The 108,752-nt window shown below is 33.8% G+C and overlaps 3 protein-coding genes across 3 annotated transcripts; all 3 read left to right on the forward strand.

Moving 5' to 3' along the window:
• Window positions 1–1,836: 1,836 nt before the first annotated feature.
• Window positions 1,837–3,771, forward strand: LOC126882748 (uncharacterized). Its single transcript, XM_050647739.1, has one exon. It carries the CDS (start codon window positions 1,837–1,839, stop codon window positions 3,769–3,771), a length of 1,935 nt encoding a protein of 644 aa, XP_050503696.1.
• A 25,381-nt stretch (window positions 3,772–29,152) lies between these two features.
• Window positions 29,153–47,383, forward strand: LOC114328276 (dehydrodolichyl diphosphate synthase complex subunit Dhdds-like). Its single transcript, XM_050647392.1, has 2 exons — window positions 29,153–29,578; window positions 46,676–47,383. The coding sequence occupies exons 1-2, from the start codon at window positions 29,315–29,317 to the stop codon at window positions 47,183–47,185; spliced, it is 774 nt and encodes a 257-aa protein (XP_050503349.1). The 5' UTR covers window positions 29,153–29,314; the 3' UTR covers window positions 47,186–47,383.
• Window positions 47,384–56,969: 9,586 nt separating this feature from the next.
• On the forward strand, window positions 56,970–80,348 carry LOC114328277 (dehydrodolichyl diphosphate synthase complex subunit Dhdds-like). The gene is made up of 3 exons (XM_050647740.1): window positions 56,970–57,301; window positions 79,511–79,681; window positions 79,791–80,348. Exons 1-3 carry the CDS (start codon window positions 57,038–57,040, stop codon window positions 80,181–80,183), a joined length of 828 nt encoding a protein of 275 aa, XP_050503697.1. The 5' UTR covers window positions 56,970–57,037; the 3' UTR covers window positions 80,184–80,348.
• The last annotated feature ends 28,404 nt before the right edge of the window (window positions 80,349–108,752 follow it).

Here is a 108,752-nt window from a genome sequence, read left to right on the forward strand (position 1 = left end):
GACCGTAAAGTGTGGACAAGACGTGTAAATAGTCAAATTTGGAGATGCAATAAAGTTATTAAAAACAATAAGCTACCCATTGGAACAGTTAGAAAATTGCAAACTAACATAGGTCATTTTAAGCATTTTAGACAAATTATTTTAAATTTCAATAATAAACATGTTGGGATGGGGTTTAGTTCAAAATTACGCAATAGAGTTAAATGGGAAAATGTTATGTCGTGTTTTGCCAGTCGAATTAAAACCGGTGTAATAGTAAATTTAACTCATAAGGACATTGGCCAATTTTTAGAGGATGCTTATACTGTTTTTAGCAACAAAATTAAAATTATTTTGAAAACACATAGAATACTTAAAGTCAATACTGCATTTTGCGGGGAGTTCATTAAAAAATCAAGTGATAGTGAAAGTGTAGATTTAAAATATTTTAATACGAAAAATGCTATTATAGATACATCGACCGATTTACATCTTTGGTTTCGTGAAAATGTTAAAGATAAAATTTATACAAAGCTGTCCGAATTTGCAGAAAAAGATTCAGGAGCCGCGCTGTCTAAAGTAATTTCATTAGAGGTTAATATTAATAGAGTGGACATAGGAAACGGTTCGTCCTTCATTGACTTGCCAAAAGAGATTAGTAATAAAAAGGCTTGTATCAATGTTCGTAATTTTGATCAAGCATGCTTTTATTGGTCAATAGTTAGTGCTTTGTATCCTGCTAACAAAGATGCTCAAAGAGTATCCAAATATCCACATTATTCTACTATTTTTCAAACGGACAAATTAGAAAGCCCAATGCCATTAAATCAAATTTCAAAATTCGAAAAACTAAACGCCATATCAGTCAATGTTTTCGTATTAGAATTAAATATAGTTAAGGACAAACAATTTTACGAAGTAGTACCTGCCAGACTGACACCAACAAAGTTGGAAAAGCATGTTAATTTGCTTCTTGTGCAAGATAAATATTTTCCAAAATTAAATGATTACGATGCTCCTCCAGAAGATGACGATCAGACGGAAATACGTTTTCATTATTGTTGGATTAAAGATTTGGGAAAATTAGTACAGTCACAAGTGAATAAGAGCAAAAGTAAAAAATATATTTGCGATCGTTGTTTAAACCACTTTAGCAGTGAAATCAAACTAGCAGAGCATGAAGAAATGTGTTCGGATATGAATAAATGCAAAATGACTGTTCCTAAATATGATCATGTGGGTTTTCGCAATTTTACGTACAAACAAACAACTCCGTTTATAGTTTATGCCGATTTTGAATGCCAATTACATAATTTTACGGATTCCAATGTCAAATTGAGTAAAACAGCAAAATATCAGAAACATGTACCTTTTAGTGCAGGTTATTATTTTAAATGTGCTTACGATGACAGTTTATCTTATTTTAAGAGCTATAGAGGTGAAAATTGCATGGAGTGGTTTGCAAAAGAAATGGCTGAAATTTCCAAATTTGTAAATTCCAAGTTGAAAACAATTATACCTATAGCCGAAAAGACTAATACAAATGGAGCGACTGTTTGTCATATTTGTGAGAAACGCTTTTTGGCTACAGATACAATTGTAGTAGATCACAACCATTTTACCGGAGAGGTACGTGGATTTGCACACCAAGCATGTAATTTGAACTTTAAAAAATTATTTGTTGTTCCCGTGGTTTTTCACAATTTTAGTGGTTACGATTCGCATTTTATGATTATTGATTTATGCAAACATGGGCACTTGAGTCTACTTCCAATTAATAAAGAAAAATATATTTCATTTACATTACACTCTGACGAACATCAAATTAAATTACGATTTATTGATTCACTAAGATTTATGGGAGCTTCACTCGACGAATTAGCATCAATTTTAGACACATCGGAAAAGAAGATTTTAAAACGAGAATTTAGTAATTTAGATGATGATACATTCAATTTGTTAACTTGTAAAGGAGTATTTTGTTACGATTATATCGATAGCGTGGAAAAATTAGATGAAACTTCTTTACCCAACATTAGGCATTTTTATAATAAGCTAAATAATGAATATATTAGTGAAGAGAAGTATGCTCATGCGCAGAATGTTTGGAATAAATTTAATTGTAAAAATTTGGGTGAATACAGCGATTTGTATTTGAAAACAGATATTCTGCTGCTGGCTGATGTGTTTGAGCAGTTTCGACAAAAATGTCGAGACACGTATAAACTAGATCCTGCTTGGTATTATACCATGCCAGGATACACGTGGGATTGTATGCTGAGATACACAAAATGTAAATTAGAATTGCTAAAAGATGTGGATATGATTTTGTTCATGGAAAAAGCCATAAGAGGCGGAATATCTGTTTGCAGCAACAGGTATTCGGAGGCCAACAACAAATACATGTCGACGTATGACCCCACACAACCCTCTAAATACATCATGTATTTAGACGTGAATAATCTGTATGGCTGGGCCATGAGTGAGGCTTTACCAATAGGAGGATTCAAATGGATTGAAGATGGTACCAAATTTGGTGTTGCATCAAAATCCACTAATCTTCCCGAAGGTCATATTGATATTATGTCAATACCAAATGATGCGAAAGAGGGCTATTTTTTCCAAGTTGACTTGGAGTATCCACGCGAATTGCATGATAAACACAAAGATTTTCCATTTGCTGCCGAACACCGCATTCCGCCCGGTTCAAAATTGCCAAAGTTAATACCAACCTTATATCACAAAACAAAATATATTATTCATTATAGAAATCTTAAACAGGCATTAGAGAACGGTTTAATTTTAACAAAGATACACAGAGTGTTGAAATTTAAACAATCTGCGTGGCTGCGACCATATATTGAGTTAAATACCAACTTACGAACAGCAGCCACAAGTAGCTTCGAAAAAAATCTCTTTAAATTAATGAATAATGCTGTGTTCGGTAAGACAATGGAGAACATAAGACGTCATCGTATCGTAAAATTATGTAAAAAATGGCATGGAAGGTACGGAGCTAAAAATTTGATTGCAAGTAGTCGATTTCATAGTCGAACGATCTTTCATGAGAATTTGGTGGCTATCGAACTGAAAAAATCAGAAGTATGCTTTAATAAACCCCTGTATATAGGCGCAGCAATCCTTGATATATCCAAATTATGTATGTACGATTTTCATTATAACTTTATGCTTCCAACGATGGGAGAAGAAAACTGTTCATTGCTGTACATGGACACAGACAGCTTTATTTATGAACTGCAATGTTCAGATGCATATAGAGAGGTTTTAAAAGCATATCCAAGCAAATTCGATACCTCCGACTACGCCGAAAATAACCCATATGACATAGAACGATTAAATAAAAAAATCCCTGGATTAATGAAGGATGAGGCAAATGGGAAAATAATTACACATTTTATTGGGCTAAGATCAAAAATGTACACATTTAAAATGCAAATAACAGACGTGGAGAGGGAAAAAGAAAGACAACGCCTGGAACGAAAACAACTAAACAAAGAGAGAATTGAAAGCGACGTAAGCAATTTGGGAATAACCAAAAAGGCAAAAGGAGTGAAATATAATGTCGTTCGAAATAAAATTACGTACGAAGACTATGAAAAATGTCTTAAAGAATTCAAAATTCAAAACGCAAGCCAAAGATGTATTCGGTCATATCAACATTCAGTATTTAGCATCGAACAATCCAAAACGGCTCTAAGTCCTTATGACGACAAGCGGTACTTAATACCAAAATCATTTAATACGCTTCCGTGGGGGCATTATAATACATAAAACGGCAGTGTCATCACTAAACATTTATTTGTTGTTGTTGTTGCAGAAATACAGCAAAAGAAAAGATGGTAACAACATTACGCACACAATCTATAAAAACTATTTGTGAAAATATCTTGAACATAACTGAATTTGTTGAGATGTCACCACTGCCGTGGAGCCTTACTGTAGAAATTTGTAATAATTATAGTATTTATCGCTTTCGAAAATTATATGAAACTGATTATTTGCATAAAATACAAATATGTGATCAAATAGATTTTGAACAAACAAAACGTGAAAACGAAGCAGAAAGAAATCATCTTTGTGAGTCAAATTATTATAAAGAGAAAGAACTTAATATGTATTGTGTTTGTTTTTCTGCATTTGTAGCAGATGCTATTGCTTTAAACTTTTGTTTTAGCTGTTTCAAACTTTTCCGAAACGTACTTAAATCAAAAAATAAATGTTATGGTTATGAACAGGTTCTTAATTGGAATGAATATCATGAATATGAAATAAAATATTTGTATGATTTAACAGATAATTGGTGTCAAAATTCGTTTGATCACGTCTTGTTTGATACAACTTGGTCCTTTCAATGTAGATGCTCAATGCATAAATAATTTTCTTCTTTTTGCGCAGTATATGGTTACTTAAAAAAAAAGAAAAGATCACTTATCGCAAAGTTTTTGTAAATTGTATATAAAAAATATTATCCATTGTATAATGTAATTTTTATTAATAAAATTGTTTAATCTTAATTTTTGTTTGTTTTATTTATATTAGGTAAAAATAAAAGACAACATATTTATTAATATTATTTATTCACAACTATCCAAATCATTTACAACTTTATTGCTATAATACCATACATATTCATTCAAAGCTTGACTTAACAAAGTATCTGGAGAAATTTCACAAAACGCAGTTAAAGCGTGAAGTCGACTATATAAACTGTTACTCTTATGACAATTTTGCTGAATAAAGTATACAACATTTCTATAATACGAAAAAAACTGTAAATTGTCCAATAACGACACTCGTTGAGACACTAAATCAATGTTTGCTCTCAGGATCTGGCTTACATCATCTTCACATAAATAATATTCGATTCCGTGTTTCTCGATAGTCAGGAACTTTACATTTTCCATTACCAATTGTCTTAGTTTGCAGAAATCACCACACTCAAATTCGATTGGATCATACTCATCGGCATAGGTCGGCAAAGGTGGTATGAAAAATTCTTCCATAATTTGTATAAACATCTCAATTAGGGTAGTCCACTCGAATGTGTTTAAACTGATTCTTGTAAATTTACCATGTTGGTACAGAATAATGGATGGAGAAAACTGTCGAGCTGGAGATAGGCCAATTTTTATGTGAAAACATCCTATTGGATAGGTAGTTTCCAATAAATAATATGGTTCATCTTTGGCAGCTTCTTCATATTTTTCCAGTACTCGATCTAATTCAGCGTCGTAGATAATTGTCTCTTCACTTTCGTATCCGCTATCTTGAGAAGTCATAGTACTGCTGTTGCAACTGAATACACAAGTCGGTTGGAGAAACTCAAACTGAATGTGACGGATGGTTGCTGAGAGAATTTATACTTTTTCAATCCCCCACTCTTTGCGTGTAATTGTCAGCATTTTCTAAAAAATGTATGTCTACGCGGCGTATCGAAATATAGATCCTTAAACTACATCTGAACTAGTAATCCAGCTGTTGTGTTTGCTATCCAATCCTAACCATTTAACATACATTTTATTGCCTTTTCGTCTAAGTACTTTTTCAACCAAGTAAATGTCGGGATTTTTTGTTTTCTGTAATTCTTCTTCGTAAAACCCGCCGCTAATCGGTGTACCTTGCATGTCTTCGAGCAAATACGTTATAGGATTCGTTATCTTAACTTGTACAATTCTAAATAATTCTGTAGTCCAATTGGGCGTGTAGGCCTTTTCAAAGAAATGTTTTGCCTTTGATATACGTACAATGTCGCCAACTTTAAATCTCCGTGGACCGGCAATCTTTAAATGACTATAATTTTTGTTTAAAATGGCTTTTTCATTGGATTTGTTGACATGAGATGGCTTGTATCCTGTTTTACTGTGCTTTGTATTGTTGTATTCCTCAGTGACTGTAGGTAGTGCATCTAGCCATTTGTATGATCCATGTAAACTAAAATACTTGTACAACTTTGCTTTCAACGTTCTAATAACTCTTTCACAAATGGCAGCCTTCTTAACCGTGTATGTGCTGTAATGATTAATTTCGTGTTTTTTCATTAAATTTTGAAATTTTCTGTTGTAAAATTCGGTTCCCTGATCAGATTGTAGGTTTTTCGGAACTCTTTGAGTACGGGCGAGAATATCCGAAAATGCGCGAGTAATTTCCTCACCTGTTTTGTTCTTTAGAGGACGTGTCCAAACAAATTTTGAAAAACAATCAATTACAACTAGTATTAGTTTGTAATTTTTATTTTGGTGCGCATAAGGACGCATTTCAGCCAAATCCATCTGCCACAAGTCATCGATTCCTTTGATTATTGTTCGTCGACGAGGATAGTTTTTTCGTGATGGTTTATGCAACTCATACACCACCTGTTCCTTTTCTTTAGACATTTTTATAAACGACTTTCAATTGCTGTTAGGCGGGTATCTATATTCATCGAATGAAGGTTGTCTACTACATCCTGTAATGCCGCGTTCATTTCTTTTATCTTCTTTTCCATCTTCATATCGTATATCGCATGATGTGCAATGGTTTCTGCAGCCGATTTTATATTCTTATCCGTATCCTTTTTTAGTGTATTCAAATCATCTTTGAATATTTTTTGCAACTTTTGCTCGAGAAGTGGAACTGTGGTTTTATGAAGCTCTTTTCTTACTTCGTTTAGTTCCATGGTTAAATTCTTTATATCATTAGTTTTTTGCTGCAACAACTTATTTACATTATTCTCCGTGTCCTTTTTTAGTGTATTCAAATCATTTTTCATTATTTTCTGCAACTTCTGCTCGAGAAGTGGAACTGTAGTTTTATGAAGCTCTTCTCTTACTTCATTTAGTCCGATGGCTAAACCTTCTATCTCCCCAGTTTTTTGCTGCAACAACTCACCATGTGTTTGAATTAATGGTGACTGTATGTTACGCAACTCATTTATTTGTGCATCGACGTATTTTTTCGTTGCAGCATCACCATTTTCTGATGGATCCTTGACATTGCAAATTTTCACATTTTCGGCATTAATATTTCCGTCAGAAGTATGTGGAAATGTAACTCGCGTCACCTTTTGAGCGCTACCACCACCACCACGAGAATGATGACCGAATTTGTCGACACTCATAATGGAAATGATATTGTCATTCCCAGTTACTCTATTATATTAGCTTCTTTTAGTTCATTGATGATGGCTACAATTTCGTTGTCGAGAGATGTGTTGCCGGCGTCTTTCGAAGCCACCAAGAGTTGAAGACGATCCACCAATTCATTTGGGTCGTCCCAGTAAATATATTCCCTAGGCAAATCATTGTATGTCAAATGCGTAGGTAATCCAGAACCGACATCTCCTCTACTAGTTTCTGTATGACGACGTTGAGGTATTAATGATGGAAGATTAGGTTTAATAATTTCCTTCCACTTGTAGCCGTGGGTTCCCTTTAGTGTACCATCCCGTCTTTTATGAGCGCCGGTTATATCCAACAATGAAATATAGTCTTTAACGTCTTCTTCTTTAAAATGATCAGGGTCTTTGTAAAATATTAACTCATATAGTCCACGTGTCCCTTTAACATATTTTCCTTTCGTTACAATCCTACCATCCCGAGTGAAATTAATATCAGTGGAACCAAGTGCCCATTTTGCCGTTTTGCTATCATAGGTTGGACCGTATACCTTATCTATTTGATCTGAAGATATCCCGTGATTTATCACGTAAGGTTGAATTAGAGAATGATATTGGTCTAGGTAATCTTGAAATACTTGTTCGGATACTTCATCTTGCGATTGGTTTGTTTCTATGTTATCTTCGTATTCTTCATCTTCTTTATCGTTGTTTTCAAACACATCTCCATCACTTATAAATGATAATGGTGGTGTAGGATTTTCCTCTCTATCTGGCTCTTTTTTTAGTCCTACTTGTTCCTTTTTCACCTCTTCTTCTTCTTTTTTAACTTGTCTAAACTTGTTATCGATAGCATGATGCAACGTTTTTGATGATTGCGCAATATTCTTGAGTGGTTTCGAGATTGGTTTAAAAAGTTTATTTAGTGACTCATCTTGTTCTGTCTTGCCTAATTTCAATGCCAAATATTTTTTGCGAATTGATCTAGCCAATTCGGCAACTTTCTTCTTGCGCATGGCAATGGCGACCGCATCATAAGACATTTTGTTGACAACTAAACAATACATCAACTTACAATTTTATATATTTATCAAATCCTTTGCGGTATCGGCCATTGTTAAGGGGAAAATCTTTCATAATGACCAAAGTACCATAGCGGTCTGTCGTCCAACATTCTGAACACATTTTTTTAAATTCATCAAACGACATGTCTGGCGATACGTGTTCATCAAATATATGCTTCAAATTTATCTCGTCCTGCTTGAATAATACAATCATGTTACAATTGTCTCTTATTAGCTGCTTCGGTATTTTTGAATATGTTTGACATAAATAAGCGGCATCGATATTTTTATGTCTGCACATGGAATAATACTCGCGAATCTTCTGTTGACCATCACATGCAACATCGTCAAATAAAAAAATTGAGTTTGGTTGTGCTTCATCTGGACTGATAATTTCTTCATTGTCTTTGAATGGAAAGTACCCAACACCTTTGACTTGGGCTATTACATCTTGCAGTAGTTGGTATTTCGGTTGAAAAAGGGATTTCGAATAAACATAGACATTTTTGAATTTGGCGCCATTCGGATTAAATAATAGTGATAGCATGACATTCGTTTTTCCGCACCCACTTGGACCGCAAATAATGGCTCTAAATGAGTTTGGTAGCAATTTACCATGTTTACTGACTGTCACTTTCTGGACAATGTCCAGATTATCAATTGGCAACGTCTGCTCTTGTTGAACGATCTTCATCGTGTGGCAAGTGTAGTACATAAGTACGGCAATATATTATAGATGTCATCACTTGCATGGCATCAGTCCAATGTTGGTCGTCGAAGGAGGAGGTCTCGTGAACTCTTTAATTAATAAACTGCCATTTGAGCTACATATTCCTGGCGGTTATCAGTACTGTGGACGTAAGTAACTTTGCGACAATTTTGTTGTGTTTTATAAGTAAAAAAAAAATACGTTCTTTATAGCTGGAACAAAACTACAAAAACGTCTTGCACGTGGAGATCCAGGTATTAATCCATTAGACGCAGCTTGTAAACAACACGATATCGCTTACTCGCAGCATTCATCTCTCGAAGAACGTCACAAGGCCGATAAAGAATTGGAAAATAGAGCCTGGGAGCGATTCAAGTCGAAAGACGCTAGCTTTGGTGAAAAAACTGCTGCCTTACTTGTAACCGGTGGAATGAAGACGAAAAGAAAATTGGGAATGGGATGTCAGTTACGTCGTGGAAGAAAGGGGCGTTACTCTTTCAATCGCGATGTTGTCTCAAAAATTGCAAAGTCCATGAAGAGAGGAGCATCGTTACACGATACTGCTTTGACTGCTGTACGAATTGCAAAATCCATAATCAAAAGACTTGGCGGCCGAAAAGAAATTGATGTTCCTCGCGTACTACCACTAAAATCTGGAGGTTTCCTACCCCTCATACCTCTCTTTGCTGGTCTTTCGGCACTGGGGGCTTTAGCAGGAGGTGCTGCGGGGGTGGCAAAAACTGTGGTCGACGCAAAAAATGCCCAAAAGAAATTGGAGGAGGATATACGTCATAATAAGGCAATGGAACATATCGGTTCGGGTCTGTACCTACGTAAGAAACCCAGAGGCGGATTCGGCTTGTATTTGAAAAAAAACTTCCAATAAAGCTGCCCAATCGTCCGCTGTACGACTTGGACATTGCACATTACGCGAAAATACTTAACATACCACATTTTCGAGGAGTTTTCATGAATGACGCTCTGCCTAGAGACGGTCCTCGACAACGAGAATGTGCAATAGTTAACTTGGATGTGTCCGCGCATAACGGAACACATTGGGTAGCATATAGAAAGATAAACAACGACGTGGAATATTTCGATTCATTTGGTAATTTGAAGCCGACCAAAGAACTTGTGAAATATCTGGGTGCACGTGCCAGAATTTTCTACAATAATCACCAGTATCAAACTTACAATCAAATCGTTTGTGGACATTTATGCTTAAAATTTTTATATAATGGACAGTAGTAGATTGCTTATGTCCCATATGTTTCGCGAAAAATGTTTTACGGAATATAGTGAAGAAGAACTAAAACACATACCGCTAGAGTATATTATACGGACTGTTAGACCTTCAGAATTGTTAAGTATATGGCATAAATTACCTGGGGAATATCGAGGAGAATTTAACTTGCAGATACTACTTCCGTGCTTCGTACATTACAACAGACCAGATTGGAGGACTCACTGGGATGGACCACCCGATTCTCAAGCATCTTGTCATTTATGTAAACTTGCTTTAGAACAAATAAAAAATATGTGAAAAAAAATTGGTGTTTATTCAACTATATATATAAACCTATTAATCTATCGACTTGAATCAGTCATCATGTCGCAGTTGTTGAGAGTAGTTAGCACCACTTATACATTTTCATTTCAACCACCCACACCAATCGTGTTGGATCCGAAAAAAGATTACGAAATAGCTCTTCGTGCCTTCCATTCCTACAACAGTATACCGAACATTGAAAATAACAAGTTTTATTACTGCAATGACAAAAACAAATGGCAAAACTTTGCTTTTCCCGATGGATGTTATGAAATTGCCGATATTGAAGAATACATACAAAAGAAACTGGGTGCTGACAATGAGCTTAAACCAGAATCGATATTTAGTCTAAAACCTAACCACAACACGTTGCAGTGTCAAATATTTAGCAAATATAGGATTTCGTTTAAGCAACCTGATAGCCTTGGTACAGTATTGGGATTTTCTCCGGCAATACTCAATCCTGGACGGATACATACTTCGAATCTACCTGTTAGGATTATTAAAGTATCTAGCATACGCTTTGAATGTAACATTAGTACTGGAGCCTTCGACGGTAACAGACCTGCTCATACGATCTACGAATTTGTCATACAATCAAATCCTGGGTACGCAATTGACGAAACTCCTCACAATTTGTTGTATTTACCCGTTGTGCCGCAGCGTGAACTTACCAATATCACTGTCTTGGCTCTCGATCAAGAAGGACGACCTGTAAACTTTAGAGGAGAAGAGAGCACATTGGTGCTGGAACTTAGATCAAGAGGGAAATGGGACTAGTAATAAGGTCATCTACTGCTCAAAGGACACCATTAGTTGTGCAGCCGTCCAAGCGACAACATCGTATTAAAAGAACACCATTAGTTGTGCAACCGTCCAAGCGACAATATCGTATTAAAAGAACACCATTAGTTGTGTCGAAGCGGAAACCTCTTACGTTCGCAAAAAAATTGTTTTTACAATCACTTGGTTTTAAACTAAAAAATGACAACAATGTATGGAAAACGAGCTCGTTCAAACGACAGCAGCGTAATGCCTCCAATATTCGATATTTATCGTAAGCCAATGTTTGATGAGTCGATTCGAAAGGCCGAATACCGAACTTATGCACCATTCATCAAATCATTCAACTGTAATGATATTGTAGAATTTAGCATTAATCAAGTTGACTCGTTTTTTGCAATGAGCGAAACCTTGTTGTGCATTAAAGGATCACTCGTCGATAAAGAAGGATCTGGCGTAGTCAAACTAGCCAACAATGTGGGTGCTTTTCTTTTCGATTCGTGTACGTACAGCGAAAGCGCACGGGAGATGGAAACAGTGCGGGATCCTGGTATCGTAAGTGCTGTACGTGCCATGACGTGTTACAATCAAGAAGATTCCCATTATATGGTTATGGCGGGTTGGAATTACCCTAATGATCCCATTCTACACGATGCAGATAATTCATTCAACATACAGATACCTCTTAAGCATATTTTTAACATTTTCAACGATTATCCAATGATTACGTGTGGTCGTCAAACAATAAGACTAGTTCGAGCTCGAAACGACAACGATTGTTTAATTATTACTGATGAAACTACAAAAGCAAAGATTAACATCACCAACATTGAACTCAGAGTGAAGCACATATTTCCAAATGACGAAATTAAACTAGAACTAATGAAGTCCATTCAACAAGATCAACCTATAGTTATTCCATTTAGAAAGTGGGAATTGCACGAATTGCCTACCATTACCAAAGGTGCTAGGCGTGAAGTTTGGGCCGTCAAAACTAGCACATCAGTTGAAAGACCACGTTATGTCATTGTTTTCTTTCAAACAGGCAAACGTAACACGATTACAGCTGATCCTACCTTATTTGACAATGTTAGCATCCAAAGTATTAGATTATCCTTAAATGGAGAATATTGGCCAAACGAGAGAATGCAGTTGGATTTCAGCAAAACTGACTACAACGAGGCCTATTTCAACTATACCGAATTTTATCCCAGCTACGTACATTCCCACCAAAAGCGACCTCTACTCGATTTCTCAGCTTTCAAGAATCGTGCATTGTTCGTCATCGACTGTTCAAAACAAGAAGAAAGCATGAAAGCATCCACTGTTGACGTAAAACTAGATATTGAAGCACATAATGGTTTTCCCGAAAATACCAAGGCCTACTGCATTATAATTCACGACTGCGTAATGGAGTACTACCCACTTACCGAAATTGTAAAAAGTCTAAATTAGACGCATAAAGTGTCAGTAGTACAAGAGCAGTCATCATGAGAGTAGCATTCGTAGATATTCAGGGATTCGCTGTGGACGGGTGGTTTGTTCCCAAAGAACTTACCATCGAAATAGGTTTTAAACGAAGTCATTACATCTTTTTACCTCCGAAACCATTCAATGCGCTAAGTAATGATGATAAGAAGACAGCATCATACGTGGAGAAAAAACTGCTTGGCATTCGATATTCTGATGGAGCAGTAGAATTGTCCAAAATAAATGAAATACTAGAAACCAAGTTGTTGTATGCAGCCGATTACATATACGTTCGAGGAGAACAAAAAGCAGAATTTTTAAGCAAGAAATGTCACATTTTTGGAGTTTTTCCCCTTATTATTGATGTTTGCAAGTTTGATGGCACGCCTCTTGCTACTGGAAACGTTGGTCCTGCTACAAACCCCTGTCACGCCGTTGGACTATTTTCGTGTACAGAAAGAAATGTGGATCGTCTACGTCACTGGTTTTCTTATACAATATTACCATTGTAATTTTTCTATGTATAAATAAATATTTTTAGAGAGAGATTTTTGCTTTTTTATTTAAACACCTTATTTACTGATCAAGTCTTATATTACATGAAGATTCAAATTTTCTCTTTACAATTTCAAACATAATTTTTAAAATTAAGATAAATATAGATGCTAATATTACACAAGACATTGCAAAGACATTGTCTATTTCACTTTTCACATACTCGCTGGTGTTGTTGCTGGCACCCATGGTGTAGGCTGAATACGTCTCAATGGATATGTAGCTTGTGGTAGTTTTCTAAAAGCGTAAAGACCTTGCTGCTGCTGCTGTAAATTCAACTCTTCAGGCTTCCACGTTTTGTCCTCAATATGCAAACTATCGAAATGTCTTTTAATTTGTTTTATATCCTCATATGATTTAATATCTTTATTTAACTGATTAAGTTTAGTTTGAAATTCCATAACCCTATGTATGTACTCGGTGGGATTCATATCAGTACTGAACATGCTCAGTGTCACAATGTCTCATAAATGTCACGTTCTGCGTCAAATGTCGGACGGAAAACTGAACAATGTCACATATCTACGTCAAATGTCACGTTCTGCGTCGAATGTCAGCGCTTTGCCACGTCACACATAAATGTCACGTCATACGTCAAATCTCACGTTCTGTTAGGCACTATACGGAAAAGAAGAAGAACTGACAGTTAATATTGAACGTTGACAGAAGAAGAATTGACAGTTGGCTTTTCCACGCAATCGTTGACATAAGATTTAACGGACGAAAAAAGAAGAAGAAGAATTGACAAACGAAAAGAAGAAGAAGAATTGACAGTTGGCTTCTGTGTCGCCACCGCTTTCATTTGACACCCCATACGTCAAAATCGGACCAATAGCAACGAAGATATGCTGTAATGCCGTTTTGGCACTGCCGCCATCTTTGTTTTTTTGTTCGTTACCCCCTCCCCGTTCCGACGAGCCCTCTTACGTCAAAATCGGACCAATAGAAACGAAGATATGACGTAATGCCCTTTTGGCACTGCCGCCATCTTTTTTATGTGTTCGTTACCCCCTCCCCGTTCCGACGAGCCCTCTTACGTCAAAATCGGACCAATAGAAAAGAAGATATGACGTAATGCCCTTTTGGCATATTCCGATGCGCACGCCACATACTGAGTTCAACCCCCTTTTTCATCCCCTTTCCAACGATACGTCACACGTCATCCTACGTTAAGCCGTTTGGCATTTATTAATATTTAAGGGTTGCGATTTAGGGGTTGCGCCAGAAACCGCTTTGCCTATCTACTTGCATCGCATATAATCTAAGATGCAATCATCAAATATCAAATTTAATTAATGTTATACGAGGTATGTCAAAAAATATGAATTTCACTCAAGAGTAAAGTACTGTTGTTCTGAAGCTATTTTCTTGTGGCATTCTTACAATTTTAACTATTTATAATGGGAAATAAGCCACAATATTATTAAAAAATGATTTTTATTAACGTTTCGACGCCCAAATCGGGTACCGTTGTCAAAATACAAAATACTACTAACATAAACAAAAATGTTGTTGCTTAGTAAAAAAATTCTTCTAATAATTTATTTAATTTGACTCATTTATATCGGCAATTCAGATACATATGATGATACATTTTAAAGTAGAAGACTTTAAAATAATATTGCCAATATTTATGAGTTGCGTTCCTGGGACGACTTTACTGAAAGATAGTTCATTCGATTACATGAAATCAACCCCAACTCAAGAATATCCGTCACAAAAAAATCATAGCATGTGATCTGTCTTTAAAAAGACAACCACATGCAACGGTGACATTAAAATTCTCGTGTTAGAGATCTCATAGTAAATCACGAGGGAAAAACCAGGAAAAACCTCGTGATACTATCCCGACATCGTAAGTATTTGCTCTTACATTTAATTTACTCTCAAAATTAATACCAAATTCTGACTTTACTATAATTTTGGTTAAAATGATAAATAATATCAATAATAATATTAATAAAAATCATTTTTTAATAATATTGTGGCTTATTTCCCATTATAAATAGTTAAAAGAGTAAAGTACCTTTACATTTCACAATATCGAAAATTGTTATTAAGAAAAGTTGTTTGGAATAAAAAAAATTATTTTAGTGTTCAATTACATCCTTCTAATTAAAATATTGTGAATAATAAAGGCACTTAACTCTTAAGAAAAATTCATATTTTTTACATACCTCGTATAAAATTAAAAAAGTTTGATATCTGATGGTTGTATCTTAGATTCTAGACCAGGGAGAGCATTTTACGAAGAATAACTTTTTTTCGGAAAAGTGATAATAAAATAGTTATCATAATTGTAATAATATGATGATGAGTATCTGTAATTTGAGAAAAAATTGAATTTTTTTTTCGATTAGAATGATGTAATTGTATATTTAGACATAGTTTCTAATTTCAAACAACTTTTCATAATAGTATTTTTTGATATTATGGAATATAAAGGTACTTTACTCTTTAACGAAATTCATAATTTTGACATAACTCGTATAAAATTGATAAAATTTGATATCTGATGATTGAGTTTTAGATTTTTGACTATCCAGAGCATTTTATTAAGAATAACTTTTTTTCGTAAAATTGATAATAAAAAAGTTTTCCATGTGGTTCTAGCTACGCAGACACACTGTATAAGAGCTTCTGGATAAGAATTTTCAAATTGCAATGCCATATTCGGATTCAGCATAATCAAAAACAAAATAGAAACATATTTGATTAAAGTAAAATGATGAATTAAACGATATTTTTCAAATTATTTATACAAAACAATTGTTATTGTTTAAACAATTAGGTATGCATCATGCCGAATATAAGTGAAGAATTTCAACTAGCTAAATTAAAGCTTTTTAGTAGTAAATAGCGAACTTAAATTAATTGAAATTGTATCAGTTTCATTAAAAAAGAGTGCCCAAGTGTTGTGATATTAAGGGCCGGTTGTTCGAACGCTAATCAACAATGATCATTATCAAATATTTAATTACTGTCACCAAAACTGTCAATGTCAACTTTGTTTGGGTTGCTGAAAACATAATTAATTAAAATTATGAGATTTATTATCAATTATGTTAATAATTATTGTTATATTAATTGATTATAGTCTCAGAATTGTAATCAATTATGTTTTTAGCAACCCAACCAAAGTTGACATTGACAGTTTTGACAGTAATTAAATATTTGATAGTGATCATTGTTCGAACGCTAATGAACAATGATTATTATCAAATAATTAATTACTGTCAATGTCAACTTTGTTTGGGTTGTCAAAACATAATTAATTACAATTCTGAGACTATAATCAATTAATATAACAATAATTATTAACATAATTAATAATAAATCTCATAATTGTAATTAATTATGTTTTCAGCAACCCAAACAAAGTTGACATTGACAGTTTTGGTGACAGTAATTAAATATTTAATAATGATCATTGTTGATTATAATCAATCATTTATTGTAATCAATTTTCTTGATGGGAATCAAATCGCGACATGAAAAATACATGTAAAACACTAATCAGTTATTGATTGTAGGTAAAACAGTAATTAAAATATAGCTGCAGCTCTTAAATTATTAAAAATTGCTTATTATTATTATTATTGATTTGTAAGTAAAAACAAGAAATTAACATCAGAAAGAGTTTAATTATGTTTTATTTTAAATTAAAACCAAAGTAATAAAATAAATCAGTCAACATAACCTCAAAATGCGACATATGTCAGAAGTACGCTTAATCAAACATAATTGTAATTCAATATTTGATAATGATCAGTTTTGATTAGCGTTCGAACAACCGGCCCTTAGTGTCATAAATACATGGTAAGGAAATCTACATTTTAGGTCAAAATCGCTAAATCTAACAGAGACATCAAACATTAGCAAAAAGCTTTTTAACAAAATACTCATTATTTTTTGAGCGACGTTGCCAGATTGTGAGAAGTATAAGGTTAGTTGGTTCAAAAAATTTATTATTAGTTCAAAGACGTGTCATTCCGGAAATATGCCAAACAACATGTGTTCCTGCTGTAACACAAAAGTTCAAGATAAATAATTACAGATGTTGCAATGCTTTATCTGCAAGAAGTGGTTTAAGAACACTTGTGTGGATGTTTCGACCTCGGAAATCAGGGTAATGGCAATGAATAAAGGTTATGATTGGTCTTGCATTGGATGTAGAAACATAAAAAACGACATCAAAGAGCTCAAAACATTAATAGTTAGTCTTCGCGATGCAATTAAAGATCTGAAATCCATCCACAGCAACACTCCCAAACCGAGTAATACCGATATAGTGCCGAATTTTGAAGATATTGTTAATGAGATAGCGGAACGCCAAAAGCGTAAATGCAATCTAATAATATATATGGTCTTGATGAACCAGATCATAATGAAGCCTCGGATATCAAGAATAATACTGACAGAAACAAAGTTGCGGAACTACTCGACGTAGTTAATCCCAACATCAACATTAACACCCTTAAACCGTTTAGACTTGGTAAATTTGCACCTTAAAAGAAACGTCCTCTAAAAATAACATTAAATAATGAATCTGAGGTTATTTTTGCTATCAAAAAGGCGAAGAAAATCAAGAACAACCCATCATTGACTGCTGTTTCAATTTCATTTGATCGAACTCCAAAACAGGTGGAATACTTTAAGAAAGTAAAAGAAGAATTGACTCTGAGGCTTTTATCTGGCGAAAAGGTTCGTATTAAATATTTTAGCAAAGTACCTAAAATAATTCCGTTAAACTGAATGCACCCAGCAGTAACTCCAATGACTCCGTATCTGTTTACTATATATCAAAATGTGAGAGGTCTTAATACCAAAGTCGACATTCTCTACTAACGTTAGTGACTGTGAGTACAATGTGATCGCGCTTAGTGAAACTTGGCTAAAATCAGATCAGGGGCTAGATTCCGTGCACGGTAGATATCTACAATCGCTTTCTATCGATGTCAATTGTCATAAAAATATTTGAATTTTTAGCTTTAATTGAATTATTTTCTAGTTTTACTAGGTTATACTCTAATTGATGCTGAAGTGACACTTAGTAAAACAAGAAAATATTTGAATTAAAACTAAAAATTCAAATATTTTCACGACAATTGCCATCGACAGAAAGCGACTGTAGATATCTACAGTGCACGGAATCTAGGCCCTGAACTCCAGTGAATGTTTTCCTTCTAACTACGATGTCTATCGTAATGATCGTCAACTAGATCAGTTAGGACTTACATCTGGTGGGTGGAGTTTTAATTGCAGTTGATAGTACAATAGAATCGGATGTTGTAGATACATCCCACTTACATAATATTTGTCCTATGATTGACTGTTTAGTTTGTAAATGTTTTGTTCCTTTTAGCACATTTTATATAGCTGTCGTTTACATACCCCCATTTATTTCGTTAGAATATTTTGAAAATTTCCTTGAATCGTTTTAGTCCAGAAAGCCACTGCGCATCCGTTAGGAAAAATATTCTAATTCGGATTTTTTGCACAATCTTACTCAAAAAGGACTCCTTTTAACAAATTTGCATGTTGCCAGCACCAAAAGGTGGTCAAAAACTCTTTAAACGTTTTTTTTTTGTTTTTTTCCTAAAATTTTTTTTTGTTTGCATGGAAAAAGTTTTGTTAGGTTTTTTGGATCATTCCAAACAGAAAAGGTCTTTAGTGACTTTTCTCTAAAAATGATAGTTTTTCACATATAAGCGATTAAAAATTGAAAAATTGCGAAATCTGCCATTTTTAACCCTCAAAAACTATGTGAAAAACTTAAAATTTGAATGTTGCCAAGGCAGATAGATATTCTTTAAACATCGATTCATGAAATCCCGAAAAGTTTTTTGCAATACAATATTCAAAACTCCTTTGTTTTTTAATTGATAATCAAGCGTGCGCGACACTATTTTCCACCGACAGTATGGTGCAAATGAAAGGAATAAATTCGTTATTTCGTAAACCGGCGACCTTAAGGAAAAATCCCGAAACAGGTCGATTTGTACTTTTAAGTTACGCTATTACGGCATATATGGTATACTAGTGACGTCATCCATCTGGGCGTGATGACGTAATCGATGATTTTTTTAAATGAGAATAGGGGTCGTGTGCTAGCTCATTTGAAAGGTTCTTCAATTCTCTATTCAGTAATATAAACAGTTATATAATTACTTATACAGGGTGTCCTTCTACTTCTTTTTTTGTCAAATAATTTAATTTAATAAAAAATTTTTGGACACCCTGTATAAATAATTATGTAACTGTTTACATTACTGAATAGAGAATTGAAGAACCTTTCAAACCACACGACCCCTATTCTCATTTAAAAAAATAATCGATTACGTCATCACGCCCAGACGGATGACGTCACTAGTATACCATACATGCCACAATATCATAATTTAAAAATAAAAATCGACCTGTTTCGGGTTTTTTTCTTAAAGTAGCCGATTTACGAAATAACGAATTTATCCCTTTCATTTGCACCATACTGTATACACATGCAACGGTGGAAAATAGTGTCGCGCACGCTTAAGTGGCAATTAAAAAACAAAGGGGTTTTTGATATTGTATTGCAAAAAACTCTTCGGGATTTTATCAATCGATGTTTAAAGAATAACTATCTATCTTGGCAACATTCAAATTTTCAGTTTTTCATATAGTTTTTGAGGGTTAAAAATGGCCGATTTCGCAATTTTTCAATTTTTAATCGCTTATATGTCAAAAACTGTCAACTTTTAGAGAAAAATCACTAAAGACCTTTTCTGTTTGGAATGATCCAAAAAACCTAAAAAAACTTTGTTCGATGCAGAAAAAATAATTTTAGGAAAAAAACAAAAAAAAATGTTTAAAAAATTTTTGACCACCTTTTGGTCCTGGCAACATGCAAATTTGTTAAAAGGAGTCCTTTTTGAGAAAGATTGTGCAAAAAATACGAATTAGAATATTTTTCCTAGCGGATGCGCAGTGGCTTTCTGGACTATTTGAAAATTTGGATGTTTTAAACTCTGAACAAGTTATTATTGTAGGCGATTTTAATTGTCCAACATTGAAGCAATCTAATGATATTTTAAATGGTAATTTTAGATTATTAGGTTTATAAGTTGATTTTTTAACCAAGAGGAGTAAACTAAAAAGACAAATTCACACCCAAGAAAGTTACTAGAAAAGTCACCATATTCGTCTTCTTTTTTCGTTGATCCTATGAGCTTCCGATGATAATCCATACATATTATAATATTATACTAACACATCGCTAAAGAGTTCTACAAACACCTGTTTTTATATAAAAGTAGACTAAAAATCTAAAAATTAAAGGAATAATGCAGAAAACACAAAAAATCGCCGATATACTTAATTAACCTATAAAATGACAGAAGTGCCAAAATTTCATAAATGTCATTACTGTCAAAATTTAATAACAGTGGAGTAAACTTGCCTGCGGTTGGACCAATTAGAAACAAGCATTACGGCGCGGTAAATTTGAATCACTCCTCTTGGTTAAAAAACAAACAATAGTCATTAGTAATATAAACTGCACGGTAACTAGGGATTTTATACCTTTGGTGAATGAAGATATTTATCATCCATCTCTGTCAATTGAATTAAATGATATTATTAAAAAACGTAATAATTTTAACTCAAATATTAAGAACAAAACATATAACTTTAAAAAAGCGAACTATCTTGACCTTTATAATAATTTTATGTATACAAATTGGAACTTTTTAGACAACTGTCTAGTTGATGAAGCGATGGAAAATTTTTACAACAAATTTTATGAAATTCTTGACACACATGTTCCAGTCTATAAAAATTATAAACATCGATATCCAGTTTGGTATACGGGGGAAATTATTAAACTCATAAAAAAAAATTCAAGCTACATAAAACTTTTAAAAGAACAAATAATATTGTTTACTACCATGAATTTAGTAGATATAGATTAAAAATCAAACAGAAGTGCAAGGAAGCATATAGTTTATATTTACAAAATATACAGATTAAGCTGACACAAGATCCAAAATATTTTTGTTCTTTTGTTAATCATAAAAACAATACTTCTAGAATTCCAGGAAATATGTTTTATAATAATGAATCATTTGATAACTCTCAAGCAATAGTCAATGCCTTTAGTATTAGTACATTTTTTAAAAGTGTTTATTCTTTACCAGATGTTAATGATGAGTCTAATTTAAATTTTGACCCGGGTACCTGGTTGGATATTAGTTGTGAACCAATAACGGAAAAGGAGATTTTGGAAGCTGGAAAAAGTTAAAGAACAAATTTACGTCAGGTCCAGATATAATCCCATCATTTCTTTTTAAAGATTGTCTGCTGGTTTTAATAAACTACAAACAGTTTTCAACTTAATTTTAAAAACGTCAACATTTCCGGATGCTTGGAAAATAGCTAAGGTTTGTCCTATTCACAAATCAGATATGCCGTAATATCGTGAATAATTATAGACCAATCTCTATTTTGAATAATGCTGCTAAAATCTTGGAAACCATTTTGTACAATCGTATATATGTATCTGCTAGAAATCTTATATCTACAGATCAGCATGGATTCATGAGCGCAAGATCCACTACTAGTAACAGTGGCGTAGCTAGGGTGGGGCGGAGGGGGCGGTCCGCCCCGGGTGTCAGCCGTTTGGGGGTGATACCCGTACTTGACCACAAAAGAATGAATCGTTAATTTGTAACATTTGTAACTTTACTCACTTTGCAATCAAAATACAACTCGATATTATTTTGTGAACACACGAAACCGGGAAAAGTCGAGGTCTAAGAGGCATTTCTTGAATTTTTTTCATTAAAAGGAAAAAAGCAGTTGATCTAAGTACCTAAGTGACAAAATTCTCAAGAAGCTTGAAATGTATGGTTTAGATATTACGAAGTCCCGTTCACAGTAATACGATAGTGCAGCTCTTATGAGCGGCGCACATGGAAGAATACAAGCTATTATTAATGCAAAAAACAAACAGGCCATTTTCGTTGGATGTATTGTTCATTTAATTAATTTATGTGGCCAGTACACTTTTGCACAAAATACATCTTGTATAACATTTTTCGGAACTGTAGAGGCTATAATTATATTTTGCTTCCACTAGCTGCTGGGAAGTGCTCACTATGCTGTAGTTAAAGTATTGGCAGAACATTTTGATAGTGCCGTTGATGCAATTGAGCAAATATGTCATAAACAAGAAAATTTAGTGCTGCCCACATAGGCGTAACCAGGGGGTGGTTTTGGAGGTTATAGCCCCCCTTTTGGATGTACTTTGAGCTCTATACGCTTAACACCATTATTATTCCATACCCCTCAGAGACCTTCAAGTAGATGTGACCCCCCCTCTGAGCATCATCCTGGTTACACCTCTGGCTGCCCAACCTTATGCCCGCTGTGTGTAATTTCACATTTCTTTGTTTTCTTTTCTTTTGGAATAATGTACTAAAAGAAATAAATGTCCTTCAAATTGAATTGCATAAGATATTCAGATATTGTAAAGGCATAATCAATCAATCAAAGGCTGATCAATCAGCGACCAAAATAGGGGCACTTCGTCTTTATATTACAGAAAAACGTGGTCATATTATAGATGAAACGATAGATTATGCCACGAAAAAATATGAGCACGACGACATTCATACCGAAAAACGAATTTGCCGTCAAAAAACGAATGGATGGTGACTTAGCTACCGATACAACAGGACTCACACTTCGAGTCGAACTTCAAGAGGATAATATGTTGGAATGTTTTAACTAACATTTCAATGTTGAACTCGAAACCAGATTAAAGTCCATTCATGATGTGGCTTTATTGTTCGAGTTTGTTTAGACACACACTTTGCTTTTATAACGAACAGTGAAAAGTTGAAATTAGCTGTTTTAACATTTTGTGACTTTTACTATGAAGAGCTAGGTATCGCAAGAAGTAGAAATCCTCCTGCTAGAAATACCAATGCTCCGAAGTCATTTACAAGCCTCTAAATGGTTAGCTGTAGACTTTGGGAATTTGAATCTGATTTCACGGAATTCCTCCCAAACTGAATGGTTTTATTAAAATTAAAATTGTTTATGACCATTTGTTGCTTCATGTGAGAGAAGATTCACTAAGCTTAAAGCATTACTTGCGAATAGCAATGTCGCAAACAAGGCTAAATAACCTGGGTTTATTAACTATCGAATATGCAATACAAAACATAAATATAGAAAGTGTGATTTCAGGGTTTGCCGCTAGTAAAGCTAGAAAAAAAAAAGATTTTAATTCATTCACATAATGTAAAAAAAATTAATAAGCTGTTATATCAGTACTATTTACTACGATTTTATTCTATAAATCTTAATTTTTCATTATACGTTCAAAACATATGTTTATCGGATTTCCGTTGATTTTCACAATATTTATTTTTAGGATTTGGGGTGACACCAACGATGACCGCCCCGGGTGTCACCCATGCTAGCTACGCCACTGACTAGTAATCTTGCAGTATTTACTCAGTATTTATGTAAATCACTTGACGCAAGGGGGCAAATTGATGCAGTTTACACTGACTTCTCAAAAGCATTCGACAAGATAAACCATCGAATATTATTACAAAAACTTTCTTCGATGCGAATTAACAATACTTATTTCCAGCTTCTCAAGTCTTACCTGTCGCAACGCAGACAGTATGTTTATTATAATGGCTATAGTTCAGAAATATATACTGCAACTATTGGAGTCCCGCAAGGATCGAATTTAGGCCCATTGCTATTTTTATTATTTATTAATGATTTGAGTGAGTCCTTAGATTGTAATAAGCTGATGTTTGCGGATGACTTGAAATTATATGTAACAATTAATACCTTAGAAGATTGTGTTATGTGGCAAACACAAATTAATTTATTACATAATTGGTGTCTACAAGACCAACTTCACCTATACAAATCTAAATGTAAGATTCTTACTTTTAGTCGTAAATATAATACTTTGATGTTTCCATACGAAATTGACAATGTTGTACTAGAAAGAACTAATTGTATCAAAGATCTTGGTATTTACATGGACTGTCAACTAACATTTAACTATCATATTAATTCTATTGTTTCCTCGGCATATCGCTCATATGGTTTCATTATTCGCAACTGCAAAAGTTTCTATAATCTATCAGCACTAAACGCTATGTACATGAGCTTAGTTAGATCCAAATTGGAATACGGTGCTTTAATATGGAATCCTATTTATTTTAAATATTCAAACGTTATCGAAAGGGTTCAAAAAAAATATCTAAAATTTTTCACCTTCAAAGTTACAGGAACATATCCCCAAAGGGGTTGTGATTATGTCGCTTTGTTAGATAGTTTTAATTTTATTTCATTAGAACTGCGTAGGAATCAATCAGCGATATTATTTTTGCATAAACTATTAAATGGTGGAGTTGACTGTCCTAAATTTACTAGCACAAATCGATATCTTTGTTCCTCGGGTATCAGCTCGATCTAATAATACATTTGTGTGTGAAAGATCCTACACGAATATAATGTTGAAAGCACCAATCAACTTAATGTGCAGTTGTGCAGAAACGCAAACAAACTATCTAATAATTGTGATATCTTCTGTTGTAGTGCTTATGAATTAAAAAACAAGTGTCGAGCTCTTACCTAAGGTATTTCATTTTGGTTTTTTTTGTCTTTATAACGTATATTTGTTTTCTTGTTTATTTATTTATTTGATTGCATTAGAATTGTTTATTATTTATTTGTAAAATTGCTCTGTAAATGGGTGACTGTTGGGCAATAAACGCTATTATTATAAACAATTAGCGGCCAAATCTGCGGAGTAGAAGTTTTTACTTTATCATGTATATAAACTAACAAAAAAAGTTTTAGAAAAATATAAGCTTGTTTGAATTTTCCCGAAACAATGCATGTTTTCGTTCTAATTGCACTCCCCTAATGCTTGTATTAGGGCGTTAATTTTATCTACGTTGACGGCTAGCCCTATTTCTTTCGCGTTATTTTCAAGTTCAAGTTCCACATAAAGTTCTGTGATTTCTCTTGCGGTTCTTAATCATCGTCTCATAATTAAATACATTTTATCTGTATTTATATTATCATAGACTTGTCGAAATTCTACAAAGATTTGGTAGATGTCTATGTCGTGCTCCCAGGCTTTAGCTAAAATTTGTTTTACGTTGAATATCTTTTTTTTTTGACTGAGGTGGAACGCTCTTAGCAGACTAGGGAAGGTGTCCCTAGTACTGTTGGACTCGGACAGGAAAGGAGAACACGCTAGGGCGCACCAACCACAATATGGCCCGTGCGTCCCGCATGCCCCCCATGACCAGCCGCTTACCAACTAAAACCACCCCCTCTTCCGACCCGGAATATCCCTGAACGTGCTCCTTAGGGAGCGATGCATGGGGATATCCCGAGCTGTCTGAAAGAAAGTAACCAGAAGCATTGGGTCATTTAAGGGTCTATTTTCCAGCCTAGAAACGGTAGGACTAAATAGAGAAAAGTCTGATTCCTACACGGAGGAAGGTGGGCCAACCCCTGCCTGAAAACGGCAGGGCTTGGGTGACTGTTCTGTAGTGTGGCGGATAGAATGAGCCCTAGAAGAATTAGGGTCATATTTCTCTGACGCGGATTGTTTTTTTTTATTATTTCTTATTTTGTTTTTTTTATTTTTTTTATTTTTTATATATATTTTTTTATTTTATAACTATTGTGTTGACCCGCCTCACCCATTCTGCTCCAGTCGTTCCAACTCTGATTTTCTCTTAATTATACCGGTTATAATGTTAATTATGGCCTCGAAATCCGCCTTGTTTCCGATCGCAAAATTAATAATATTGTTAAAGGGGTGATACACACGCGAGTAAGTACGCGAACTTATGGCTCGCGACCTTTTTCGCGCGTGTATCACCGCAAGCACGCGTACTTTAAGTCCGCCGAGTAAGTACGCCGTCGATCCAACAAGTTTGAAATCTTACTCGTAACCCGTACGTGTATCACTGCCACGAGCCACGAGCCTCGAGCCATCATGTTATTGCGTTTAAAGTTACACTTATATTTTCACTAATTAAGCAAATTGCCTAGAAATAATTCAATCGTTTATTGTTGAAAGGAGACAAGTTACATTTTATAAGTTTTGAGAAAACCGTAAAACACTATTTTAAGCTATACTAAATTATTTTGATTATTTGTTTTTGAGTAAACCTAATTATTTATAGGCTGTTTTATCCTCCTGATGAAAATATTACCATCTTATCTATGATATTTTGTTTGTTTATGCCTACCTCGTATTAAATTAAAATAGATCAAAAACAAGTGCTATACTTCACATCATGATTTTGACAGCTTACCACACTTATAAAAAATCAAATTATTCTTCTATTTAACAAAACCTGATCAAAAAAAAATAATCAAACTCTACTAAAAAACATAAGACTTCAGCAAAACTAGGTACACAGAAAATAAAAAATTTAACCACGAGGACATTTTCTACATTTTTTGCTACCGACGGCGACCGCGATCTTTAAAACCGCGTACTTTAAGTCTGCCGTGTATCACCGACGGCGAGCCGAGTAAGTCCGCGATCTTTAAACCCGCGTACTTAAAGATTGCGTGTGTATCACGCGCTTTAGGGCCGGTGTCGCCAAACCTACTACGTAGCCTGACCTGCTCGTGAGCAAAGACGCTGCACTGGAAAACGCAGTGTTCTGCGTCTTCCCTCACGAGACAGGTCCGGCATAGGTCGTCGTCCGACTTCCCGATCCTGTGGGTGAATGCTCTGAATGATCCATGACCGGTAAAAAATTGTGTAAAGTAAAAATTTACTCTCTTGAACTCGTAGGCGTACCACGACTCTACGTTCGGGATCAGCCTTTTGGTCCACTGGGCTTTGGTAGATTCTGCCTCCCATTCCAGCTGCCAGTCCGCCAGGAGTTGTTGTCGTTTGTCGTGCGGCCGATCTTACCTCGGGTAAGTGGCCGTGGCGGTACTCATATAGGAACTGGCGTTCCTTAGCTAGCAGACGTATGGGAGGGGCGCCCGCGATCACCTGTAGAGCCACGGTTGATGCAGTCTTGTATGAGCTTACTACATTCAACAGAGGCTTCCTTTGTGCCTTGTTTATCATATCTCTATATTTCTTGTGACGTAGAACCTCAACCCAGACCGGAACCCCATAGAGAAGGGTAGACTGTACGACGTGTAGGTACAGTCCTTTTGTCGAGGTGTTTGGTGTTTGGTGAATCCCAGCCTTTTGTCGAGGTCCACGCCAAGATATTTGGCACAGAGGATCGACTTGACCTCGCTGTTTCCAAAATGGAACAACAGGTCCGGTCTATCCCTAGGTCCCTTTAGGATAACCACCTCTGTCTTACCGCCTGCGAGTTCAAGGTCGTTCTCGTTCATCCAGGCATTCACCCGCCTGAAACACATCTCGGCCGTACTAACCACCTCCCAGTGCAGATCGCTGGTTACGAGAATGACCAGGACGTCAGCGTATGCAACCGCGATGCAGTCCCGACCGTATCGTATATTTAAGACGTCGTCGTAGAGGATGTTCCACAGCGTCGGGCCTAAGACGGACCCTTGTGGAACACCTGCCGTAAGTTTAATGTCGTCGTTACCTGCAGACACGTGCCTATTAGACGTTGAATAGCTGGTCAATAGTAGACCAGCTTGATATTCTCCTATGATTTGTTCTGTTGTTTACCAAGATCTAATAGTAGGGGAGGAAAGTATGCTAAATGTGCAGTCACTCGAGTGCTTTGGGGACCTATTGGGTTGTGAAGAGTAGGTTCTAAAACCAAAAGAAGTTATGTAAAGTTTTCCACTTTAGTGGGGACTTTCCATTTTTAATTTAATTTTTCATTTCCAACAATCGTTTTTTCCAATTATAGCGCCATCTATCCATAATTCGAAAAAATATTTCAAATAAAAGTTACTTATTTTTGAGTAAGGAATCCGAATCTGCAATAAAAAAATGGGGGCTTCTATTTAAACTTTTAAAGTAACCCCCCACCCCACATCCGTGGGGGGTCGTGTTTGGCGCCATTCGATAGATTTTTCAAACATATTGAATACCTAAATGTATTTTTCAGTTTTTCGATCTGATGTTCATTTCGCGAAATATCGCGGGATTCGTATTTAGAATTTTAAATTTACCCCCACCCCTCTCAATGGGCAGTGTTTGATATCATTCGATAGATTTTTGACAAATATTGAGCACGTATTTTTTAGTTTTTAGATCTATCGTTCATTTCGCGAAATATTCGCTTTTTCTTGTGAAACTTTGTGGCTCACCCATTTCCTTACGCCCCGCCCAAATCGTCAGATTTTTGAAATATACACTGTTTTGCATGTACCTTACTTACCTTATCTTAATCTGACGATTTCGAGTTTTTCTAAGGATAGATTTTTTTTCGGCCCCACCTTAACGAACTACCCTGTGTTTAGAGCCAATATGGTAGAGGTACATCTACAGGGTACCAGGATTCTCCCCATATGATAATCTGACGCGCTCGAGTTACTGCAAAAATCCCCGCTTGGGCTGGGCTCCCCTACCATAAAGAAAGGATCTAAGATACTGTTTAGTAATCTTGACATTTTACTGAATGTTTTACTCAAATAATGTTTTTCACCTGTTTACTATTCATTTTGAATCTATTTATTCTGATAGATACTATTAATAATTTATACTATTTATTTTGATTTTGATGCTGTCTGTTTATCTTACGATTTTTTATTTCGTTATTTTGATGAACAACTTATACCATACAATACAATATTCAATGTTTTCTCCACACCAGGTAAAATTTCGTTATTATGATTATACTCACAACTGCTGTGTTTTTTAACTGCTAAGGTTATTGATTTCAAAACTAAACCTTCAAAATGCGTAGTCACCAAACAAGTTCCAGTCAAACTGGAAAACATACTACCCCGTTGTGTATAGGTACCTACCTGATTTTTAAGGTACCACACACTTCACAGATTTGGTCAAGTGCGAAATATTAAAAATTCGCGACATCCACTGACGAGTGTGTAAGTGAAAGTACTCGAGATTTTTTTGTTATTTACATACTTTTTAAACAATGCCGTGGATTCAACCGAAATTATCTATTTTTCATAAGTTTTTTTTACGGGTTTTAAAACAGGGCCCTATCCCTGAACATATCGCTATTATAATGGATGGTAATAGAAGATTTGCCAAAAATAAAAAGATCGAAACAATACAGGCTCATTCGTTGGGATTTAGTACCTTGATTGAGTGCCATGAATGGTTCAGGGAATTGGGGATCAGGGAACTTACTGTGTATGCATTTAGTACTGAAAATTTGAAAAGGACTAAAAAGGAGGTAAGTACTTCTACACTTCTCAAAAAAATTAACGTACCACCTTAAAAATTGGTCATTTTTAATGTCTCGAATTTCCTAAACCTGCTGTCTGATTCAAGGGATTTTTTAACATGTTATAGCCTTATTCTTTAACAATATTGCTGTAATAATATTGTTGCTAAACAGGTAAATTCTCATTGTGTACCGGGTGTACCAATTCTACTGTGACTAAATCAGACACAATTCTCAAACGAACTGAAATGTTTTTATCGAAATCATTTAATGTGTTTTGTTTTTGAATATGCTGTAATTTATATTATCTCTTGTAGCGGTATTTTGAACAGATCGAATTTTTTCTTTTGAAATATTACCGAACACCCCATCACAAGCAATGAGATTGGAAATTAAATTTAAGAATGTCTATTTCTTTTCCTTCTTTGATTTTCTTTGTCTTAAATTACGGTATTTAGCTATTGCAGTCTTCTTCTCTCCTTCCTCCTCGTTTTCTTTTTGAGTTTCGATTATACACGCTGTGGCAAAATTAACCGCCCACCTTAAAAATGGGTCATTTTTGATATCTCAAATTTACTAAACCTGTTGTCCAATTTAAGTGATTTTTTTAATATGTGATAGCCGTAACAATGTCGCTGTAATAATATTGTTTCTAGACAGGTAAATTCTCATTGTATACCGAGTGTACCAATCAAACTGTGATTTTTTCTCAAAGTTCGCTTGACCCTGTGGAATATTCTAGCATTTATAAAATACTGAAAATAAAACCCAACTATAGCCTTATGTTTTCTTAACATTCTGTTTTTTATTCATTCGCTTATGTTTGATAATAAAACAGTTAGGTACTTTAACAACTAGCCTTGTTTTTCTACAAAGGTCCAGCTGACACATTATTTGTTAATAAGCTTTGGAACAACTGACTATAAGAAAAAAAAAAGCCATGCCAAAATGCTCTGGTCAAATTTGACGGTACCTCCCGGACTATATTGATTATGTCCAAAAAAGAGGGCAAAAAGGAATTACAACGTTAAAGGGTATTTATTGTTTAATATGTTCAATGGACCCCAAATATGAAAGAACTGTGGAGTGCCACAAGGGCGGATCCAGGACCGATTTTCGGGAGGGGCCATGAACTTTTTTAGTGTGGGGTATCAGGGGGTCTGGGGGGTAATTTTTAAAAATTACGGTTACAATGGTGAGTTTTCAGGCACTTTTCATACACTTTTGAGTGCCATAAAGACATTCAAAACTTATCTTTTTTAAACTATTATTAAAGCCAGTACAAATTTCTACACATTTTTTCGAATCCAAGATTCCGCAGTTCTTTCAACAAGTTAATACTACTTTTTACAATGCTTCTTCTGTCAGACCTTGTTCTTTTCTTCTTTCTTGATTTTCATTTATTTTTATGTTCCCATAAGTGTCAATGAACTTAACAAAGTTTTCACGAATGTTGTTATTGTGTTTATATCTCAAATTTAGAGAAAGCTGTTCCACGTGGGATACGTCGGTCGTTTCGTCAAATAGGACAAAGTAATAACACTTTGAACCTGATTCATTATTTGTTCAATTATTTCTTAACCACAACATGTTACCAATTGATTCTGACTAAGCTGCTAATGTATGTTACTCGGGAAGATGCTGTGGATAGGTGATGTTTAAGAGCCTTATCTCCTGATGCGATTTTAAACCTTAACAATTCCCCTCATTGATGGTCCAACATCTTTGTCCAAAAGCAGAAGTCCATCATCACGATGGCCTCTTAGGGAAATATTTTGTCGAGCTAAGAAAACTATATAGACTCTACTATAAATTGGTCGTAGTCTTTCTCTATTTTCTTGTATCTGTTTAGACCTCTGAGAGTCTATCTGTTTAATGACTGACTTTTGCGAGTACGATTACTTTATGGAAAATCCAGGCCCACCTGAAAGCACTCCTTGTGGTATGATGTTTTTTCATGGGTTTGTATGGCTCCGTCTTTGCCCATGAGTTTGGCGAAAGATATTAAAGGTTTCGTGACAAGGCTTTGGGCTGTCATTGTCATCCCTTTATTGTGACCATATTTTTTGTTAGAAGAATAAAATGCAATACATGCAAAACAATCCCTTTTGAATGTTCAAAAGTACTAACCAACTCCTTTGTTCTAAGTGATGATGACCCAAGTAACGCTTCGTTTCTTTTTTATTCTTTGTGTGTACAGAATATGGAAATTTATACGATTTTGATGATTGTCAAGGTCGTTCTAACAATTGGTACTTTGTAAAACATAGATTTACAAAACATCATATGTCATTCTTGAAGCTTGTGTTACTGGTTATGTTCAATTCTAGTGCAGAAGACATATTTATCCCCTGTTTTGTACATAATATATAAATTTGTGTTTGAAACTAAAAACTTCTACTTTTTTAATTCTCGGAGGGGGCCATGGCCCCCATGGCCCTCTCCCTGGATCCGCCCTTGGAGTGCCACCATTTAAACAGGTGCGTTTTTTAGAAAGGAGTAGTCCAAGCAATGACGCTTAAAATAGGACAAAACCTCGCAATTTTTACAGAATGGATCGATTTGCTTGAACATTTGAGAATAAGTAGTGGATAGTCCAAGGATCAAAATCTATATGATGTCGAAAGGCGCTTTTACTATGGGGGTGGTTGCCACCCCATCTCGGGGGTGAAAATTTTTTATTATATTTTGACCGCAAAAGTTGATAAAAACATTCATTCTAAGCAAAAAACGTTCTATACATTTTTGTGATAAAATTAATAGTTTTCGATTTATTCGCTATCGAAAGTGTTAGTTTTATATCGACAAAATCAATGTGTTTTCTGCTAATAACTCCAAAGTTTTCGCTTTATCAAAACAACTTTACTTTTGAAGTATATGATCTAAGATCAGAATAGCCATGATGATTGCCAACCTCCGTCGTGGAGATGGCACGTGAAGAAGAAGAAGATGATCGTTTGTTCCATAGTCTTTTCTAAAATCCGCTTGTTCTATGGGCTGATAAAATTCCAATTTATTCTCTAGTCGTTTCGTAATTATTTTTGTAGATTTATAAATATGGGAATAGTCCAGAAAGCCACTGCGCATCCGCTAGGAAAAATATTCTGATTCGGATTTTTTGCACAATCTTACTCAAAAAGGACTCCTTTTAACAAATTTGCATGTTGCCAGGACCAAAAGGTGGTCAAAAATTTTTTAAACGTTTTTTTTTGTTTTTTCCCTAAAATAATTTTTTTTGCATGGAAAAAAGTTTTTTTAGGTTTTTTGGATCATTCCAAACAGAAAAGGTCTTTAGTGACTTTTCTCTAAAAATGATAGTTTTGACATATAAGCGATTAAAAATTGAAAAATTGCGAAATCGGCCATTTTTAACCCTCAAAAACTATGTGAAAAACTGAAAATTTGAATGTTGCCAAGGTAGGTAGATATTCTTTAAACATCGATTGATGAAATCCCGAAGAGTTTTTTGCAATACAATATTCACAACTCCTTTGTTTTTTAATTGCTAATCAAGTATGGCCGACACTATTTTCCACCGACAGTATGGTGCAAATGAAACTTTCGTAAACGTATTCGTTATTTCGTAAACCGGCGAATTTAAGGAAAAATCCCGAAACAGGTCGATTTTTATTTTTAAGTTATGATATTGTAGCATATATGGTATACTAGTGACGTCATCCATCTGGACGTGATGACGTAATCGATGATTTTTTTAAATGAGAATAGGGGTCGTGTGCTAGCTCATTTGAAAGGTTCTTCAATTCTCTATTCAGTAATATAAACATTTACATAATTATTTGGACAGGGTGCCCAAAAATTTTTTAATAAATTAAATTATTTGACAAAAAAAGAAGTAGAAGGACACCCTGTATAAATAATTATGTAAATGTTTACATTACTGAATAGAGAATTGAAGAACCTTTTAAATAAGCTACCACACGATTCCTATTCTCGTTAAAAAAATCATAGATTACGTCATCACGCCCAGACGGATGACGTTACTAGTATACCATATATGCCACAATATCATAACTTAAAAATAAAAATCGACCTGTTTCGGGATTTTTCCTTAAAGTTGCCGGTTTACGAAATAACGAATTTATTCCTTTCATTTGCACCATACTGTCGGTGGAAAATAGTGTCGCGCACGCTTGATTAGCAATTAAAAAACAAAGGAGTTTTGAATATTGTATTGCAAAAAACTCTTCCGGATTTCATCAATCGATGTTTAAAGAATATCTACCTACATTGGCAACATTCAAATTTTCAGTTTTTCACGTAGGTTTTGAGGGTTAAAAATGGCCGATTTCGCAATTTTTCAATTTTTAATCGCTTATATGTCAAAAACTACCTAGGATCGGTATTACAGAGTAATGGAGAAATAGATGGAGATGCATGCAGTAGAATTAGGGCTGGATGGATGAAGTGGAAAGAAGCGAGTGGTGTGTTGTGTGACAGAAAAATTCCAATGAAGCTGAAGGGAAAATTCTATAAAACAGCCATAAGACCGGCTATGATGTACGGAACTGAATGTTGGGCAGTGAAAAAGAAAGAAGAACAACGAATGCATGTGGCGGAAATGAGAATGCTTAGATGGATGAGTGGAGTGACAAAGAAGGATAAAATTAGAAATGAGTATATTAGGGGAAGTCTAGGTGTGGCACCAATTGATGCCAAAATGAGAGAGCATAGGTTAAGATGGTTCGGTCATGTTCAACGTCGAGACGTTAATCACCCAATACGAAGAATAGCTGAAGTGCAGATTCCTGGAAGGAGTAGGAGAGGAAGACCAAAGAAGACCTGGGGGGAGGCGATAAGGCAGGACATGTTGGTAAAGGGGATTAACATTGATATGACCCAAGACAGAATTGTGTGGAGAAATGCAATTAGGGAAGCCGACCCCGCATAGGGATAAGGCAAAGAGAATGATGATGATGTCAAAAACTATCATTCTTAGAGAAAAGTCACTAAGACCTTTTCTGTTTGGAATGATTCAAAAAACCTAAAAAAAACTTTTTTCCATGCAAAAAAAATAATTTTAGGAAAAAAACAAAAAAAAAACGTTTAAAAAATTTTTGACCACCTTTTGGTCCTGGCAACATGCAAATTTGTTAAAAGGAGTCCTTTTTGAGTAAGATTGTGCAAAAAATCCGAATTAGAATATTTTTCCCAGCAGATGCGCAGTGGCTTTCTGGACTAGAAAGTAAACTTATGGGCCTGTAATTTCTGAGGTCGGTAGCATCACCTTTTTTATGAAGTAACTACCTATGATAATTTATGCGTTATGCTACTGAGTTGGTGTTATTGCTTCTTGCAAACATCTAGTGAATATTTTGGCAAGGACCTGCTATAATCTTTTTCCAGCCACTTTCAAGGCGTTTGCCACTATTTCATCGCCTCCGGGGGACTTATTGTTTTTCATTTGCCCCTGATTGATTAATGATTATCTTTGGTAATGATTCACTCCGCTGTTCTTTGTACAGTTGTCTATAAAAACTTTCTTTAGTGTTCATAATTTGATCTCTATCCTCAATGATTTGCCCCTGTTCATTTCTTAATTTTTGGATGTTTTTTCTTCCAATGGACATGCTCTGCCTAAGTACTTTCAAGCTTTCGTTTTCTTCTATCATTCTATTTATTTCTATCGTATTGTCTCAGATATTTTCTAAATACATTGTTAATTTTCTTATTCAAGATTCTTAGTTCATTTTGGTTATGATCCTGATTTTCTCTAAGTATTCTTCTTTCCTCTAGAAGATGTTTTGTGCTGTGGCTTAATTTTTTGTTATTGTTTTCAGGACGAGGAGAGTATTTCTTTTCAGCTTCTTTCAATATTTCTTCTTCTCGTTGTCCTTATGCCCTATAAGAGCGTCGGACTTTGGTATCACCTATCCATATTTTACCCATTTCTTCTACGCCTTCCGGTCTCCTGCCATTTCCTTCATTTGTTGCACTGTTTTCTCTCTCATTGTCCCGATTTCCTCGATTTGTTCCATCCACCCCTTTCTAAGTCTGCCCCTTCTTCTTTTTCTCTGTCTCATGGCATCTGCTACCTTCTTTACTAGTCTTTTCTCGTTCTGTCCATCTTCGCCTTTCCAGCTATTTTTCTCTATTTTTCTTTATTTGTGACCCATGTCTCGCTTGCACATAGAAGAGTTGGTACTGTCATTGTATTATATACATGTATTTTTGTTTCCTGGCTGATTTCCCTTTTTCCCAGTATCGTATTATTAATCGCATAATATATCTTCGTAGCTTTCTTTGTCCTATTTGTAATTTCTAGGTCTAGCTTTCCGTCATTCGATATTATCATGCCCAGGTACTCGTAGGCCGTTTTCAGTTTTCAGCTCTTTCAATATTTGAATAATATTATTGTTCATTTCATTGATGCTGATATTCTCTCCAAGTCATGTGTATCCAAACTAGCGGCGGCTCGTACCACATTAAGAAGGTAGTGCCAGAACTCGGGCAGCCGCCAAAATTTTTAGTGACGGATTCACGATATTGTCAAAAAAGGTATACTGACAACAAAAACTAAAAAAAATATATGCGCGGATACTTTTATCTTATGTATCTTAAGTTTATTGCTCTGAGGTGCCAAGCAATTGTCCAACATTGATCAAAACAGTTCCGTAAATTAATTAATAATAAAAACCTCTTAACCTACTACCAGCATTTACTTCTGATAGTGATAGTGCTTGAAAATTGTTATTACGATTTAGTCTCTATTTACCAATTTATAAAAATAATACTATTTCATTATTCACACACATGCACACATTTTTGTAATGTCACTTTTAAAGTTTACGATATATGAAGTTCATTCTTCTATTTTTTGGTTGCAAAGTTTTCAATGACTTTATAATTAAAATTATCAATACAATTTACAAAATGCTTTTCTGCAGATAGCATACCTAAAGCACTATGTTTTAACATCGAAAAACAGCGTTCTGCTTCAGATGTTGATATAGGAATGGTAACTAAAATACTTAAAAGTTTAATAGTTTCTTCAAATGTGCTTTTTAAAGCTTCCTCTACAATAAAACCGATAGCAAAACAGCCCCAGAGGTAGTACTTAATTCGTCTCGCTAATACAGTACTTACTTCTAATTCAATTTTAAACCGAGTTTTGCTTAAAAATTAAAATTGTCTCCATGTTTCATTAAGAAATGATTCGAAAAAGTGATGCTTATAAGCAGAAAACTTCTCCTACATAAATAAATTGGAAGCAACTAAATGTCCGGAGAAGGTAGACCTTTGAAAGATCTGGTACTTTGAATAATATGAACCTTTAAGTCGTTGTCTAATTCGGCGCTTAAATTGACCAGCTCCTTAAATATGCCTCTATTTTCTGAATTTTCTTTTTCGTCGTGACCTCTTAAAGCTAACTCGAAAGCTCCACAACACCTTATAACATTTATAGTTTTTTTTTCTAGCGAAAAACCACCAAAAAATTTTTTAAGATACTAATCTTCATTGTCAATTAATAAATTAAACTTAAGAAATAATCAAAATATTATCAAAATACCCACGATCATGATGCACTAATAGTTTAATTATAAATACAAAAAATTTTTAACAGAAAATATACATAATAAAAGCGACAAACCAGCACGTAAAGGAACTCAAAATAAATAGACCTGGCATCATACCCTCGTGCCTGGCACATAGATTCTAATTTTAAGGTATACTAATAGTCCAATATAGCTCTTTCTCTGTCGCTTACAAAGAATGCTCGTAAAATCTTTCTCTCTTTAGTCGTGCCAGTACTGACTTCGGCACGAAGGAGATTCTCCTGTCGAATACTCTCCGCTGTCGGAAGGGATTGTATTAAGCCCATAGTTGCCATATTTTATATAATTTATGAAGATCAAAAGAAATACACACAAAAAAAGTTAACAGGAATTAAAAAGTTTTGAAGATAAAAACTATGTTTCTTCATAGTTAGCAAGGTAGTGCCATGGCTCTATGGCACTACCTCACGGGCCGCCACTGATCCAAACTACTCTTAATGTTGTTCTGAAGCTATTATCTCGTGGTATTTTTTAATTAACTAATTTTGATGGGAAATAAGCCACAATTTTACTAAAAAAATAATTTTATTAACGTTTTTATTAGTATTATTTATATATCTATGTGTTATTAATATTATTTATAATTTAAAATAACATATGTACATATTAAGGTCAGAATTTGGTATTAGTTTTGAGAGTAAACTAAAGTAAGATCTATCATGAGGTTTTTTCCAGGTTTTCCCTCGTGATTTATTATGAAATCCCTAACGCGAGAATTTTACTGTCACCGTTACATGTGGTTGTCTTCTTAAATACAGATCACATGTTATGATTTTTTTTGTGACGGATATTCTTGGGAGTTGGGGCTGATTTCATGTAATTGAATGAATTATCTTCCAATAAAGTCGTTCCAAGAACGCAACTCCTAAATATTGGCAACATCATTTTAAACTTATCTCATTTAAAATGTATAATATATTAGTCGAGGAAACGAAGCATTTTGGCTCGCAATTTTTTCGTCCAGCATGGATTTACTTGAAATTTTCACAGAAGGTAGGGAATAGTCCAAGGATCATTTTCTATATCATGCCGCTGTACGCTAAAACCTTGGGGGTGGTTGCCACCCCATCTCGGGAGTGAGAATTTTTTATTACATTTTAACCATGTTAATCGATGTAAAAAGTGATTTTAAGAAAAAAATATTTTTCACATTTTCTTCGTAAAACTAATATTTTTCGAGTTATTCGCGCTTCAAAGTAAAAGTTTTTCGTCGAAAAAATCGACTTTTTTAGAGGGTTTTTTAAGAATATATATATAATGGATTTCTACGGCTGTCGCCGCCTCTCCATACCCAGCTTCCAATTTTTTCTATCGTAACACATATCTTCATCTAATTGCCTCGAATCCATTGCCTCCTGAATATTGTCCCTCCAGCTTCTCCGTGGTCGTCCTCTTCTTCTTCTCTCCGGTGGGACACACTCTAATATTTTTCTCGGCCAGCGAGTCCCATTCATTCTTTTAACGTGACCGAACCATGTCAACTGTCTCTTTTCAATATCGTCTATTATAGTTTTTTCCACCTTCATACGTTCTCTAATTAGAATACCTCGAAAAATATGCATTTAATCAAAATAACTGCAGATAACAAAATTGTATCTTTTAGTAACACGAACTAAATTCTTTTTCTATAATATCTTTAAGACCAATACAAACCGAGATACGTCATGTTAAAAGTTAGCTTTTCTCGTCAAATGCATAATTTGAAATATTCAAAGCCAAATAACGAGAAAACTTTGCATTTTTCTAGGAGAACTTAAATTCTCTTTTTTCAAGTATACAATTACACCTTTCAAAAAATAATAATAAAAAATTTCTAACACGAAAATAGAGCGACTTATGATAAAAAAAAGTCGGTACCTGCTTTTCTCCACGAAAAAATCAGTGAAAATAATCCCCTAACTACCGTCCTAATTAAAAATTGGTCTTCACCTTTCTGTAATTCCTTGTATATTTGTATTGTCAATACACCCAAGAAGTTTGACCTATTTAAAAGGCCTAATTTTAGAATAATTGGAGTTTAAAGAAAAAATTATTTTTTGCAATTTCGTATTATTCACCTTTTACTTCCAAATATCTCCGAAAATACTGGAGATACGAAAAAATGATAGATTACTAAATTGTAGCTTTTTTAATATAGTCCGTTCGCTAAACTCAGACTCAACTGGCTAGTGATTTAAGCTAGTAATTTTGCCAATTTGATAAAATTGCCAAAAAAATAATTACTAAATAGTTAATAATTACTCAATATTTAGTAATTTTGCAAATTTTGTCAAAATTGGCAAAAAACAAAAACCTTACGTACTAAAATCTTTAGCCATTTGCGTCTGAGTTTAGCGAACCGACTATAACTAAGATTATATTGTGCGTAAATTTTCATTATAGTTAATTTACACAATCTTATAGTTCCTCAAAAATTCTACAAAATCATTTTTGAAGAAACTTTTTATCGCCAAAAATGAACGAGCTATATTTATAAAACGAATTTTTTTTTTCGAAATATTCGAATAGTCCACTTATGGAACATTTTCAATGCATGTATAATACTACAGAACTGGTTCGTATACTGGAAGATGACTTAAAAACTATCTGTATTTGTACTTCTACATAGTTGTAAATTCGTATTTTTGTGTAAATAAATGTTTTTGTAATTCTTTAGTTCTACTTTTTTTAAGAGTGGTTTTTAAGGTTTGAAATATTATGATATTATATCCTAAAGCATAAAACAATCATTGTTTTGCCAATCAAAACCAAATTGTACCCATATTAAAGTTTACAATGTTTTTATATAATTTTTGACAATATGGGGTAGTTTACACCCCTAAAAATAATCGACGTCCTTGAGAATGTTATAGAATATGAAGTACAGGGTGAGATGATCCTAATCCCAAATTTTTATGTAAATCGATAATTATTCTTCGATAATTACTATTCGGTAAAGCCGAAATTATTCTTTTAGGATAAGTAATATTTTATATATAAGCCCAACAAGGGTGGTTTTAACAGTTGAAATATTATGATAGTATATCTTAAAGCATAAAAAATCATTATGTAACTAATAAGAAGCAAATGTTGACAATATTAAAGTTTAAAATGTTGTTTTATAATTTTTTACAAGTAGTTTTTTAGGGGTGGTTTTCACCCTTAAAAAACCAAAAGCGTACAACGGCTCAATATAGAAAATGAACTAGAGGGTGAAATGAGCCTAATCCCAAATTTTTGTACAAATCGATGCTGGACGAAAAAATTGCGAGGTTTTGCCATTTTTTCAGCTTCATTTCCTCGACTATATGTCTGAATTGCCGATATAAATGAGTCAGACTAAATAAATTATTAGAAGAATTTTTTACTAAGCAAGAACGTTTTTGTTAAATTCATTAATATTTTTTGTATTTTGACAACGGCATCCGATTTGGACGTCGAAACGTTAATAAAATCATTTTTTAGTAAAATTGTGGCTTATTTCTCATCAAAACTAGTTAATTACTCTCAGGGCCGCGCCATGGCTTTCAAGCGCCCTGGGGCAAGTAATTTTAGGTAATTTTAGGCGCCCCTTTCCTCCTTCCTTTGTACGCAGGTTTTTGTAGCTTAGTGAATCGTTATACGGTATACCTACAAACTATTTTTTATGTGTTCGGAAAGTATCATCATCACAATCTAACCGTTATCTTCCACTGCTGAACATAGGCCTCCTCTAAGTTTCTCCATGTCTCCCTATCTTGAGCTACCAGCTATCCAGTTCCCGGCAGTTCTCTTTATATCGTCACACCAGCGCATTGGTGGTCGATCTCTGGTTCGTTTATCCGATTGTCCGCCCGCGGTCGCTATTCCATAATCTTCTAGTCTAGCTGTTGTTCGGTGTTCTTGGCACATGACCTGCATATCTCCATTTCTTTTTTGCTACATGTTCTACTATGTCTTTGATTTTTGTTCTTTGCCTGATATTATTTGATTGGTATTCTGTCTCCTTGTGATTCTTAGCATGGCCCTCTGGGTAACCCTTATTTTCTGCTCTTAGATTTTCAGCAGCAGGAAAGTAATATACTGATAATAAGTTATTTTGGATACTACAAATATTTACAAAAAACAACGATTACATTATCAGAGAACAAATAAATAATATATAATTATTATTATAGTCCATTTGCTCACGGTTTTTGCTCCGTATTTTAAAGAACCGCTTGGATTGACATAAAATTTGACATACGCATAGTTAATTTATAACAAGGAAAAACATTGATATTGTGTCGTCGGGGATGAAAAAATATACGTTAAAATTAAGTCCGGAAGTGGATAAACTGACTAATTCTAAGCAACTTTTGTTCCATATACAGTTTTTTAACTAAGTCAATATTTTTCGAGTTATTTGTGAGTGAATATGTTCAATTTTCAACATAAAAACCACGCTTTTTTGCAAATAACAAAAAGTGTGTATTTTATTGAACAAAATGTTCTTAGCAAAAATATAGCTTATAAAAAAATTTAAAAAAAACTTGTGCACCCATGAAGTCGGTAGATCTAGTAGAGAAAGAGTTCTAGCTCAAGAAAAGTGGATTCTTATTCCTCAAATTCCAAATCGAACATTTCAACGTGAAATAACCAAAATATGAAGCACTTTTCGGGCAAAACTCGTTAAAACTTTTTTAAAGTCTTTAAAAAAAGCTTTATTTTTGTTTTTTTAAAAAACTTTCTAGCAGTAAAAGTAAGCCAGTAACGCTGAAAATAAAGTTGGTCCTTTCTTTTTGGTAAAAAACATCGTAATAAATATCTCCGCTTAAATAGCACCCCAAATGAAATTAATCGTTACAGCTTTACAATTTACTTCACTTATGTATATTTATATGATCTGGAAGTTTCACCATTTCAAAGTGCTTGTTTAAAAAAAATGGTTTTAAATTAAAAAAAAATAATGTGAAATTTTGAAGGAAATGCCTTTTTTCAAAATTTTTCCTAAGAATATATTTTCGATAAAATACTTTTGTAAAAAACCGTCTAAAAACACGTTTTTTTTTGTTGAAAAATGAACATATTCACTCTAAAATAACTCGAAAAGTAGATATTGACTTAAGTAATATAAAAACTTTATAGAACAACTTAACTTTATAGTTACTTACAATTCGTCAGTTTATCCACTTCCGGACTTATTTTGAACGTGTATTTTTTACCTCCGTGAAGGGGTGGTACTTCTCTAGGGCAAAGGCACACGTCGACACAATATCATTTTCTTCTTTGACATGTTAGCTGTGTGTATGCAAAATTTCATGTTAATTCAAGCTGTTCTTTAAAATTCAGAGGTTTTGCAATATTTTACCGTGAGTGAATGGAGTAATAGTTCAGTTTCATGAGAGAAATAACGGTTTGTACACATAGGGGATCAAAGTAATGATAACAGCTATTTTTATATCTACCTACGATTGGTAAATTTTCAATTTTACAAGATAATAAAATATTTCTAATATTTCTGGTAATTTCGGTATAATCAAATTTTTTTTGGCGCCTACCGGCGCCTTTTTTCGGCGCCAGGGGGCACCGCCCCTCTCCTCCCTTGTGGACGGCGCGGCCCTGATTACTCTTAATGTTTTTCTTCATAAAGTGTGACATCTTCTGGGAACATCCATCTTCCACTATTCTTTTTGAGGATCATTTTTGTTCTTTCGACTTCAGTGTTAACAATGGTTTTTGCTCTAATTCATCTATGGTCACTCCCTGTTGAAAATTTATTCAATACAGTTACATCCTGAACAATATCTTTCCGATTTATCATTATGAAATCAATCTCATTCTTTGTTCTTTGGTTTGGACTCTTCCATGTCCACTTACGTTGGGGTTTCTTTCTGAAGAATCAGTTCATAACAAAGAGATTTTCTGATGTAAGAAGTCAAGAAGCCTGTTACCCCTCTCATTTCTCTCACCAAATCCAAAGTTTGCCACAGCAGATTCTGCCTCATCTTGTTTGAATCCCAATTTGGCGTTGAAACCTCCAATTATCAATGTGTAATGGGTTTTTGAAGTTTGGATAGCTGCTCTGATATCTTCATAAAATTGATCAAGTTCCTCATCTGAGTGGCTCATGGTTGGTGCGTAAGCCTGTATAATAGGGTGGGGCGAAAAATCTCGAATTTTCAAAAATTTACTTTAGCAGTTAGCACTATATGTCAAAAGTTGCCTATACAGTAGTAGATGTTTACCAATTTTTTTCAAAATTTTTTGACCTTGAAATTATGCCCCGCCGTGACCTTAAAAAAATTTTTTTCACAATATGCAGCTCTCAGCTAGTTTTATAAACTACCCAGAACACACCACGTGGAGGTGGCTGCATTTCGTGTTCCACCACCCCTACTCGCCCTCCAACCACCCTATTTTAATTATTATTTTTAATTTTCTACTTTATAACAACTCGTTATTCCGCCTTATAATGCCGTTTGGTTTCAGATATTGGCATTATATTGCGATCTTTTAAACGTGATCTTATAAAACCATCTCGAGCACTAGCGCCACAAACACTTAAAGATGCTTCTGACACAACTTTAACACATCTCTCAACGGCTTGAGTGTGACAAGGTAAATCAAAAGTTAATTGAGAGATAAGTGAGTTTTTATCGATTGCATTTTTCAGCTCTTCGTCACTTAAATGTTGGGTTAATGTTGACCCACTAATAACTTGCTCTTGCCAAAAAATAAGGTCAACATAGTCCGTCGCCAAAAAGTTTATTTTAGGGACCTGAAACTTTCTTATTTTAATTTCTTCCCCCGCTGCAGACTTCTTTGCTCTAATGGATAATATTCGGCGCATAGCTAGCTCTCGAATATGTCGCCTTTCATCAGTTATCATTGCAACCAATAAACTTTCAGGGTGGGCGAAAAATGCATTTCTTTGTATAGTTGTATCAACAATTTCTCTTAAATATTTCTTTAAATATCGGCTCAAATATATACTTTTCCATAAATTGAACGGCGCATCTTTTCTTTTTGGTTTGGTTTTAATAGTAAACCACATTGGGGCATATACCTTATTAATAAAAGTTGCGATTTCTATTAGGTTTTTTGATGGATTCAACGTGCTTACATAGAGCCTTAAAATTCTGTTGGCAGTGGTAAGCCATCTCGCATGAGATAATTTACCAGGATTCTTGGAAGCAAGACTGGCAGAAAATTCACATGTACTTACAGCGGTGCTTATATCGAAGAGGAACTTTTGATCGGTACTTAGTTTTTCTCTATCTACTTCGGGCAGTTCACTTTTAATAGGTTTATAATTTATTACTGGTAACTGGTCGCATATTGCTAAGCTCTTTCCGATGGGCCCCGAGAATCCCCTAGGACCAGACGTGGTTCTATCTAACTTTTCAATTAAATGCCTCAGAGGAAGTTCGTTAGAATGTAATTGGCAGACAATCCAATGCAAATGTCTACCGAATTCTTTTTCCAAAAGACACATGACACCACCGAGGTTACCTGTATTTATTACAGTTCCATCGCAACCTATTGCTAGTATATCGGATCTATTAATATTAAACTCTGTTAAAAACATACATATCGCATTCTTAATGTTTTCAGCTGACCCACTTAATGGCGAAACGTGTCCTAAATAACCTGATCCCGGTTCGTAAATAATTGAAACATGTTCTTCTGTAACCATTGTTCGTTTACTAATACCACCGTCTGCTTGAACCATTGTCATCGTCTTATCCTTTCTACCGTCGAAGTAAAGGCCCTTAATAGTTAAATCCCTAACATTTTCCATTTCCTGTAAATCTAGTCGCATCTTTTTCCTTTCCCTCCTTACTTTGCTTCTATCGATAATTATCGCCGCCTCCGTAGTACACTTTATTTCTCCCTTGACCTCTTTATTTATATTTACATCATACAATAATGCAGAAGCAATTGCTGCGGCTGGCCGGTCTGCGATTCCATACCTATCACAAGCTCTTGCAAAAGTCGGCAGGTTAATTCTTGTTTGCGATGTTGACGGCGTGGGTTGAATATCTTCCTCCAAATTTTTAAGAACTGCTTCTTTTTCTTTAGGCATCTCTTTTGGAATTTTTTTTTCAAACTCAACTTGTTTCTCTCGCATAGATTCCTTAGATTTTCTTAACATTTTCTTATTAAGCTTGTCAGTTGTTAATCGGTCTAAGGATCCTATAGCCATGACTCGTGTAGTTCGCTGGTCCAAAAGAAATGGCCTTTCTAATAGCGGTACTTTGTGTGATATGTCGCAGACACATTCTTCAAACGATTTGCATTTGTAATATGCAATGTCAAACAAATAAGAAGCATTTTGCCTAAAAGATGCCACTTTATTTTTAAAACTTTCGGTTTCTTTGCGAGCGTGTGAATAAGACTTGAGGATATTGTTTAGCTTTTCGTGCTCTCTTTTTATTTGATTGGTAATTGTGACATGATGAACTGTAGGAATAGAGGCTTTTTTTCATATTTCCTCCAACGTCGTCGCAATTTCGTCATAGATTTCACCAACCTTTGGTTTGTATTGTCCTTCACTTTGTTTCTTTTGTCTTATAAAATTATAATATTGAAGCACTTGTTCCCGAGAGGGCAACATTGTTCCTCCCGAATTTAAATCAATCGAAGGCCCAATTATAGGACAATTTGTTTTACTTCGCGTCGTCATTATTTACTACGAAGTAAATCCACGACCACTATTATTTGGGTAACTTAATTTAAAGTATTCTTTATTCTCGTACAAAAACACAACACGCACTACGTAGCAGAACTTACTTAAACGACAAATAACCAAGAACTGAACTGGAACTGTGGTTGATTGAGATCGACTAGACCGAGAGCCGAGACCGCGCCGAGAGTCTGCGCTCTCAATCGACGTGACGCGATAATATGCGATGCTGACAAAAGTAGCAATGGGTTAAAAAAACGAGCTGAAGGTCAAATCGATGTTTTATTTACTGACAATTATGCATTTTTTTTAAACAAATTTTTTTCTAGTAAATATAGAGAATTGGATTTTTCTAATGTTAAGAAGCCATAAAATGACCAATGTTTTAACAAGTTTTGGCGCGTAACTTTTTTTAGGATTATGGCGGGGAATGAAAAAATGTTATAATATATATTTTTTTTAATTGTAGATTATCTACAGAAGTAAAAGCAACTTTTAGTAGTTAATGCTATTTATAAAAAAAAATTATTTTTAATTTTTTGGGCCTGCGGCGGGGAATGAAGAAATTTTTTTTAATTTTTAAACAAATTACATGTCATCTACTACATCAAAGGCAACTTTTGCTAAATAGTGCTAATCAAATTTCAAAAAAAATTTTTTTCACTTCACCCTACTGTATAATTTTAAGTTTGTATCTTGGATTTAATTGAAAAATAAGATAAATGACTTTGGTACATACACTTTTTATTGTAATTATGTTTGGTACAAATTTTTTAAGGATTAAAAAACGAACTAATCCAACAGATGAAAATGAATCTTCGTTTCCCCTGAAATGGAACATATTTCCAGACTTAGTTTTGTAGGTCTTATTAATAACAAATAATATTATCAATTTAATATTTTCAGGTCGACGGTCTGATGCAGTTAGCGGAGGAAACATTTTCTGATGTACTAAAAGAAGAAAGTGGTTTTAGAAGAGAAGGAATTCGTTTAAGAATAATAGGCGATGTAACAAAGATGCCCGAACATGTAAGAAAAGCCATGGATCGAGCTTGTGAAGTGACCAAAGACAACAACGAATTCATCTTTAACGTGGCCTTTTTCTATGTAGCTCGAGACGAAATTGCAGCTTCCGTTAAATCAGTTGTAGAAGGTGTCCAAGAAGGTTGTTTTAAGTGTGAGGATATCTCAGAAGATTTAATTTCAAAGTCTTTGTATTCTCAATTTGATAAAAACCCCGATATGATGATTAGGACATCTGGAGAAGTTAGGTTGAGTGATTTTCTGCTTTGGCAGCTTTCTGAAAGTTATTTGTATTTTACTGATGTTTTGTGGCCTGATTTTTCCTTGTGGCATCTGTTTACCATTATTTTTAGTTATCAGAGGTCTTGTGGATTTATGAATTTGCAGAAATAAGGAAATATGGCAGAATCCATTGCAGATTCATTTTAATCATCATAGTTCTTTGATTCTAGTGAATTATTTGGCCTGGAAAGGGTTAACAAAAATGTAATTCATATTAGTAAATGTAAAAGAAAGTGTAAATTTTACCAATTATATTTGTAATTATATTTTATATTTTTCTACAATAAATGTAAAATTTTTTATATTTTATTTAGCACTTTCTCAAACATCAATCTGAACAAGATTAAGACAATGAGTTCCCTTTCCTTCTCATAGTCTTTGAAGACAATGAGTTAGTTCCCTTTCCTTCTCCTAGTCTTTTTGTCTTCTTCTTCTTCTTCTTCTTTTCCTTTTTGTATAGACATGACACTGTCCATTTCTTCAATGTCCAGTAAGTTGTCGTTCCATGGTTTTCGTGGTCTTCCCACTGATCATCTTCCTATAGGGAACCGTCTCTCGCTGGCCTTAAATATTACATCTATTTGTTGTTATTCGACTTATTTGGCCATTCTATTGTACTCCTCTGTTTCTTCTTCTTCTTCTTCTTCTACGGCAATACAGCCCAAATTGAGCCTTGGCCTCCTTTGCTTTTTTGCCTCCACCCTTGCTTGTCTGTGGCTGCTCTTCTCCATACACGGACTCCAAAAAGGGCTTGTGCGTCGCTGTTTACTGTGTCTTCCCAGCGCTTTCTTGGCTTTCCAACCGGTCTCTTTCCCTGCATTCTAGCATTCAGTGCTCTTTTTGATAGCCTATTCTCTCCCATTCTTATCACATGTCCGGCCCATTGCAATCTTTGCAACACTTTCCTTTCGAATGTGTCGAGTTTGTTTTTGGATATTTCTTTCAGGACCCAAGCTTCACTGCCATAGCATGTTATTGGTAGAATTAAAGTTTTATAGATTCTCATCTTTGTATTTCGGTGGATACTTTTAGATCAAAATATATGGGAGAGGGCAAAATAAGCTCTGTTTGCCTGCGTTATTCTCTTCCGTATTTTTCCATCTTCTGATCCGTCGGCATATATTTCTACTCCCAGGTATGTAAACTTTCCAACCGTTTCAATATCATCTTCATGTATAATGTTTTGTGGGACTATATTTCTTCTCGTCTGAGTCATTATTTTTCTCTGTTTCTTACCTATAGTTATTATTGTTCTGCACCTTGCATCTCTGTCGTATATCTGTACTTCTAGCTCTGCCCCATAGAGTCTTGCCATCGATTTTTCGAAGTACATATTTTCATCTGTGCTGTGTCTAGCATTCTTTAGGTGCTCTCTGTGTCAGGTCATGTTTCTGCTACATATGTAATTATTAGTCTGATGATTGTTTTGTAAATTCTGCCTGTCATTCCTTTTTACATATTTTTATTTCTCCATATTGCTTTAGTCAAGCAACCTGCGGCTTCTGCTTTCTTCGCTTGATCTTCCACTTCTGTGGCACGAATTTTGCCTTTTTGAAGATATTAGCATGTTACATTTTCTGACGGTTGTATTAAATTGGTACAGCATACGTTGCAAATCATCTTGACTTTGAGAGATTAGTATTGAATCGTCTGCACATCAGATTATTTTAACAAATTTTTTCTCCCATTTGGCATCCTTTAACTTGGAGGTGATTTCAACTGGCCACAGAGATCGCCCGATTTGACCCCTTTATTCTTTTTCTTGTAACGATGTAACCCAGATCCCCGAAAATGTAAGAAAAACCATGGATCGGGCCTGTGAAGTGACCAAAGACAACAACGAATTCACCTTTAACGTGGCCTTTTTCTATGTAGCTCGAGACAAAATTGCAGCTTCCGTTAAATCAGTTATAGAAGGTGTCCAAGAAGGTTGCTTTAAGTGTATCTCAGAACATTTAATTTCAAAGTCGTTGTATTCTCAATTTGACAAAAACCCCGATATGATGATTAGGACATCTGGAGAAGTTAGGTTGAGTGATTTTCTCATTTGGCAGCTTTCTGAAAGTTATTTGTATTTTACTGATGTTTTGTGGCCTGATTTTTCCTTGTGGCATCTGTTTACCATTATTTTTAGTTATCAGAAGTCTTGTGGATTTATGAATTTGCAGAAATAAGGAAATATGGCAGAATCCATTGCAGATTCATTTTTATCGTCATAGTTCTTTGATTCTAATGAATTATTTGGCCTGGAAAGGGTTAACAAAAATGTAATTCATATTAGTAAATGTAAAAGAAAATGTAAATTTTACCAATTATATTTTTAATCGTAATTAATTTTTTCTACATTAAATAAATGTAAAATATTATATATTTTATTTAGCACTTCCTCAAACATCAATCTAAACATGATTAAAGACAATGAGTTCCCTTTCTTTCTCCTATTCTTTTTGTCTTCTTCTTCTTCTTTTTCTTTTTGTATAGACATGACACTGTCCATTTCTTCAATGTGCAACAAGTTGTCGTTCCATGGATTTCGTGGTCTTCCCACTGATCATCTTCCTATTATAGGGAACCGTCTCTCGCTGGCCTTAAATATTACATCTATTTGTTGTTATTCGACTTATTTGGTCATTCTATTGTACTCCTCTGTTTCTTTTTCTTCTGCTTCTTCTTCTTCTTCTTCTTCTTCTACGGCAATACAGCCCAAATTGAGCCTTGGCCTCCTTTATTTTTAGCTCCACCCTTGCTTGTCTGTGGCTGCTCTTCTCCATACACGGACTCCTAAAAGTGCTTGTGCGTCGCTGTTTACTGTGTCTTCCCAGCGCTTTCTTGACTTTTCAACCGGTCTCTTTCCCTGCATTCTAGCATTCAGTGCTCTTTTTGGTAGCCTATCTTCTCTCGTTCTTATCACATATCCGGCCCATTGAATTGTTTGTATTCTAATTAAGTCTGACAGGGGTGCTTCCTTATAAAGTTCGTTGTTGTATCGACTTCTGAAGATTCCGTTTTCCCTCACATTCCTAGTATCCTCAGCACTTTCTTTTCGAAAGTGTCGAGTTTGTTTTTGGATGTTTCTTTCAGGACCCAGGCTTCACTGCCATAGCATGCTATTGGTCGAATTAAAGTTTTATAGATTCTCATCTTTGTATTTCGGTGGACACTTTTACACCGAAATATATGGGAGAGGGCAAAATAAGCTCTGTTTGCCTGCGTTATTCTCTTACGTATCTCTCCATCTTCTGATCCGTCGGCATATATTTCTACTCCCAGGTATGTAAACTTTCCAACCGTTTCAATGTCATCTTCATGTATAATGTTTTGTGGGACTATATTTCTTCTCGTCTGAGTCATTATTTTTCTCTGTTTCTTACCTAGTTATTATTGTTCTGCACCTTGCATCTCTGTCGTATATCTGTACTTCTAGCTCTGCCCCATAGAGTCTTGCCATCGATTTTTCGAAGTACATATTTTCATCTCTGCTGTGTCTAGCATTTCTTAGATCCCCTCTGTGTCAGGTCATGTTTCTGCTACATGTGTAATTATTGGTCTGATGATTGTTTTGTAAATTCTGCCTTTCATTCCTTTTTAGATATTTTTATTTCTTCATATTGTTTTATTCAAGCAACCTGCGGCTCTGCTTGCTCTCCTCACTTGATCTTCCACTTCTGTTGCATACATTTGCAACACAAATTGCAAATTGGTACAGCATACGTTGTAAATCATCTTGACTTTGAGAGATTAGTATTGAATCGTCTGCAGAGCAGATTATTTTAACAATTTTTTCTCCCATTTGGTCAAGGGCGCCCATATAAAAATTTTTAGGGGGGGGCCAAACGTGAAGATGTTGCACATTACATTTTGTATATTTCGGATGACAATATATACAGTAGACTCTCTCTATAACGAACACGGATATAACGAGGTTTCGCTTATAACGAGGTACATTAGGTGTCCCATGAAATCTCTATTGAACTATAACGCTCTATAACGAGGCATATTTGGTTATAACGAGGAAAATTTAAATCGAAGAATACTTGTCTTTACCTGTTTTTAGCGTTGTAATGGTTATAAATAAATAAATGCCCCAACTACCTGTACATAGAAATGCCCAACGTCTGTCTTATTATCGAGGCCAGTGCTATAATAAACTCGGCCACCTGTAATAAACATCTGCCTGTTTATCGACCGATACTGAATACTATAGTAAATTTACAATCTATGGCGGCGAAGTCTCATTGTTCACTGTTCAGGTTGACCATCGACACATAATAAACTACGTAAGATGCATCAAAAAATTTCATTATTATTATTGTTTGATATAACGAGATCCGCTTATAACGAGATAATTAATTCACCATTTCAGTTCTCGTTATAGAGGGAGTCTAGTGTAGTTTAAACCACCTAAAAAACCTAGTTTGAACCCTGTTGTGAGGAATTATTCATACATTTAAACACTAGACCAAGTTTTTAAATGGAAATGTCATGGGTACCACAAAAGTTGGGCCTCTCTTTAAAACCCATTTGAAAAGAATACAATGCTTGCAAAGCCTTCCCTTCAACTTTGGCGAGCAGACTAACCATGAGTATGTGTCGAACCAAGTTTTTACTTTAAAATCTTAAAAAGGAGCCCCCTTTATTTTTGCAGATATAGAATCCTTATGAAAAATAAGGCACACATATTCCAAACATTTTTAGAATTGTTGATAGATGGCGCAAATAAATCGCATTTTACGAATATAGCGCCATCCGTCAAGTCAACAATTCTAAAAAAGTTCGAATAAATGTTACTTATTTTTTTAGGAGGAAACTCAATCTGCAAGAAAAAACGGGGGTTCCTATTTAAGATTTTAAAGTTAACTTTCACCCCACCTCCGGAGTGTGGAATGAAAAATCCTGTTTGGTGTCATTCTATAGATTTTTGAAAAATATTAAACACGTGTTTTTTAGTTTTTATTTGGAAGTATATTTCTCGAGATATTAGACCGTTTCTATAATTTTGCTGTGGTATCACGATATACCGTTTTTTCCGATTATAGCGCTATCTATCCACAATTCGCAAAATGGCTCGAATAAAATTTGCTTATTTTTACAAGGAAAATCCAAATCTGCAACAAAAATTAGGGGTTCCATTTAAGATTTTAAAATTTACCCCCCGCTCCACACCCAGGGGTTGAAGTGGTGGACTTGTTTAGTGTCATCGCATAGATTTTTGAAAATTATTGAACATGTATTTTTCAGTTTTTCGATCCGATGTTCATTTCGCGAATTATTCGGCCTTTCCGCTACTTTTGGGACACCCTGTATATAACACTCATTCATCATGAAAGATCGCCTGTTTTTAATTTAAATAAAATTGTTCTGTTCATCATAATGAACACTTTAAAAATAATCTACTTATGTACTAAAAAAATACTTTTGCAAACTAAAATTTGACTATGCTCAATAAATTTAAAAAATTATTTTTCAGTATGAATTTTTTTAAAATATAAAATGTAATTACTATTTTATACCAGTTGTTAAAGACAAATGGCTCATTAGTGATTATCGATCAGAGATCGGATTTCTTGCTGATATGGTTTTTTTGCAGTATTATAAATGATTCATTTAATTTGTAATTTTGGGTGTCAATTACAGTGTATATGTTTCCCACGCCTCTAATCTCTTTCAATGTTTTCGTTAGTAGCATACCGTGATTGTGGGAAAATGTATATTATGCACATTCCATACAGACCACTGTCGCAGACACAAAGATTTTCTGTTAAACTATTAATAACTACCCAATATGTGAATTTTTTTTATTAATAAATATGTTGTTTCCAATTTATCTCTCAAAATTATCCAATATTGTTTTGACAAAAATACGTTTATGTACTATAAATTTAATTTTTTTCTTTCCCGAAAAGCTAGGGGGGGGGCACGGCCCCCCCTGCCCGTGTGTATGGGCGCCTATGCATTTGGTATACTTTAACTTAAAGGCTATTTCAACTGGCCACAGAGATCGCCCGATTTGACCCCTTTATACTTTTCCAAATGTAACCCAGATCCCCGAAAATGTAAGAAAAACCATGGATCGAGCTGTGAAGTAACCAAAGACAACAACGAATTCATGTTTAACGTGGCCTTTTTCTATGTAGCTCGAGACGAAATTGCAGCTTCCATTAAATCAGTTGTGGACGGTGTTCAAGAAGGTTATTTTAAGTGTGAGGATATCTCAGAAGATTTAATTTCGCTGTATTCTCAATTTGACAAAAACTACGAAATGATGATTAGGACATCCGGAGAGGTCAGGTTGAGCGATTTTCTCCTTTGGCAGCTTTTTGAAAGTTATTTGTATTTTACTGATGTTTTGTGACCAGATTTTTCTTTGTGGCATCTGTTTACCATTATTTTTAGTTATCAAAGGTTTTATGGATGAATGGATTTGCCGAAATAAGGAAAGAACTGTTGCAGAAAAAATTGTAGAATCATTTTAATCATCACAGTTCTTTGACCCTAGTGAATTTTAATAAAAATTTAATTCATATTAATATGTAATAATATATGTGTTACAAGTAAATGTAAATTTAAAAAAAGAATGTGTGTGTACTTTGTACGCACGTAAGAAGTTATACTTCTATTATATGATTTAAACGAAATTAATATACTTTTTATTTATATTTTGTTTAAATATTAAACTAATTTATACTTACTACTTCTCAAACATTTTTATTAGAACAGTGCCAAAAATTAAAATAATAAAAGAATAAAACACACACAAACACATTAAACAAGCCACAAATGATGTCTGAACATTAATTGTCGAAAATTTTTTTAACTAAATACGTATTTTCTGAAAATACAATTATATAATAAATATACTTACAATCATAAAATGTATTAAAAAAAACAAAAAAGAAAGTTTCTATTGGGACTCGAACCAGCGCTGATAAGATCGACTAACTAAACGGATTAAACTTGTGATATTTTGATATTTTGAAAATTGATCAAATTATTTTAATTTTGAAATGAAATGATTTAGAATTGAAAAATACAACAAAACATAAAGTAAAAAAACAATATATTAGGTGAATATTGATAGAAATTTTGATGGTAATCAAATTATATAAATAAAAGTATTACATACTATGTATTTTGGCAGATCAAATAGGTAGGTTTATACCCATGATAGGATACATTAACAATTATTACGTACCTGTTGCTTTTAAAAACTATTTAAAAGTCACTACAATATTATAAACTTTTTTGTTTCTGTCCTCACAACAATAAAACTAATATATTATACATTTGTTTACCTTTACCTTTACCTCCAAACCACAGCTGCCATATCGGATAATTTTTGACATGTCATTTGAACATCCAATCAGAACAAAGTTATAATGCGCATGCGCCGGGCTGATAGGTTTTAACATATAAAAAAATCACCCTCTATCGCCGGTAAAGAAGTATAACTTCAAAAATTATATTTTGTATCGTAATTAATGTATACGATGCATAGCACTCGCTCCGTTGTCTCTCGTGCTCTAAACATCGCGTGCGTTCGCAAAAAGCATACTTCACGAACTGTTTCATAAATAACTATTTTCTACATTAAATATAAAATTTTATCTATTTTTTTAGCACTTTCTCAAACATCAACCCGAACAAGATTAAAGACAATGATTTCCCTTGCCTTATTTTAGCCTTTGTGTCTTCTTCCTCTTCTCCTTTTTTTGTGTAGTCATTACTCTGCCTGTTTTTTCAGTGTGCCTCCAGTAAGTTGTGTTCTTTTTATTTTTATATCTATACAGTAGAGCGTCGATAATCCGAACCCTGGTAATCCGAACGATCGCTAATCCGAACGCAGAAAAAAATTATAAAATTAAAAAATATGATCACGGACCGAATTTTTGGATTTAATATGACAATATGAGCAAAATATGACCGCGGATTTATGTTTTGTTTATGCAGAAATACATACAATATATTTGTTTATTATGCAGGTGTTTTATTCCTTGTAACTAAAACGTATGTACATAATATTTTGTACTATGTTTATGAGCTTTGTATGTATTTTGAACATATGTTCGATAATCCGAACTACCCCTGTACCAATTAGTTCGGATTATCGACGCTCTACTGTACTTATGTATATATACTTATATATCTATACTTAGGTATATATCTATACTTATATATCTATACTTTATGTCTTTTGTCCTTCTCTAGATAGTATTCTATTTCTCCTCTTGGACTAAATTATCTCTCCATTAAATCAATATTGGTTGCTTGTATCATGCAGACTTTGTTTCTCTTGTAAAAATTAACAAAAACTTAAAACATAAACAAAACTTAAACATAAATATTAATAAAAATGTACTAGCTGGTACAGGGTTCCAGAATTCTGGAATGGGTTTCATAAACAAATGGAAGATGTACTAGTACAATTAGCCAAGTGGCTGCAGTACGACCGATTCACAACAGACGGCTTCCAGGAAAAAAAGGTACCACACACTTCGAAGATTTGGTCAAGTGCGAAATGAATATATATGGCACTCACCCACTAGACCTGTACAAGCTGGTACAGGGTTCCAAAATTCTGGAATGGGTTTCATAAATAAATGAAAAATGTACAAAAAGCCAAGTGGCTGCAGTACGACCGGTTCACAACAGACGGCTTCCAGGAAAAAAAGGTACCTCACATTTCTCAGATTTGGTCAAGTGCGAGATGAATATATATGGCACCCACCCACTAGACCTGTACCAGCTGGTACAGGGTTCCAGAATTCTGGAATGGGTTTTATAAACAAATGGAAAATGTACAATAAGCCAAGCGTCTGCAGTACGACCGGTTCACAACAGACGGCTTCCAGGAAAAAAAGGTACCACACATTTCTCAGATTTGGTCAAGTGCGAGATGAATATATATGGCACCCACCCACTAGACCTGTACAAGTTGGTACAGTGTTCCAGAATTCTGGAATTGGTTTTATAAACAAATGGAAGATATACAATAAGCCAAGTGGCTGCAGTACGACCGGTTCACAACAGACGCCTTCCAGAAAAAAAGGTACCACACACTTCGAAGATTTGGTCAAGTGCGAGATGAATATATATGGCACCCACCCACTAGACCTGTACAAGCTGGTACAGGGTTCCAGAATTCTGGAATAGGTTTCATAAACAAATGGAAGATGTACAATAAGCCAAGCGGCTGCAGTACGACCTGTTCACAACAGACGGCTTCCAGGAAAAAAAGGTACCACACATTTCTCAGATTTGGTCAAGTGCGAGATGAATATATATGGCACCCACCCACTAGACCTGTACCAGCTGGTACAGGGTTCCAGAATTCTGGAATGGGTTTTATAAACAAATGGAAAATGTACAATAAGCCAAGCGGCTGCAGTACGACCGGTTCACAACAGACGGTTTCCAGGAAAAAAAGGTACCACACATTTCTCAGATTTGGTCAAGTGCGAGATGAATATATATGGCACCCACCCACTAGACCTGTACAAGCTGGTACAGTGTTCCAGAATTCTGGAATTGGTTTTATAAACAAATGGAAGATATACAATAAGCCAAGTGGCTGCAGTACGACCGGTTCACAACAGACGGCTTCCAGAAAAAAAGGTACCACACACTTCGCAGTTTTGGTCAAGTGCGAGATGAATATATATGGCACCCACCCACTAGACCTGTACAAGCTGGTACAGGGTTCCAGAATTCTGGAATAGGTTTCATAAACAAATTGAAGATGTACTAGTAAAATAAGCCAAGTGGCTGCAGTACGATCTGTTCACAACAGACGAATTCCAAAAAAAAGGTACCACACACTTCGCAGATTTGGTCAAGTGCGAGATAATATCAATTCGCGACATCCACTGAATTTAAGTTTTCGCGACATCCACTCGTATTCGCTAGTTTGTAAGCGAATGTACTCCTAAATTTTTGTTATTTACGTACTTGTAGATAATATAAACAATGCCGTGGATTCAATCGAAATTATCAATTTTTCATAAGTTTTGTTTGCGTGTTTTAAAACAAGGCCCTATCCCTGAGCACATGGCTATTATAATGGATGGTAATAGAAGATTTGCCAAAAATAAAAACATTGAAACAATACAGGCTCATTCGTTGGGATTTAGTAAGTTGATTGAGTGCATTGAATGGTTCAGGGAATTGGGGATCAGAGAACTTACTGTGTATGCATTTAGTACTGAAAATTTGAAAAGGACTAAAAAGGAGGTAAGTACCTACTTCTATATTCTATAAATTTATTATTAACTATTAGGCCTGGATCCCGCGTACCAAAAAAATTTGATTAATAGCAATCTGAAAATTTGTTAATAGCTTAACGGTCTCTAGTCGGACAAACTTTGATGTACGGGAACAATGGAACAGAGGAAGTTTTAATTGTGGACCAGTTTAAAAATTTGGAACGTCAGATTACGAAAACGTCCCATGTATTAGGTCGCACAGAACATCCAAGTGATTTTTTACCCTTTCATTAAACTCTCATGCAAAAATCAGACTGCTACTACTAACCAACACGATTCCTGTCATTTGATATGTTCTTCGTGTTCCACTCATTAAAATGCCCAGTTGGTGATAAACAGTCTGATTTTTGCATGAGAGTTAATGAGGAAAGTGAAAAAAGAAGTATATTAAAGTGTGTAAAAATATTTAATTTCCTTAGCTAAGCGCTTTCGACATGTGTGTCATCATCAGAGCTAATGCTACAATAAAGTAGCAGTTTAACTAGTTTAACTTTTTATTGTAGCATTAGCTCTGATGATGACACACATGTCGAAAGCGCTTAGCTAAGGAAATTAAATATTTTTACACATTTTAATATACTTCTTTTTTTACTTTCCTCGTTCATTCAAGTGTGTACAAAACTTATCATCAGTCTTTCAACTATGAGAGTTAATGAAATGGTAACAAATCAAATGGAAGTTCTTCTTCTTCTTCTTCTTCTTCTTCTTCTTCTTCTTCTTCTTCTTCTTCTTCTTATACGTGTTGTAGATCTGCCGATCTGTTAATTCCGACGTTGAAGTAATTCTTGAGAGGTAGACTGCCAGCTACCTCTCCATCTTTTTGGTGGTCTCCCCGGTGGACGCTTGCCAGCTGGTTTTCCTTCTAGCGCAATTCTTGGTAGTCTGTGCTCCTCCATTCTTTTTACATGACTGAACCACTCTCTTCGTTTTTGCCTACCCCATCTGACTACATCTTGCACGCTACAGTGTTTCCTGATGATGTTGTTTCGAATCCTGTCTATTCTTGTCTTCCCTCCTATTGCTCTTAGTGTCTTCATTTCGGCTGTTCGTAGCATGATTTTTGATTTTATTGGTGTCTTCTCTTAATTTAATGCCATAGGTCATAACAGGTTTGATGCAAGTTTTATAAATTCGAACTTTGCTCTTCATTCTCATGTATGGGTTATTCCAGACCAAATCTCTAAAACATCCAGACAAGACAGCGGCCTTGTTAATTTGTCCTCTTAGGTCTCTGGCTGGGTCATGATAACTTGATAAGTCTACACCTAGATATTTGAACTGGTTTAGCTGTTCTATGGGTTTCCCCTCTACCGCGAGCTTGTATCTAATTGGATTTTTCGCAATGGTAATGCATTTTGTTTTCTGCGTGGATATGTTCATGTTGAGTCGTCGACTTGCTTGGTAGAATCGATAAAGTTGTCTTTGTAGGTCATCCTCATCCTCTGCAACCAGGGCTGCATCATCCGTATAGCACACTATACTGATTCTACTGTGACCGAGTCTGTATCCTAGCTGTAGCGATTCCACGTCTTTTATTATTTCATCCATTAGCATATTGAATAGAAATTGACTGAGGCTGTCTCCCTGCCTGATTCCCCGTGGTGTTGGTATGTTGGCTGTAGGGGTGTCGTTTGTTTTAATTTTTGTCGTGTTCGTGTTGTTATTGTTCATTTGTTTTATGACGTCAGCAATGTTTGCGGGTATCCTTTTTTGCTTCATATTCTGTAATATATCGCTAAGTCTGACTCTGTCAAATGCTTTCGTTAGGTCTACGAAGCAAATATATGCGGGTTTTTTGTATTCTATCGACTTCTCTTTCACTTGTTTCATGACAAATATTGCGTCCGTCGTCGACCTGTCTTTTCTGAGTCCTTGCCGTGCTTCTTTGTTCCTTATCTGTGATTCCAATTTATCCTTGAGTATAACTGTGAATAACTTCATTGCCGTATTTAAGAGAGTTATTCCTCTGTATTTGTCCGGACATGATCTTGGTCCTTTCTTAAAAATCGGTATTGTGATACTGGTGTGCCAATCTTGTGGTATCTCTGCTACTCTGCTACGACAAAATACATGGAACATTTTCGTAGGCTGACGTTAAAAGTTTTTAACCTGTTCCACAATTAAAATTTCCCCTGTTCCAGTGTTCCCGTACATCAAAGTTTGTCCGACTAGACACCGTTAAGCCATTATTAACAAATTTTCAGCTTGCTAATAATCAACTTTTTTTTGGTACGCGGGATCCAGGTCTATATAATGAACGTTTGGATGGTTTTTTTTTTGAAAATTTTATAATATTTACAATCTATCCTTAACTAAGATTAATAGGTAAATTATTTGACAAAAATTTAAAATTTGACCCATAGAGGGAGATCCAGTGATTACCTTCTTTACATAAATTAAATTAAAACAAGTCAAAATAAGTTTAGTTATCACAGATTATTCGAATATTCTTGCTGTTTCGAATCTCTTCAAGCGTCGTACATCATTATGGTCATCAGTAGAGTTCGGATTTAAAAGCATAAAGAAACGCAAAAAAAAGCGATTAAAAGCATAACGATTTTATGAAAAAAAACATTTTATTATACAAAAAAGCATTAAAATACGCATATAAAATTTGACAAACCATTTTTTTTTACAAAAATAAGAATAAAATGTTTATAATTATTCCTAAGCTTACCTTAAGAACTAGTAAGTACCAATTATAAATTTAAAAATTAATAAGATAGAATAAACAAAAAAAAAATAGATAACTGAAACAAAAATGCTTTAACCTAATTTTTATCGACACGCTTTACATGATGGAAAATATATCATTTTTGTTTAAAGCATGAAATAACAAAATACTTATTTAAATGTTTCATCGTAAATTTTCGGCGCCTGTCACTCAAAACATTTTTGTATTATATCGAAAAGCTTCTTCCAACGTTCACAATGATTATCGGTGCATATTTATACTTTACCACTCCTGCCGGATCCATATTTATATCTTCAACGTGTTCTCCATTTAAAACTGAAACTATTTTCTTTATCTTTTTAAATCCTTCGTTTTTTGTTAATACATCTTTGACTTTTGTTAATACTATCTGACCAATTTTTCCAATAATACCTTCCATCTTTTTTCAAAACTGTTTATTTTTTGGATCGACTCAACTGACATTTGCTGTTTCTCCAAATATTTTATTGTTTCACTCACAAAACAAAAGTTGATTTTGATAAAAGCAAGATTGTTTTGTAATTCTGTTTTACCTAAAACATCCTGACAATCTTTTATCGATTTGCTAGCAGTATCTTTAAATTCCAATACGAAGCTTTTAAAATTTTCGAAATATTCGGCCTAGTATAAAGTTGCATCTAACCATGTACCCCTCTAGTTGACACTGGTTCCGGTGGTAATGGAGTGTTAGGGAATCTTTCTCTAAAAAGTTGCACCCTTAAAGGAGCTTTTTTCCCATTTTTTATCAACTCATTAACAAGTGAACATGAACATTGCAGCCGTATAATATCAGAAACGCGATTCAGGCCGTGTGCTAAACACGATTTAGATTTGTATAAAAATGATAATAATATATAAAAAAGCACCAAATATGCACAAAAATTCAAGAAAGGCATACAAATTTAAAAAGAGCAAAAAATCATAAAAGAGTGCTGTCAAAATGACTTATTTTTGCATATTTCGTTCGTATTTAAAAAGAAAGTAGTCCTGCTTGTATTATTTACCATAAGCATTATGCTTAGAAATCCGGACTCTAGTCATCAGTGAGGTTGCTGGCTAACTCGTTTGGATGAGATTCTATAAGATTCTATTCTCATAGTATGTTGGAATATTTTTTATAATATTAATTTTTATTAATATTATCACATAATTTGACACGTACCAAGGCATTCAGCATTGTTCTAAGGACTTTGTTCTGGAATCTATGCAGTATTTCTAGGTTTGTTTGACTGGCAAAGTTGGTCCACACTGGTTTTAATATAGCTTTATATGTCAGCAGTTTGTTTTTACGAGATAGTTCAGATTTACGACCTATGATCCAGTACATTTCTCGGAATTTTATTCGTAGTTGTTTTCTTTTTGTGAAAATATGCTTGTACCAAGTTAATCTCCTACCAAAGTGAATTCCTAGGTACTTGACAGTATCGGTTTGTGGGAGTTGTTTTTCGTTCAGTGTTACAGATGGTCATGTTTGTTTTTTCATGGTGAATGTTATACGGGTGGATTTACTCTCATTCCCCTTTATCTTTAATTTTTTAAGCCATCTTTGGGTATTGTTAAGGTCTTTTTGAAGGGTCCTGGATACTGTGATTGGATCATGGTGAGAGGCTAGTATAGCGGTGTTATCAGCAAAAGTTGCACACGTTGATCTGTTACTTGTCGGTAGGTCAGAAGTGTAGAGCAAGTACAATAAGGGTCCCAAGACACTTTTTTGTCGTACTCCGGCTTTTATTGGTGTTAGGCTTATGTATTCATTATCCTGCTTGACTAGGAAATGTCGGTTGGAGATATAGTTTTTTTAGAATTTGATAAAAAGATGAGAAAGGTTTTTTTTAGTTTAAATAAATTACCAGCATGCCATACCTTGTCGAATGCCACGTTTGGATGTGAAAATATTTTTATTATTTTTCTTAATAGTCTATATGTTACAGTTCAAGTTGATTCTCAGTCAGAGTCAACTCCAACTGAAACTAGCAGTAAAAGTTGATTTTAAAAATTTAAATCAACTTTTACTAGTTGGAGTTGACTCTTCCTGGATCGATTCAGTAAATGTTGATTATACGAGAATCTCAAGTGCATTTTTGATGAGTGTGCGTTTCTTTGTTTTGACCGTTTCAACTACTTATTAGTATAGTCTGTAACGTCGCCCCGTTAGGTAAATTATTCTGATTCGATTTTTTGCACAAACTTACTCAAAGAAATACATCCGTATAACAATCCTTATAACAAATACACAGGGTGTCACGCGGTACCGCGGTCGAAAAATTGTTTAACCAATTTCAGTAAAGTCAGTCAGTAAAGTGACTCTTTATCGAACGAGTCTGATATTTTACGAGCAGAAGAACAGACGCGTTCGATAAAGAGTATTGAGGTGGTAAAATTGTATCGTAATCATAAAAAACATTAACACTTACAACTTTGAGGAAATTTTTTTAATTTTTAATTTTAGACGAAATAAAAAATTCGTATGACAGTAATGACAGATGACTTTTGCATGATGGCCGGTTTTGAGGTTTAATCGATAGTTATCAATATTGTATACCTACCTAATTACTAAATCTGTAAAGTTTTGATTTATTTTGTATGAATATAATTGCAAAACACTATAGAATTTTACCTTTTGACATAAATTTTATTAATAATAAGATAAATTTTGTACAATATTTTTAATAATTAAAGTAAATAAATTTTAATTTCACTCAAATAAATAATCGATTGCTGCCATTGACCACTTACATTCAATCTCGGTTAATTTGATTAATTATCGCGGCAGGTAAAGTAACATTCTTCTTTCAATACAACAAAGTGTTACTTTACCGCCGAAAATGAGGGCAAATGAGTACAATAATGACTGATTTTAGTGAAGTTTGGCGATAAACTCTAAAATTGACTGTTGTCGAGTTATTAGCGACTTAAAATTTGAAAAACGCCAAAATAACCATTTTCAAGGTTTAATAATAACTCGGTTAAAGATAATTATTGTAAAAGTCGAGCGAGCGGCCGTGGAGTAACGGCATAATCGCTGGCCTCATACGCCAGTGCACGTGGGTTCGAGCCCTGCTAAAGACAAACCATTTTTATTTTCAATAATGACACGAGCCGTCTCTCCGTGCCTCGGAGAGCACGTTAAGCAGTCGGTCCCCCTGGGCTAGTGTACATCGACACTAGTTACTTGAAACAGGGTTAAAGATGTAATGTGCGCCGGAACTGTCCGAAAGGCAAAAATGCCATACGATATTGCGCTATATATATAATGAGCGCTAACCGTGTATTGAGGCGGCCGTCAATGTGAGTGCGAGTGAGATTCGCCATTGGACGGCTGGAATGGTGCATCTCTTTAGCATTCACCATTGACGGCCGCCTAATACGCACTTAGCGCTCATTGTTAATAATTAAAGATAAAGCTTAGTAATAAAATAGTGACAAAAATTTCTGCTGGATCTTGTAGAGGGGGCTATAAACTTTGATTTGGTCACTTTCTGACTTTCATAATAATGGATTTTAATCGAGTTATTAAGCCTTGAAAATGGCTATTTTCGCATTTTTCAAATTTTAAATCGCGTATACTCGACAACAATCAATTTTAGAGAAAAATCACAAAATACTTTTTTTTGCTCAGAATAACCCAAATGATCTAAAAAAAATTGTTCGAAGTGAAAAAATTATTTTTGTGAATTTGTCTAAAAAAAATTGTTTAAACAATTTATCGATCAAGGTACTGCCTGGTGCCCAGTAGATTTGTTATAAGGACCTCTTTTTGAGTAAGTTTGTGCAAAAAATTCAAATCGGAGTAATTTACCTAACGGGGGCGACGATACAGCCTAGACTAATTTGAACATATTCAGTAACATTTAATTTCTAGAATCGGCTGTTTGTGTGAATCAGAATCAACTTTTACTAAATAACATTGGGAAGAGTATACTTTTCCTAGTTGGAGTCTACTTTTACTAGTAAATGTTGAATATAAATCTTTATTTTATATTTATAATCAACTTTTACTGAAACCAGCCGTTAGAGTTGACTCCAACTAGTTGGAGTCAACTCCAACTGGATAATTAACTTGAACTGTAACATATACACTATTAGCAAGAATAGCTCGATTGAACCTAATTTGCCTCAGTACAAATGTGCACATAAAAAAGTTACAGCCCTTTGAAGTTACAAAATGAAAATCGATTGTTTTCAATATGTATATCGAAAATTGTTAATTTTTTTTTTATTGAAAATGGACATCTGGCTTTCATATGGCAGGAACATCTTAAAAAAATAACAGTGAAATTTGTGCACTCCATAAAAAATTTATGATGATTTTGTTCCCTTAAATCCCCCCAAAAATTTGTGTACGTTCCAATTAAATTATTATTACAATTATTAAAAACAAGGTTTTTAAAACTTTTTGCCTCTTAATTCTTTTTTGATAAACCAGTTTTTATCGAGATGCGGCTTCTTTTTGAATATTTTTCAAAATTTCTCAATACCTAACAAAATGTAACTCATAAATAAATTTTTATATTATTACCAGGTCTCTATAATCTTACTTAACAATTTACAAATGTGTGGTGGATTTAACAAATGTTCAAAATATCTCGATAAAAACTAGCTTATCGAACACGTACTAAGAGGCGAAAATTTAAAAACATTGTGTTTAACTAATAATGGTACCACAATAATAATTTCATTGGAACGTAGTAAAGCGTCGTTTAGACACAGCGATAAGTCACAGCAACTTATTGTGATGACAAGTTGCTGTGATTTGTTGATGATTGAAACGCTGTTTAGACGCTGCGATATGTTGCTGTGATTTATCGCGATGTGATTGACCACAACAATTTGAAGAAGGGAGTATTGTGTACACTTTACACCCTTCAATAAAAAATTATAACGAGTTTTCATCCTAACAAATAGATCCTTTTACCTTCTTCATAACAAAAATATAAAGTTGGGTATATTATACAGGGCATTTACAAAGTTATAACCAATTTTATATGAAAATCGTAACAAGTTCAACTCACTGTATAAATAAAAATAAGCACAACGGCAATGATTTATTGATGCCATATTTTTTATTTAGTGTCAAAATTTTAAAAAATGATTGATATTGCTAATTTACTTTATATCTAATACAGGGTGAGTTAAAACTCAAGTACATTATTTTCTCAGTAAAATTTAAATGAGATACCCTGTATTTTATATCACTATTGAAAAGTACCATTACCGTACTTTAATTTGTACACAACATTCCCTACGTCTAAATTTATTAGTTTTCGAGATATTTTCATTTTTCAATGGACCAGTAGCGTGGCTTCCCAGATCCCCAGAATTTAATAAACTGGACTGATTTTTTGGGGATACTTTTAGAATAGAATGAAGGTTATAAAATATCTCCAACAACAAGAGATGAGATAAAAAATAGAATAAAAAGTGTATTTCGAAATGTTAATTTACAAATGCTTCGTAGTGTAAGTAACTCATTCAATGACCGTTTTTAGACATGCATAAAATGTGTTAGGCGGTCATTTTGAACAACTTTGTAATTACATAAATATTTAAAATATTTTAATTTCTTAAAAAATGTTGTGTTTTTTGTTCATGTCTTTCTTGAAAAATTTTTTACTGATAAATTATTTTTCGTTCTTTATTTGTCACACTGGTACATTTACATACAAAAGTAGTTTTTATTTGTTTTCACACCATGTTTGTTTTGTGTTTGTTTTTTTTTTCAAAATTTATAATTAATAAATTATTTTTCTTTCTTGTTTCTTACACTAACACACAAAAGTAGTTATTAATTGTTTCAAAAATTGTGTAAGTATGTTGTGGTTTTTTTTTGTAAAATTTATTACTAATAAATAATTTTTCGTTCTTTATTTGCTACATTGTTACATTTATTACCAGATTGATAATTAGTACTTAATAGTACCTAAATTGTCAGTTTTAGACAATTCAGTCATAGCTTACTCAAAATTTGGAAAGTTTTAGACCCGTAATTAATAATTTGCTCTGAAAAATGAAAATATCTCGAAAATTAATAAATTTAGACATTGGGAATGTTTTATAAAAATTAAAGTACGGTAATGATACTTTTCGATAGTGATATAAAATATATCAAAGGGCTGTAACTTTTTTTAAATGCGCATTTGTACTAAAGTAAGTTAGGTCCATTTGAACTATTTTTGGTCCCAGACTATATGACTTAATTTATGACGTACCTTTTTGTTGCACCCTGTATATAATTATTTTTCTTTATTACATGATTTTTTTTCATTTTATTTGCTGCTGCAAGGGGCAAAAAGGAACAAAGGAACTACAATGTTAAAGGGGTTTTATTGCTTAATATGTTCAATGGATCTCAAATATGAAAAAACCGCGGAGTACCGCAATTTAAACGCGTGCGTTTTTTAGAAAGGGGTGAATTAATAGAATTTTTTGGATAAAAATATATTGAAATAAGTAAACAAAAAAACCCGAAAACTCGCAATTTTTCTTTTGCCCCATATATTTTTTTCAATGGGTGTAGATAGAGGCATTTCTTTACAGAAAAAAACTTCTATTCTTTCTCTTTAAAGGGACGATTAATAGTTGTTAGTAGGACTCATAGCAGCCGAGACATGAATTTTCTAAGTTTACTACTCACACCATTTTTGAGTCATTTTACCTATTTTTTCGCAAACATTGTTACATAACTTTTTTCTACGCAATTTTAGATATATGCAAAACCAATTACCTTTACATTAAAATTAAATTTAATAAATAGAAAAATTAATTAATAATAAAATTAAATCGCGTTTATTCGTGTTTTTTTTGCTTCGTTTTTTGAATATATTTTGTAAAAAAAAATATTTTTAACGTTATAAGGTGATATTTCGAATAAGAAATTTAATTTGAAAATTGCCATTTTAAAATTTTAAATGTGTTTTATCTGAAATTTCGTTTAAAATGCATTACTTTTACTTCCTGGTAGAAGAAGATACTTAACAGCTGCATCTTGTTGAAGTTATACTTCTTTACAATCGAGAGTGAAATTTTAAATACCGGGCGCATGCGCACACAGACAGTATGTAGTTCGTTGCTAATCTTTCAAGATATGTATGTATCAGCGCTGTTAGCGCAAATAAGTCAATTAAAAGGATATATTAGTGTTTTTAGTAAATGTATTATTTATTATAATTTTAGTGTCTTTGGATTTGTCTTCCTCGGGAATAAGATATTTTATAATAAAAGTAAGTATATTTAAAGTATTTTTGTATACTTCACTTGGTCTATTAAATTTGTCAGTATGTATGAGAAATCTTGTAACCTGTCAAAGCGAAGGGAATATAGCTCAGTGGGAGAGCGTGTGACCGGAGATCGAGAGGTCGCAGGTTCAAATCCCGGACGATTCATATTCTTTTTTTTTTAATTTTTGGTATCGTTTTAATATGATTTATTGACGATTTATCAAATTTCAGAAAATTGTATTTGTTATTGTTAGATATTATTTATTTATTTTTTCTGACTTTATATTAAGCTTTGTCCATAAAATTTGTATAATTTTCAGTGACAATAAAGCATATTTCTATTCTATAATAAAATTTTTTTAAAAGTGGTAGGTAAGAAAGTTAGTTTAATATTTAAATAAAATACAAATAACCTGTTAAGTATATTTATTTCTTTGAAATTATATAATTGAAGTATAACTTCTTACGTGCATACAAAGTACACACATTCTTTTTTTATATTACCGTTTCTCTTTCCTTGTATAATTTATCTATTAATATATATCCTTGTATAGTTTATTATATTATACAGCGGTTCTCAATCTTTTTGTGTCATGTACCACCAAATACTTTTTATTATTTTTCATACCACCTAACTGAACTATACAGGGTGTCCCGAAAAGAATGGTCATAAATTATACCACAGATTCTGGGGTCAAAAATAGTTTGATTAAACCTCACTTACCTATAAACAATAGTACACACAAAAAAAGTTACAGCCCTTTGAAGTTACAAAATTAAAATGGATTTTTTTCATATATCGAAAACCCTTCGAGATTTTTCATTGAAAATGGACATGTGGCATTTTTATGGCAGCAACATCTTAAAAAAAAATTAAAGTGAAATTTGTGCAACCCATAAAAAGTTTAAGGGGGTTTTGTTCCTTTAAACCCCCCAAACTTTTGTGTACGTTCCAATTAAATTATTATTGTGGCATAATTAGTTAAACAAAATGTTTTTAAAACTTTTTTGCCACCTATTACTTTTTTGATAAACCAGTGTTTATCGACCTATTTTGAATATTTGTCGAATCCACCAAATATTTTTATATGGTTAAGTACGATTATAGAGACCTGTTAATAATCTGAAAATGTATTTATAATTTACATTTTTAGGTATATTTTGAAAAAGAAGCCATATCTCGATAAAAGGTGATTTGTCAAAAAAAGACTAAGAGGCAAAAAAGTTTTAAAAACACTGTGTTTAACTAATGGTACCACAATAATGTTGTAATTGAAACGTACACAAACATTTGGGGGGTTTAAAGGAACAAAACCCCCATAAAATTTTTATGTAAATATATTAAAAAAGAAGCCACATCTCGATAAAAACTGGCTTATTGAAAAAATAATAGGAGTCAAAAAAGTTTTAAAAACGTTTTGGTTAACTGATGATGCCACAATAATGAATTAATTGGAACGTATACAAAAATATGGGGGGTTTAAGGGAACAAAACCCCCATAAAATTTTTATGGGGTGGACAAACTTCACTATAATTTTGTTTTAAGATGCTACTGCTATAAGAATGATACATGTCAATTTTCAATAAAAAATCTCTAATAGTTTTCGATATATTGAAAAAAATCGATTTTCATTTTGTAACTTTAAAGGGCTATAACTTTTTTTATGAGCACATTTGTACTAAGGTAAGTTAGATTCAATCGAACTATTTTTGACCGCAGAATGTGTGGTATAATTTATGACAAATCTTTTCGGGACACCCTGTATATCTAACTAGGTGATCTAATTAACTATAATAGTGGTGCTGATTTTGGATGTTTTTGCGTTTTGTGTACCCCCTCAAAAAATGAAATGTTCCACCAGTGGTACATGTACCACAGATTGACAACCGCTGTATTATAATATCCACGTCCATCGGCCAGTTTGTATTTTATTTAAAGTTCTGTGGTATTTATAGAGTTATTTTTCTACATATTTGTATGTTCCAAACTTTTTGTATGAAAAAAACTTCTTTGTATGCAAAACGCTTCTTAGACTGTTAATAAAAAACTCATTCTTCTTCTTCTTCTTTTCGCGTCATAACCCTGGATGGGCCTTTGCCTGTCTGGCTATGTCCTTCCATGCAGATCTCTCTTGTGCCCTTCTCCTCCATTGTCTTGTTCATAGTTTCCAGGTCGTCTTCCACGTCATCCAACCATCTCGTTCTGGGCTTTCCTTCCTACTGGCTTCCATTGTAACATTTTCTTTGCTGTCTTTGCATCGTCTTGTCTCTGGACTTGTCCTCCAGCCAAGACGGTCATTGACTTTTCACAAATCTTACAATATCGTACCCTTTATTCAGTTCATTAACCTCGTCGTTTCTCCTGATTCTCCATGTGCCGTCTTCCTCCTGCACAGGCCATTATAGTCCTGTCGCCAGGGGGGGGGGTACAACGGCCTCCTTTATTCAGATGGACTTACCCAAGTTTTTTTCATGTATTTTGACCCGTAGAATACGAATTTTTTGGGTAACAGTTGATCCGGATGTCGATAAGATTGTTATTGACCAAGAACTTGAGGAATTACATAACAGAGGTTTCTCACAAAACAAAACATTTTTTTGTATTTTTTGGGTCATTCTAAGTAAAAAATGTTTTAACAAGTTTTCCCGTAGGATGCTCAGTTTTCGAGATAAACGCGGTTGAACTTTCAAAAAATCGAAAAACTGCAATTTTTAAACCCGAATAACTTTTGATTAAAAAATAAAATAGCAATTCTGCTTAGCGCCTTTGAAAGTTCAAGTCAAATTATATCGGTTTTGATTATTTGCATTGCTAAAAATTTATTGTGTTATTGTTAAACAAAGCTACAAACACCTAGTGCGTGAGTGATGTTTTCTATGATTTCTCATTTAAAATCTAACGAGTAGGTAGAATAGGTACTAGTGCAATCCAGACTATTTCTACGCAGCATGCGTTAAAATGCATGTAAAGGCACGGGAAACACTATGTGTTTATAGCTTTGTTAAACAATGAAAAAATAAATTTTTAGCAATGCAAATAATTAAAACCGATATAATTTGACTTAAACTTTCAAATGCGGTAAGCAGACTGGCTATTTTATTTTTTAATCAAAAGTTATTCGGGTTCAAAAATTGCAATTGTTCGATTTTTTGAAAGTTCAACCGCGGTTATCTCGAAAACTAGCCATCCTACGAAAAAATTGTAGAAACATGTTTTGCTTAGAATGACCCAAAAAATACCAAAAAATGTTTTGTTTTGCGAGAGATCGCGGTTATGTAATTCCTCAAGTTCTTGGTCAATAACAATATTATCGACATCCGGATCAACTGTTACCCAAAAAATTCGTATTCTACGGGTCAAAATACATGAAAAAAACTTGGGTAAGTCCATCTGAATAAAGGAGGCCGTTGTACCCCCCCTGACGACAGGACTATTACTCTGGGCTAATTAGCAAATACAAGGAAAATATTTCCCAGCAATTTTATTGCTCGAATCGAATCTTATGATTGTATATTATATTAATAATATAGGTATGCGCAGATAGTGTGCTACTTTTTTTATAAACAAAATGGCGCCCGAAAATCGTGTTTTTTTCAATTTTTGCTCTATAACTCCAAATATTTTAACTTTACACCAAAAACACTAAAATAAAAATTCACCGTAATTAAATTCTACATAGACTACATAGAGACGTGTTTTTCCCGATTTACTTCGATGAAAATTTTCCCCGGAAATTGTGAGTTTTTCCAACAAAATCTTTAATTTTCAACGAAAATTTTAGATAAGTAATTGTTTATCGATAATTAAGTAACTTGGTAATATAAAAGCCCATTTCGTATAGATTATAATTACAGAAGTCGATACAAATTGAATGAACAGTTTAGCAACAATTGAATTGTTAATTGAAAATTTACGGTCGCTATAATAAACACAATAATTATGATACATAAGAATAACTATGATTTTTGTATAAAACGACACTGTACCTATCTAATGTACTTTACAGAATTGAAATTGCCTATTTAAGCGGCCTCAGGAATATTTTAAAATAAACAAATTTTTGGCTTATAAACAAGTAGAATATCTCGGGAAATATTAAATTAAATTAAATCATAAAAATGTTACTGAAAAAAAAAAGCGGCAGAACGCTTCTTTTAAAGGAAACAACGTATAATTGTGATGAGTGGTACCTGAGATACAACCAATCAAAGTTGACCGGCAGTTACGGCAAAGATATAAAAAATAGGATCATAATTTTTAAAACGTCACCTTTTTATTTCGGTCCTCTTTCTCCACACCAATTTTCATAAATACTTTTGATATTACGAGTGAAAATTGCCGAAAATAGCAAAATTCCAATCAAAAATTAGGTTGAAGAAAATGTAATCTCAAAGTTCAAAATCGGTATACGTTAAAAAAATGCATTTTCTCGGCTTTCCATGGAGCAATTTTCTTCATTCTTTTTTTTGTTCCCAAGTAACTCGAGTAGAGCCATCTAACTAACGCATTATTAAATGTCAAAGTTGCTTTTGTTTTGTTATAATAGATTAATTTATTTATAAGAAAAGGAAACTACATATTATTTATAGTTGTAGACTTTTTTTAGATAATCTTAACTCTGGGCTAATTAGCAAAATTCATGGAAAAGTTATTTATCAGCAATTTTATTGCTGGAATCGAATTATAAGACCCTCCATATTAATAATATAGGTATGCAAAGTCCGCAGATAGTGTGCTAATTTTTTTATAAACAAAATGGCGCCGACAAATCGTATTTTTTTCAATTATTGCTCTATAACTCCGAAGATTTTAACTTTACAACAAAAACACCCAAATAAAATTCACCGCAATTAAATTCTGCATAGAGATATGTTTTTCACGATTTGCTCCGACGAAAATTTTCCTCGGAAAATGCGGGTTTTCCTAACAAAAACTCTAATTTTCAAATAAAGTTTTTAGGTAAGTAATTATTAATCAATAATTAAATAACTTAGTGACATCAAAGCTTTCTTGGTATAGATTGTAATTCCAGAAGCCGGTGAAAATGAAACGAATATTTTAGCAACAATTCAATTGTTAATTAACAATTTATGATCGCAATAAAAACCAAAATCATCATGATACATTGATCAAACTTATAAAGATTATAAAGGTGAGATGCTTATTTAATATTTTATCGACAAAATATAAATTTTTCTTTTTCTTGCATAATCTTTAAATTTTGAAAAAAAAATAGTTATAATACGCTGGTCTAATTAGTAAAGTACAAAGAAAGGTTATTTACCAGCAATTTTATTGCTGGAATCGAATTATAAGATCCTATATATTATTAATATAGGTATGCAAAGTCCGCAGATAGTGTGCTACTTTTTTTATAAACAAAATGGCGCCGACAAATCGTATTTTTTTAATTATTGCTCTATAACTCCGAAGATGTAAACTTTACACCAAAAACACTCAAATAAAAATTCACCCAAGTTTAATTCTACATAGAGGCATGTTTTTCCCGATTTGCTCCGACGAAAATTTTCCTCGAAAAATGTGGGTTTTCCCAACAAAATCTCGAATTTTCAAATAATTTTTTTGGGCCAGTAATTATTTATCAGTAATTATATAGCTTGGTGAAATAAAAGCTTTCTTGGTATAGATTATAAATTCAGAAGCCGGTGAAAATGAAACGAATGTTTTAGCAACAATTCAATTGTTAATTAACAATTTACATTCGCAATAACAACCAAAATAATCATGAGACATTGATCAAACTTGGAAAGATTATAAAGGTGTGATGCCTATTTAATATTTTGTCGACAAAATATAAATTTTTAATCTTTTTGCATAATCTTTAAATGTTTAAAAAATTGTTATAAACAAATTAACATTTCTCAGAAATTGTTTATTATATTCTAATTTTAAAAAATACTTAAAATGTGTATTTCATAGGTCTTGAAAATGAATGCTTTAAAAAAAATTTCCAACCATTTGCAAAAAAGTTATGAAACAGCAAAATAAATATACGATATCTCAGTTGTTAATAATTTGTTTTAATTGTTTCAAAGCTTAAAAGTGAGTCTATGGTACAATCTAATTACTCACAAAGAATGTCAAAAATTAGTGCAATGGTTATATTTTAATCAAAGATTAAAAATACTTTTTTTTGTAATTTTTAGCGCAAAAGTAGGCCTGATACAGAGTCGGAGTTAAAATGTTCACTCGAAGCGACTGACACGCAGCATACATTATTTATTAAAAGTGTACGTCGCGCGGCCGCCGCGCCGGTCGTCGCTCCGAGTGAAAGTTTTAGCTACAGTACTGTATTATTCTACTTTCGCGCGTGTAAATTACAAAAAAATATATTTATAATCTTTAATTAAAATATAACCATTAAACTTATAATCGATATTTTTTTGTAAATAATTAGCTTGTACTTTAAACTCACTTCTACGCTTTGAAAGAATTTAAAAAAATTATAAACACCGTAGTCATCGTATGTTTATTTTGCTGTTTCATAACTTTTTTGCAAATGGTTGCAAAAAAGTTTTAAAGCATTCATTTTCAAGATATTTGAAATGCGCATTTTAGCTATTTTTAAAAATATAATATAATAAAAACTTTCTGAGAAACGTTAATTTGTTTATAACTATTTTTTTAAAACATTTAAAGATTATGCAAAAAAATAAAATTTATATTTTGTCGAGAAAATGTTAAATAGGCATGATAGGATTTCAAAGTTTAATCAGTGTATCATATAATTATTTTGGTTATTGCGACCGTAATTTATTAATTAACAATTAATTTGTTGCTAAAATATTCGTTCAATTTTCACCAGCTTCTGGAACTATAATCTAAACCAAGAAGGCTTTTAAGTCACCAAATTATTTAATTATTGGTAGATAATTACTTATCTAAAACTTTATTTGAAAATTAAAAATTTTGTTGGGAAAACCCGCATTTTAAACCTGCGTGTTAAAAACATGTCTCTGCAGAATTTAATCACGTTAAATTTTTATTTGGGTGTTTTTGTTGTAAAGTTAAAATCTTCGGAGTTATAGGGCAATAATTGAAAAAAACACGATTTTCGTGCGCCATTTTGTTTATAAAAAAAGTAGCACAGTATCTGAGGACTTTGCATACCTATATTATTAATATATAGGATCTTATAATTCGATTCCAGCAATAAAATTGCTGGTAAATAACTTTTCCCAAAAATGGCCTATTCTCCGATAATCAGCCCAGACTACAAGTGTACCTTTTAACGTTAAAAACACAAATATTCTCATTTGAAAGCTGTATAATTATTTAAACAATCTTTATTTAAACAAATTAAAATTTTTTGTTATAATAAAAAAATTAATTTATTATAACAAAACAAAAGCAACTTTCACATTTAATAATACGTTAGTTAGATGGCTCTACTCGAGTTACTTGGAAACAAAAAAAGAATGAAGTAAATTGCTCCATGGAAAGCCGAGAAAATGCATTTTTTTAACGTATACCGATTTTGAACTTTGCGATTACATTTTCTCCAACCTAATTTTTGATTGGAATTTTGCTATTTTTGGCAATTTTCACTCGTAATATCGATAGTTTTTATCATAATATTATATGTTATGAGTATTTTAAAGCTATGAAAATTGGTGTGGAGAAAGAGGACCGAAATAAAAAGGTGATGGTTCGAAAATTATGATCTTATTGTTTACATCTTTGCCGTAAATGCCGGTCAAATTTGACCAGTTGTATCGCAGGAACCACTCATCACAATTAAAAGTTTTTTCTTTTAGAAGAATCGGCTTGCCGCTTTTTTTCCAATACCGTTTTCATGATTTAATTTAATTTAATTTTTCCTGAGGTATTATATTTGTTTATAAGCCAAAAAATTGTTTATAATTTTCAAATATTCCTGAGGCCGCCTAAATAGTCTAATTTTAATTCTGTGAAGTACATTAGATTGATGCAGTGTCTTTTTATACAAAAATCATAGCTATTTTTATGTATCTTAATTATTGTGGTTATTATAGCGACCGTAAATTTTTAATTAACAATTCAATTGTTGCTAAACTATTCATTCAATTTCCATCGGCTTCTAGTATTATAATATATACGAAGAGAGCTTTTATATTACCAAGCTATTTAATTATTGATAAACAATTACTTATCTAAAATTTTCGTTGAAATTTAAAGATTTTGTTGGAAAAACCCGCATTTGCCGGGGAAAACTTTCGTCGAAATAAATCGGGAAAAACACCTCTCTACGCAGAATTTGATTACGGTGAATTTTAATTTGGCTATTTTTGGTGTAAAGTTAAAATCTTTGGAGTTATAGAGCAAAAATTGAAAAAAACAGGATTTTCGGTCGCTATTTTGTTTATAAAAAAAGTAGCACACTATCTGCGGACTTTGCATACCTATATTATTAATATATATGATCATAAGATTCGATTTCAGCAATAACATTGCTGGTAAATAACTTTTCCCAAAAATGGCCTATTCTCCGATAATCTGCCCTGAATACATATTATACTTTTCTCAGTATCTTTCTATAAAATGTCCTAAGTTGGGGTTCACCTTTTTTCTTCATTGCCCAGGTTTCACAACTATAGGTTACTACGGGTCTGTCCAATCAAGTAGATAGTCATTTTGGTTCTTTTGTCTAATAATTTCGATGCCATTAATCTTTTATTAACATAGTATATACGATCCCACTGGAAATACGTGCATTAATTTCGCTACTTACGGAATTCTTCTGATTAATTTCTGTGCCCAGATATGTGAAGGCATCCACACGTTTAATAGGTTGTCTATTGCGATATTATTTCCATTATTCTTTTGACATGAGGTTGTTGTTTCGTTTATTTTAAGCCCTCTTTTTCGTGTTTTCGGATCAATTTCCTTGAAAGCTTCCATTAATCGTTGCTTTCTCCTGGAGTATCTGGATTGCCTCATCATTTACACGCCTTTTTGATAATTTTACCCACAGTTTTCATTTCCAAATCCTTATTGAGGTACCTTTAGCTGTCAGGATGGTGGAGTTCAGTTTGGCATTGTAGTCTCCATGCTTTCCGATCTTGCGTTAGGTTGCTTGTACTTTCCAATATCAATCCTTTCTTCTCGACTTCTTTTCAGATTTCATCTACCCACATAACTCTTGGTCTTTCACTTTTGTTTTCCCCTGCACTCTCGTTTTGAACACTCCTTTTGTTGGTCTCTCGTTAGACATGCTACATACGTGCCCGAGCCATCTAAGTCCTCCCTCTACTATTTTTTCATTAATTGGTTCTAGTTTTAGGTTCTGTCTGATTGTTTCATTTCGTATTTTGTCTGACCTCTTTCTGTTTGATATTTTCCTCAAGAACCTCATTTCCATAGCATTGACTCTAGATTTTTGTCTCCCCGTCAATGTCCACGTCTCGCTGCTATACATGATTGTTGGTTTAACTACTGATCTAACTTATTCTTCTTCTTCCTTCTTCCTTCTTGTATGTAGACTTTTAAGCCTGTTTTTTCTTCAATATTAGCCTCCTAAATTGTTTAAGTTATCGCACCATCTTTTTCTTGGTCTGCCAATACTTCTTCGTCCATTTGGTGACTTATCTCGTGCTATTCGTACTATCCTATCCTCTGTCATTCTACTAATGTGTTCGTTCCACACCTGTTTCCGTTTTGTCACCCATCCATTTATGTCTTCTACATTGCATGATCTTCTTATGTTTTCGCTTCTCTCGCTATCCAACATACTTTTCCCTGATATTCGTCGGAGTATTTTCATCTCTGTTGTTTCTAGTAGTCGTCTCGTTTTAGATGTGTCAGGTCTTGTCTCCGCCGTGTATGTCAATATAGGTCTAATTGCTGCTTTATAGATTCTTGCTTTTGTGTCTTGTCTAAGGGTTTGTTCACTATAAGGCGCCAAGCCTTACACCGATCAATGTATCGTACCCATGTATCCAATACCAGGTATACTGTCGGCAAACGTACAACAAACACTGAGTAAATACGAAGGGGGACGACAACAATAGATACAAGGCAAGGATACAATCCATTGCTCTCCGTAGTGAACAAACCCTTAGTGTTTGTTCTTCCAGATTGTGTCATTAAGAGATCCAGCCGCTTTACTTGTTTTTAAGCTTTGTTGTCGTAATTCCTCTTCAACATCTCCGTAACTGGTTATATAAATTCCCAGATATCTAAATCTTGCTTCCTGCTTTATTATTTCCCCATCAATTTCGATTTTACATCGTAGTGGGTATTTAGATGTTGTCATACATTTAGTTTTTTCTGCTGATATTATCATATTGTATTTCTTGGCTGTTGTATTGAATATGTGTGTTAATCTTTGGAGATCGTCTTCAGTCTCGGCGATTATTGCGGCGTCGTCTGCATAACATAATATTTCTTTATTACCCATTCTGTAACCATGACCTTTACGTACTGCTTCTATTATTTCGTCCATTATTATATTAAAGAGCAGTGGGCTTAATGAGTCACCTTGTTTGACTCCGCTTTGTACTGGTATAAACTGCGTTAGTTTTTCATTTATCGTTGCCTGTATTCGATTATGAAAATAGATGTTTTCGATGGTTTGTATAATATTGATTGGTATGCTTCTTCTATACAGTAAATGTAAGACGTCTTCGACTTGGATGCGATCAAAAGCCTTTGTCAGGTCTATAAAACATAGATATGCTGGTTTATTGCACTCAATGACCTTTTCTGTGATTTGTCTCAGTACAAATACGGCGTCTACGCAGGATCTTCCGGATCTGATTCCTTGTTGTTCATCTGATAAAGTTGTTAGTTTATTGATTTTGTTGGTTAGGACTTTTGTGGTTAGCTTCAGTGTTCAGTAGATTTATACCCTTATAATTGTTGGGGTCTTCTTTGTCTCCTTTCTTGAACATTGGTATCATTATGCTGTTTCTCCATGTGTCTGGTATCTTGCAGTGCAATATTAGTTTTTGTATAAGTTTTGTTTTGTTTTGATCTAACGATTGCCATTTTTACTTTCTTCGGTATCGCTTTTTTCCCCAAAAATGTTGTTTTAGTAGTGTTAAATAAGCTTCCTGTTCGTCCCATTCTTTCCTTTATTTCCATGTCTTGTTTGCCATTTGATTCAATTATTACTTACAAACTCAACTTGCTCTATTTGTTTCTAGCTGTTGTCTAATTCTATTGCGTGTGTCTTCCTCGTATTTGAAATTATAATTGTTTTTTTTTTCTCTGTATTCATTTTCATATTTATGTTTGATAATTCTTCTTCTAGGATTTCAAGATTGTTCTGTGTAAGTATTTTCTGTTGTTTTCTGCTATCAATACCATGTCGTCTGCAAATAGTAGCTCCGATAGTTGAATGTGTCATTTGCCAGTATCCTAATGTTAGTTTTCTTATTCTTCTCTTGGCTTTCTTTATTGCTTCATCCAATACCACTGAGAATAGCAGTGGACTCAACACGCATCCCTGTTTGACGCCTTCACTTGTAGTATATTCTCTGGATTCCTCGTTATTGGTTCTTACTGTATTTGTATTATTTTTGTACATATCCTTTATAACTAAGATTGTTTTGCCTTCGCATTGCAACTGATTAAAAATGGTATACATTTTCATTTCTATATTAGTATTTTAGTATTACTCCTATAGAGTAACTAGGTCCATTTTCCGTTGGAACTTTACCAAGCTGCAGACGGGGGTTGTGAATTGCATAGTGTAGAATTCCTTCCCTTTTGTCTTCACTGCAGCATCCATCTGGCTTGCATATTGTAGAAGCCTTGGAGGTGTCACCAGGGAAATGGACCAATAAGTTTTCAATTTAAAAATCTTTTAGTAATATTTTTAATATTTTTCAATATTATTAATGTCGCTATTAGGATTGAAAACTTTATCTTTCAATTGCCAGATGACGCTAGTCACCTAATCCATTCGCGTCAGTTGCGGTGTGGGGGATAAACTCTCGGTGTTGGTCACTTAGATTAGAGTATGGAGCAGCAGGCCTACGTCTCTCCGATGAGACTCCAATAAGAGTCAAAAATCGCCGATTCAGATTGCTGGACTTTTGCATTCGCATTGCAACTGAATAAAAATGGTATACATTTACATTTTCATTCCTTTATTACTTCTATTATGTGCCTGTCGACTCCCCTTTTTTTAGTGTCTTACTCAGTACCTACTTTATTATGATTTTTGGATTATTTCTACATTAGTTTTATAGGTCTTGTTAATAACAAATCAAATAATATTATCAATTTAATCTTTTCAGGTCGAAGATCTGATGCAGTTAGCGGAAGAAACATTTTCTGATGTAGTAAAAGAAGAAAGTGGTTTTAGAAGAGAAGGAATTCGTTTAAGAATAATAGGCGATGTAACAAATATGCCCGAACATGTAAAGGCCCCGTCTCACCATCAAATAATTGACAGTTATTTGATCAAACTTGACAGTTAGTGACACAAAGTGACAGTTAGTATGTATAGTTTGTGTCACTAGTCAAGTTTGACTGTCAAGTTTGATCAAATAACTGTCAATTATTTGATGGTGAGACGGGGCCTTAAGAAAAGCCATGGATCGAGCTTGTGAAGTGACCAAAGACAACAACGAATTCATCTTTAACGTGGCCTTTTTCTATGTAGCTCGAGACGAAATTGCAGCTTCCGTTAAATCAGTTGTAGAAGGTGTCCAAGAAGGTTGTTTTAAGTGTGAGGATATCTCAGAAAATTTAATTTCAAAGTCTTTGTATTCTCAATTTGATAAAAACCCCGATATGATGATTAGGACATCTGGAGAAGTTAGGTTGAGTGATTTTCTGCTTTGGCAGATTTCTGAAAGTTATTTGTATTTTACTGATGTTTTGTGGCCAGATTTTTCCTTGTGGCATCTGTTTACCATTATTTTTAGTTATCAAAGGTCTTGTGGATTTATGAATTTACAGAAATAAGGAAAAAACATTGCAAAATCCACTGCAGAATCATTTTAATCATCACAGTTCTTTTATCTCAGTGGATTTTAACAAGAATTTAATTCATAATATGTAATAATATGCATTTCAAGTAAATGTAAATTAAAAAAATTGTATTTTTTGCTGTAATTAATTTTTTCTCGAATAAATGTAAAATTTTAGATAATAAGTTCCCTTATCTTCTTCTAGCCTTTGTTTTTGACTTAAAGTTTTTAGATTTCTTAGTTGTTATTTTATTAACCATATTCCGTAGAAATATTCGACCAGATTCTCTTCATCTTATTTAGATTCCGTGTCCGTATCCAGACGTTGCGTTGATCATCATGTTTACAGTTTCCTAAAACATTTTTCGGTAGGCTGCTGTGCGAAATAATTCATCTACTGAGGAACCCTCTATGAAGACATACTAATCAGACGTATACAAGACTTGAGACAATAATCTCATAACGAGGGCACTAAAAGAAACCGAAAGGGAGTGCTGCCCGACGGTCGTGACCCATAAAGAAAAGTTAACCCAAAATACCAAAGAGTTAATCAGTAAAAGAAGACAACTGACGGAAAAATACGACTCCAACTACACAACACTGAAGAAATTAAATAAAGATATCCACCGATCAATCCGAAAAGACATAAAAGAAAATAATACAAGAGAAATAACTCAAATAATTCAAGAAAACAAAAGTATAAAAAGAAAAAGAAAATAATCGTTTTCGTTTTGATTCAATTCGAGTCTCTTGCCATCCTCTGACACGGTGTTTCTGGATATTTATCCTTTTTCAAAGAGGCTATTGCAAGTAGACTGAATTGAATCAACTCGAGACGAAGAAGAACTGCATCTATTAAAATATCTGCAGTATATTGTGGTTAGACTGTCCTCTAACGGGGAATGACAAAATAAATAAAATAAATTTCGACCACGAGTCAGGATTCTGTTAACCGAGATACTATAGTATCAAGCGGCGCCGCTAGGAGGAGCTTCTCCAACAATGCGTCTCAGAATACTTTAAGAACACTTGGTCATTTGTACTCTAAACCGAGTAAAGCATGAAAAAGAAAAAGAAAATAATCGTTTTCGTTTTGATTCAATTCGAGTCTCTTGCCATCCTCTGACACGGTGTTTCTGGATCTTTATCCTTTTTCAAAGAGGCTATTGCACGTAGACTGAATTGAATCAACTCGAGACGAAGAAGAACTGCATCTATTAAAATATCTGCAGTATATTGTGGTTAGACTGTCCTCTAACGGGGAATGACAAAATAAATAAAATAAATTTCGACCACGAGTCAGGATTCTGTTAACCGAGATACTATAGTATCAAGCGGCGCCGCTAGGAGGAGCTTCTCCAACAATGCGTCTCAGAATACTTTGAGAACACTTGGTCATTTGTACTCTAAACCGAGTAAAGCATGAAAAAGAAAAAGAAAATAATCGTTTTCGTTTTGATTCAATTCGAGTCTCTTGCCATCCTCTGACACGGTGTTTCTGGATCTTTATCCTTTTTCAAAGAGGCTATTGCAAGTAGACTGAATTGAATCAACTCGAGACGAAGAAGAACTGCATCTATTAAAATATCTGCAGTATATTGTGGTTAGACTGTCCTCTAACGGGGAATGACAAAATAAATAAAATAAATTTCGACCACGAGTCAGGATTCTGTTAACCGAGATACTATAGTATCAAGCGGCGCCGCTAGGAGGAGCTTCTCCAACAATGCGTCTCAGAATACTTTAAGAACACTTGGTCATTTGTACTCTAAACCGAGTAAAGCATGAAAAAGGAAAAGAAAATAATCGTTTTCGTTTTGATTCCGTTTTCGTTTTGATGGAGAAGCTCCTCCTAGCGGCGCCGCTTGATACTATAGTATCTCGGTTAACAGAATCCTGACTCGTGGTCGAAATTTATTTTGTCATTCCCCGTTAGAGGACAGTCTAACCACAATATACTGCAGATATTTTAATAGATGGAGTTCTTCTTCGTCTCGAGTTGATTCAATTCAGTCTACTTGCAATAGCCTCTTTGAAAAAGGATAAAGATCCAGAAACACCGTGTCAGAGGATGGCAAGAGACTCGAATTGAATCAAAACGAAAACGATTATTTTCTTTTTCTTTTTCATGCTTTACTCGGTTTAGAGTACAAATGACCAAGTGTTCTTAAAGTATTCTGAGACGCATTGTTGGAGAAGCTCCTCCTAGCGGCGCCGCTTGATACTATAGTATCTCGGTTAACAGAATCCTGACTCGTGGTCGAAATTTATTTTATTTATTTTGTCATTCCCCGTTAGAGGACAGTCTAACCACAATATACTGCAGATATTTTAATAGATGCAGTTCTTCTTCGTCTCGAGTTGATTCAATTCAGTCTACTTGCAATAGCCTCTTTGAAAAAGGATAAAGATCCAGAAACACCGTGTCAGAGGATGGCAAGAGACTCGAATTGAATCAAAACGAAAACGATTATTTTCTTTTTCTTTTTCATGCTTTACTCGGTTTAGAGTACAAATGACCAAGTGTTCTTAAAGTATTCTGAGACGCATTGTTGGAGAAGCTCCTCCTAGCGGCGCCGCTTGATACTATAGTATCTCGGTTAACAGAATCCTGACTCGTGGTCGAAATTTATTTTATTTATTTTGTCATTCCCCGTTAGAGGACAGTCTAACCACAATATACTGCAGATATTTTAATAGATGCAGTTCTTCTTCGTCTCGAGTTGATTCAATTCAGTCTACTTGCAATAGCCTCTTTGAAAAAGGATAAAGATCCAGAAACACCGTGTCAGAGGATGGCAAGAGACTCGAATTGAATCAAAACGAAAACGATTATTTTCTTTTTCTTTTTCATGCTTTACTCGGTTTAGAGTACAAATGACCAAGTGTTCTTAAAGTATTCTGAGACGCATTGTTGGAGAAGCTCCTCCTAGCGGCGCCGCTTGATACTATAGTATCTCGGTTAACAGAATCCTGACTCGTGGTCGAAATTTATTTTATTTATTTTGTCATTCCCCGTTAGAGGACAGTCTAACCACAATATACTGCAGATATTTTAATAGATGCAGTTCTTCTTCGTCTCGAGTTGATTCAATTCAGTCTACTTGCAATAGCCTCTTTGAAAAAGGATAAAGATCCAGAAACACCGTGTCAGAGGATGGCAAGAGACTCGAATTGAATCAAAACGAAAACGATTATTTTCTTTTTCTTTTTCATGCTTTACTCGGTTTAGAGTACAAATGACCAAGCGTTCTTAAAGTATTGTGAGACGCATTGTTGGAGAAGCTCCTCCTAGCGGCGCCGCTTGATACTATAGTATCTCGGTTAACAGAATCCTGACTCGTGGTCGAAATTTATTTTATTTATTTTGTCATTCCCCGTTAGAGGACAGTCTAACCACAATATACTGCAGATATTTTAATAGATGCAGTTCTTCTTCGTCTCGAGTTGATTCAATTCAGTCTACTTGCAATAGCCTCTTTGAAAAAGGATAAAGATCCAGAAACACCGTGTCAGAGGATGGCAAGAGACTCGAATTGAATCAAAACGAAAACGATTATTTTCTTTTTCTTTTTCATGCTTTACTCGGTTTAGAGTACAAATGACCAAGTGTTCTTAAAGTATTCTGAGACGCATTGTTGGAGAAGCTCCTCCTAGCGGCGCCGCTTGATACTATAGTATCTCGGTTAACAGAATCCTGACTCGTGGTCGAAATTTATTTTATTTATTTTGTCATTCCCCGTTAGAGGACAGTCTAACCACAATATACTGCAGATATTTTAATAGATGCAGTTCTTCTTCGTCTCGAGTTGATTCAATTCAGTCTACTTGCAATAGCCTCTTTGAAAAAGGATAAAGATCCAGAAACACCGTGTCAGAGGATGGCAAGAGACTCGAATTGAATCAAAACGAAAACGATTATTTTCTTTTTCTTTTTCATGCTTTACTCGGTTTAGAGTACAAATGACCAAGTGTTCTTAAAGTATTCTGAGACGCATTGTTGGAGAAGCTCCTCCTAGCGGCGCCGCTTGATACTATAGTATCTCGGTTAACAGAAAAGTATAAAAGTTTTGCGGCGAAATACGAATAACATTGGCAACAAAAATATGTACAGAATAAGAAACAAAGACAAAAACATTGCTACGGATAGAGCCGAAATCCTTAAGGTTGTCGAATCGTTTTATCGCGAAATGTATGAGAGCATCAACGCAAGGCAAGATCAGCCCCTGCCCAAATTCACAAACCAGAGATCAGAATTAATGCCAGAAGTAACACCATACGAAGTTAAAAAGACACTTTCAGAAATGAAAAATAATAAATCCCCTGGCGATGACGGAGTAGTGATCGAGGCAATCAAACAAGGTGGAAATAAAATTATCCAGGTTTTGGCCAAACTTTTCACCGAATGCATTTACCAAGGAAAAACCCCTTCTCAATGGAACAATGCAGTCATTGTTTTATTGCACAAGAAAGGTGACATAACAGATCTAAAAAACTACCGTCCTATCAGTCTGCTATCACACATTTCTCAAAAATTATCAAAAAAAACTGGAGGCTAAGTTAGACTTCTATCAGCCTAGAGAACAAGCTGGGTTTAGATCCGGATATAGCACTAACGACCACTTACTGGTAATAAAAAACTTGATAGAGAAGTCGGCGGAATAGAACAAACCATTGGCACTGATATTCGTGGACTATGAGAAAGCGTTCGATACCATAAACCAGCAGAAAATGCTAAAATCATTGACAGAATACCGAATAGACCATCGCTACACTAACATGATAAAATATATCTACCACAATGCAACGGCTAGCATAATGCTCTCTGATCAACAAACTAATAAATTCTGTATGCAGCGAGAAGTACGGCAAGGAGACACCGTCTCACCAAAGCTGTTCACAACCCTTTTAGGACACACTTTTAAGAAGGCAGATCTGAACGAATATAGCCGATCGTATGGATGATGCAATAATAATGTTGAACAAGTTACATCACGCTTCCTCGCTTCCTTAGAGGTCGGACTAAAGATTAACCTCAACAAGACGCAAATAATGACTAATCTGGTGCTAAATCGTAATATTGTTGTTGATGGAATGGATATTGAGCAGACTGCATCTTATAAGTACTTGGGACATGAAATTCGGCTGGGAAGAGATAACCAGACGTGCGAGCTCCCACGTCGCATAGGATTAGCTTGGGCAGAGTTTGGTAAACTGAGCTATGTATTTAAATCGGACTTACCCATATGCCTGAAAAGGAAAATCTTTGACCAGTGTGTATTGCCTGTACTCACTTATGGAGCGGAAACATTAACACTCACAAAAAAGGTGAACAAGATTCTCATAACTCAGAGGCCTATGGAGCGCCAGATGCTGGGTGTCTCCTTGAGGGACCGAATCCCAAACGAAGAAATACGTCGTAGAACAAAAACAACGGACGCCGTCGAAAGAATCGCGTCGCTCAAGTGGAATTGGGTAGGACACGTCGCCAGATTGTCAGACAACCGATGGACAAAACGTATTGTCGAGTGGAGGCCACGAGAAGAAGCACTACGGAGCAGAGGACGACCACTAACCAGATGGACTGACGATCTGAAGCGTATTGTCAGCAACTGGATGCAAGCCGCACAAAACAGAGAAAGATGGAAAGAGCTGAGGGAGGCCTATGTCCAGCAGTGGAGGAGTACAAGTTGATGATGATGAGGAACCCCACCATTGTCTAATATTATGAAATATAAATTGCTCTCGGCCAATCCATCGCTTTCCCTCCACTTTTCCTTGTATTATAAGGCGAAGTAGATGGTATTTCTTCTTCTTCGTACGGTGTCTATCTGTTCCGAATGTTGGCGATCAGCATGGCAATCCTAACTTTGCTTGCTGGTATTCAAAATAGTCCAGTTGTCGATATATTGAACCACTTTCTCAGGTTTTAAAGCTAAGATATTCTTCTTCTCCCTGGTCCTCTCTTTCCAAATACCTTGCTCTGAAGAATTAGTTGCAACAAGCCATGTCTATTCATTTCTTATAACATGGCCAAGATATTCTAGTTTCCGCTGTTCGATGGTGTTAATTATCTCGCATTCCTTGTCCATTTTACGTAGGACTTCAACATTAGTCATACCATCCACCAAAGAAATTCTTAAAATGCGTCTGTAACACCACACCTCTCGAATGCCTCGAGTTTTCTTAAAGAAGCTTCGGAAGATGGTATTTCAGTCCTCTAATCATATGGCCGAAGTATTCTGTTTTTCTCCTCTTTATGATGTCCTCTTTATTTATGTTTCTAAAAAAAACTGATACGACTCTTAGTAAGATTTGATCATTTTGAGCAGTGTATTTGATTGGTCTGACATTATATTATATTTATTATGACAGACAATTAATAAAATAAACAAACAAACAACAAACAACTGATTACATATTATGTTAATTCATAAATTGTAATAATTATTAAGGTCTACATTTTGATATTATTTTGAATTGCTGCATTTTATAAAGAGGTTTAATTCTTGCAGATTTCGCATCTTCAAAAGGATTATCTTCTAATCTCTCCAAAAGCGTACGATCTTCATGAGCGGAAGATATTTTTGGTCTTCCAGAACCTTGCTTTTTTTCGAAAGTTTCTTGTCCTCTCTATCTATGTTGAATATTAAAAACTGTTATTCTGCTTACGTTAAAGTGGTTCGCTACGGCAGATAGTGACCATCAACCATCTTCTAATATCGTTACAGTTCTTGCTTTTAGTTCTTTGCTAGCATGTGCGGAGCCATTTTTTGAGGTTGAACAGAATAAGTTATCTGACAAATTTTCAGATTTGGCACTGGCAGTGACAGTGACAGTATGTAAATAATAAGTATTTATCCTTCAAAATGCACTACTCAATTTTCTACAAAATACGCTTTAAGAGTACACAGTAGCGATCAACAGGTAGCAACAAACGCGGTCCAAGATTGCGAAAGTTCTGCGAACTTTCAAAAGTGAGACAACAGTGCGTCGGTAATTCGACACTAACAGTGACGTTTATACTATCAAAAACAATAATTGTTATACACATAGGCGCGAAATGTTGCCAAGTCAGTGACGTTCGATTTCTTGTTATAAAAAAATCGATTTTTAGTAGTTTCAATGTGACACAAAATCTAGGCATGGAATAAAAAAGTTTATTTGAAGAAAGTGTATTTTTTGTCTTTCTTAATGGCGGTACAGGCTCCTTTTTTCAATATTTTATTTAGTTATAGAGTAATTTCCACATACTAACATATTTCTGAAATTGGGCTCTGTACCGCCATTCTTTATTATATTACGAATATATGTGCCAAATATCTCGGCAAAATATTCAAAATTAGAGCCGCAATCTTGGAACGCGTTTGTTGCTACCTGTTGATCGCTACTGTTTGCTCTTAAGTGTCATATCAGTTTTTTTAGGAACCAGCTGTATATGAGGAAATGTTCTGAATTCACCATTTTAAGAACATCTTCATTGCAATTGTGCGAAAAACACTATATCTTTAGGATCTATCGATAGCACCACAATTCGAATGCTTCTAATTTGTTTAGCATTATGGTTTTTAACGTCATGTGTCACGACTAGCGTTACCAGATGTCCCGATTTGCGCGGGACGTCCCGATTTTCAGGGGTCTGGGGACGCGTACCGATTTGTACCTGATCGGGACACTAAATGTCCCGACTTTCACCCACGAAAGGTATAAGGCACTCCTAAAAGCGGCAAAATCGAATGAACAATATAATTTTAATGAAAAATAAATAATTTACTAAATCTACGATATTTTTTTTTTGTAATTTCGTCCTATTATTATTATTATTATGTAGGATTAAATACAGATTCTAGAAACACCTTGTAGTCCAGTAAATGAACAGGAAATACGGCGGTACCGTGTAATTTTCAGGATCAACTCCGAATTGCATGAAAATTTGGACGGCTTGTGCGCCATTGGTTGCTTTTACTCGGGGGGTGACAGTCACCCCCCGATAGGTATTTGGGGGTGAAAACAGCGCGTTTAAAATAAGTCCGGAGTTGGAAAAATTGACTAGTTAATTCTAAGCAATTTTAGTTCTATAGAATTTAACTTAGTTAATACTTTTCGAGTTATTTACGACAGAAAATGTTTATTTTTCGACAAAAAAAATCATGTTTTCAGGAGATTTTCACAAATAACTCAAAAAGTAAGTATTTGATCGAAAAAAATATTCTTAGCAAAAATAGCATAATATAAAAAAATGAAAAAAAATGTGAACTCATAAAGTCTATAGAACCAGCAAAAGCAAAGTTGTAGCTCATGAAGAATACGTTCTTATTCGTCAAATTACAAATATTTCAACGTGAAATAACCAAGAAATGAAGCACTTTTCGGGAAAACCAATTAAAACTTTTCTAATAAAGCTTTATTTTTATGTTTTAAAAAAGTTTCTAACATCAAAATTAAGCGATTTATACTCAAAATCAAGTTGACTCCTTTTTTTTGGTTAAAAAAATCGTGAAAATCTCCCCTATTTAGCACCCCAAATGAAATTAATTGTTACCGCTTTACAAACAATTTACTTTACTTATATATTTTTTACATGATTGAAAGGGCCTAAACGAGTCACTAATCACGAGGTATGCAAAATATGAACAACCGATTTTAACCAATTTTTGTCTTACAGAAAAACAAAATGAATCTATCATATTTATAAAAGCAAAATCTACCTACTTTTTACTCCTTGAGATTTTTCAAAAAAGGGCATTTTCCAATATTTTGGGAAAATTTACTTTTACTATAAAACCAACTTTTTTTCAAAACTTAGCACTCCCAACTGGTAAACCTTACAGATGGTATAAACAATACACATATAAAGTAAATGGTAAAGGGGAACGATTAATTTTATTTACGGTGCTAAATAGGGGGAGATTTTCACGATTTTTTTTACCAAAAAAAGGAACCTACTTTAATTTGAGGGTAACTCGCTTAGTTTTAAGACTGCTAGAGACTTTCATATACAACAAAATTATAGATTTTTTTAAACACTTTAAAAATTTTTAATAGGTTTTGCCGGAAAATTGCTTAACTTTTTGGTTATTTCAAGTTGAAAAATTCGATTTGGAATTTGACGAATAAGAACGTATTTTTGATGAGCTACAACTTTGCTTTTAGTGGTTTTATAGACTTTATGAACATACAATTTTTTTTTTGTTTTTTTAAAAGCTACATTTTTTCTAAAAATGTATTTTTCGATAAAATTACTCGAAAAGTATTGACTTAGTTTAAAAATGATATAGAACAAAAGTTTTTTAGAGTTACTCAGTTAACCCATTTTGGGAATTACTTTAAACGTGCGTTTTTTTACCCCCGAGCAGGGGTAACTGTAACTGTCACCCCCCAAGTAAAAGCAACCAACGGCACAAGTTCAACTTTGAAGTAGACAGTAAGTATAACCTAAAACCAGATTTTCATGCAATTCGGAGTTGACTCTGAAAATTACACTCCAAAACGGTCATTGTTGTTTATTTGTCCCGGTCTACAACCCTAAATCCCGATCTGTTTTTGCTTATGTACCGATTAAAAACAAATCTGACCTGGCAACACTAGTCACGACCATACAATAGAGTATACTACACATAATATTTCAGCATCTTCTTACAAATATGCATCGACAGGTTTCTGTCCTTTATCAGAATCACAATTTACATTTAACCAGATGCCAAGAGAAAGCAGACCTTCCCCACCCAAGTCAAGTCCCCCCAAGGCAAGTTCCTTTCCCCCAATGCACATTTCTAGATCCGCCACGGTCACTCACACTAAAGCCTGGGTTTCCTCGAAAGCGGCACCGACAAACTGCGACCGTAACACTGCGATGAATGACGTCATCAAAAACTGTACCACGCAAAATAATAGCGGTGGTTTCCAAGGATGCGTTGAAAGCCACCGCTTGCTGAGTTTACACATTTCATTGCCGCAGTGATGAACCTGAAGATAAGAAAAGACATAAGAAACTACAATGTAGAAAAAACAAAACAAGCAATAGAGCAAAATAAGAACATGAAAGTTTTGAAGAACGTAAGCGTACAAAAAGGAAAAATAGAAATCAACAAACTAAGAAACAGAACTGGAAAAGAAACTACAAACAGAGATGAAATATTAACAATAGTCGAAGAGTTCTACACAGAGTTATACAAATCAAGAAAAAAAGATGACAATGCGCAACCTCCAATTACAGTAAAAACTGGGGTATTAAATCAAGGATCGGATTTAATGCCCGATATAACAAAATCAGAAATCAAAGAGGCTCTGAAGAAAATGAAAAATAATCGAACCCCAGGTGAAGATGGAATAGTATCAGAAGCACTAAAAATTGGAGCAAATATACTACTTGAAAAAATTAAACAACTTTTCAATATCTGCCTTCACAACGCCAATATTCCAACAGACTGGAACAACGCTACTATGATTCTATTACACAAGGCAGGAGACAAAGCCAATTTAGAGAATTACAGACCGATTAGCCTCCTCAGCCATTTATATAAGTTATTTACGCGAATAATAGTTAAGAGAATGGAAAGAAAGTTAAAGACTTATCAACCAAGAGAACAGGCAGGATTCCGAAAAAATTACGGAACAAATGACCATCTACAAAGTATAAAATCCCTGATAGAGAAAGTAGTGGAATACAATAAACCCCTAGTTCTAGTTTTTATCGATTTTCATAAAGCTTTTGACACAGTTGAACTTAGCAAAATATTACAGGCGCTTAAAGAATGCAGGCTAGATTATAGGTATACAAAATTATTACACAAAATATACTTACAGGCAACAACCACTGTCAAATTACATACTAACAGTAATCGCATAAAAATAGAACGGGGGGTTAGACAAGGAGACCCAATGTCACCTAAACTTTTTAATACGGTCTTAGAACATGCTTTCAAGAGTTTGGATTGGATGACAAAGGGAATAAAAATAGATGGAGAATACCTAAACAACTTACGTTTCGCCGATGATATAGTCATAGTAGCTGAGGATCTAGGTATGGCAAGAGAGATGGTATAAGAACTCGTTGTAGCTACAGAAAATGTAGGTTTAAATATAAACATCTCAAAAACAAAAATAATGACAAATTTGGTACCCAACCAGAACATCAGTATTGGTGGGAAGGAAATAGAACTCGTAGATAGATATAAATACCTGGGACATGAAATTACGATTGGCAGGGATAACCAGACTCATGAGCTGAAGAGAAGAATCGGTCTTGGGTGGGCAGCATTTGGAAAACTGAGAGAAACAAAAGTGAGTTACCCACATGTCTAAACAGAAAGGTATTCGATCAGTGCGTCCTCCCAGTCTTGACGTACGGATCAGAAACACTTACCTTAACTAAAGCCTCGGCTACCAAACTAAGAGTCACGCAGAGAAGAATGGAGCGGTCAATGTTAGGAATAACTCTGCGAGACAAAATCAGAAACGAAGAAATCAGGAGAAGAACAAAGGTGACTGACGTCATCGAGAGGATAGCCAGGTTGAAGTGGAGATGGGCAGGACACGTAGCCACAATGACAGATGGGCGATGGACGAAGAGGTTATTGGAATGGAGGCCAAGAGAAGACAAGAGAAGCGTCGGCCTACAAGATGGACTGACGACTTAAGAAAGGTAAATAAAAACTGGATGAGGGCGGCGCAGGATAGATGGGGTTGGAAACGAGGGGAGGAGGCCTATGTTCAGCAGTGGACTTTTGAGGCTGGATGATGATGAGTGATGAACCTTGAATTTTTCACCGTAATCTGACGTCACTCATCGCCGTGTTACGGTCGCAGTTTGTCGGTGCCGCTTTCGAGGAAACCCAGGCTTTAACTTGATTTAAATTTAAACATAGGAAGCGCTTAAAGATTAAAGACCTCTTATATCGTTGGCGTCTTTTGTTTCTTTATATTTTTCTATCTAGTTTTTTGTACTTTTCTGTAGGTATATTTTTCTATGTCTCCTCTTTGACTAAATTATCCCTCCACTAAATGCAACAGATATGTCTTGCTTGTATCATCCAGACTTCGTTTCTCTGGTTCGTTTTATTTGATAATAATTTGCTATAGTGCGTCCGCTATAACTTTTCCCATGCGGTACGATTCATTTTCAATCAAATTAAGTCAAAACAGAAAATGAAACGTACGCCTGTGTGTGTAGTATATAGTATACAGTATACAAAATGTATATACACAGCGACGTTCTTCTCAATTTATGTTTTGACTTAATTTGTAATTATTTAATTTAAGAGTAAACAGTAGCGATCAACAGGTAGCAAAAAAATATAACTTCGGGAGATAGTATCATAAACTTTGGCAACAGTGGTAATCTTTGACATTATTTAAGATTAATATTTTGATAATATCATAGTTGCGCTAAATGGAAGTACCTAATAGAAAACGATTTTATTATTAATAAATAGATATTTATAGAAATAAACCAAAATGGGTGAAAATTTTATGTTAATATAGGTATTTAGAAAGGTATTTGCATGAAATATCTAATAATAAAACAATAATAAATAATCAATTTTTGTTGTGAAGCGAAACAAATTTCGATTTTCGCATAATTTTGGCACGGTTTTAATGGACTTTTTCTTGGAAGGTTTCACTTTATTTTTCGTTTGATTTACTTTTTCCATTTTGTTAACCTATTGATAATATTTTTAGAATAAAAAATCCTCCTAAAACTTTATATACTCGCATTAGAATTCGAAATATTTTTGCGTAAAATATACTTACTTACCTATATATAACTAAAAGTCACAATTAACAACAATCTATTCTTTCAAAGAGGCCAACAACTTATACAACAACAACAAATATATAATAAATTAACTATCAATAAACACTACTTTCCTATGAAACAACAAAAACGAATTCTTAAATTAACACACTACTACACTGAACAGATATCGATAAAGATGACAGAACAGATTAGAGAAAATCTGACGCAGGTTTGTCAAAATGACAGTGATAATTTCTCTATGTTGCCTAATAGGCTTTTCATTCACAGTCATTTGTTTCGAGCTTCTGTCAAATGTCGTATAATCCGTGTATATTAATATTATACACGGATTATACGACATTTGACAGAAGCTCGAAACAAATGACAATCGATGAAAAGCCCTATTAGTTATTTAGTTATAATATGTTCGATTTCTTGTTAGAAATAAAAAAATTTAGTTGTTCCAAGATTACACAAAATCTAGGCATGAGATAAAAAAGTTTATTTGAAGAAAGTTTATTTTTCTTTTCTTCTTAATGGCGGTGCAGGCTCCTTTTTTAAAGCAGCTTTACATCAAGGCTATGCAAGTCTCATGCTATGCAAGTTCGTCTTGCATGGCATATCTCTTGCCTAGCCTGGCCTTTTTACATCAGAGCTATTTCTGTGCAATTTTAGATACCACTTTCATTGTTGCCAATAGAAGAAATATATCAAAATATTAACTTTGGATATTTCACTTGGAAATTTCAGTCCATAATTCAATATATTCAAATATAAATCACAAATTATTACATCCGAAAAATACCATTTAAATTTACACAATAAGGTTAGGTTTTCTTCTAAACTATAAATTTTGTCATATTGGCAACATGGATTTTGACAGGACTTGCATCAAAATAGCATGAAAAATAGAACATGTTTTAATTTTTCGTCTAGCACAGGAATTGCATGGAAATAGCGCGTGGGCATGCGCAGTAGCGTGATCTGTCTTGCATGGCTCTTGCCTAGCATGAAAATAGCATAATGTAAAACTGCCTTTAGTTATAGAGTAATTTCCACGTACTAACATATTTCTGAAATTGGGTTCTGTACCGCCATTCTTTCTTATATTACGAATATTATTATATTATAGAATCGGCCGAAACATTACTTAATGTATTATTACCTCCAGATAAATTAGAAGGAGAAACATTAGAACAAAGAAATATAAGAGAAGAAATGATACAAGAATACCAAATAGAAAAAGAAAGAGAAATAGAGGAATTCACAGAAGAAGAAGTATATGAAAGTATGAGAGAAATGAAAAGAAAGAAGGCACCTGGACCGGATAATATTCATGTTGAAATACTTCAAGCATTGTCGGAACAAATAATTCCAGTACTAACATCATTATATATAATGAATGTCTTAGACAAAGAAGGTTTCCCAATAATTTTAAACAAGCAGAAGTTACAATAATACATAAAGGGGAAGATAGAGATCCTGCCTTACCGAAATCATATAGACCGGTATGTTTATTGAATACAATGGGAAAATCACAAGAAAAATTACTATGTAAAAAATTAAATCAAATAAGAACAGAAATTGGATTACATCCTGGTCAGTATGGTTTTAGGAAAGGTAGATCAACAGAAGATGCAATAAATAAAGTATTTGAAATAGTAAACGAAAGCATAAAAAAGTATGTTTTAATGATCTTTATAGACGTGTCTGGGGCTTTTGACAATCTTTGGTGGCCGTCATTCTTCGAAAGACTTCGAAGAATGAGATGTCCAAAGAATCTGTACGGAAGTATCAGAAACTACTGTCAAGACCGATATGCAAGCCTAAGCTGTCCAACAGGAAAAAAGACAAAACATATCACAAAAGGATGTCCACAAGGATCAGTTTGTAGACCTATGTTCTGGGATGTAATGCTAGAGGAACTGTTGGAACAATTGACTATAGATCCTGAAGTGCTTGGAAGCATAGCATATGCAGATGATTTGTTGTTGATCATAGATGCAAACTCAAGAAGAGAATTAGAAAATAAATCAAATGAAGTATTAATAAGAGTAAATGATTGGATGAATAAAGTAAAATTAACAATATCAGATTCAAAAACAACATATAGTTTAATAAAAAGAAATTTAGAAAGAGATCCAATTATAAAAATTAGAGGGAAAACAATAAAAAGAAAAATGGAAACAAGATATTTAGGTATTATAATAGACGAACAAAAATTATTTACAAAACACATGAATTGTGTCTGTGAAAAGGCAACAAAGATCATGCATAGCATTGCTAGTCTAGCACAGAAGGAATATAGAATTTCGTTCCGACAGATGAGAATATACCTAAGTACAATACTTGCATCAATTGTAGGGTACGATTCAAGTGTATGGGCACATAGATTAATAAATAAAAAAAAATGCAGAAAAATTAAATAGAGCTCAGAGAGGATTTCTTGTAAGAATGACGGGAGCATTTGGAACAACTGCAACACAGGCACTCACAGTTTTAACTGGAGTAATGCCAATGCATTTAGAAACACAAAAAAGAGCATGTAATTATTGGCTAAAAAAAGAAAAATATGAAAAAATAATACAAATAATAGGATTAGATATAAGAAATTAAAAGAAATAATAAATAGAAAAAGACAAAATGAATGGGAAAATTCAACAAAATCTAGACGTTTATACAATTTTATACCAATATTAGAAAACATTCCAAATTATTTTAATCCAAAACAAGGTTTAATACACTTTTTAACAGGACATGGACCGTACCCAACATATTTGGAAAGATTTAACTTAAAAGATGATGCATATTGTGAATGTGGAGAACTAGGTACACCAGAACATAGTGTTACATTGTGAAAATACTATAGAAAATGAAGAACATAGAGAAATGAGAAGAAGATTAGAAAGAATTGAAATAAGAGATATATTACAAAATGAAAAATATTTTGAAATATTAAACAATCTCACACAAATAATATCTAAAAAACAACAAGAAATCTATAATAATAGAAGAAGACAACCAATAACCCAACCCTGATGAAGTTGAGTAAGATAAAGTTAAAATAAATAAAATAAAATATAAATTCAAAAATAGATATTTACAATTATAATAATAATAATTCAATATAAAATAAATAAATAAAAATAATAATTCAATACATAATTCATAAAATTAAAAAAAAAAAAAAAAAAAAAAAAAAAAAAAAAAAAACTACCAACTCTCTTCTGAAAATAGAGGGACTGTCTTTATAACTTAGAAGGGAGTTGATAGTACCAAAAATATTTTAAATTAAGTATATTCAAATGGGAAATAAGCCACAATTTTATCTAAAAATGATTTTATTAAGGTTTCGACGCCCAAGTCGAAACGTTAATAAAATCATTTTTAGATAAAATTGTGGCTTATTTCCCATTTGAATATACTTGATTATAAAAATGCCACAAGAAAATAGCTTCAGAACAATATTTTAAATTGTTTATTTAAATTTGTTTGTTAAACGTAATTAATAGATTATGACAAATTGTTAATTGTAAAAATAGATTTAATAGTTGAGTAAAAAATGTAAAAATACAAAAAAAATATCTGTAATCCCATCAGGAAAAAACGACCTGGATTAGTCACTAGAGGCCAGGTCATATGTATAAATAATAAATAAATATATTACGAATATGTGTGCCAAATCAGGCCCGTTTTTAGGGTCTTTGGCGCTATGGGCACCATTTTGACAAGCGCCCCCCCCTCCCAACCACCAAATATACGCCAACACAACCCGGCCACTAGCGCCATATTTCGAAATAGATTTCCGCTTTTTCTTGTACTTTTTTTCTTATTTGCCAGTTTTGGTTCGGGGGGGATCTAACCCCTATTCTCTTTACAAATAGAGAATATTCCATTATCCACCACCTATGGACCCGCCGTGTCCCGGACTGGCAACCGGCAACCGTAAAACAAAACAAAACCGTTATTGACGCTTAAACAATAACAGATTAGCATAATAATCAATAGGTTTTGTTACTACGGTATCACGGACCACCCTCCCACCCTTATTATTATAATTGTAATTATTATTCTACTATATACACTGTACTCTGCCTTTATAACATTACATCTTGATATACTAGTTCAATATTAATAATAACATCACACTTTCATGTTATATTATCTTTGTTGTAAGTTCATCAGTTCATCGGTTTCTATTTACATTGGTTTCTTCCGCATTTTCAAGTTTGAAAATGTGGAAATCAGTTTATCACAGTCAAGTTTCAAGGTTATGTCACTTTGAGTGCACAGTAACATCAAGCTGTTTAGCTTTTCATCTGCAATTGTACTTCTATTTTCTGACTTGATTTTCTTCAAGGCCGAAAAACTCCTCTCTGCCGAACAGTTTGTAACTGGCAGAGTCAAATACACCCTAATGGCTACTTCCAAATTCGGAAATGTGCTTGTTAAACTATTTTCTTTGATGTATGAGTAGCAGTCTCTTATTCTCTTCAGTTTCTCAGCCTTCATGTACATTTGAAAGTGATGACACTCTTGTACGAAGTCATTTTCGCAAATGTCATTGGAGTAGTACTGAGCAACCTTTTTAGCTTGTTCCACTAGATCTTCATACTTCTTCTCGTGAAGTTGACTGAATATTTCAAATCTTTTACTTAGATTTTCGTAACTATTTTTCCGGCTACTGAGCTGCACTACTAGATGGTCGAAAATGGGTTTGAAAACTCCAGTTCTATATCTTGTTCTAGGATCCATTTTCTCAAACTGTTCATCCCTTTGTTCATCAAAAAACATGGTACGTTTTCTTGCTCTGTCATAAGAAGGGGTACTTAAATTAGCCATTTTCAAAGCTTCAGCTTCAAAGTCATCAAATTTTTCACTTTTCTCGTTTAAGAACAACGATAAAGACTCAAGCTCTTTTGTAGCACCAAGTAGGTCTAATTCTTCTGTTTGCAACGTTTTGCTAACTTTGTCCACTCTTTGCAAGATATCATTCCAAATTACAATTAAAAGAACTGTTTGGAAATTCTCCAAGGTTTTAACAAACCCTTCTGCTGTCAGCCGTGTGTCTGGTGTTTGTGTTTTATCCTTAATCAAATCTTCAAGGGCAGCTTTGATTTCTTTATGGCTGGTAACCAAAGCAAGTAGTGCGTCTGACCTGGCTGACCACCTAGTGTCACTCATGGATTTTAACATCAGAGTTTTCTTTTCTTTTTGTGGTTTTCCATCATTGCTCTTCCCTATTAATGCTTTTAGGACATTCCATCTATGCGTAGATGCTGAAAAAAAAAATTGAAGAGGTTTTGAACAAAGTTGAAAAAGATTACAACCTCCACACAAGCCTTTTCGGCCGCATAGCTGCCTACAAGATTAAGGGAATGTGCGACGCACGGAACATAATCTGCAAGGTGGTTTATTCGTTTAATCCTTGACTGTAATCCACTGTAAGGGCCCGACATGTTTGATGCATTGTCATAACTTTGGCCACGACAATTTCGAATGTCCAGTTTCAGATCTTGAAGAGACAAAAGGATTGCCTCTTCAAGACCTTCAGACTTGTGCGATATACGTGGCAAGAGTTTTACAAGCCGCTCTGTGGCACAAGCATCTTTTAGGGACACATACCGTAAAACTACCGCCAGCTGGTCACTATGTGACGCATCAGGTGTCGAATCAACAACCAGGGCAAAATATCGTGCTTGATTAATCTCATCAATTATTGTACGAAGCACCTCGTTGCTCATGACGGTAATAAATTCATTGCATACGTGATGACAAGTATGATACATTTCCTTTACCCTTATTGCCGTATTTAGTGAAATGTTGTGCTAAGAATGGATCAAACTCACTAATTAGCTCAAGGCATCCTAAATAAAGGCCATTGGAAGTTGAACCTAATTCTTGATTGTCACCTCGAAACGGAAGTCCTCTAGATGCCAAAAATTTTACAACTGTCACTATTCTAGTTAGAACGTCTCTCCAATACTTCACCTCTTGTTGATGCTGTGAAGAGACCAAGGACTCTACGGAAAGAGACTTTTTTCTTGAAATTAATTTAAGGACATTAATCCTGTGGTCATTTGATTGTTCGTGTGACTTGGCTAAAGTTAATGAATGTTTCCAGTCACAGAAACCTTCACAAAAAGAAGTTCTTTTATTTTCTGGTTGAAAGAGAAGACATGGAATGCAAAATACACAACCAGTGGATTTTGAATACAAAAGCCAATCTCTTCTAAAACGTTCTCCGTTCGGGATTTCGCCTGAAAACAAATTTACTGAAAGCTTACGGTTTTTTTTAACATCATTTTTATAGTACCGTTCTGACTTTGAAAAATCTGCTTGCAAATCTTGCTTGACATTTGAATTGATTATTTGAAGAACTTGTTCATCGTTTTTTGTGTCCCAAGTGGCCGGATCATCTAGTGTAAAATCAAAACTATTTCTAGAATATGGGTTTAGTGGTTCTACGGTAACCTGCTTAGGCCTACTAGGCGAATGATGTGTACGAGATGTGGTGGATGGTAAGGATAGTTCAGAAGCTGAACAAAAATTCTGATCATTTGAAGCTGGATTTATGTTATCTGAACATGATGAGGCAGAAGCTTCATTTTGAGGCAAGCTTTTTTGAGTGTCAACATTTTTGTCATTAGAATTATGTTGACTCGTATGAACATCAGATACAACGTTAAAGAAATTACTTATTCTAGGAACCTTTTTTAGGAAGATCGCCTCTTGCGCTATTCTCTGATTTGCACGTTTACGGAATTCAGCGCCACTAGGTTTCTTTTTCTCACTCATAGTAGCCTACTACACTCACTAGTCACCAATCACATCAAAAAAGAAGCAGCGAAGCGCTCGACTGAAAGAACTGATGCACGTAAACAAACAGCGCAACCGTGGAAAGACCACGCCACAATAGACTGTCCAGTGTCTAATACCTGACTGTGGAGTCAAGAGACAAAAGGGATGTTGTGGTGAGGATGGTGGGGGGAGGCGGGCGGGCTAAAAATAGACACATGTAGAGCGGCGCGCTTCCGCTTTGTTCCGTCGTCTAGGACCGGCGCGGGCGCGGCGTTGAGGTCGGGTTGTGGTGGTGTATTTTACGCTGATACCCTCCCAATGATTAAATCGCTATTCGTAGTTTTTGTTTACAATTTGCCGCGATCTCCAGAAAATATTTGTTTATTTTAAACTATTATTAAAATTTTTATTTTTTTTATTATTTTTTTTCTTGCGCCCTCTTGGCGCCCCCAGGCTCGTGCGCCCCTGGGCACGTGCCCAGCGTGCCCATTTATAGAATCGGGCCTGTGCCAAATATCTCAACAAAATATTCAAAATTAGAGCCGCAATCTTGGAACGCGTTTGTTGCTACCTGTTTATCGCTACTGTTTCCTCTTAACTTTTCACCTATTTCGTTTAGGTAGGTATATTGCTTATTCGATCTTGTACGTTACTGATACCTTCATACAATTCTTTCTCTATATCTTCTTTTCTGTTTCTCAGTTTACTAATTCCCAGGATTTTACAATAAGTTGTTTGACGTTTTACAGTGTCTATAGCTTCGGTCACACAGAAGTCCTTGTTGTTCGGGCCATCTTTTCTGAAATATTTCAAAATTGTATATATTTATTAACGATTTCTCAGTTGTTTGTTTAGCAAAAGTAGGATTACTTCCAGAAACATCTACAACTGCTAATTTTCTTGATGGCACCCTATTTCAATTTAATTCCTGAAGAATGCTTTCAGTGCAAATTACGTCTAGGTACCACTTAAGTAGGTACTTTGTTTGTAGTTAGTTTTTGTTTATTTTTGAAGCTATACTTTTTTAGCCGCGATGGGGGTAAATTTATATGTGCTCGAATCTGTCAATAATTGTTCAATATAGAGTTTATGGATAAACAAATGTTATGTATATTAGTTTTTATTGTTGTGATGGCAGAGAAAAAAGCAAGTTTATACCTAATGTACCTACAGGTACGTAATAATTGTAGATGTTTCAGTATCATAATAAAAAAATTACATAGGTATAGTCGGTTCACTAAACTCAGACACGACAGGCTAGTGATTTTAGTAAGTAATTTTGGCAAAAAAAAATATTACTAAATAGTTAATAATTACTAAATAGTTAGTAATTTCGCCATTTTTGACCAAATTGGCCAAAAACAAAAAAATTACCTACTAAAATCACTAGCCAGTTGCGTCTGAGTTTAGCGAACCGACTATAACTATACCTACCTATTTAGTCTGGGCTGATTATCGGAGAATAGGCCATTTTTGGGAAAAGTTATTTACCAGCAATTTTATTGCTGGAATCGAATCTTATGATTGTATATATTAATAATATAGATATGCAAAGTCCGCAGATAGTGTGCTACTTTTTTTATAAACAAAATAACGCCCGAAAATCGTGTTTTTTTCAATTTTTGCTCTATAACTTCGAAGATTTTAACTTTACAACAAAAACACTCAAAAAAAAATTCACCGCAATTAAATTCTGCATAGAGATAGGTTCTTCACGAACTCCAAAGATTTTAACTTTAGACCAAAAACATCCAAATTAAAATTCACCGCAATTAAATTCTGCATAGAGACGTGTTTTTTCCGATTTACTTCGAGAAAACTTTCCCCGGAAAAAGCGGGGTTTTCCAACAAAATCTTTAATTTTCAACTAAACTTTTAGATAAGTAGTTGTTAATCAATAATTAGATAACTTGTTAACGTAAAAGCCCTTTCCGTATATATTATAATTCCAGAAGCCGATGGAAATTGAATGAACAGTTTAGCAACAATTAAAATGTTAATTAAAAATTTACGGTCGCTATAATAACGACAATAATTATGATGCATAAGAATAACTATGATTTTTTCATAAAAAGACACTATACCTATTGGTAGAGGAGCAAAGTATGCTAAATGTGCAGTCAGTCGAGCGCTTTGGAGACCTATTGGGTTGTAAAGAGTAGGTCCTAAAACCAAAAAAAGTTAAGTAACATTTTCCATTTTAGTGGGTGCTTGCCATTTTTGAAGTTATACTTCTTTAGGCGCGATTGAGAGTAAAATTTCATAATACTGCGCGCATGCGCACACAGACAGTATGGCGTTTAGTTGCTAAATCTTTCAAGTTATGTATAAATATATCAGTGCAAGAAAAGGTGTGAAAAGAATATATTAGTGTTTTTAGTAAATATATTTATTATAATTTTTCTGTCTTTGGATTTGTCTTCCTCAGGAGTAAGATGAGTATTATTAAAATATTTTATTGTATATTTACTTCACCTTGTCTGTTTGTTACCGTGAATTGTCATTAGGTACGTCCGAACCGATACAGACACAGTCCTCATAGCGTATTTGGTATAGCATTCGGCTAGAGATCGAGAGGTCTTGAGTTCGAATCCGGAGCAATCCTATACTTTTTTTTATTTTTTTGAAAGCGGTAAGCACAAAATTAGTTTGGTGTTTAAAAAAAATTAAAACAAACTGTCTAAAGTATATTTATTTTTAAGAAATCATATAATAGAAGTATAACTTCTTACGTGCATACAAAGTACACACACATTCTTTTTTTAATTTAATTTTCCATTTCCAACAATCGTTTTTTCCGATTATAACGCCATCTATGCATAATTCGAAAAAATGTTTCGAATAAAAGTTACTGATTTTTTCGTAAGGAATCCAAATCTGCAATAAAAAATGGAGGCTTCTATTTAAGATTTTAAAGTAACCCCCCACCCCACCTCCGTGGGGGTCGTGTTTGGTGCCATTCGATATATTTTTTAAAAATATTAAATAAGTGTATTTTACAGTTTTTCGATCTGATGTTCATTTCACAAAATATCGCGGAATTCGTATTTAAAATATTAAATTTACCTCCCACCCCTCTCCGTGGGAAGTCGTGTTTGGTATCATTCGATAGATTTTAAAAAAATATTGAGCACAGATTTTTTAGTTTTTCGATCTGTCATTCATTTCGCGAAATATTCGCTTTTTTCTTGTGAAACTTTGGGACTCGCCCATTTCCTTAAGTCCGGCTCAAATTGTCAGATTTTTGAAATATACACTCTTTTGCATGTACTTAACTTGCCTTATCTTAATCTGACAATTTCGAGTTTTTTTAAGGATAGATTTTTTTTTCGGGCCCCCCTTAACGAACTCCCCTGTGTTAAGAGCCAATATACGGTAAAGGTACATCTGCAGGGTACCAGGTTTCTCCCCATATGATAATCTGACGCGCTCGAGTAACTGCAAAAATCCCCGCTTGGGCTCCCCTACCATATCTAATGTACTATACAGAATTGAAATTGAACTATTTAAGCGGCCTCTGGAATATTTTAAAATTATAAACAATTTTTTGGTTTATAAACAAATAAAATATCTCGGAAAATATTAAACTAAATTAAATTGTGAAAACGGTATTCGAAAGACAGCGGCAGGACACTTCTTTAAAAGAAAAAACGTTTGATTATGACGAGTGGTTCCTGAGATACAACCGGTCAAAATTGACCGAAATTTACGGCAAAGATATAAACAATAGGATCATAATTTTCAAACCATCACCTTTTTATTTTTGTCCTCTTTCTCCACACCAATTTTCATATCTTTAAAGTCCTCATAACATATATTATTATAATAAAAACTATCGATAATACGTGTGAAAATTGCCAAAAATAGCAAAATTCCAATCAAAAATTAGGTTGGAGAAAATGTAACCCTCAAGTTCAAAATCGGTATACGTTAAAAAAAATGCATTTCTCGGCTTCCCATGGAGCAATTTCCTTCATTCTTTTTTTGTTCCCAAGTAACTCGAGTAGAGCCATCGAACTAACGCATTATTAAATGTCAAACTTGCTTTTGTTTTGTTATAATAAATTAATTTATTTATTATAACACAATATTTTAATTTGTTTAAATAAAAATTATTTAAATAATTATACAGCTTTCAAATGAGAATATTTATGTTTTTACCTTTAAAAGGTACACTTGTAGTAAGTGTATCTAAAAAAAGCCTACAACTGGAAAAAATATGTAATTTTCTGTTCTTATAAATAAATTAATCTATTATAACAAAACAAAAGCAAGTTTGACATTTAATAATGCGTTAGTTATATGGCTCTACTCGAGTTATTACATGTAACACATCAATCGAAGCATATTGAAAAGTTGAGTTTGAATCTTTAGTTTCGGTTTTGAAATCATTTCTGTTTAAACAATGATGACCCAAAGTTTAGTATCTAAAAATGACTCAAAATTAGTAAAATCGTTTATCAATCGCCACAAAGTTATACGAAGCGTTCAAATATCGACTTCCAGTTCTACTTTCGATTACTTTGGGTGAAAACCTAGGACTTACGAAGTCCAATTACTTGTTTTACTTTATTACTTGTTACTTTTACAATAATTGTTAGACACAAACCAACATGTCTCACACAAATATATTAAACCTAAATTAAACTGTTTGCACGTTTATTTCTCAGGCAATCCTAAAATATTAAATTTTTTCTCCACACCAGGTAAAATTCCGTTATTCTGATTATGCTTTTAACTGCTGAATTCAGATTGCATTTCACTTAAAAATATTTCTTTTAAATTATTTTTTAACTGCAAAGTTTGTTGATTTCAAAACTAAACCTTCAAAATAGCGTAGTCACCAAACAAGTTCCAGTCAAACCGGAAAAACATACTAATAGTCTAGTAAAATAAAATTACACTACATGTAAATCTAAAATGTAAATTCGTACAGGTTGAAACAAATTTTATATCAAAGTTTAGGTGGGTACAAAAGATATTTTCAAGAAAGTATCCAAATCATATAAGGGGACTATTATTTAAATAATTAAAAAGGGGTCATTTTTGCAAAAAAATTACTTTTTTAACTGCTGAGGTTATTCAGTTACTAATGAAGGTCTATAGGATTGTTTTCTGCAAAGTTGAGGGGTAAATCTTTCACATAAGATTTACTAAATTAAATTTGACCCCCTATTTATTTAAATAATTATACATAAAACTTTAAAAACAAATTTGCAAAAAATTATTTTTAGCGTTTTAAATAAGCACTATAAAATATATTATTTTACAAGAAAATTTGCTCTATGTTATCAGTATTAAATAAAAAAAAATTGGTCGAAAAGTATTTAATATTTTTTGAGATATTGAATTTGTTTATTAAATGTTACTCTATTTTCAAATGCAAAAACGCGGTTGTTGCCAAAGAAATATTCACCCGTATTAAATCTTATTATTTTTATATTTATGTATATTTTCTATAAATGTATTGATAAATTCAAATTTTAATTAAACTTCCTCCTAAAATGGCATTTGAAAATTATTCAAATTTTTTTATAATTTGTTTTTTTAATAACGTCGCAAGGCATAAATATTTTGACATGTCGTTTCGATAATTCGGTTGCTGGGAATTTTTCAATAATTATCAAATTTTTTTCTTCTTTTTTCCTCTTCTTTTTTTTTCTTGGAGTTACATTACTACGGGCCCTTTTAGGGTTAAGTTTCATTAAGAATGTCGAATCTCTAAGTTTTAGATTCTAGACCTAAAAATATTAAGATTGGTCTAAAATCACTTAAATAAAATGTGGCTACTTACTGAGTTACAGGGTGTTTTATTTAAAAATTTAACAATTATTTTTACCAAGTACTTTCAAACTATTTGACGTATCCTTATCATACTTGGCAGAAAGTGTGGGTACTATACAGTCTACTAAATTGTGATAAATAAAAGTGTCTAGCTACTGCCAGAGGCGTACGACAGGGAATAGTTAATGATTGACCCTTCCCAAATTCTACGCCACTGAGGGGATTACCATTTTAGCAAAATTTTTCGATTCTCTAATACTTTCTATGTAAATAATATACTCTTTACTGGTAACGATTAGGTCATTAGTTTTCGAGATATTGGACGTTAAAAATAAAACAGCATAGTTATTTTGATTCATTCATTCATTCATTTTAAACTTCCAATATCTCTCAAACTGATGACTTTATCGATACCAATAAAGCTATTTACATACAAAGTATCGGAGAATCGAAAAATTACGCTAAAATAGTAATTAACTCAGTGGCGTAGAATTTGGGAAGGGTCAATAATTCACTATCCCCTGTCGTACGCCTCTGGCACTAGCTAGATACGTTTATTAATCACAATTTAGTAGGGCGTATAATAGCCACACTTTCTGCCAAGTATGATAAGGATACGTCAAATAGTTTTAAAGTAGTTGGTAAAAATAATTTTTAAATTTGTAAATAAAACACCCTGTAACTCAGTAAGTAGCCACATTTTATTTAAGAGATTTTAAATAAATCTTAATATTTAATAGCCACACTTTCTGCCAAGTATGATAAGGATACGTCAAATAGTTTTAAAGTAGTTGGTAAAAATAATTTTTAAATTTGTAAATAAAACACCCTGTAACTCAGTAAGTAGCCACATTTTATTTAAGAGATTTTAAATAAATCTTAATATTTTTAGGTCTAGAATCTACAACTCAGAGATTCGACATTCTTAATAAAATTTTACATTAAAAGGGCCCGTAGTAATATAACTCCAAGAAAAAAAAGAAGAAGAAAAAACGACAAAAAAATTTTGTTAATTAGTAAAAAATTCTCAGGAACCCAATTATCCAAACGGCATTTCAAAATACTCAATCCCCGCGACGTTATTAAAAAAACAAATTATAAACAAATTTGAATAGTTTTCAAATGCCATTTTAGGGGGCAGTTTAATTGAAATTTGAATTTATTAATACATTTATCGAAAATATACATAAAAATAAAAATAATGGGATCTTAAGCAGGTGAATATTTCTTTGGCAACAACCACGTTTTTGCAATTGAAAATATAGTAACATTTAATAAACAAATTCAATATCTCAAAAAATATTAAATATTTTTCGACCAATTTATTTTTAATTAATACTGGTAACATAGCGCAACTTACACCGTAAAATAAGATATTTTATAGTGCTTATTTAAAACGCTAAAAATATTTTTTTGCAAATTTGTTTTTAAAGTTTTATATACAATTATTTAAATAAATAGGGGGTCGAATTTAATTTAGTAAGTCTTATGTGAAAGATTTACCCTTCAACTGCAGAAAAAAATCTCATAGACCTTCATTAATAAGTGAATTACCTCAGCAGTTAAAAAAGTATATTTTTTGCAAAAATGACCCCTTTTTAATTATTTAAACAATGATCCCCTTGTATGATTTTGATACTTTCTTGAAAATATCTTTTGTACCCACCTAAAATTTGATATAAAATTTGTTTTAACCTGTACGAATTTACATTTTGACTTTTTTTTATTTTATTAGGCTATAAAAACATAGGTACTTTACCCCCTTGTGAATAGGTACAATCCGACAAACAAGTTCTGTCGGGTGACCTTCTCGTTTTGTGTAATTTCTTGTTATGTATCATAGATAAGGGGGTGGGGTTATGTATTTTTGAGCAAGGTTACGCTCCAGGACTCGCTTGTCAGTCAGTGATTTTTAAGGTTACCACACACTTCGAAGATTTGGTCAAGTGCGAAATATTAAAAACTCGCGACATCCACTGCCGAGTGTGTAAGTGAAAGTAATCGCGATTTTTTGTTATTTACATAATTTGTAAACAATGCCGTGGATTCAATCGAAATTATCTATTTTTCATAAGCTTTGTTTACGGGTTTTAAAACAAGGCCCTATCCCTGAACATATCGCTATTATAATGGATGGTAATAGAAGATTTGCCAAAAATAAAAAGATCGAAACAATACAGGCTCATTCGTTGGGATTTAGTACCTTGATTGAGTGCCATGAATGGTTCAGGGAATTGGGGATCAGAGAACTTACTGTGTATGCATTTAGTACTGAAAATTTAAAAAGGACTAAAGAGGAGGTAAGCACTTCTACACTTTTCAAAAAATTAACGCACCAACTTAAAAATTGGTCATTTTTAATGTATCGAATTTCCTAAACCTGTTGTCCGATTTAAGTTATTTTTTAACAATGTTGCTGTAATAATATTGTTGCTGGACAGTTAAATTCTTAATTCTTATTGTATACCGGGTGGACCAATTCTACTGTGACTAAATCAGACACATTTCTCAAATGAACTGAAATGTTTTCATCGAAATCATTTAATGTGTTTTGTTTTTGAATATGCTATAATTTATGTTATTTCTTGTAGCGTTATTTTTAACAGATCGATTTTTTTCTTTTGAAATATTACCGAACACCCCACCAAAAGCAATGAGATTGAAGATTAAATTTAAGAATGTCTTTATTTCTTTTCCTTCCTTTGATTTTCTTTGTCTTAAATTACGGTATGTAAATATTGCAGTCTTCTTCTCTCCATCCTCTTAGTTTTTTTTGGGTCATATAGGTCATAGGGTCATATACCCGTATGCGCGCCAATGATTAATATTAAATTCCTAATTGTATATATCAAAAAATTCGCAATAACTGCCTCTTAAAACCTGCCAAATTTCATTTACCTATCTTAACCGGCTTTTAGAGCAATAAATAAATCTCCAGTTTGTAAGAAAAAATTCAACACCCCCTATCTCAGAAACGAAGTATTTGCGGGCATAAGTTTATAAAGCAAACGGCCATTATTTTTTCATGCAGAATTACCCCTTAAAGTTTGCCATATACTTGTTTAAAAACACCCTGTATTGACGAAAACAAGGCTAGTTGTTAAAGTACCTAACTTTTTATTATCCAACATAAGCGAATGAATAAAAAATAGAATGTTAAAAAACATGATAGACCAGAGCGCATCTGTAAAAATATTAGTACACTTGGACGTTGAGAGGTGACTCAAATTTTTTTGCAGA

This window comes from Diabrotica virgifera, chromosome 3, assembly GCF_917563875.1.
Source record: "Diabrotica virgifera virgifera chromosome 3, PGI_DIABVI_V3a".
NCBI classification, from domain to species: domain Eukaryota; kingdom Metazoa; phylum Arthropoda; class Insecta; order Coleoptera; family Chrysomelidae; genus Diabrotica; species Diabrotica virgifera.

Excerpts from the sequence above, each read along its gene's own strand:
- LOC114328276 (XM_050647392.1), top strand. The coding sequence starts at position 29,315 with ATGCCGTGGATTCAACCGAAATTATCTATTTTTCATAAGTTTTTTTTA. Across the intron at positions 29,579-46,675 it reads TGAAAAGGACTAAAAAGGAG|GTCGACGGTCTGATGCAGTT; the intron begins GTAAGTACTTCT and ends TAATATTTTCAG.
- LOC114328277 (XM_050647740.1), top strand. The coding sequence starts at position 57,038 with ATGCCGTGGATTCAATCGAAATTATCAATTTTTCATAAGTTTTGTTTG. Across the intron at positions 57,302-79,510 it reads TGAAAAGGACTAAAAAGGAG|GTCGAAGATCTGATGCAGTT; the intron begins GTAAGTACCTAC and ends TAATCTTTTCAG. Across the intron at positions 79,682-79,790 it reads TTGACAGTTATTTGATCAAA|GGGGCCTTAAGAAAAGCCAT; the intron begins CTTGACAGTTAG and ends TGATGGTGAGAC.
- LOC126882748 (XM_050647739.1), top strand. The coding sequence starts at position 1,837 with ATGGGAGCTTCACTCGACGAATTAGCATCAATTTTAGACACATCGGAA.